General features: G+C 41.0%; 1 protein-coding gene and 1 long non-coding RNA gene across 34 annotated transcripts; one reads left to right on the forward strand and one right to left on the reverse strand.

Moving 5' to 3' along the window:
- Window positions 1–9,440: 9,440 nt before the first annotated feature.
- EGF (epidermal growth factor) lies at window positions 9,441–106,745 on the reverse strand. Of its 32 annotated transcripts, none has more exons than XM_089302936.1 (25): window positions 105,373–105,906; window positions 90,467–90,558; window positions 89,475–89,674; window positions 86,756–86,937; window positions 86,117–86,344; window positions 85,190–85,392; window positions 72,419–72,544; window positions 71,246–71,368; window positions 70,761–70,883; window positions 68,485–68,610; window positions 67,275–67,411; window positions 65,064–65,212; window positions 59,133–59,237; window positions 57,063–57,286; window positions 44,544–44,711; window positions 43,666–43,815; window positions 40,592–40,711; window positions 33,602–33,718; window positions 32,821–32,946; window positions 29,592–29,714; window positions 27,870–28,014; window positions 23,639–23,806; window positions 20,733–20,850; window positions 15,589–15,691; window positions 9,441–10,847 (listed from the first exon to the last, which is right to left on the reverse strand). In XM_089302936.1, the coding sequence occupies exons 3-25, from the start codon at window positions 89,565–89,567 to the stop codon at window positions 10,642–10,644; spliced, it is 3,363 nt and encodes a 1,120-aa protein (XP_089159062.1). In that variant the 5' UTR covers window positions 89,568–89,674; window positions 90,467–90,558; window positions 105,373–105,906; the 3' UTR covers window positions 9,441–10,641. The 32 variants fall into 32 exon arrangements, 14 of the variants coding, with proteins under 14 accessions (XP_089159062.1, XP_089159060.1, XP_089159063.1 ...); XM_089302934.1 differs by having other exon boundaries at window positions 40,592–40,714; XR_016212316.1 differs by lacking the exon at window positions 90,467–90,558 and having other exon boundaries at window positions 40,592–40,714; window positions 44,611–44,711; window positions 57,067–57,286; window positions 104,947–106,745.
- On the forward strand, window positions 104,337–113,507 carry LOC138843514 (uncharacterized). 2 transcript variants are annotated; one of them, XR_011378309.2, is made up of 2 exons: window positions 104,337–104,639; window positions 108,794–113,507. It is a non-coding gene; the product is annotated as an uncharacterized LOC138843514 (long non-coding RNA). The 2 variants fall into 2 exon arrangements; XR_016212321.1 differs by having other exon boundaries at window positions 111,060–112,488.
- The last annotated feature ends 20,233 nt before the right edge of the window (window positions 113,508–133,740 follow it).

Here is a 133,740-nt window from a genome sequence, read left to right on the forward strand (position 1 = left end):
TCCCCCAATTTCTTTATCTAGTCTTCAGTTGACAGGCATTTGGGTTGATTCCATATCTTAGATATTGTGAATTAAACTGCAATAAACATGGGGGTAGAGATAATTCTTTCATTTGCTGATTTCATTTCCCTTGGGTAAACTCCCAGCAGTGGGATGGCTGGGGCATATGGTAGGTCTATGTATCTCCAAACTGTCTTCCATAGTGGCTTTACCAGTTTACATTCCCACCAACAGTAGATTAGAGTAACTTTCCCCACATCCTCACCAGCATTTGTTGTTTGTTGATCTCTTTATGAAAGCCATTCTAACAGGGGTGAGGTGAAACCTCATTGTGGTTTTGATTGGCATTTCCCTGATGGCTAGTGAGTCTGAGCATTTTTTCATGTGTCTGTTGGCCATTTGGATTTCCTCTTTTGAAAAATGCCTGTTTAAGTACTTTTGCCATTTCTTAACTGGGTTGTTTATTTTGTTGTTGTTGAGTTTCTTGATGTCTTATATATTCTGGTTATTAATCTTTTATCAGTTGCATAGTTTGCAAATAATTTCTCCCATTCTGTCGGTTACCTCTTCACATTGCTAGGTATTTCTTATGCAGTACAGAAGTTTCTCAATTTGATGTAATCCCACTTGTCAATTTTGAATATGATTGCCTGTGCCTCTGGAGTCTTTTCCAAGAACTCTTAGCCTATTCCAATGTCTTGCAGGATTTCCCCAATGTTCTCTACTAATTTGATGGTATCAGGTCATAAACTTGGGTCTTTAATCCATTTTTAGATTTTTGTATAAGGTGTAAGGTAGGGGTCTTGCTTCCCACTTCTGCATGTGTAGATCCAGTTTTCCCAGCACCATTTGTTGAAGAGACTGTCTTTGCTCCAGGGATTGATTTTAGCTCTTTTGTCAAAGTTGTAGATGCATGAATTGATTTCTGGCATTTCTATTCTGTTCCGTTCGTCTATCCATCTGTACCAGTACCAGGCTGTTTTGAATATAACTGCCCTGTAGTATGTCTTGACATCTGATATTGTGATGCCTTCAGCTTTGTTTCTGTTGTATAGGATTATTTTAGCTATTCAGGGTATCCTGTGTTTCCATATGCATTTCAGCATAATTTTTTTTCTATATGAGAAAAATGTCTTTGTTACCATTTTTGACTGGTATTGCATTGAATCTGTAAATTGCTTTCAGAAGAATGGACATTTTGATGATATTGATTCTTCCAATCCATGAACATGGAATATTTTTCCTTTGTTTTTTATTCTTCTATTTCTTTCTTTAGTGTTTCATAATTCTTGTTGTAGAGATCTTTGAGATCCTTTGGTTAAAGTTATTGCAAGGTATTTGATTTTTTTTTGTAGCTGTTGTGAATGGGATTGATCTTAGAAGTTCTTTTTAGCCATGGCATTGTTTGTATATACAAAGGCTGTTGATTTTTGTGTGTTGATTTTATATCCTGCCACTTTACTAAAGTCTTCTATGAGTTCCAACAGTCTATTAGTGGAGTTTTTTGGAACCCCAATATACATATAGAATCATGTCATCTGCAAATAGGAATAGTTTAACTTCCTTCTTTTCTTGCCTAATGGCTCTGGCTAAAACTTCCAGTGCTATACTGAATAGCAATGGTGAGAGTGGGCATCCTTGTCTGGTTCTGGATCTTCTAACTTTTCCCCATTCAATAGCACGCTGGCTGTGGGTTTGTCATAAATTGTCTAGTGTTGAGGAATGTTCCTTCCATATCCGATTTGCTTAGTTTTCATCATGAAAGGGTGTTATATTTTATCAAATGCTTCCTCTGCATCTATTCAGATAATAATATGTTTTTTGTTCTTCAGTTTGTTAATGTGATGTTTCACATTGATTGATTTGGAAATGTTGAACCATCCCTGTATAACAGGGATAAATTCCAATTGGTCTGGGTGAATGATCTTTCTGATGTGTTGTCGAATTCGATTGGCTAGAGTTTTGTTGAGGATTTTTCTGTCTATTGTCATCACAGAAATTGGTCAGTAGTTATCTTTCTTTGTTGTATCCCTGTTGTATCTTTTTCGGGAATTAAGATGATGCTGGCTTCATAAAAGGAGTTTGGGAGGATTCCCTCCCCTTCAATGGTTTTGAATAGCTTGAGAAGAATTGGAGTTAGTTCTTCTTTAAATGTCTGGTAGAATTCAGCAGTGAAGCCATCTGGTTCTGGGCTTTTCCTTGTTGGGTGGGTCAGTAAAGATCAATTTGAATAAAGATTCAATTTCTGTGTTGGTTATTGGTCTATTTAGGTTTTCTGTGTCTTCATGGCTTAACTTATGTAGACTGTATATGTCAAGGAATCTCCCCATTTCTTCTAGGTTTCCCAATTTGTTGGCATACAGTTCTTTGTAGTAATTTCTGATTATTCTTTTTATTTCTGTGGTGTCTGTTGTTACATTTCTTTTTTATCTCTAATTTTATTGATTTGGGTCTTCTTTTTTTTGGTTAGTTCAGTCAATGGTGTATCAATTCTGTTTTATTGTTTCAAAAAACCAGCCTTTTATTTTGATGATCTTTTGTACTTTTTATTTCAATTTTGCTTATTTCTTCTCTAATTTCAATTATTTGTTTTCTCCTACTAGTTTTGGGTTCGGTTTGCTATTGTTTTTCTAGGTCCTTGAGATTCATTTCTAATTTCTTGATGTAGGCACCAATTGCTATCAACTTTCTTCTTAATACTGCTTTCCCTGTATCCCATAAGTTTTGATATGTTATATGTCATCTTCATTTGTTTCCAAAATTTTTTATTTCTATTTTGATTTACTCTATGACCCACTGTTCATTCAGGAGCATGTTGTTCAGTCTCCATGTGTTTGCATATGTTCTAGAGATTCCTGGGTTGTTGACTTCCAGCTTCATTTTGTTGTGGTCAGAGAAGATGCATGGTATGATTTTGGATTGTTTGAATTTGCTGAGACTTGCTTTATGGCTTAGCATGTGATCAGTCCTTGGGAAAGTTCCATTCACTGGTGAGAAGAATGTGTATCCTGCGAATGTAGGATAGAAAGTTCTATAAATATCTGTTAGGCCCATTTGGTCTATAGTGTTGATTAACTCTGCTGTGTCCTTGCTGAATTTCTGTCTGGTTGATCTGTTTATTGCTGAAAGTGGGGTACTGAAATCCCCCATTACTATTATACTTTAGCCTATGTCTCCCTATAGATCCATTAACATTTATTTTAAATAGCCAGGTGCCCTGTAATTAGGTGTATTTACATTTATAATAGTCATATCTTCCTGTTGAATTGATCCCTTACTCTCTACATAGTGCCCTTCTTTGTCTCTCTTAACAGTTTTTGTGCTGCAGTCTATTTTGTCTGATATTAGGGTGGGTATACCAGCTCTTTTTTGGTTTCTGCTAGCATGCAATATCTTCTTCCATCCTTTCACTTTCAGTCTGCATGTATCTTTGCTAGTGAGATGTGCTTCTTGTAGCCAGCAAATAGATGGGTTTTGTTTTTTAATCCTTTCAGCCAGTCTGTCTCTTTTAATTGGGGAGTTGAAGTCATTCCCATCAAGGTGACTATTGATAAGTAATGACTTTGCCCTGCTATTTTTCCATAAATATTTCTATTGTTTACTTTTGGATTTCCTCTGTACTTTTACTGGGAGATTTTCTGCCTTCACCTTCTTTCATAGTGATGAGCATGTTTTCGTGTTTCTGTGTGTAGCACATTCTTAAGCATTTTTGTAAGACTGGATGGCTGGTGACAAATTCTTTCAATTTCTATTTGTTATAGAAGGTCTTTATTTCACCTTCATTCATCAAAGCAAGCTCTGCAGGGTACAGTATTCTGGGTTGACAGCTTGTTTCTCTCAATACTTGAACTACGTATCTCCATTCTCTCCTAGCCTGTAGGGTTTCTACTGAGAAGTCAGCTGTGAGCCTAATTAGAGATCCTCTGAAAGAAATCTGGCCTTTCTCTTGTGCACATTTTAGAATCTTTTCTTCATGAAGAGTTTGACTACAGTGTGTCATACTGAAGATCTTTTCTGGTGATGTCTGTTAGGAGTCTTATGTGCTTCCTCTACTTGGATGTACCTTTCTTTCTCCAAATTAGAGAAATTTTCTGTAATTATTTCACTAAAAAGGCCTTCTAATTCATTCTCTCTTTCCACACCTTCAGGAACTCCTAAGACCTGTATGTTGGATGGTTTGATAGTATCCCTTACATCTCCAACTCTGTTTTTCAGTTTTCTAATTTTTTTTTTTTTTTGGTCTGACTATAAAATTTCCAGCAATTTGTCTTCTAACTTGGGTATTCTTTCTTCTGCTTCATTGAGTTGTTAAGGCTTCCCACCCTATTTTTTATTTGTTCTATTGAATTCTTCATTTCCAAGATTTCATTTTGATTTCTCTTTAAGATCTCAATTTCATGGGAGAAATTTTCTTTCATGTCATGTATGGATTTCGTTGGTTCGTGGATTTGCTTCTGATTACTTCTTAGTAATACTATGATCAATTTTTTGAATTGCATTTCTGGCATTTCTTCAATCTCTTCATCTTTGCATCTAGTATTGAAGTGCTGTGTTCTTTTGGGCATCATGTTCTCTCTCTTATATGTGTTTCTTGAATTGCTGTGTTTATTATTCAGCATTTGTAGAGATATTTGTTGGTTTCTTTTTTGTTTTGTTTTTTTCCTTGTGATGGTTTTTATCTTTGGCCTATCTATTGTTCATTTCAAATCATTGTTATTTATGACTGCTTTTAAATATTTGTTATTTTCCTTGGATTTATGATTTTGCTTGTATTTATTCTATTTGGTTTGTAGAATTTTTTATTCACTAATTATTCCTCATTTCTAGAATTTTATCATATGTTATTTCTTCAAATATTGTTTTTAAGCCCATTTTCTCTCTTCTTTCCCTGTAGAATTGAACACACACACACATACATACATATTAGATTTCTGTGTTTTCACAATTCTTGCTTTTTCTGTATTTTGCATCATTTTTCTCTTTATATTTCTTTATGGATCTTTTTTATTGATCTATTTTCTACTTCAATAAATTCTCTAGTTATGTATGATCTGCAATTAAACCCATTTACAAAAAGTATATAAATGAACCCATTTACTAGGTTCTCAATTTGTTATATTTTTAGTGCATTATTTTCCAAGATTCAAATCCACAATGGCATCCTTTTTATTACTTTGTGTATCCTTTATTATAAAGACCTACAATATTTTAAACCCACATATGATAAGTTCAATAAATGGATCCCTTGTAGGTCTGCTTATTTGGCTTGCTCTCTTTTCTCTTGGTTTTGGCTAATTGTTCTAGTTTTCTTTTCTTTTTTTCCTGAATGCCAGATGTTGCTGATAAAAATTTGAAGAAGTAATCAGAGGTTCTGAATTATATTATGTTCCTCTAGAGAGAATTCACTTTTGCCTGTAGTAAGATTAACGGTGGCATTAGATCACCTAAACCCCATTTTTGAATGAGCTACTTTGGATCTTTTTGTCAGTGCTTTTGTTAGTGCATAGATGGTAGCATCTCACATATCTTATGTAAAACCTGAATTTGTTATCAGGGCCACTCTTTGTCAGGTCCTAAATTTTGATGCTAGTCTTATAACCCACAGATCTGTTAAAAGCTCCAATTTTTCTCCCATGTTACTACAAGCCTACTGTTCACAGACTAACAAGTACTTGAAGAGAGAAAATGACAGCTTTACCTCCTTGCACTTTCCAATCTTATTTTTTGTTAATTTTAATTTTTTTTTTTGACAGGCAGAGTGGACCGTGAAAGAGAGAGACAGAGAGAAAGGTCTTCCTTTTGCCGTTGGTTCACCCTCCAATGGCCGCCTCGGCCGGCGCGCTGTGGCCGGCGCACCGCGCTGATCCGATGGCAGGAGCCAGGTGCTTCTCCTGGTCTCCCAGATGAGTGCAGGAGCCCAAGGACTTGGGCCACCTTCCACTGCTTTTGCAGGCACATTAGCAGAGAGCTGGATCAGAAGTGGAGTAGCTGGGACCACTGCAGGCAGAGGCTTAACCTTCTATGCCACAGCATTGGCCCCAATATTTTAGAATTTATTTGAAAGGTGTAGTGACAGAGAAAGAGGGAGAAACAGAGAGAGAGATCAACAGGGAGAGAGGTATCTTCCATCTGCTTTTTCATTCCCCAAAAGGCCACAACATCTAGGGTGGGGCCAGGCTGCAAGCAGAAGCCAGGAACTCCACCTAGTTCTCCCACATAGGTGGGAAAGGTCCAGGTACTTGTACCATCTTCCATTGCCTTTCTGGATGTATTAGCAGGGAGCTGGATTAGAAGCAGAGCAAGCAGAACTTATACCAGCACTCCAATATGGGATGCTGGCATATTATAAAACCTGACGCACCACAACACCAGTCCCTGCACATCCCATTTTTGTATATCCAAAATCTTGGCTCTTTGAATCCTCATAGCTTTAATAGCCACAAAATGTCTTCAGATGAATTGTTGTTGGTGTTTTATCTCATTTTTCTAATGTTCTTTTTTTTTTAAGTTTTTTTTTTTTTTTTGAAAGAGTTACACAGAGAGAGGAGAGGCAGAGAAAGAGAGAGAGAGAGAGAGGTCTTTCATCAGATGGTTCACTCCCCAGATGGCCGCAACAGCCAGAGCTGCACTGATCCAAAGCCAGGAGCCAGGAACTTCTTCCGGGTCTCCCACGGGTGCAGGGGCCCAAGGACTTGGGCCATCTTCTACTGCCTTCCCAGGCCATAGCAGAGAGCTGGATTGGAAGAGGAACAGTGAGGACTAGAACCGGCTTCCATATGGGATGCTGGAGCTTCAGGCCGGGGCGTTAACCATGCTGTGCCACAGTACCGGCCCCTCATTTTTCTAATTTTCTCAGCAAGAGGTTTCTGATAATTTAGACTTTCAGTTAGACCTTCCATATGGAATTTTAGAATCTGTTAGCAAAGTTTAAAAAAATGAGATTTTAATTAAAATGTTACTGAATATATATATATATGACATATATATATATATATATGAGACAATTTTATAACATTAGGACTTCCAGTCTATTAACATGGTATATCTTATTTAAGGTCTTCTTTAATGTCTTTCCATTTTTTTTTTTTACTGTAATGGGCTACCACATATATTCATGGTATTCCTGGTTACTTTACATTTATATTACTATTATTATTTATATACTTATATTTTAATTGCATTTTATAATTAATATTACTGAGATATATACATTTTGTTGCTGCTTGCAGTTTAACTACAATTTTGTGTTTTGTGGACAATTATATCATAAAAATAATGAATGTCACTTCCTTTTTAATCCTCACATATATTAAAAATCTATCCTTAGTGCTTAGTGTAATGTCAGATTATTAAGACTTCTACATTATGTTGAATATAAGTCATGACAATATGGCAGTCTTGTAGCCCTGATCTTAGGGCTAAAGGGAACGCTTTCAACATTTCATTATTAAGTATAAGGAATTTAACTTTTCTTTATATTTTGCTAATAAGTTTTCTTGTGAATCACTGGATATTATATCATAAGTAATTTATTATAGACATTAAATCTAACAGAATTACAAGAAGAGTTGGGAAAGTAAGGTCCAGAGATGGGATTTGGAGGATCAGAGAAAAGTCACTTATCAGCACACAACAGGATGCATGGAAAGGTTAGCATTGGCAGTGAAACTTACAAAGCCAGGCACTTCCAACTTCCCACATGGGAGCATGAAGTAGAATTGGCAAAGGCTATGAAAGGCAGTTACATCTGTGCCTGCTGATGGGACTGGCATCACTGGTGTGCATCACGTCAACAGTCAGGAAAAACAGATAAAGAACAACCAATGGGCAGTGTGGACAGTCTGCCACCTGATAGCATCTCCCTGAGCAGCAATGAGGATGATCTGTGTTAGCATCTGTGTCACTGCGTCTAACCACCATGACCGACTGGATCACACACACACAAGGATGAGCTTCTGGGAGCTTCAGCTAGCCTCACTGTCACAATACAAGGCATGTAAAGCCTGTTGTTTTCCTTGTTGATAGCATATAGGCCTTAGTTACAGAAACCCTGTCAAGTTTACAACAGGACAGTACTCTGTTTCAGACTTGTCAGTAGCTGAAAAGCTCAGGATGAAACATTAGGGAACCAAAGCAAAGCCTAAAATCTTGTCTGTTACTGCTACTTAATTAAGCTGATGGCATTTTCTGTTTCTACCAGCCTCTTTTTATTTGAGGCTATAAGGGTTTTTTTTTTTTTTTTTTTTTTTTTTTTTAACGATTTATTGTATTTATTTGAAAGGCAGAGTTACGGGGGTGGGGGGGGTGAAGAGGAGGAGAGAAACAATCTTTCATCCACTGGTTCACTCCCCAAAAGGTTGAAATGGCAAGGGCTGTGCCAGACCAAAGCCAGGAGCTTCTTCTGGGTCTCCCAGGTAGGATCAGGGGCCCAAGGACTTGGGCCATCTTCAGCTGCTTTCCCAGGCCATTAGCAAGAAGTAGGGCAGCGAGGATTCAAACCAGTGCCCATATAGGACACCGGTATCACAGGCATCAACTTTACCTGCTACGCCACAATGCCAGCCCCTAGCTATAAGATTTTTAAAGAATTTATTATTTACTGCTGCTATCACATTTTCAATTATCACACAATAATCATTTATTCACATGAAAACTACATCAGTTGAAAATCAAGGTTAATGGGCAGAGGTGAAATCATATGATTTCAAAAGAATTCAATGTTCAAAGCTTTCATTGGGTGCTAGAAAAGAGGGAAGAATGCTCATTTTTCTATGTAGAAGGTGACATTTAGTCAAAGAGAATTTCAATCAGGCATCGTGCACAAGAGCACTGAGAGTTGGGAAACATGATCAGTCTGGAAAACATGGAAATCAAATACCTTAGTTGAAAATGTTCTTTGTAAACCTAGACTTTTTAAAAAGGAAAACATTTCTGATAGAGAGGTGAAGTTGTATGAAGGGGAGACGCCTCTTCATGGTGACTTGTCAACTAAAGACTACAAGATGTCTTTTTCCTTCAATCTAACCAGGGAGCTAGTGGGATAGTCTGAGCAAGGACTTAACATGGTGCCACTATCTATGGTGTCCCAGTCATCAAAAAGCACAAAGGACACAGGGGATTTCTGGTTCAAAGATAATGGTACATTATGAGTTCTTGTGGTCTCATATAATTTATGTGGTGATTTTCAAAATCCTAAGAGAAAGACGTGCTAAAACACTAAAATGTAATCTAAACCCTTAGAGTTTTAGTTCACTCACCAGAAATAAAAGACAGGTCTTCTAATCTTCCAAGATATCAACTATCAATTATAGCAAAACAGAATAAAGAAAAGTCTAAGTTAGCTGGCCCACTGATTTAACAGCTATAAACCTCAAGTCATCATCCCCATTGCCACTGCCAAATCTTCAGCGCCATTTCTATAAAGCATTCACTAGATACCATGTGCTTCAATTCCTTTTTATTCTGTTTTCTTATGTAACCAGAGTCCAAGGAGTTGAGGAAAAGTAAAAGATAAAGGCAAGCAAAGGGACTATTTAATGTATAAACAAGGCAATTCCAAATCTCAAACAATCCAAAATTATGAAATTGGCAAGTTGTGTTATCTGTAGAAGCAATGCCTTTGCTGCAAGAAAAATACTGAATTAAAACACCAGGTGAAATTTTACTTTATGAAGCTATAGTTTTCAATTGAAAAAAAATTACAATAGCAAGCCTGACAGATTATTTTGGTTTAAGTTTGACACCTCTTTGGATTATAATTGCTTAACCAAGTATACAATAAAATGTTTATGTTTTATGTTGACTTTATCTTAATAATTAAAGAAATTACTGCAATCCAAGATAAAAAAATAAATCAGCAATTTGCTTACAATTTCATATATTAGGAGACAGGTAAAAATTCCACAGAAACACACCAAAAGAGAATTTAGCATTGTCATTGGGGAAAATGCAGTGTGGGGGAGGACGGGAATGACTATGAAACATAATGTTTTCAAAATTAAATCTTTTCAAAGATTATAAAATAGGAAAAAAAGGCCACTTAATTCTGAAGAAATCAGGTTCTAAGTTATCAGATTCTTCATTGATTTAATCACAATTCGTTCTGCAAAATTACTAGCATGGACCACATCAATGTGCAGTTAAAGCTCACGAAGTATCTTAACAGTAATTATAATAATCCAACAGTTTCATCAAATGGAGTTAAATGTTCTGTCCAGATCAAAAACGGACTTTATGACTGACCAAACCACTGTGATTTCCTGTTCTAACTCCACATTTCTTCTGAGGCTGCAGGAAGGAAAAAAAAAATCTATCTCTTTTGACTGTTGAAGACAACACAGTTACGAAGCACTAGCATTCCCCATTTTGGCTACTAATGAGTTACCGAGTGGTTCTCCCGGTTACTTTTATTTGAATACCTGCAGTGGGATTGCTTGAAGGAAGAAACAAAAGCCTAACTACACATCTGTCTCCAGGTGATCTATTGTAGAGATTAAGGAACCAAAATCTGGAGTTTTCCTCTACCTTTTGAAAGGAATCATGTAGTCCATAGACATGTTTTGTTCCTTTTGACCTTCCTTTTAATTCCAGTTCTCAGTGATTTGGCTCAATTTGGTGTGGGGAATCTGGGGCCCTTTGCTGCTATGATGGATTAGCAGACAAGAGAAAATGGGGCTTTTCAATTCCCACAGCAAGAGGCTGTGCCCCATAAGATGGTCGATGAAAGCTTCGCTCCATTAGCTGGGGGCCAGACCCCTTATCACTTGATGGTGGAGTCGAGTGCTCTTGCTCCATGCCTACTCCATGTATCTGGGGCTCCTTCCTCCATGGAGTCATTTGCAGGGACTCTATACAAGAGAAAAAAGGAAATTGAGCATTCACATCATTCACCGTGACCAGCAAGAAAGATCCTAATAGTGGTGGTTAGAGAATAGGTCTGGAATGAAAGACACAAAAGCAACCCATTTTCAAACTATTCTAAACCCAATTTTTAAAAAATTCAAATTAGTCTTGACTGGTAGAGATGATTCAAAGAACTACACTATCTGACAAGACTCTTTATCTTTCCCTATGTAACTCCTATCTTCCCACCTGAACCATAGGTGACTTAAGAACAGAACTCTAGTTTTAAATGCATTTGTGGGAGCCAGGGTAGTGATACAGTGTGTTATACCATTGTTTGCAACACCAGTATCCCATATCCAAGTTCTCGTTTGAGTCTTTGCTGTTCCACTTCTGATCCAGTTTCCTGCCAATGCCCCCTGGTAAGGCAGCAGAAGATGGCCCAAGTGCTTGGGCACCTGCCAATCATGTGGGAGACAAGGAAGGCATTACTGGCCCCTGGATTCAGCATGGCCCAGACCTGGCTATTGTGGCTATTTGGGGAGTGAACCAGCAGATGAAAGATTTCTCCTTTTTTTTTTTTTTTTTTTTTTTTTTTTTTTTTTTTTGACAGGCAGAGTTAGTGAGAGAGAGAGAAAAAGAGAAAGGTCTTCCTTCCGTTGGTTCACCCCCAAAATGGCTGCCATGGCTGGCACACTGCGCAGATCCGAAGCCAGGAGCCAGGTGCTTCCTCCTGGTCTCCCATGGGGTGCAGGGCCCAAGCACTTGGGCCATCCTCCACTGCCTTCCCGGGCCACAGCAGAGAGCTGGACTGGAAGAGGAGCAACCGGGACAGAACCAGCGCCCCAACTGGGACTAGAACCTGGTGTGCCAGCACCGCAGGTGGAGGATTAGCCTAGTGAGCCATGGCGCCGGCCAGATTTCTCCTTCTCTCTCTCTCTCTCCCTCTTTGTTGTTCTGCCTTTCAAATAAATGAATGAATAACTCTTTAAACACACCTGCACTTGTATTCCTGTTCCCTAGCACAATCCTCAGCCCTGAGCGGGGTGCTCTCCCCTTTCCTGTACCAGTCGATGGTAGCAGAGCTCAGTTACGATGGTTCTATGGATCTACCACCACCACTTTGTTCTAACGTACTTTCCAAGAGCAAAAAAGCTATTGGCTCAAAACCAAACTTGTATTTTATTTTATTCCGCATTCTACTTCCCCACCCAATCTCTACCTGTACTTTCACCCCAGGCATTTCTAGCATACAGGACTTGATGGGGATGTGATCACTTGTCCGGAGGCAGATACATGAGGGGGCTCCAAAAAGTTCATTATAAATGCTAATTATGAAAAAAACTACACATAGATTTCAAATTATTTTTATGCCCAAATAAATTTATCTTTTAATTCCATTTTCCACAACATCATTGAAGTATACTCATAAGAATGGCCTACAGAGAGCATCAAATTGTTTGCAGTAGAGTGAGAAGGAAGGAAAAAAGGAAGGAAGGGAGGGAGAGAGAGAGATAAACATTCTATTCTCTTCATGAATACTTGGCCGACTATCATAAGTCCTTAGTTATTTTCTGAGTTTAACTATAATCTTACACAGAAACCACTGTGCTATTGATTAACTTGATTATATATACCTCTAAAGTGGATTATCTTTATAAGACTTATGTGCTTTCAGTTGCTCAAGGTAAAGTAGTATGTAACTGCAAGCTATTCTAGTACTTTTTTTTTCATTTTCAATTCTCTTTATATACAGAAGATCAGTTTAGCATATATTAAGTAAAGATTTCAACAGTTTGCACCCACATAGAAACACAAAGTGAAAAATACTGTAAGTACTAGTTATAGCATTAAATCACAATGTACAGCACATTAAGGACAGAGATCCTACATGAGTAGTAAGTGCACAGTGACTCCTGTTGTTGACTTTACAAATCGACACTCTTGTTTATGGCATCAGTAATCATCCTAGGCTCTTGTTATGAGTTGCCAAGGCTATGGAGGCCTTTTGAGTTCACCGACTCTGATCATATTTAGACAAGGTCGTAGTCAAAGTGGAAGTTCTCTCCTCCCTTCAGAGGAAGGTACCTCCTTCTTTGATGACCTGTTCTTTCCACTGGGATCTCACTCACGGAGATCTTTCATTTAGGTCGTTTTGTTTTTTATTTTTTGTTTTTTGTTTTTGTTTTTGTTTTTTGCCAGAGTGTCTTGGCTTTCCATGCCTAAAATACTCTCATGGGTTCTTCAGCCAGATATGAATGCCTTAAGGGCTGATTCTGAGGCCAGAGTGCTGTTTAGGACATCTGCCATTCTATGAGTCTGCTGTGTATCTCACTTCCCATGTTGGATCATTCTCTCCCTTTTTTATTCTATTGGTTAGTATTTGCAGACACTAGTCTTGTTTATGTGATCCCTTTGACTCTTAGTCCTATCATTCTGATCAACTGTGAACAGAAATTGATCACTGGGACTAGTGAGATGGCACTGGTACATGCCACCTTGATGGGATTGAATTGGAATCCCCTGGTATGTTTCTACCTCTACCATTTGGGGCAAGTCAGCTTGAGCATGTCCCAAATTGCACATCTCTTCCCTCTCTTATTCCCACTCTTATATTTAACAGTGATCACTTTTCAGTTAAGTTTCAACACTTAAGAATAACTGTGTATTGATTACAGTACTCAACCAAAAGTATTAAGTAGAACAAACAAAAAAATACGAAGAGGGATAACGTATTAAGTTGTTCATCAACAGTCAGGGCAAGGGCTGATCAAGTCACCGTTTCTTATAGTGTTCATTTCACTTTAACGGGTTTCCTTTTTGATGCTCGGTTAGTTGTCACCTATCAAGGAGAACAAGTGGTATTTGTCCCTTTGGGATGGCTTATTTCACTCAGCATAATGTTTTCCAAATTCCTAACAGGGATCACTTTTCAGTTAAAATTTAAACACCTAAGAATAATTGTGTGTTAATTACAGAGTTCAACCAATAGCACTAGAACAAAAAAAAATTACTAAAATGGATAAAGTATTACATTGTACATCAACAGTCAGGACAAGAGCTGATCAAGTCACTATTTCTCATAGTGACTGGCTTAATTCACTCAGCATAATGTTTTCCAGATTCCTCCATCTTGTTGCAAATGACTGGGTTTCATTGTTTTTGACTGCTGTATAGTGTTCGATAGAGTACATGTCCCATAATTTCGTTATCCAGTCTACTGTTGATGGGCATTTGGGTTGGTTCCGGGTCTTAGCTATTGTGAATTGAGCTGCAATAAACATTAATGTGCAGACAGCTTTTTTGTTTGCAGAGTTGGAGAGAGAGAGAGCGAGCTTTCATCCACTAGTTCACTCCCCAAATGGCTGCAGTGGCTGGGACTGGGCCAGGCTGAAGCCAGAAACCACAAACTCCATCCAGTCTCCCAGTTTGGTTTAGGAGCCCCAGCACTTGGACATCTTTCCCCGCTTTCTCAGGAATATTAGTAGAGAGCCTGATCAGAAGTGAAGCAGCTAGGACTTGAACCAGTGACCATATGGGATACCAGCATTACAGGCAGTGACTTAATCTGTTGCACCAAAACACAGGCCCCGCTGTTGCATTCTAATAGTACTACCATTAACACCACCACCATAGGCAACTTTTCAAAGTGTTGAATGTTTCATTATTCAGGAAAAAGTTATATATATATATATAGTTATATATTAATCCTTATTATTTAGGAAGCTATATCAATATACATACACACACACATATATTTAATCCTTAAGTAGACCCTAATATTCAGGCCTCTCTCATACTAGGCAATAAAATTCTATTGAATTCAATATTTTGGATTGCATGGTAACTTACTTATGAGAGAGGAGTTTAGAATGAATTTTGCAACACAAGAAGCCCATGTTCTGTCTACAAAGAAATCGGAGGAGGGGTGGTAATAATCACATTGATGAATGATAAATATCAGAAAATAGAAGTGGAGTTGACATTTAATTAGCTCCCATCTTTAGCAGAGGAACTGTTTTTGTTGGCTCAAAGTTTATCTAAATCATACCAAAGGTTTCTGATACAAACCATGTTCAAAAATATCCTCTGGGTTGTGAAATAAAACTATGATATCTGAGAACCAACCCAAGAGGTTTATCATAACCCAACTCTTGGCAAAGGTATTACATCAAAGGTTATCTAACTCCATTTCTACCTGTAGAAGACCGAGTTCCAGAACAGTCTGAGAATCTAGGCAGATTTTATGGTCTCTCCCTGAGTGGCTTGGCTGGACTTCACAGATAGCTAGGAGTCCGGCTAAGGCCTAGTCTCTGAGAAGACCCGAATAGTCGGGAATCCCAGATCAATTCCCAGAACAACTTAAATTCACAGGCACCCTTCCTGCTAGAACACGGAACATGTTTTCTTAGAGCTATTTACAATTTCACCAGAACCACACTTAAAGCTGCCAGTATAGAACCCCTAAGCCCGCAGAATGATCTCAAAACCTTATCTAATTCAAAATAAAGAGTCACTCAGTGCTCAAAGTGACACAGAAGATTGCTATAGGACCGGAGTTTTGAGTCAACATGGTAACCTCATATAAGACATAAATCCACTCCAAATCTATTTTTCTAAAGCTCTATGGCATTCCAATACAGCCCAGCTGCTCCCATAGCTTATACAATTTAACTATTGCTTTTCTAGTTACATAAGACTTTTCACTGGAAAACATTCAGGATCTAGGTAAAGATAACCACTCACCAGGCCTCAGGGAGGAAAAGTGCCCAGCATCTGCTGCCTGGCCATCCTGGCTCACCACAGGCTGACTCCCATTGCCGAGGTCTTGTTCTTTTACAATGACAAACTGCAGAAAACAAAAGAAAAAGGAAGGATATTATTATGCTTCACCAATTATCTCAATATATGTTACATAAAAAAACTACAGTTTTATCATGTTCATCTTGTGGAAGCTGTTAGACAAAAGGCCCTGTCAAATGTGTCTCTTCAGCTAATAAGAGATTCCATTTTCAGTTAAGAAGTTTACATTATATTCTATTAAAGCAACTAGACACTATCAGTATCTTTACTAAAGAACTGCTTCTAATTCTGGAATCTCAACTTTTGGGTCATGGATCCCTGGGGATTCCTGTTGTACTCTAAACAACCCAAGACACCATAAGCATTCTAAGCATTGCCCATAAACCAGACATTTTGGGGCCAGTGTTGTGGCATAATGAATAAAGCCACCTCCTGTGAGGCCAGCATCCTAAACACTGGTTCAAGTCCTGGCTGCTCTACTTCCAATCCAGCTTCCTGCTAACGTGTCTGGGAAAGCAGCAGAAGATGGCCAAAGAGCTGGGTCCCCTGCACCCACGTGGGAGACCCAGAAGAAGCTCCTGACTTCAGATTGGACCAGCTACAGCTGTTGCAGCCATTTTGGGAGTGAACCAGCAGATGGAAGTGCTCTTGCTCTCTTTCTCTGTCTCTCTCTCTCTCCTTCACTCTCTCTCTCTAACTGTGCCTTTCAAATAAATAAAAATAATTTTTTAAACAACCAGGCATTTAAAATAATATTTCATATGCATGTATGCTACAGCTTTAAAAATATATGCATATATTTTAGGTAACAAGACTCATTTCCATGTACCACCAAGTTCTGAATAATCTGACCATGAATAAGCACTCAGAGGGCGCTGATAGTACAATCACTATTTTGTAGGCATCCGCCACTTGCTTTCTCGTGGTTGAACAGCTCCGGAACCAGAATTCTGAAAGGGAGCCCTAGAAAATAACATTATTTCTCTTTGGTCAACAAAGTGATTAATTTTGTCATCATTTCTATGTCCAAAATTGATTGGGCAGGCTGACCACAGTTCACTAGCTCACACTCACCCTAGAGATATTAGGTATAAACATAATCAATGATAAATGTAAAGAAAGGACTCCATGCTCCAGGATAAAGGACACAGTTTGGTGAGGTCATTCCTTGTCAATCAGTAACCCAGCAACAGGACTGCCCCACAGTTTTGGCTGATGGAGCCAAATTCAGAATTTGATTCAGAAATGAGCTCTGCACAAGAAGGAGCCCACAACTCAGAAACAACACAAGGAAAAGAAAAGAGAAAAAAAAATCCCTTTGCCTACGATTCTCCTTGAGCAAAGTGTAGGATCGGATGAGTGGATTAGGAAAGAGGGAGGGAAACGTTTGTAATTGGAAGGTGAATCCCATGAACATGTTTTCATTTTCTGATTTTCCACATTAATCACCTTTCACATCTCCTCCTCATTATAGGCCTCCCTGCAGCACCACATGGCAAAATCAATGCAAGACCCACGGCTTAAGGGCACATGGCCGTTATTTCCAGCTCAAGTCAAAATCCAGCCCTCTGCACTGCAAATTGTCCAGTCATGTTACTGTCTGCCAGAAGAACACGGCTCTCACAATGCTGGGCTGGGGTGGGGAAGGCAGCTGCCAGGGCCAGCTTTGATTCTGCTGCTTCCCTTCCCAGTCTGGGTGCTCAGCTCTGGCCTACTCTTGTTGCGCTCTGCTGCAGCAGCCGCTGTGCATGATGGTTAGGATGGCTGGGAGTGTGAAGCTCAGCAGCCCGGGGTCTTCTAACAGTTCCGACAAGCTGAGATGAGTTAAATCTGCTAACCACGCTGGAATTAAACACCTTGTAGACTAACACATGCAACCTGGGTAATTTGGAAGTCCACAAAGTTAGGAGGCCTCGGTGGAGACAGCACATTCTATAGCTATTTAAAACACACACTTAAGAATTTACAGAGAAAGAAAGGATCTTAGAAATCATCTGATCCACAGCCTTTGTTGTGCTGAAGAGGCAGCAGAGATATGCAGAGGTTAAAGGATTTGCTGAAGAGGAGGGTGGCAATTTTTGAGAGGAAAAGGCTAGAACTCACACTTCTTATTTTACTTCTATACTCAAATTCAACCAAAAAATAAGTTAACACCAAATGCCTGTAACAGGTAGGAACATATAATCGCTTGTTAGTCAGAAGCACACCAGCAGGAAAGCTATTCTCTGGTAGGGTTCCTAGGAGTGGGTGAAGTGATTCCAGAAGGACCCCAAACACTGCCTTTGCCCCTCTTTAACCCCTCCCCAGTAACTCTTCTTAAGGTTTCAGTTCCCCATGGATCTGTCAGATATTCAGGTCTCTTCCACAATAGATACCATAGACAATACCAATACCACACAATAAATCAATCAAGTTACCTCTCTGACAGAGTTCTGGAAATAGAAATTCCCTTAAGAATTTCAAGAGAACTTAGCTTGTCCCAAGTCTGCCCCCTAGTGTTCCATTATCAGTTACTGAAGAGTGAGCTATGAAGCATTTTGACTTTCTCCATCCACTGAACTTTAAAAAAAAAAAAAGTTTCCCAGATAAAATACAGAAAAGCCAGTTAAATCTGAATTCGAATTTAAACTTGAAATTTCATTATAACTATTAATTTAAGAAAGAACTCTGCATTTTTATTTGCTGAATCTAATAACTATTTTACTATAGGAGGTTAAGGACTGAAAATGTATGTGAGAAAAGTCAACCCTTAATATCCATGGGTTTTGTGTCCATAGATTCAACTACGAACAGAAAATGTAGTTAGGTCTATGAGGGTTATATCTGTATTGAACAAATATAGACTTCTTTTAAAATTGCATGATGCCTAATTTTGTTTTTAAATTTCAAATCCTAGCTCTTACCCATACATGGAACAACAATTAAATTGTACATGTAATTCGCCACTTTGCTACACTAACATTGTTCCAGGGGTACTTATGATGTACTTTTGAATTTTCTATACATGCAATAATGACATTTGCTAGCAGTTTTATGTCTTCCTTCCCAATATGTATGCATTTTGTATCCTTTCTTTGTGTTACTGCACTGTCTAGTAATTCCACCATAATATTGAAAAGTAGTGGTGAGAAAAAGACACTTCCCCCTTTCCCCAACTTAAGGGAAAACTGTCCAATTTCACTATTAAAGTTGGTTTTGGTAGATATTCTTTATCTAGATGAGGAATTTCTCTTCTGTTTCTTGTTTGCTCAGTTTTTTTATGCCAAATATCTTTTACAAAAGTTGATGTAACCATTTAACATTTTTGCAGTTTGTGTAGTATGTCCAATTTATTGATTTTTTAAAATGCTGACAGCCTTGCTTACGTGGGATAAATACCACTTGCTTGTACTACATAAAATTGTTGGATTTTACCTATTATTTAAAAAAAAGAGAGATTTCTAAAGGCAACCCAGAGGAATCCTTAATCCAGTTCTTCATTAGAAGAGATGTGCAATTCGGGACATGCTCAAGCTGACTTACCTCAAACGGTAGAGTTAGAAACATACCAGGGGATTCCAATTCAATCCCATCAAGGTGGCATGTACCAATGCCATCTCACTAGTCCCAGTGATCAATTTCTGTGCACAATTGATCATAATGATAGGACTAAGAACCAAAGGGATCACATAAACAAGAATAGTGTCTGCAAATACTAGCTGATAGAATCAAAAAGGGAGAGAATGATCCAACATGGGAAGTGAGATACACAGCAGACCCATAGAATGGCAGATGTCCTAAACAGCACTCTGGCCTCAGAATCAGCCCTTAAGGCATGCGGATCCAGCTGAAAAGCCCATGAGAGTATTTCAGGCATGGAAAGCCAAGACACTCTGGGGAAAAAAAAAATGAAAGATCTCCACGAGTGAGATCCCAGTGGAAAGAACGGGTCAGCAAAGAAGGAGGTACCTTTCTCTGAAGGGAGGAGAGAACTTCCACTTTGACCATGGCCTTGTCTAAATATTATCAGAGTCAGTGAACTCAGGGGGCTTCCATAGCCTTGGAAACTCATGACAAGAGCCTAGGGTGATTACTAATGCCATAAACAAGAGTGTCAATTTGTTAAGTCAACAACAGGAGTCACTGTGTACTTACTCCTCATGTAGGATCTTTGTCCTTAGTGGGCTGTACATTGAGATTTAATGCTATAACTAGTACTCAAATAGTATTTTTCACTTTATGTTTCTGTGTGGGAGCAAACTGTTGAAATCTTTACTTAATGTATGCTAAACTGATCTTCTGTATATAAAGAGAATCGAAAATGAATCTTGATGTGAATGGAAGGGGAAAGGGAGTGGGAAAGGGGAGGGTTGCGGGTGGGAGGGATGTTATGGGGGGGAAGCCATTGTAATCCATAAGCTGTACTTTGGAAATTTATATTCATTAAATAAAAGTTTAAAAAAAAAAAAACAAATATAGACTTCTTTTTCTTATCATTACTCCCTAGAAAACAAGCACAACAATTTTCCTATCATTGACAATGTATGAGGTATTATATATAATCTACAGTTGATTTAAAGTATATTGAGGAGGATAGGAATGAATTATATGTAGTACTATGCCATTTTATGTAAGGTACTTGAGCATTCAAGGACTTTGGTATCAACAAGTTGGAGAGGTCCTGGAACCAGTCCCCCTCAGATACCAAGGAAGGATTATATTAAGAAAATCAGAAGTGTTATATATTTTTAAGACATTCATCTGCATTGGCTTTTAAGACATTCACCTGAGAATAGGAGTTGGGAAAAACTCTTCATATAAAATACAAAAATCTAAGTTTTAGGAAGAAGCTGGTAACAGGGGAAAAAAATCCATAAATTTCTTGCACCATTAAATTATGGTGCTACTTTCATTTGTCTGATGCCCTTAAAGACATGGTTCCCCCATCCTCCCAACTAGGACCTCCCCAGCTGATATGCTGGCCAATACTGTTACCAGTTGGAGGCTATAGTAGATTCCAGTTACTGTTACTCAGTGAAGAATGAGAAAAAATGGATTCAGGTTAATAGCAAGTCAGTTCCTTGGTTCATCTACTTTGGATGCATTACCCAAGGTTGAGGGCAAGAAGATATCCCAGCCTCGCCATCAGTAGGCCTGCTGTTGCTCACATTTCTGCTCGACTCTTCATAAGGATTCTTTGGATGCTTCAATAACAGCTTCTGAGTCCTGCAATAAAGCCAAAATTTGAGACAATCTCAAAACACTCTCTTCACTCAGTGATGGTCAGGAACAACTACCTTGTCAGAAACAAGCAATCCTCCATGCAAAGGTAATCAAACACATAGCTGAAACTTTCCAGTAGGGTAAGAATTGTTAGGGAAGATACTTTAGATGGGGGCCAGTATTGTGGCGTGGCAGGTTCATACTGGAATGCCTGATCAAGCTGGCTGCTCTGCTTCCAATCCAGCTTCCTGCTAATGTACCTGGGAAAGCCCAAATATTTGGGCCCCTGCCACCCGTGTGGGAAACCTGGATGGAGCCACCAGCTCCTGGCTTACCCTGGCCCAGCCCTGGCCACTGCAGCCATCTGGGGAGTGAACCAGCAGATGGAAGATCTATCTTTCCCTCTCTCTCTGTCTCTCTGCCTTCCAAATAAATATATCTTTAAAGAAAAAAACATACTGCAGATTCACTTATAAGCAGTTTTACTATTCTGATTGCATTTCAGCAAAAAGAAAGGGTTCTGTTGAGCTTTCTTTTTGAAGAAATAATGCTAGTCACAGTCAATTTTTGCCATATGGTAGTAAGAACATGAAGATGTTCCTACTGGTATGTGATGCCTATAGTCATCCTTCTGAAGAGAAGGTCTTTGAAATTCAAGACAAAAATCTCACAACTCACCATTCCCTTTCAAACCAGATCTCTGAAAAATTTCAATAGAACACATCAAAATTTTGTAATATTTAATGCTATAATTTATGTCTATATTAATAATTTTATACACATAAACTTAAATGTATTGCTCCCATGTGTTTCCACATGATTTGCCAAGCATCTACCTTTCATTTGGCATTCTGAACAATGGGATCAATCACTAATTATTCAATATTCTTTTTTTAATATTCTTTATACAAATATCTAAGATACTGAAAGCCAGGCTAAAAAAAAACTAATTGTTAATGATAGACCACTAAATTAAATTTTTAAGTTTGTGCATGAGAATACAGTCTCTCAGGAGGCAGCAAAAGAGAGCTTGGAGTATATGACACATTTTGGAAAGATTACAGTTCATAGAAAATCGTAGTCATAACAACAGATGACTTTTGTTAAATACTACATGACAGACCTACACTAAACCTTTTACTGAGATGAACTCAACTTATCTCAGTACTTTTCTCATCCCTCTTTAATAGCAAAAGAAACTAATGAATACAGAGGATAAGAAACATGTCTGATGGCATTTAGACACCAAGTAGGATTTGAACCTGTGCACTCTGATTCCAGAGCTCAGGCTCTTAACTACTGCATCAGGATATAGCAGGATTTCAGACAAGTACAGCTTGGCTGATATGTTGGATTTTCCAGAGTACAGGACTGCTGCCACTTGAGTGGTTGTGTAGCACCTGTAAACGTGCTTGTATTTTCATCTGCAGGTAGGGGGTATTCTGTACATTCCCAGAGAACTGCGGCATACTTAGTTATGTGGGTCATAGGTTCTTCAGCCATAGGATGATGAGACTGAACTAGATAATTCTATAAAGTCCCCTACAGCCCAGAAATTTTACGACTCTCAGATTTTGTACTATAAGAGTAGATAAAATGTTTTTTGGATCTAGCACTGTGGGGTAGTGGGTAAAGTCACCGCCTGCAGTGTCGACATCCCACAGGGGTGCTGCTTTGAGTCCCAGCTGCTCCACTTCCAATCCCGCTCTCTGTTGTGGCCTGGGAAAACAGTGGAAGATGGCCCCTGCACACATGTGAGAGACCAGGAAGAAGTTGCTGGCTCCTGGCTTCGGATCGGCTCAGCTCCGGCCGTTGTGGCCATCTGGGGAGTGAACCAGCGGATGAAAGACCTCTCTCTCTCTCTCTCTCTCTCTCTCTGTAACTCTCTCTTTCAAATAAAATAAATAAATCTTTTTTTAAATGTCTTTTTAATATTGATAGTAGAGAACACTATCCTACTTCTTAAGAAAATGGAAAATAGGCAAAATAGTGTGATATCCATACTATTACCCTAATGTTGAGTTATTTAAAAAATTAAACATAAAAATGTTATTGTTCTACAACTTTTAACTGATAACTTGAAATGACTGAAAACATAAAATTCAAGGATCAGAAACTTCCTTTTAAGTTGGAGAAAATAATGATTTTCTTTAAAATTTTCTCTAAGATTTTCTTGTCAGAAATCAACAGAAAGTAACCATGAAAAGAATACAGTTATGCTGATTAGGAGTGGAACAGTAAGAAATGCTAAAACAAGAAAGTAGAATGCAACAATGCATTATGTTAACTAACAACCACATTTACCACACAGGTGCATAGAAAAGATTAGAACAGGGAAATAAAAGCACTAATAAATTAGTGCAAGGATAGCTTAGGTCTTTTTTAAAAAGCTATTTTTGCACTTTTAAAAATTTAGTATTATTTATTTATTTGAAAAGCAGAGAGAGAGAGAGAGAGAAACTCCTAGTCTAACCTCTGGTTCACTCCCTAAACACCCACAATGGCTGGGGCTTTGCCAGGATCCAGGAATTCAATCCGGGACTCCCACGTGGGTGGCAGAGATCCAATCACTTGAGCCATCACCTGCTGCCTCCAAGAAGCTGGAATGGAGAGCCACAGGCAGGACTCAAATCCAGGTACTCCAATACGAGATGCGGGCATCTGAACCACTGACCCAAACGCCTGCTCCTATTCATCTTTTTAAATGTAGTAAGGGCACAGAAGTTCATCTCAAGGAGGCAGGTGTTCCCCTAGAGAGGGGTTTAATGTACCAACAGAAAGAAAGGGTCACCTGTAGGAGTGAGCCCCCCACAGGCCCAGGAGGAGCAGTAGGACCAGCACCACCACACAGACAGCCACCACAGTGATGTCCCGCTGCCGTCCACGGCCAGTGTGGCGCAGTTCCCACCACTTCAAGTCTCGATGCTGACAGCGCTCCCCGACGTAGCCAACCACACAGCTGTGACAACACACAAACACAGGTCATCAGACTGCTGGTCAAACACACTTGATATTTTTCAGACTCAGGCATCTTTCAACCTTGGCATTTTCAGACTCAGCTCTACGGAAGTACATGGAAAAGTCCATCAGGGATCAGTTGAAAGCAGTGTGATTTACAAGTTCCTGTGGCATGGTCTTCCCACTTCGGTCTATTTACACTGGGAGGGAAGGGGGACTATTTGCATACTGCCTCTACAAGGCATTACCAGACATTGATTAAAGATCAATTTCTGCTAGGCTAAAACTCCTAAGGAGCCGCTACCTTTTAAAACCAACAAAGTGATTCTGCCCTAAGAGCCCAGGGAATTCAGGAAGCAAATGTTTACAGTTAAGAATAGGTCAAGGGGTTGGTGCTGTGGCATAACAGGTAAAGCCATCACCTGCAGTGCCAGCATCCCATATGGGCACTGGTTCAAGTCCCGGCTGCTCTACTTCCAACCTAGCTCTCTGCTATGGCCTGGGAAAGCAGTAGAAGATGGCCCAAGTGCTTGGGCCCCTGTACCCATATGGGAGAACCAGAAGAAGCTCCTGGCTTCTGGCTTTGGATCAGCGCAGGTAGCCATCTGGGGCATGAACAGCAGATGGAAGACCTCCTTTCTCTCTCTCTCTCTCTCTCTCTCCCCCCTCCCCTCCCCTCTCCCCTCTTTTTCTCTCTCTCTCTGCCTGTGCCTCTCTTTAACTCTGCCTTTCAAATAAACAAATAGATCTTTTTTTTTGGGGGAAAAAAAAAAAAAACAAAACAAAACAGTAGGTCAAAGGAAAGAAAAATCTTGAGAGCAGAGTCTCTCACTCAAAACCAGGCTGTGCAAGAAGAATGTTGTCAGGTCCCTGAACAGGAAGCACAACCCAGCCTGTGAAAGAAGGACTTTTCCCACTTATCACTACTGGCCAGGCGAAAGAGGTCTCAGTGGTGACACAGGCATTTTGCAGTTTTCTTCAAAGCAGGGAAAACTCTATGGAGGAAAAAGGGGCATTCACGTACAAACACTCAGCCGTCTAATAAATGACATTGATACTTGAATTGTTAGGGACCGATTTATTGTTGAACCTTTAAAGTCAATGAAACAATGCTGCCATCTACTGGGAATGCTCATTTCTAAAAACTACCAGGAAGTTGGTTGACAATTGTGTCCTGTGATTCTTTGCGAAAGCACTGACTCTAGAAACACCATATTAACACTTTGCGGTGCTTGCTTATCAGGAATTCCCTGGCCCTGAAACAGCTATCTGTCCATCCAGATCCCCTGCTTATTCCAAAAGGACTTGACGGAACGAGTACAGAGAATGGATACCAGCTCCTGTGGGAGAAGCAGCAGCACAGAGAAAACACTGGAAAAGCTCCAGAAGATCCGGGTTTAAGTCCCAGTTCCGTTAGCTTGTCATGGGAGTTTTGGAGGAAGCAGGAAAATGAATGAACATTTGTCATGTATGTTGTGTGTCTGACACCATGCTAGGGATGTTCACTTCAGTGTCACAGTCCCATTTTACAGATGAGAAAACAGGCTTGAGGAGGTAAGTAAGGTCACACAGCTAACGAACGACAGGTTTCATTCAAATGATTCTTCATTGTCAAAGCCCATGCTCTTTCTACTACACTGTGCTGCTTCTGAAAACGGATTACAGGGCTATTCACCTCTGAAAAGTTGTTCTTCTAGAAGTGAGCATGCAAGAGATGGCTGGATCTGAGTGTAGAACATATGGGACTATCAGGTTGTTCAAGACTTTCCTGGGTGTTGTCTTAATTCTAGCTACCTTTGGTTATGGCCACTTCCCATCAATGCCTAGCAACCACTCTTAAACTGCTGGATGTTAATGGACCACACCTCTGATACTCTCAGAAATTTAGAGATCTTGTGGGTAGGTCAGTCACATGTCTAAGAGTCCTCAGGAGCAAAGCCAGGCTGCAACAGTACAGCCTCTCTGTATATTATGGGGGAGAACCTCAAGTTCTTTGGATTGTTAATTAGTTGTTCTGTTAAATCAAACCAAAGATTTCCCTGACCAAATGTGTTTGACTTTCCATAGTCAAGTAAGCTAAATAATGGTAAATAAGACTTGTTAGTGTGTTACAGTGCACCATGCATCAAGAACTGAAGGCTAGCGTATAAGGCATTTCTCAAACTGATACAACCACACAACATGGGTTGGGGGATCTTGGTCTAAACACCTTCCCAGAGAACTGTTTGACTCAAAGCAAAGTAGGTGGTACAAGGACCTCTTCTGAGCTCGAGAAGTCTGGAGTCAGCTGAGATGCTGCACACCAGGAAATCTCCAAGAAACATGCTGGGCTGTAGAATTCCAGGTCCTAATTCCTCCACCTCTCAGGGAAAGTCTGGGGTTCCACGGATTTGAGGGTAATGTCCATTGCCTCCAAGCTGATTAGACCACTCTGTAGACACCAGGGCAGGGGAAGGACGAACTGAATACTTGATTAAATCACTTGCATTAAATGCGCAATTCAAAAACAAAGTTACGATCCCTATTGTAAACTGATGTTATTTTAAATATTGCTTTAGACTAATGGTCCTTGGATTTGAAGGCAACCTCCAGTTTAATTATCACTTTGTAGCAATTTGTGTTTAAAACATTAGCAAGTACATATGATATTTTCATCAGGATTTAATGACAGGAAGAAAAGCAATGTGCTAACGAGCTCATCAATCATTAAGGGAATCACTTCTATCCGATCCGCATGAAAAGACTGTGCCAAATACAGTATAGAACCCTGCACTACCCTCTGTTTATTACACTGATTTTTATAATTGAAATTTAAGGTATCAAGGAAGAAAACAATCATGACCTAATAAACTATAACACTTGTTTTTGAAATTTTATTATTTGTGATGATGAGAAACAATGAACAGATAAAAAACTGGTTGTTAATATTAAAGCTAAAGATAACTATTGTAAGTATTAGATCTATCTTAGACTAGAAAACTACAGCCCGTAAATATGTATGTGAAAGCAGAATTCCACTAGAAGTCAGTCGGCCCTACTAATTCTTCAGGTCATTTCCCTGACTTGTGTCATATGAACATGGTTTCTAATGCAAAGCCATACACTTGGAGAATACAGCTTACTCTAATCGTTTAGACTATAATTCTGCTCATTATCACTGATAACATCATAAAATCTGTTCTACTTATAACTTCAATTTGTGAGAGTCAGATTATTCTGTGACTCGTTATTCCAGGTACAAAGAAAAGTATCAAGGAGTCAGGACTCTAACCCCCAGAGACCTATTTATTTTTACCCTCAGTTTCTTCCTATGGCTTTGAAAATATGAAATTAATTCAGGGGAAAAATCTGATACATGTCCAGATACTGTCGGTTCGAGTCTTATTAAGGTCTCCATGGAAAGGTCTTCCAAGTGAGCACAGTGAGGGCACCCCATAATTTCAAACCTTCCTCAGATCTCCTTTTCAGGTTGATACTACCCATGGGGAAACGCCTTGGCCCAAAAAGAGCAAAAATGGGAGTTGCAGAATCTGGTAATTGTCACTAAACAGCAAAAATGCAAAGTCAACTGTTAGGAAGTGAAGTGAAGAAATATGTGTGTGTGTGTGTATGTGTGTGTTTAAAATCCAAGGCAAGAAACCCAGTGTGAATATGTACAATTTTTTGTAAATCTAGACACATACTGTGGATTGTGAATGCTTTCCACATATTTGGCAGGAAATAAATCACAGTTTCAAAGAATTCTATCACACACCTACGTTTTCCAACCAGAAAGAGAAGTGTAATCCCCAGACTTTACTAGTAATAATGTCAAGGTATTTAAGTAAAACGAAAATAACCACCAATTCTTTACATTTATATTTAAGCATTGGTGGTTGTGTAGGGTAGGGTGTTGTGACACATAAGGAGGATGCAACGTAGCATGCACATGGGTGTGTGGAACACAAACACACAATTTATGTGTGTGTATATTTTCCTAAGGATAAATCTAATTGTAGAAAAATTTCTTTAATGTAAATTTCACAAGTTTTTTAAAAGTTATGGACTGCAAGACAGTGACTTACTTGCAGGCATAGTTGTCTACTGCTTCAATATACATGCACACGCCACCATGGAGGCAGTACCCGTCATGTGACGGGGGGCATCCCGGATAACTATTTCTGCCTGGAGAGGGCTCATCTTCCTTGAGATGAAATGGCGGAACAGAATCTAGAAGAATCAAAGACATCACTTTTATGTTTGGGAGTGATCCAGGTCTTTCAGGAACAAGATTCTGTGAACAACTTGTGATACAGTATTCTTAGTAACAGTAGAACTACCAGGAGTGACAAAAGGTTGACTTTCCTTAACAGACCTTATGTCACCATGAAACTAGATATAAAGCACGCTGGAAGCAAGTAAGAGGATGGCCAATCACAATATAAATCCAGTCAATGATTTCGTTATAAAAGCCAATCTATCACCAATAGAGGCATACTAACTCTGTGAAATGACTGCTAGCTTTAAGAAATTCTCATTGAACCAACCGTTATCTTTGTATGGCTTAATAACTACCCACAAATACACAGCCTACTCCCCTCAATATCCTGAGAGTCTCAAAAATTTCTCTCATACAGTGCCTTCTTCTAAAAACTATTTAACTATCCTGGGAAACCTCAAACACAAGACTGTAGCAACTTGGACAGGAAGGAAAAGGGAATGGCAAAGTGATAAAGTCTCCTTTATTTGAATGGCTCACTGCTCTTTAAAACATTAGGGTGTAGCACTAGGCTAATCCTCCCCCGCTGCAGTGCCGGCACTCCGGGTTCTAGTCCCGGTCGGGGCACCAGATTCTGTCCCGGTTGCTCCTCTTCCAGTCCAGCTCTCTGCTATGGCCCGGGAGTGCAGTGGAGGATGGCCCAAGTTCTTGGACCCTGCATCCACATGGGAGACCAGCAGGAAGCACCTGGCTCCTGGCTCCAGATCAGTGCAGCGCGCAGGCCATTAGTGGCCGTTTGGGAGGTGAACCAACAGAAGGAAGACCTTTCTTTCTGTCTCTCTCTCACTAACTCTGCCTGTCAAAAAAAAAAAAAAAAAAAACAAAAAAAAACAAAAAAAAAAACCACATTAGGGTGTATAGCTGATGATACAAGTATCAGTTGTTCAGTATCTTCAAGAACAATATTTTTTTTTTGAGAATAATAACATGCTAAAAAGACAGAGACCAGGTAAACACAGAACTTTCCTTTCTCAGGGGTGGTGGTATGGAGCCCTGATTTTGGTTCCAGGGTCAAGATGAAACCAGCTTCCTTTCTGGGGTGCTGATGGTGAGAAGTTTTAAGAAGCACAAGGTGATTTTTATGAACATTTTAAAACAAAAAGAAGACCAGTGGAGTTCTAAATGAGATCAAGAAGTGCTGACTGTTTGAAGTAGTATTTTAAAATCCTTGAAGGCAATTGAAAATACTAGGAGTCCAGACATACTCATGACCTGCTTAGCCCTATAAAGTTTTTCCCCAGGAATCAATATTACATACTGGGAGGTTAGTTGCACAGTTAAAGAGAACCATCTGTGTTGCCACCTTTATTGAACTGTGAATAATAAAAAAGGATTTATTCCAGATACTATTCAATGAATGAAGCTTGGGCCATTTCAAATTCTCAAGCTCAGCATCAATACACGCAAAAAGTTCAGTTTTCCAGGCTGACCAAAAGAAATGATTTCTAGACTAAAACAAACACACTGGGGTACAGAATTTCCCTGAACCAAGCGCTTCCCTCTCCATCCAGACCACCCACCCACCTACCAGGGCAAATGAGTCCAGGTTCAGAAACACTGCCAGCACACATGCAAGTATAGCCTCCCTCCGTGTTTGTGCAGTTGGCATTCTCTCCACAGCTGTGTATCCCCAAGTGGCACTCATCAATATCTGTCAGACAAGTGGGGTGCAGGGGAGGAAAAAGGGTTACACAACCAAAATGTACAACATTCCAGAAGGGGTGCATCCTCAGCTTCGGTCATGCTGCATGTTCTTAGGAAGGGGAAGAGGGAGAGAGGGAAAGAAAGGAAGAGAAGGAGAGAGGGGAAGAGGGAGAGAGGGGGAGAGGAGGAGGGAGAGGGAGAGACTGGGCTCCTCAGCCGCATGCCATTCAGATGTGCCAAGCTTCTGATAAAAGGCTGCAAGTCTTTCTCCCGCTTGGAAGGAAAATAGACTTCCCCAAATCACAGACTGGAAAACTACTTCTAGGCAAACATTTTAGCAGTACAGATACTAACAATTCATACTTCACTTTTGCGAATAGATACCCAGCCATTCACACACATGTTACATTGGACATAACATTTTTGGGATTTGAACTGCATAATTAAATCAACCTTTCTTTTCTATTTCCACCCACCTTTTCCTTTCTCAGTTACTTCTAGCCTAACAGTTCGTTCTTTCCTTCCTCTCAATTTGACATCACAACAAAAATAGCCTCATCCCATTCCTGCGTCCCAGGTCTCCTCCCTCCACACCTAAACATCAGTAGCCAGGTGGTTCTCCCTGGATCACAGTGATGATTACACCATCACAAACTCAGATGCTGCCAATGGCTCTGTCTGGTCCCTACAGTTGTGCCGTCCCTGAAGCCATCACCATACGTATGAACCACCTGAAGTACATTAGTCCATACAAAGATGCACTTACGTATCAAGCACATACCAGATTCTGAAGACTTAGAATCACAATTATTAAGAATGTAAAATATCTCAATAATTTTTACACTGATTACATAGTAGATGTCAATATTTGAGAGACATTAGAATAAAAAAATTATGAAAATCACTTTCAGCTATTCTTTTTACTTCTTATAACATGGTTACTAGAAAACTTAGGACAGCAGTGACCAGGAAAAGTAAAATCCCAATGACTGGCCCTCAGATTCCAGTCTTCAACAAGTCCTAATACAATGGGACTGATGTCCTGATAGAAGGGGAAGAAACCCCAGAGTGTCGCTTGCTCTCTCTTTTCTCTCTTGTTCTCTCGCTGGCACGCCTTCTATCACTCTCATTCTCTCTGGACGCTACAGAGAAAAAGTTGTATAAGTTAACAGTGAAAAAGAGAGGCCATGTACAAGCTAGAAGAGGATACTTCAACAGAAACCAAACCAACTGGAATGTTCTCTGGGACTTGTAGACTCCAGAACTGTGAGGAAACAAATTTCTGTTGTCCAAGTCACTGGGTCTGTGGGACTTCGTTATGGCGTGTATCACCTCACCAGCCTCAGTTTCTGTCCTCTCTGTATATGACCTACACTTACTGCTCAGCTAAGCTACTGTCTACTGCCCGTGTAAGACACAGCATTTGTTTATGCCTAGAGTACACTCTACCCCTTCCCATTTCCACCTAATGAAAATGTACGCATCTCATGGCCCCCCCAAAATGACACTTCTATGAAATCCTTCCTAACACCTCAGATATTTCTCCCAGTTCTGAACTTTCATTGTGGTTTTAACTTCTCTTTCTTCACCACTGATCACAACTATATTTTTTTGGCAGCAAGGATTGCCTTTCCCATCTTGCATTCCCCACAATTCCTAGCACTGTGTCTAAAAGGGACTAATTAAATATTCATCACAGTGAATCACTATTCTGAACGGCCCACATTAACTCCTTTATCTCAATGAACCATCACCTTGGTAGAGAAATAGATAGCTTTCCCAAAATGCAAAAACAAAGATGTATTCTTGGCCAAGAAATATAACTATTCTTGTAATAACAACAACTCTTTTATATAGCAGCTATTGTGTACAGCCCACAGTCCAAAGCATTATATCTATATATCTACAGGAAAAGAGAGAAAGAAGGAAGAGAGGAGAGAGAAAAAGAGAACAAGAATAGGGATTAACCCACTGTTTCAGTGGCAGCTCAAGGAACCTGTGCCAACTAGGCAGGCAGGGTCATGATCTTTTGTTGCATGTTTCACACTGGAAGGGCTAGGTTAGTAACAGAGAGCCCAGAGGCGAATGAGTTTAAACATCCACAAAAGGATATCTTCTCTCTCTTCAAAGGAAATTAAGAAATCTGTCTAATTATGAATGTGCTTGCTTAATTAGAGTAGTGACATTTTCCTGACTGACAGCCAAAATAGGTGCCTACAAGAACATTGCAGATGTCTGGACTATACAAAATGAATGAGATAAAGGGCTGATTCAAACCAACTCCATCTAGAAAAGTGATCATTTTTACTGATATTTCATCTTTCACCTTAACACATGGGAGAAAGCAATATCATCTGAATTTGTTATCAGGGCATGTGCATCTCAATGTGAAAACTTTTGTTCCCAGAAGAAGGAAAAGAAAATACAAAAAGAGAAAGTCTAAAGCTTTGTCAAACTGCAGATAACCCCTTGATTAGGCCATGGATAGCTTCAGGCAGGCCTGCACTTGCAGGGTGATGCTTTGCTGCAAACCTGGCAAGTTGCAGCCACCAGGTGAACTCCCAATCAACAGGCCAGAGCCAGCCTTGGCCAAGGATGGTGATTATGAAAGAGTTTTTAATCATTCTTTTCATTGGCACCTAAGTGCCAATGGCTTGAATCTCCCATCTGCTGAACTCATCAGAAACACCTGATGAGCCCCTCCACAGAACCAAGTCACCTTTTTGATCTGCTCATAGCAGTGACTTTCAACAATCCACATCAGCCCTGCATTCACCACATTTCAGTTGCCAAGCTCAGTGACAAAGAAGTGTTGACTGATTCCCCCATGACGGCTCAAATACGGAGTACTAATGAGACACTGGTGACACTGGAAGCCCAGAGAAAGGGCTAGAAAAGCATGGGTTGGTTGATCAAGCAGGGCAAGCACTCAGTGCTGACTGATGCAGCGAGAGCGCAAGGGCACAACCTGACTATTTACCAAGGACTGAAATGTGTCAGTCTTGACATGTGTGTCACCTCAGCTATATCCTGTCTTCTCTCAGCCAACCACACCCACATGTCATCTGCCCAGGGCTGGCCTCCACCCTCCTCCCTTACACACCCAGTCTCACCAAGACAGTGAATCCCATCTCCTTGGTAGCCTTCTGAGCAGTGGCAGACATAGCCACCTTCTGTATTGATGCACTTGGAGGAGACAGGAGGGCAAACTGTGATCCCCATCTCACATTCATCTATATCTGTGGGTAAAAGGTGAACTAGTGAGATATTCAGGCAATCCTGGTAGAAACAGAAATGATAGGAAACAATAAGCATAATCTTATATTCAGTTAATCAGCCAACTATAGGTACTGTTTGCAAAAGTAACGCAAACGTTTGCCTCACGAAGGTAAAGTTAATTTCTGATCCATTTTTAGAGTTCTCATCGTCTGAACAGCTAAGTAGGTATAACTAAATCAGCTTGCTAGAGTTTCAAACCACAAAGACTGAGACTTTTTCAGTAATTACTAACTTATTATTTCCAGGCTATCAATATAAAACAGAAACCTACTAATCTCAATCTATTTATTTAACTAATACTTAGACCCAAGTTTCTGGGGAAGAAAAAAAGTTGTATTTTCATCAGAATTGGTGAATTCATAAATTTGACCTGAACTCAAATTCATGCTTCTTAATTACAGTTCTTCCTCTTAATGCAAAAACAGTATAATGTTCACATTTATGTTTAAATACATGTCTCATATTTTCTATGTGTGCATCCATTATTTTTAACATCTAACAACTTATCCAAACCTGCTGATTACACAAATCCTCCTGAATATTTTGAGTTGGTATGAGAAAAAAGGTTTCTGGTTTATGATTTTCCAAATCTATGTGCTTGGCCTTTGCTCTTACCAGAACAGAGTCTTCCATCCCCAGAAAATCCTTTCAAACACTGGCACGTGGCAGCCTCTCCCTCAGAGACACACTGAGCACGCCCACCACATCCCACAGAAGCACAGTCATCTTGTTCTGCAAACAAGGAGAACCTCATGCCATTATTTCCAGAACTAAGAGGAGAAAATGGATTTTAATGTTCTGTATTCTACAGAACATCCCAGCATTTCCCTACTCAAGTTCTGTGACAGGTTAATTCCAGATAGAAACACTTCATTAACCTGTACGTTATGTTTGTAGTACAGGATCCATATACCAGGTGACTATTTACAAACTCACAACAAACTTCAATATCAGAGGATTATTTGGTATCCAACGAGCCTGGTGTGAACCTATTTATAACCTCTTCTAAAACATTTATAGCTTGACCTACAAAATTATTAAGAATAAACTTAATATAAAAATAATAAATAAAATAAAATAAATAATAAATTATTAAGAATAAACTCAAATTTCAAGAAGCTTTATAACTTATTTAAAAATTCCTAACCATTTGACATATATGAGGAATTGATCTCTTTTTACCTCCCACAAAGATGAATATGTAGTGGGTAGATCTGTTCACCAACATGGCCAAGAGATTCAACCATTAAAAGATTTACTGTCAATTTACTAATAGCATGTTTCAACTGTAATAGAATATAGATAATCAACTATGTATGTTATCAAGATTTATGCAGTGACTTGCAGACCTGCAGGCACTTTTACAAAGTCATGAACCATGTAAGTTAAATGCTGTAAATGGATCATTCCATTTCATACTCCATTGAAATGCAAATGCCCCAGGGGATGGAGTTAAATGCTGAGCCATAAACATGAGCAAGTTTTCTTTCTTTCTTTCTTTCTTTCTTTCTTTCTTTCTTTCTTTCTTTCTTTCTTTCTTTCTTTCTTTCTTTCTTTCTTTCTTTCTTTCTTTCTTTCTTTCTTTCTTTCTTTCTTTCTTTCTTTCTTTCTTTCTTTCTTTCTTTCTTTCTTTCTTTCTTTCTTTCTTTCTTTCTTTCTTTCTTTCTTTCTTTCTTTCTTTCTTTCTTTCTTTCTTTCTTTCTTTCTTTCTTTCTTTCTTTCTTTCTTTTTAGCTACTTACGTTTGTAATCATTTTTCAAATGCCACCCCTCTCCTACTTTCTTAAGAGTTTGGGGGCTCATACATATCACAGTAGGACATAAACTATCATCTGTATATTCACTGGAAAGTTTGCTCATCTGAGTGCAAAAGAGACAAAAGAAACCCTCCAAACCTGCCCATAAATTAAAGACAGCTAAATGATATAAGCAGGACTCAGGTGCCATGTGAATGCAGACACTGGATAACTGTGTTTGAGAAGATTTCTCTTGTGAGAACATATGCCTTTAATGCTTGCTTGATCATCTCCTGTCATTCACAACTCTTCAGAGTTGGGTAAGTTCAGACTAAATCAATTATTCATTTCATTCAGCATTTATTTGGAAGACTACTTCCCAAATCACAAGGCTACTCAGAGTGTAGGATTGACAGTATCGAATTACTCAAGACATTTTTAAGAACTTGCAGAATTACCTCAAATCAGAATATGATTCTGAATTTACTTGGCAACTTGTAAATCCTCATCAGCTTTGCACAATGAAATGTACATGGATATAAAGTTTTCTGTGGGGGCTTGGCTGTAGCCAAAGTTCTGTCTGCCACAAATATCTACACTTACATTTCTCTTCTCTGAAATATAGGTGACAATCTCAGCTAGGCATACGTCTCATGGTTATAAAGACTGGAAGAAAATGTGATTTTTTCTGGGGCTGGCATTGTGGCACATTGGGTTACTTTGTTGCCTGAGATGCTGTCATACCAATGCCCATCCAAGTCCCAGCTGCTCCACTTCCAATCCAGCTCCCTGTAAATGCTCCTAGGAAGCCAAGCAAGATGGTTCAAGTGCTTGGGACCCTGCCACCCACACGGGAGATCCAGATGAAGTTCCAGGCTCCTGGCTAAGGTCTGGCCCAGCCCTAGTGGTTGTGGCTATTTGGGAACTGAACCAGTGGATGGAAAAATCTGTCTCTCTGCCTTTCAAATACATAAAAATAAACAAATATTTTTAAAGTAAAATTTATTAAAAAGTACTCATCATGCATAAGGCCTTACTTAGGGCCAAAATACAATGGTGAAGGATGCAGGCAGGGGCTCTGCTATCTTGCCAAGTAACTGCTGAAGTACAGATAGTCTCTGATTTATGATGATTCAACTTATAGAATTTTCTAAAGCTATACATATCTAGAAGAAATCACATCCCAATTTTTATTTTTTCCCAGGCTAGCAAAATGAGGTACAACACACTTTTGCAATGTGGGACAGTGGCAGCAGTCATGACTACCAGTCAGCCCCACATTAAACTACAGGGCACTGTGTTGCTAAGCTATCATGTTAAGTAGGTGAGATGAATTCAATGCATTTTCAAGTTTGGATATTTTCAACTTCAATGGTCCTACAGGACACAGCCCCAATGTAAGTTGGGGAATATCTGTATAAGCATGATAAGTACAATCAAGGAACTGAACTTGATTCTAAGTTGTAATAGGCAACCTCGCCTGCTCAAAGGTCGGGCATTTAAACTGAGATCTAAAAAATAAACAAGAATTGGAATGGGTAAAAGAGCACTGTGTACTGGGAAAACAACATGTATGTGTTTCAGGCAAGGCTAGTATAACTGAAAAGGGCATAGAAAGCCCAGGACAGAAGGGCTGGTGAACCCTCTTTGAGGACTATGAAGTATCTAGATTTTATTATAAAATCCTAGGGTGGAGTTTTCCAACATTTTTTTCTAGCCATAGACACTTAGATGACATGAAATTCCACTCAGCAATATAAATAAGACCTTTTTATGTTAACCAAGTCAGAATTAAACCTTCATAGGCTGGGACAAAACAGGTACAGAAAGATGAGATATTTTTCACCAACACAATCAGTTTCATCTGTTCTTCAGCAGGGGGATTATAGCCTCCAAGAATAAATCCAAACACAGCCTATTAAGTGTGGACTCACAAATCTTTGGTCACTTCATCACTCTCCCATTCCCACCATGTGCCTGATGTATTATCTGTCATTTACCCTAGCATTAGAGTCCTTCAAATATTAGTCTTTAGTCTATACCTTTGAACAAATGAAAAAAAGAAGAAAAATAAAAAAATGTCTGTGTGTATCAGTATTGCTGCAAATACAGCATTGCAAAACTTTGCTTTATACCTTTGTGAAACCAATGGCTAAGAATGGAACAGAACAGAAACTCCAGAAATAAATCTACATATCTACAACCAACTTATCTTTGACAGAGGAGCTAAAATCAATCCCTGGAGCAAGGAGTTTCTTCAACAAATAGTGCTGAAAAACTGGATCCCCACATGCAGAAGTATGAAACTAGACCCCTACTTTATACCTTATGTAAAAAATCCACTCAAAATGAATCAAGATGTAAATCTATGACCTGATACCATCAAAATAGTAGAGAACATTGGGGAAACTCTGCAAGACATTGGCATAACTTCTTGGAAAAGACCCCAGAAGCACAAAAATCAAAACCAAAATTGACAAATGGGATTACATCAAACTGAGAAGCTTCTGCACTGCAAAAGAAACACAGCAAAGTGAAGAGGCAACCAACAGAATGGGAGAAAATATTTGCAAACCATGCAATTGATAAAAGATTAACATCCAGAATCTATAAAGAGCTCAAAAAATTCAACAACAAAACAAACAATCCAGTTAAGATGTGGGCAAGGGCCAGTGCTGTGGCATAGTGGGTAAAGCCGCCGTGATGTCATCCCAAATGGACACCAGTTTGAATCCTGGCTGCTCCTCTTCTGTTCCAGCTCTCTGCTGTGGCCTGGGAAAGCAGTGGAGATGGCCCAAGTGTTTGGGCCTCTGCATCCATGTGGGAGACCCAGAAGAAGCTCCTGGCTCCTGGCTGCAAATCAACTCAGTTCCAGACATTGAGGCCATCTGGGGAGTGAACCAGTGGATGAGACTTGGCTTTCTCTTTCTGCCTCTGCCTCTCTCTGTAACTCTCTCAAATAAATAAATAAATAAATAATTTTTTTAAAAGAAATGGGCAAAGGGGCTGGTGCTATGGTGTAGCAGGTTAAGCAGTGTTGGAATCCCATATGGGTGCCAGTTCCGGTCCTGGCTGCTCTACTTCCAACCCAGCTCCCTGCTAATGCACCTGGGAAAGCAGAGGAAGATGGTTCAAATCCTTGGGCCCTGAACCCACATGGGAGACCTGGAAGAAACTCCTGGCTCCTGGTTTTAGAACAACCCAGCTCTGGCCATTGCAGCCATTTGAGGAGTGGACCAGAAGACGGAAGATATTCTCTCATTCTCTCTCTCTCTCTCTCTCTCTCTCTCTCTCTCTGCCTCTCTATAATTCTGCCTTTCAAATTAATAAATAAATCTTTTGTAAAAATGAGCAAAAGACTTGGACAGGCATTTTTTAAGAAAGGAAATTCAAATGGCCAACACACACTTGAGAAAATGCTCGGGATCACTAGACATCAGGGAAATGCAAATCAAAACCACAATGAAGTTTCTCCTCACTCCAGTTACAATGGCTCTCATACGGAAATCAACAAACAACAAATGCTGGTGAGATATGGGAGAAAAAGGTATCTTAATCCACTTGTGGTGGGAATGTAAACTCGTGCAGCCACTGTGGAATACAGTATGGAGATACCTCAGAAATCTAAATACAGACCTACCATATGATCCAGCCATCCCACTCCTGGGAATTTACCAAACCAAAAGAAATCAGCATATGAAAGAGTTATCTGTACCCCCATGTTCACTGCAGCACAATTCATAATAGTTGAGACATGGAATCAACTCAGATTTCCATCAACTGTTGATTTATAAAGAAATTATGGTGTATATATATACCATGGAGTACTATTCAACTGTAAAAATTAATGAAATCCTATCTTTTGCAACAAGATGGACACAACTAGAAATGATTATACTTAGTAAAATAAGCCAGTCCCAAAAAAGACAGATACCATATGTTTTCCCTGATCCAAGGTAACTAATAGAGTACCTAAAATGTAATGTATTAGAATGAAATGAACATTGTGAGATTCAATGATTGTTTACAGCCCTTGTCTCTTCCATTGAGAAACTGTTTTTTTTTTTCTTCATACTATTTTTTGAACTCTTTTACTTCACGTAGGGTTAATTTACAATCATTAAGTAAGCTGAAACTAGATCTTTGTAAAAATTAAGAGTGGGAATGGGAGAGGGAGGGTGGATAGGGTTGGCAGTATCATTATGTACCTGAATTTGTATATATGAAATACATGAAATTTATATAACTTAAATAAAATTTGAAAAAAGAAAAAAGAATGTTACAGTTTTAATTATCTGTGATTACTTTAAAATGTACTGTATATGGGTGAAATGGTTATTTTTCCATTCAATTATTATTTATAGCTAGTCTATTCCCAGTAAACTAGACTCTTTTTGCTTTTTATTTGTTAATTTCTTATTTGGTGAAGTATTAAGCCTTTCTACTGTAATATAAATTTAAAATATGTTATCTCAAAAACTAAAAAAAGAAAGAAAGGGAGCAGGAAGAAGAATGAAAGGGAAAGAGAGGAGGAGGGAGGAAGGGAATATAATTATGTCCTTAGAACTGTATCTACAAAGCACACTGAATCTGTTAAAACATTAATTAAAAATTAGGGACCAGGACTGTGGCATAGTGGGTGAAGTTCCACCTGTGGCACTTTGGTCCCAGCCACTCCACTTTCCATCCAGCTCCCTGCTGATAACCTGGGAAAGCAGTGGCAGACAGCCTAAGTGCTTGGGCCCCTGCACCCTCATGGGGGCCCCAGAAGAAGCTCCTAACGGTGGCTTCCATATGGTCCAGTCTTGGCCATTGAGGCCATTTGGGGAGTAAACCAGCAAATGGAAGACCTCTCTCTCTACAGACAAAATCTGGGGTGAAGCACTTGCTTAAATGTTTTAATGTGGGGTTTTCAGACTTTTTTTTTTAACCATAAATGTTTTGCTCAAACAAAATGTCACTTAGTGATATAACCAAAGAAAATGTTGCAAAGCATTGCTAATTCAAGGGCACCGACCTAGAAGGAAGGAGGGTGGGTACTGCAGAAGCTCTAGGGCTTAGCTAAACCCTAAACTCTCTTTGAAACCTACCGGCCTAGTTAGTGAATATGGACGAGTCTTCAAAATGTTCATGGAAATACATATTATGAAAACACTATGCATGAATAGCAACACTTTTTGAACCAAAATAAACTTATCTTTTAACTCATTTTCCACAAACTTTTTAAAGCACCATTGTAGAACATAAGAAAACATAAAAATCTTAGTTTCCCTAAACTTGTTGCATACAGAATGAACTGCTTATCATTTTGGATGAATGTGCAACAGAGAATTCCAACATTTGCTGTTTATGGACTTTCTGCAGCAGTAGAAGCAATCAACCTATATTTGCTTGTCAATTACTATCAGTTCTTCATCTTCATGGAAGTACAGCTTGATGAACCAAATTCCCCAAATGTTAGACATGGACAGGGATACATTTAAATCTACTATGTCCTATTTTCTACTTTTGTTTCCAAGCTATACTGGGATCTTAAAAAAGTTCATGGAAAATCTAAAGTATGAAAAGTTGCATGAACTTCAAAATTTTTTACACCAAAATAATCTTTTAATTCCATTTTCCTCAAACTGGTTAAAGTAGTCTTGTATCTCTTCAAAGAACATTCATTCTAAAAACTCTCAAGGTACACAGTTTTTATGTGTAGTCTAATATGGAGGCATCTCCCTCAGGCATCCTGTCCAAAGAGAAGGACTGGATTCTAAGGTTTGGTGTCATTAACTTTGTGTGGGTTTAGCCAACATTAAGAGAGAATACAGAATTTCTCATGTATCAGACAGAAACTGCTGGAACCAAGGCAGTGCTGCTCATACCTGACACCATGATCTCAGTCACCAGCATGTGTTGAGATTCTGTAACATTATCTTCTGAGGATCTACTCTTCAACAAGGTGTCCAATGGTGTTGCTTGGTTACTTGGATCTGCTTCACCACCTGCTGAAGGTTAACAGATTCAATTAGTTTGGCTTTCCTATTTCAAGGGACGTGTGTTTTAATTCATATTTATGGCTAATTCACTGATTGTCAGTTCAGACTCATTCTGGCATAAGAGGATTCCCGGAAACTGGCAGGGTCTGGGTGATTCAGGAAACCTCACTCTGCTATCCCATATCCTTCCAGTTTCACTCAATGCACCTAAATATTTGGAGGGTAGGGAGCAAGGAGGGAAAGAGGGTAGGGCTCTTTTAGCCTCTATCAAATACCAAATTCCTTATGAACACAGTTGATAATCCCAGGCTGCCTTTATTGATGACCTACTAGAGGGATGATCTCCCCAGCCTGTCTTCCATACACACGCCCTGACCTTTAAGTTGCTTTTATGTTTACATTAGCTTCATATTATCTGCATGTTAAAATATGAAAGGACATAAAGAAGCCATGATGTAATAGCGGCATGGGATTCCTGTATGCTCCTTCCCATTCACCCAAAAACATGGAGAAATGGATTCTCTAAGGCAGCAGTTCTCTAAATTGTGCTGTGTGGACCCTCGGAGGACCCAATGCACAAAGTTCATTTGGTCAAAACTGTGTATTAATAATTGGATGGTCTTTGCTTCTTTTCACTGTGTTCACTTGCATTGATACAGCCAAAGCACTAGTCAAAGCAATGACACCAAATTCTACACATTTTTTTAAATGTTTCGCAAGAAGATTGTACTTAAGAAATAAGAGTTATTAATTTGTAAAACTCTCAACCATTGACTGTATAGCTTTGCGATAGTCTGTTTTATAAAAGGAACAACACACATTATTAGTTTCCATGCATACTGAAGCAATGGCGGCTGTCGAGAGGAAAAGCACTTAAGCATTTAAGCAATTTTTTGGGGACTAGCCTCTTTTCCCTCCATGTGACATGATTTTTACTTTAAAAAATTGGCAGACAAATTGTGCTATTAAGACTTGGGTATTCGGCAAGCATTTTCTCAAAATGAATGAAGTGAGTCTGTCACTTCAAGGACAACAACTAACTGTGTTTGTTGTCACTGTCAAAATCCACATTGCCACTGAGCTTTAAGAGACTACTGGCTTTGGTACAGTATCAAAAGAACACTATTCAAAAAGACATTTAAAAGGGGATTAAATAGTATTCCCTTTTACAACCTCACATCAGTGAGAGGCCAGATTTTCTTTACTGATTAAAAAAAGAAAAACACAACAACAGACTGAACACAGAAGTGGCTATGAGAGTCCAGCTGTCCTCTATTAAGTCAGACATCAAAACCATGTATAAATGCAAAACAACACTGCTCTTCTCACTATAGGCCTTTTCATTTAAAAAATATACTTATTTCAGTTTTGTAAAAATGTACTTTTAATAGACAATGGATTTATGGTTGTAATTTCAATATAAATCTTTAAATTTTGTTTTAATTTTAATATCGTGAACATTGACAGATAGGCACAGATAAAAACTCTTTGTAGCTCTCAATTTTTAAGAGTTTATAAAGGGGTCAAAACTAAGAGTCGCCGGCACACCGGGTTCTAGTCCCGGTCGGGGCGCCGGATTCTGTCCCGGTTGCCCCTCTTCCAGGCCAGCTCTCTGCTGTGGCCAGGGAGTGCAGTGGAGGATGGCCCAGGTGCTTGGGCCCTGCACCCCATGGGAGGCCAGGAAAAGCACCTGGCTCCTGGCTCCTGCCATCGGATCAGCGCGGTGCGCCGGCCGCAGCGCGCCAACCGCGGCGGCCATTGGAGGGTGAACCAACGGCAAAGGAAGACCTTTCTCTCTGTCTCTCTCTCTCACTGTCCACTCTGCCTGTCAAAAAAAAAAAAAATAAAAAAAATAAAAAAAAAAAAAACTAAGAGTTTTGAAACTGTTGTCCTAAGCAGAGAAAGTAATAGAAAACTTTGAAAATCACCAAAATATCCAATTCTGTTCTATGGATAGATAAATCCATTTATTTGTTATCTATCTATATGTTGACTGTGCCTACTAGATAATCACAAAGTCTTTAAAAATGCTTTAATAAAATTTAAATTACTATTGACTCATTTTTGGTAGAAACATATCAAGAGGTGAGTCCAAAAATGCCTAAATTCTTTGGTACACACATTGAAGGGAGGCAAATCAGTACTACTGGTTACACATCACACTTGGTTTCCTTTTCATTTCTCTTCCTCAAAATCATATTTAGTTTGTTAAAAAGTGGATGAAAGCCTTCTCAGGTTAAATTTCTCACACTTTTCTTTTTTTAAATCAAAGACTTTAATTCTTTTTCTTTTTTTATTTGACAGATAGACAGTGAGAGAGGCAGAGAGAAAGGTCTTCCTTCTGTTGGTTCACCCCCCAAATGGCTGCTACAGCCAGAGCTATGCCGATCCGAAGCCAGGAGCCAGGTGCTTCCTCATGGTCTCCCATGTGGGTACAGGGGCCCAAGCACCTGGGCCATCCTCCACTGCCTTTCCATGCCACAGCAGAGAGCTGGACTGGAAGAGGAGTAACCGGGACTAGAACTGGTGCCGATATGGGATACCAGCGCTGCAGGCGAGGGATTAACTGAGTGAACCACAGTGCCAGCCCCAAGACTTTACTTCTTATATTAATACCTGCTTGTGGTTGAGGGGTTGTATATGACTACCTCTAAAATTGAGGACATAGAACTTCTAAACAATACATCTCTAAACATTTTTACAAATTTGAGAAAATGCATGGACCCACTCAACAGCAAATGGGAAAATGTTGGGATTACAACTTAAGACTTTTACAATTAGAGGCCAGTGTCTAAGGAACCCAAAACTTAGAAGGGAAGAACTCAAACATACTCTTAGCTTTCTTAAACACAGAAGTTTTTAGTAACAGAATTAGAAATCAGTAGAAGTACAGGGACAGTTGTACAGCTGTATTCCTGAGCCACAGCAGGGTACTTTAGCTACATAACTTATCAAGTTACCTGCCCACATCTGAACAGCATTTAGAGACAAGCACTTTTTCCCATCTGGGGATTTCATAAAACCTTCACGACACGAACACTGAGCAGTTCCAAATCTCCCTTCGCAAATATGTTCACAGCCTCCATTTTGATGTAAGCAGGGATCTGCTCCTAGTAGAGAAGAGAGGCAAATTCACAGATGGATTTGGAGATGAAAGGGATGTTGTTGATGCAAATCACAGTCTACAGCTTTTGGGAACGAAAACTGACAGAATCTAAACAGAGAGTGTGTTGAGAGCTGTTTCCGAAGAGTTCCCATAATGAGCTCCTGATTCTAAGAGAAGCTCCGAATGCCACTGCCTTCTGAGTATTTACTGAGTACAGACAGTGCTCTGGTTCAAGGAGCTCTTTAGTCAGATGTGATTCCTATTTGCTGACTCACCATCTAGCCAGACTGACAAAGGGCAATTCAGAAAGAAGAGCAACTGTAGGCAGTTGGGTGCCTTTTGCATTTGCCTACTCCTGGCTGACACTCACTCCCCAGCACTCTCAGGAGGAGGGCAAAGACCCAAGTGTGTGTGGAGGCTTCCAGGACAGGTATCTAAACTGCCTACCCTCAGTGCCTTTAACCCAAGGGTGTTGGGAATGTAGCCAGCATGTAAAATCTGTTCAGGAAAAAGAAAAGATATTGAAAGGATAAAGGCCCAAATTACCAAAATTACCAAATTGAGGATAAAGACTAAGTTACCAAACTACCAGACCGTCTTAGTTTAAATGAAGTCCAAATCTCAAAAAATGTTAATATCTCTGCAGATTACTCTGCCCCTGCTGCCCACCATCAATTAAAATAGTCACAGATTATGTAGCCAAGGAATGACTGCGTTACTTCTCCCGTGTACCTGGTTTTGCCAATGGATGGACCACAACCAGTGATGAGGGCTTCAGCATGCTGCCTCGCAGACGTACCCTGTTTTTGCCAGTCCTCTTGTTCATTCTTATTACCGATGGCATAGCCCAATCTGAGAACCACACATGATCCTCAAAAACAGCTACAGCAAATGGATGACCTGGAAATAATTCAGACCCATTAGGTATACCCTTATCTTGGTGATGAAAATTTACAAAAAGACAGGTTTGAAACTAACACAGTTCCAATACTAAAGCAGGACTTTGGCTGCTCAGATAAGGTACAAGCTATTGGTTTACAATCACGTAAAGGAGAACCCATAGAATAAAGGACCCCTCATTTGAGAATGGGAGCCTGGCCGTATGAAGTCCTAGGAAAGCCCATTATCATCCAACCTTCGGAAAGTGAGAGAATGTAGGCTGATTTAAATGCACCAAGAAGTAGGTAAGGTGGGCATTTACTGTGATCAGCACATCTGTCACTATTTACATATTAAGCTCCAGTGAGTTAATTTTATGCTATGCTCTTTGCCCTGGGTTCCTTGTCTTTTGAGTGGTAGTTACACACAGTAGACCAAATCCACAGGTTAAAAATGTTTCAAATATTTAAAACAATTAACAGTCTCCCCAAAGTCTCATGTCTACCAATACATTTTCCTGCATTAGTCCCCCTCAACACACACATGTCCCTTCTTCTCTCTCCTCTTACCTACCATTAGTCCACTGACACGTGCTCCTGCTGTCATCCTTCCTGCCTTCTCTATGCCCTTGATCCATCAATAATTACCATTTCACTCTTTCATACCACTAGCTACTATTCCTCAGTCTATTAATGTCCTACCTTCACCTCCTCATCCCCTCTGGCTTCTCCTTGTCTCTTTCCTTACCTTCCTAGTCAATTGATTTTTAATTTGAAAGGAATAGACAGAGAGAGAGAGAGCGAATCTTCAATCTGTAGGTTCACTCCCCAAAATGCCTGCAACAGAAGGGCTGTGCCAAGCCAAAGTCAGGAGTCTGAAACCCAATCTGGATCTCCCACATGGGTGGCAGGGACTCAAGTACTTGAGCCATCACCTCCCACTTCTCAGGGTGTACATTTTCAGGAAGCTGGGATTAAAAGTTGAGTAGAGACTGGAATCTAGGAAATGTGATATGGAATGCAGGCATTCCAAGTGGCATCTTAACTGCTCCCCCCAAATACCTGCCACAAAATCAAGCTTTTAAGAGTCATTTATTATCTACTGCCTCCATTTTCATGGCCCTTATTGAATCCTAAATGGGTTTCATTCCGAGCCTACCTTGACCAAACCCAGGTCAGGTCTTCACACCACTGAAACAGCTCTGATAATATATTCACGAACTTAATAAGCAGGGAAATGTTTTAACATGCTCTCTCAAACAGTTGGAAACTAAAATTAAACAGGCCCAAACTTGGAAGTTTGAGTCAAGTCCACTCACATTCCTGAGGTCAATATTTTTGCCTATGAACAAACGATTTGATGAATTAGAATGAATGTTTCCCTCTACTGGCAGCAAACTCAAATGACTTGTCTTAGTGACATCGAGTCTCTACTCATTATTGATCAGAATCATTAAGATTCATTTTATTCTTTAGCCTTTTGTCCCAAATTACAGCGGTCTCCCCCATCTATAGGAATTATCCAAGGTGTTCTGCAGACACTTGAAATCATTCGTAATACCAAACCTATATTCATATATTGTTTTTTTCCTGTATGAGAGACCTTCAAATAAATTCATGCAGCATACATATTATGAAAAAACTATGCAGGGATTTAAAAAACTTTTGGCACCAAAATCAACTTATCTTTTAATTCTATTTCCTACGAACTTTGAAGTATTCTCATACATACATTCATATAGTAAATTTTTTATATTAGGCACAGTGAAAGATTACAAATAATAATAGAACAATTATAACTACTTGCTATAACAAAAGCTATATAAAATTTATGAATTGCTAATTTCTGTCATTTTTCCATTTAATGTTTTCAGACTACAACTGACCATAGGTAGCTAAAACTATGGAAAGTAAAACCTTAGATGAGGGGGTCTTACTGTAAAACCATAAGAATAGCAACAAGATTTTTCATATATCTATACTTCTTTTCATTGTGGTACCACACAGTTTGCCATTTTAACCATTTCTAACTGAACCATTCAGGAGAGTAAGTACTAGTAAGTACATCCATAAACTGTTACACAATTGATCTCTAGACCTTTACATCTTGTAAGCCTGAAACTCTGAACCCATCAAACAGCTCTGCATTTCCTTCCCCTTCATCCTCTGGCAATCACCATTCTACTGTTTCCATAGTGTGACAGCTCCAGATATTTCCACTAAAGAGGAGCAGCAGCAGCTGTTACAGAAAGTGCTGGCAGCCACCGATCTGGACGCTGAGGAAGAGGTGGTTGCTGGAGAATTCGGCTCCAAGTCCAGCCAGGCATCACGCCGCTTCGGCACCATGAGTTCCATGTCCGGGGCCGATGACACGGTATACATGGAGTACCACTCATCCCGGAGCAAGGCCACCACGAAACACGTGCACCCCCTCTTCAAGCGCTTCAGGAAGTGACGCCCTCGCGGCCTAGCTGGCTGAACCCCGACCCCTGGCGCCTGCACTGGGCAGGGATCTTGAATGCGTATCCACGTGCTGTTGTGCAGTGAGCCCAGCTGAGCCAACCCGGGTCTGCCACCTGCTGTGTGTTCTGCCGTGTGCTCATCAGGGTTTAAAAACTAAGCAGACTGTTTAGACAAATGAGGGCGTGGGTCTTTCCTGTATATTAAAATTTGTAATATGTAAGGTATATTTATCTTCATGTTCTCCTAAAGCATAAACGGAACATTTTACCAAAAAAAAAAAAAAAAAAATAGGCAGAATTGTACAGCACTTGTCTCTCTGTGACTGGTTTATTTCACTTAGCATAATGTACCCAAAGTTCATCCACGTTGAGGCACATGTTAGAATTAGCTATATGACTTTAACTCATAACAAAGGCTGAACTGTGTTTTTTCCTGCTGCCTGGGGAACTGCCAGTGTGACTACCTGCACAGCACCTAGGTGAAGATGTTTGAGTGGCATCTGACATGTTGAATGGTTGCTGAGAGTGTGCTGCAAACCCAAATGTGCAATCTGCATGGTTTATCAGGGGTACTTTTTATGACTGTGCAGCCAAAGTTTTATTTCTTTTAAAATCAACTCTGGAGAGTTTTGTTCGCAGTTTTCCTCCCATTTAGGCTAAACTCAACCCATATCTTTCCTGGAAATAAGGAGGGCATCTTATCTTCCCAGAAGAGGTTATTGTTCCTTACTGACTCCCCTTTTCCCTTAAATTCTTACTAAACCTGGTATTTCTATTATTTTAAAAAAAATTAGCTATAGTGTTTCAACAGATACCCCAAACTAGACATAATCTTCCTTATTTTTTAAATACAAGAGGCACAATCAGTTGCATTTTAAAATTAAGAATGAATTACTTCAACCTTTCCTTTAAAAATCCTGGCAGTAGGTATTCAATCTAGCAGTTAAATGTTTATATCTACGTCAGTGTACCTGAGTTTGATTCCAGGCTGTGGCTCCTCATTCCAGCTTACCAACTAATGCAAATTCTGGGAGACAGAAGCAATGGCTCCAGTAATCAGATTCCTGCCACCCATTGGGAAGATGTGGATTGCATTCCCATCTGCCAGATTTGGCCATGATCTAGCTCAGGCTGTTGCAGATGCTTGGGTAATGAACTAGTGGTTGGGAGTACACTCTCTTTTCTCCTCTTATCCCAATAAATAAAATAATGAATTAGAGTTGACAGGTGTCAGTAGATGGCAGTTGACAGTGCCAGTAGATGGCACTATAATGATGAGAATGGTTAGATTATTTAATACAAAATTATTTGAAAATGCCCATCAATAGAAAGTCATTAGTTATAGATTACAGTAAAAACACATATCATTCACAAAATATCTGATATGCTTTTTTTTTAAAAGAATATGGTGTCTTTATATTCTGGTTAGGAATTTTCAAATCCCATTCTACCCTTTTATACCAAAGCTATAGGTTTACATTTACAAATATTTAAGCAATGTATTTTTAAAAATACTGTATGTAGGGGTTGCTACTGTTTGCAGTGGGTTAAAGCCCCAGCCTGCAATGCCAACATCCCATATGGGTACCAGTTCAAGTCCTGGCTACACCTATTCCAATCCAGCTCTCTGCCATGGCCTGGGAAAGCAGTAGAAGATGGCCCAAGTCCTTGGGTCCATGCACCCTTGTGGGAGACCTGGAAGAAGTTCCTGGCTCCTAGCTTCAGATCAGCTCAACTCCGGACATTGCAGTCATCTGGGGAGTGAACCAGCAGATGGAAGATATCTCTTTCTTTCTCTCTCTCTCTCTCTCTCTCTTTCCCTCCCTCCCTCCCTCTCCCTCTTTGGCTCTACCTCTCTCTTTAACTCTGCCTTTCAAACAAATAAAATAAATCTTAAAAAATACTGTATATATTCCACCATTATCCATGATTTCATAAAAATCACACAGGCTCCACTGTATCTCTACTTCCTATTTAGAATCAATAAATATTTTTTAAAGAGCATGAGTGGATAAAGTTGAAGATTGTATACAAGTTTATTATTTACTGTAAGCATTTAATTTTTAAAGAATCTTAGAATTCTATAAAATTTTAAATTAATTTATTTTGTTCTATTTCATGTATAATGAAAATATAGACATTTATGACCTCTAAAACTAAAGAGGAGTGAGAATCCTGTGCAGTGGCTAGAACATCACGAGGCTCCCCTCCTCTTATTGGAGTGCCTGGACTCAAGTGCTGGCCCCACTCCTGATTCCAGTTTCCTACCAATTTGTACCCTCAGAGACAGCAAGTAATGGCGCAAGTGGCTGGCTCCCTGCAACCTACATGGGACGTCCTGACTCAGTTCCTGGCTTCTGACTTCAGCCTGGCCGAGTTCTGGCTGTTGCAGGTACTTAGGGAGTGAATCAGCAGATAATGTTCTCACTCTCCCTCTTTCTCTGTCTGCCTTTCAGTAAGTAAAAATAAACATTTCTAAACTTTTTAAACCAAAGGAATAAGCAAAAATATATCTTTTGCAAATTATTAATTTGTTAGATTATTCCTAAACAAGAAACCATGTTTTTTCATCTTCCCAACCAAATAATGTCTAAATCTCCAAATCATCTTTAACACCTCCCTGGCTCTCTTGTTCTATATCCAATCTGTTACCAAATCCTCTCAATTTCTCATTCACAAACACCTTTAATAGCCTTCAATTCACTTTTAAATAACAATGTTCTAGGTCAGGCCTTCATTAACTCTTGCATGGACACCCATGTAGCCTCTTAACTGATTTCCGTTCTCCAAATTCCAACCTACCCTTTATCCTGTTTCATAAGTGATTGGTTATCCTAAGATACCATCTGCTGAAGAATATTCAATAGCTCCCTAGTAAATTCAGAATAAATTTCAGTCAATATATCCTAGCAGTACCAACATATTAAGACCAAGCTCTTGGCCGGCGCCGTGGCTCACTAGGCTAATCCTCCGCCTTGCGGCGCCGGCACACCGGGTTCTAGTCCCGGTCAGGGCGCCGGATTCTGTCCCAGTAGCCCTTCTTCCAGGCCAGCTCTCTGCTGTGGCCAGGGAGTGCAGTGGAGGATGGCCTGAGTACTTGGGCCCTGCACCCCATGGGAGACCAGGAGAAGCACCTGGCTCCTGCCATCGGATCAGCGCAGTGCGCGGGCCGCAACGCGCCAGCCGCGGCGGCCATTGGAGGGTGAACCAACGGCAAAAAAGGAAGACCTTTCTCTCTGTCTCTCTCTCTCACTGTGCACTCTGCCTGTCAAAAAAAAAAAAAAAAAAAAAAAGACCAAGCTCTACCATCTATTTGCCACATGGCCAAATTCAAATGTTCTCTTTGCTGATTTCCTGAGTCAAAATGAATCTCCTACTGCTTATATAACCTCATGGCCATTTGCACTCATCTTTTACTAGTAAGCATAGGCTATAATGTTTTAAAGTTTATGAAAATGCACAACACACCATGCAAACTCTCAAAATACCATAGGGAAGAAAATATTATTCTTCATACATGATATCAATTGACTGATATTCATTAATACCTAAAAGTGAGATTACCACTTTTGTGAAATGATATTTTCTTTTTTTTTCCCCAAATAAGTCTTTCATTTAATGAGTACAAATTTCATAAGTACAACTTTAGGAATATACTGATTCTTCCCACCATACCTGCCCTCCCACCCCTACTCTCACCCCACTTCCTCCTCCCTCTCCCATACCCAGTCGCATTTTCCATTAAGATTCAGTTGCAATTAACTTTATACATGGAAGACCAACTCTATACTAAGTAAAGATGTCAACAACTTGCACACACACATAGACACACACACACACACACACACACACTGTTTGAGAACAAGTATTACAGTTAATTCTCATAATAAAACTCATTGAGGATAGAAGTCCTGCATGGGAAGTAAGTGCCCACTGACTCCTGCTGTTAATTTAACAACTAACACTCTTATGTATGATGTCAGTGATCACCTGAGGCTCTTGATATGAGCTGCCAAGGCTACAGAAGCCTTTTGAATTCACAATCTATCAGTATTTAGACAAGGCCATAAGCATAGTGGACGTTCTCTCCTCCCTTCAGAGAAAAGTACATCCTTCTTTGATGGCCACTTCTTTCCACTGAGCCCTCACTCACAGAGATCCTTCATATAGGAAATGTTTTTGTTTTCCATGCCTGAAATGCTCTCATGGGCTTTTCAGCCAGACCAGAATGCCTTAAGGGCTGATTCTGAGGTCAGAGAGCTATTTAAAGCAATTGTCATTCTATGAGTCTGCTGTGTGGGCTACTTCCCATGTTGGAACATTCTCTCCTTTTTAATTCTATTATTATTACCAGACACTTGATCTTCTTTATATGATCCCTTTAACACTTAATCCTATCTATATGGTCATTTTAACACTTAAAATGGTCACTTTAACACTTAAGATGACATTTTTACCACCTAGCTTAATGGAATTTTGGGTCCCATGGCAAGTTTTTAAACTGTACCCTTAGATGTAAGTCCATAGGAATGTACGCAGAACTACATAGATTTAAAGTTATAAACCTATGCCTCCCTATCTTATTTCCACTCATTTTTTACTGAGATCTATTTTAAACTGACTTTATTATATAAGATTAACTCTATGTTAAGTAAAGAGTTCAACAAATAGTATGAAGAAGAGGGGAAAAAACAACACTGTTCCTTGACAGTCAAGACAAGGGCTGTTCAAATAATTGCTTCTCAAAGTGTCAATTCCACTTCTACAGATTTCCTTTTAGGTGCTCTGTTAGTTATCACGGATCAGGGAGAACATATGGTATTTGTCCCTTTGGGACTGGCTTATTTCACTAAGTATGATGTTTTTCATATTCTTTCATTTTGTTGCAAATGACCATATTTCATTTTTTTTAACCACTGTGTAGTATTCCATAGAATACATATGCCATAATTTCTTTATCCAGTCTTTAGTTGACAGGCATTTAGGTTGACTCCATGTCCTAGCTATTATGAACTGAGCTGCAATAAACATGGGGTGCAGATAACTCTTTTATTTGTTGATTTCATTTCCCTTGGGTAAATTTCCAGCAGTGGGATGGCAGGGGCATATGGTAGGTCTATGTTCAGATTTCTGAAGCATCTCCAAAAGGTCTTCCATAATGGCTTTACCAGTTTACATTCCCATCAACACTGGATTAGGTTACCTTTCCCTGCATCCTCACCAGCATTTGTTTGTTGATTTCTGTATGAAAGCCATTCTAACTGTGGTGAGGTAAAACTCATTGTGGTTTTGATTCGCATTTCCCTGACAGCTACTGATACTGAACATTTTTTCATGCGCCTGTTGACATTTGGATTTCCTCTTTTGAAAAATGTCTGGAGCCAGCACTGTGGCATATCAGGTAAAGCTGCTGCCTGCAGGAATGGCATCCCATATGGATGCTGGTTCAAGTCCCGGCTGCCCTACTTTCAATCCAGCTCTCTGCTATGGCCTAGGAAAGCAGTGAAAATGGCCCAAGTCCGTGGCCCCCTGCACCCACGTGGGAAGACCCAGAGGAAGCTTCTCAATCCTGGCATAGCTCCAGCCATTGCAGCCAACTGGGAAGTGAACCAGCAGATGAAAAACCTCTCTTTCTCTGCCTCTCCATCTCTCTCTGTGCAACTCTGACTTTCAAATTAATAAATCTTTTAAAAAGAAAAGAAAACTGTCTACTTAAGTCTTTGGCCCATTTCTAACTGGGTTGGTTGTTTTGTTTTGTGAATTTTCTTGATCTCTCTCTATATTCTGGTTATTAATCCTTTATCAGTTGCATAGTTTGCAAATAATTTCTCTCATTCTGTTGGTTGCCTCTTCACTTTCCTGAGTTTTCTTTTGCAGTACAGAAGTTTCTCAATTTGATGTAATCTCATTTGTTAATTTTGGCTTTGATTGCCTGTGCCTCTGGGTCTTTCACAAGAACTCTTTGCCTCTGTGAATGTCTTGCAGGGTTTCCCAAATGTTCTCTAATTTTTTTTTAAGATTTATTTATTTATTTGAAAGTCAGAGTTACAGAGAGGCAGAGGCAGAGGTAAAGAGAGAGAGAAGTCTTACATCCATTAGCTCAACACACAAATGGCCGCAACAGCTAGAGCTGCGCTGATCCAAAGCCAGGAGCCGGGAGCTTCCTCCAGGTCACCCATGTGGGTGCAGGGGCCCAAGCACTTGGCCATCCTGTACTGCCTTCCCAAGCCATAGCAGAGAGCTGGATCAGAAGTATAGCAGCCAGGTCTCGAACTGGTGCCCACATGGGATGCCAGCATGCAGGCGGCAGCTTTACCCGCTACACCACAGTGCCAGATCCCACAATGTTCTTTAATAATTTGATGGCATCAGGTCATAGATTTAGGTCTTTAATCCATTTTGAATGGATTTTTGTGTAAGGTGTAAGGTAGGGGTCCTGCTAATATTTCTGCATGAGGAAATCCAGTTTTCCCAGTTTTTCACCATTTGTTGAAGAGATTGTCCTTGCTCCAGGGATTGGTTTTGGCTCCTTTGTCAAATATAAGTTGGTTGTAGATACTGGGATTGATTTCTGGCATTTCTATTCTGTTCCACTGGTCTGTCCATCTGTTTTGTACCAGTACCAGGCTGTTTTGATTATAACTGGCTTGTAGCATGTGTTGAAATTGGATATTGTGATGCCTCAGCTTTGTTTTTGTTGTGTAAGAATGCTTTAGCTATTAAAGGTCTCCTGTGTTTCTATATGAATTTTAGCATCATTTTTTCTAGATTTGAGAAGAATGTCTTTGGTATTTTGATTGTTATCACATTGAATATGTAATTTGATTTAGGAAGAATGGATAGTATGATGATATTGATTCTTCCAATCCATTAACAGGAAGATTTTCCCATTTTTTGGTATCTTCTTCTATTTCTTTTTTTGATGTTTTGTAATTCTCATCATAGAGATCTTTGACATCCTTGGTTAAATTTATTCCAAGTTATTTTAATTTTTCTGTAGCTATTTTGAATGAGATTGATCTTAGTTCTTTCTCAGCCATGGCATTATCTGTGCATACAAAAGCTGTTGATTTTGTGTGTTGATTTTATATCCTGCTACATTATCAAACTCTTCTATGAGTTCCAATAGTCTCTTGGTAGAGTCTTTTGGATCCCCTATATAATCATATCATCTGAAAATGGGGATAATTTGACTTTCTCTTTCCCAACTTATATCTCTCTGATTTCTTTTTCCTGCCTAATGGTTCTGGTTAAAACTTTCAGGGCTATACTGAATAGTAATGGTGAGAGTGGGCATCCCTGTCTGGTTCCAGATCTCAGTGGGAATGCTTCCAACTTTTCCCCATTCAATAGGATGCTGGCTGTGAGTCTGTCATAAATTGCCTTGTGTTGAGGAATTTTCCTTCTATATCCAATTTGTTTACAGTTTTCAACATGAAAGGGTGCTGTACTTTATCAAATGCTTTCTCTTCATCTATTAAGATAATCATATGATTTTTATTCTTCAGTTTGTTAATGTGATGTATCACATTAATTGATTTGCAAATGTTAAACCATCCCTGCATACCAGAGATAAATCCCACTTGGTCTGGGTGGATGATCTTTCTAATGTGTTGATGGATTCTATTGTCCAGAATTTTGTTGAGGATTTTGCATCTATGTTCATCAGGGAAATTGGTCTGTCATCAGAGAACTCGGTCTGTCATTCTCTTTCTCTGTTGCATCTTTCTGAGGTTTAGGAATTCAGGTTATGCTGGTTTCATAGAAAGAATTTTGGAAGATTCCCTCCTTTTCAATTGTATTGAATGACTTGAGAAAAATTGGAGTTAGTTCTTCTTCAAATGTCTGGCAGAATTCAGAAGTGAAGCCATCTGGTCCTGGACTTTTCTTTGTTGGGAGGGTCTTTATTACTGATTCAATTTCCTTCTTGGTAATTGGTTTGTTTATGTTTTCTACATCTTCATGGCTCAATTTAGGGAGGTTGTATGTGTCCAGGAATCTATCTGCTTCTTTCAGGTTTCCCAGTTTATTGCCATACAGCTCTTTTTAGTAATTTCTGATGATTCTTTTTATTTCTGTGATGTCTGTTGCTACATTTCCTTTTTAATCTCTAATTTTATTGATTTGGGTCTTCTCTCTCCTTTTTTTGGTTACCTAGCAAATGGTGTGTCAATTTTGTTTATTTTTTCAAAAAACCAGCTCTTCGTTTTGCTGATCTTTTGTATTGATTTTGTTGTTGTTGTTGTTTCAATTTTGTTCATTTCTTCTCTAGTTTTAATTATTTCTTTTCCCTACAAGTCTGGGGTTGGTTTGCTCTTATTTGTCTAGATCCATGAGATGCATTGATAGCTCATTTATTTCGTGCCTTTCCAATTTCTTAATGTAGGCATCAATTGTTATAAACTTTCTTCTTAACACAATTTTGCTGTATCCCATACATTTTGATACATTGTATTGTCATCTTCCTTTGTTTCCAGAAATTTTTTTATTTCTCTTTTCATTTCTACTATGACCCACTGTTCATTCTGGAGCATGTTGTTCAGTCTCCATGTGTTTGCATATGTTCTAGAGATTTCTGACTTGCTGATTTACAGCTTCATTCCATTATGATCCAAGAAGATTCATGGTATGATTTTGATTTTTTTTAATTGGCTGAGACTTACTTTATGGCCTAGAATGTGGTCAATCCTAGAGAAAGTTCAATGCACTGCTGAGGAGAATATATTCTGCAACTGTAGGAAGAAAAGTTCTGTAGATATCTGTAAGGTCCATTTAGTTCATAGTGTCGATTAATTCTGTTGTTTCCTTGCTGATTTTCTATCTAGCTGATCTGTCCATTGCTGAAAGTGAGTATTGAAATCCCCCATTACTATTGTATTTGAATCTATGTCTCTCTGGAGATCCTTTAACATTTCTTTTAAATAGCCTAGTGTTCTGTAATTAGGTGCATATACGTTTATAACAGTCACATCTTCCTGTTGAGTGGATCCCTTAATCATCACATAGTGCCCTTTTTTTGTCTCTTTTAACAGTTTTTGTGTTAAAGTTTATTTTGTCTGATATTAGGATGGCTACATCAGCTCCTTTTTGGTTTCTGCTACATAGGATATCTTTTTCCATCCTTTCACTTTCACTCTGCTTGCATCTTTGTTGGTGAGATATGTTTCTTGTAGGCAGCAAATAGATGGATTTTGTTTTTTAATCCATTCTGCTCTCCATCAGCTTGTTACAGGATGTCATTGCAGAGTGATGGGGGAGAGAGAAAACATAATCCCCTTTTGTTTTTTCTCCTCTAGTTTGGCAGGGACACTATTCCCCATGGGACCCCAAGCTAGATTCCCTCCAGGCTCTTCCTTCAGCTTTTTTGCCAGTGGCTTGGGCTGCTTCAATCTGGTCTCACCTCACACCCCAATGCTGTTGTGGAGGCTCCCAGCTGTTATGGTCCTCAGTTGTAAGTGTCTTCACCCACCTCAAAGGTCCACCTTGTCCCTCCAATTTGCATAGTGTTTCCCCTGCTGTTTTCTCCCCAACTCTTCCCTGAGACTACACTCTTTCTAAATTATATTCTCCTAGACTAGAGCAGCAAGCTCTCTCTCTACTCTTCCATCTTAACCCAATCCTGAAATGACATTTTCTAAAACATAACAAAAGGTAATAACTAATTAAGTTCTTATTCCTAAAGAAATTTAGAAAATGTTAATATTTTCATTCTGACTTTGGAAACTATTGGAAAAGAGAAATGATTTCCTGGAGAAGGCTGTCTTTCTCACTATATTTTAAGGATGTGTGTGTGTGAATGTTGTGTGTGTGCGTGTGTGTATATATATATATATATATATGTAAATGTACTTTGAATTTAACATTCATGAACATTTAGCAAGATGAAGAAATCACCCACTCCAAAGCCTCACCTACATCATTCTGGGCAAGCCTTTGGCGTTTTGAACCATCCAGATTGGCCATTTCAATCGTCGACTTCTCGGCATCGCACCAATACAATTTGTCAGTCAAGTAGTCAATCGTGATTCCACTGGGCCCAATCAGATCAGAGCTGGCTATGATCAGTCGGTCAGAGCCTTGAAGGGAAGAACTTTCAATCCGTGGACTGATCCCCAAATCAGTCCAGAATAATCTCCTTTAATCAAGGAAGCATACAACAGATAAACTCTGCATGAAAAATTCTTCCATTCTTTCAGCAATGAAAATATTAAGGTAAATCACTTCAGAATCTACCAAAATAGGACAGCAAGGAATATAGAAGGAAAAAAATATATAGCACTAGCACTATTTGTTGGACAAATAACTTTGAAAAACAAAATAATTAGCTCTTGTTTATGTAAAGTATCTTGGATAAGAAATGCTGAAATAAGGCTCAGATCATTAGATCAAAGGAATTACTACTAGTATTAATTGAAAGTGTGCTTGAGTGAATATTATTAAATTAGCATTGTATGCTACAAATTGCAAAGAAATCCTGCAGCCTATTCTTGTTACACATATGTAAAACTAATTGCACATGAAAAGCCACAAAATAAAGGGATAATATTTGTTTGTCATCTAGTTCTGTATAGTGTATTAACTCAATTTTAATTTGAAATTGCATAAATCAGGTGCTGAGCACAGTTTTTGGAAGTCAGTATGGCTTATTATCTTTCTGTTAGCCTGTTAAGAGACTATTACATTCTCAGCATTTTATCATGGCTCACTCCAAATCAATTATTAATTAACTACCAATATATTATCTCTCATAGGTCATCATGAAATTTCCATCATAAATAAAATAAGGTTGGGTTTTATCCTTGCTTTTTAACAAATTAGGGAGTGATCCTTTATTCTCCTGAATTCCAACCTTTAAATGAAAATTTGTCAATAATTTCATAATTAACATCATCTTTTAATCTTTCATAATCCCTGTTTCTTCTTACCTAAATCTAGGAATGATCTATCATTTGAGGTCATCTTATAATTTTTCTCAATGTAATTCATAAGTAATACAATCCAAATATGGTTTACTACAATGGTTTATATAATAATGTAGATTTTATTTTATTCTTAAAAACTTATTTTTTTTATGAATTTGAAAGGTAAAGCAACAAAGAAAGAAGGAAAGACAAAAAAAGAGAGAGAGAGATTCTATCCACTGGTTCTCTCCCCAGATGGCCACAATAGCCAGAGCTGAGCCAGACTGAAGCCAAGAGCCAGAAACTCCAACAAGGTCTCCCAATGGGTTTGCAGGGGCCCAAACGCTTGGGCTATCCTCCGCTGCCTTCCTAGGTGCATTAGCAGGAAGCTAGATTGGAAGTGGAGCAGCTGAGACTCAAATGGGTACTCTGGTATGGAATGATAGGGCTGTAAGTGGTATCTTAACCCACTGTGCCACAAGGCTGGCCTCCTAGTTTTTTGTTTTGTTTTGTTTTAAGAAAGTAGGTAATTGGCTTAAGTCTAAGTAGTGAATGAATTAAGCCTATATCTTTTCAAAAAGGAATTGAATTCATTTAAAATAGAACAGTATTTTTAAAAAATTATTATTCAACAATAGAAGTCAAAAGATATTAGAAGGTGGCTTGTATGTGGTGTAGCAGGTAAAGCTGCCACCTGCAAAGCCAGCATCCCATATGGGCGCAGGTTTGAATCTCAGCTGCTCCACCTCCAATCCAGCAGCCTGGGCCTGGGGAAGCAGTGGAAAATGGCCATGTAGGACACCTTCAAGAAGCTCCTGGCTTCTGGCTTCAGACTGGCCTACCTCCAGCTATTGTGGCCATTAGCAGAGTGAACCAGTGGGAGGAAGAACCGTCTGTCTCTGTCTCTCCCTCTCTCTCTCTGTAACTCTCTCTTTCAAAAATAAATAAATAAATAAGTCTTTTAAAAAAGGATATTAAAAGGATGAGAAATGCAGGCTGGCCCTATTTGACCACTCGTTTATCAAACATGAGCTGACACATGATCCTTATACAAGGTGTCTCGTCTTCATAACTACCTACTTGGCCACTGGATGAACAGCAATTCCTCGTGGTTGGGAAATGTTCTTCTTTATGATTATTTCACGATGCTTTCCACTTAGATTACTCCCTTCAATGACAGATTTCCTAAAATGTATGCAATATAAAGGGGTTTGTTATAACAACCTTACTTTTCAATAAAAATATTCTTTTTCCCTGCTCCTGACAATGCAAAGATAGGCACTCTAAGCTACTACCCATCTCTCTTTTGCTTTCTCTCTGTCAAACTCCACCTCCCACCCCATACACACACTAGTTAGCTCCAACAAGCCCACAAATTCTATTTTCTTAAAAGCTTTTAATTAGCATCTGAATATTCATCCCAAGCAATTAAAAAACACAGTGACAGAATAAGGTAAAAAGGGACTGTGTCAGATGCCTGGTAGAGACAGAGCCAAGGTATGAATATCACTATCTCTTTCTCCTCACAAACTCTAATCTCCCAATGGAATAAGAGAGGCCAGAGGCAAAAGAGGCATCAACCTCTTAGGTCACAGATCCTGGGAAGGAGGGAGACAAATCAGCCCAGGACAGTAGAGGAGATTTATGTTGGCTTGCATTTCTTCCATACGATTGTGAGACAAGTGTGAGCACTGAAACATTATTTGCTGCTTATTACATTAAAAAAATAATAACTCAGGAGGAGCATTTAGCCTGGTGGTTAGGAAGCCAATTAAGACAGCCACGTCCCAAATCAAAGTGCCTGTGCTTTATGCCTGGCTCTGACTCTCAACTCCAGCTTCCTGCTAGTGTAAACCCTGGGGGTCAGCAAGAAATAGATCAAGTGGTTGGGTCCCTGCCACCCACATGGCAGACCTGGACTGAGTTCCAATCTCCCAGCTTTGGCTTAGCCTAGCTCCAGCTATTGTGCCATATGGGGAGTACAGCAAAGAATGGGAGAGCTTTCTTGCTTTCTCGCTTTCTCTCTCTCTCTCTCACTCATTCACTCACTCTCACTCTGCCTTCAAACAAATACATTTTGTTTTTAAAGGAGCTAGTAAGGGCTTCTGAAGAGTTCCCTAGAGCATGTGGGAAGGCAGGCAGAGGGGACACAGGACAAAGAAGAGCCTCCTACACCCATCTCCATGTGCTTCCTGCTTGCCCTGTATCTTTTACAAACTAGAAAATGCAACCACATCGATTTCATTCAACAAACACCATAAGGGCCTAACCACCTTGTTCTTGTGGGCAAAGTCGGCAGGAAACAGGCATGCCCAGAAACACGGAGCAGGCCCACTTCCTGCTCCTTGTTCCACAAAATGTCAAGGAGACCTTCTCCAGGAGGCATATCTGAGGCTAACCTTAGCTTCAGCACAAGGAACAAGGCTTGACGTGCATTCTTCCTCAGAGGCTAGACACAGAGGAGGCAGGGGGCAAACAGGCTCAGGGCCTATGCTGGGTCATGACTGCTTTGCTCACTGACAACTCAGGGCAAGATACACCTAAAAACCATTTATACCCTAATGCCACGTTTCAGATAATTTTGTCCCCAGATGAAGTAGTCATAGCATGAACTCTTCTTCATCGAAGATATTTTTGAACTCAATGTGTCAAATGTGTCAAATTCTGTCCTCACTTGGACACTTCTCCCTTGGTGGGATGGAAGGAATTCTGAAGCCACTTGCTTGTGACCAGAGGAGATGAAACTGTCAGTTCCAATCTCAGTGTGACATCATCTCTAAATTCTCAAGCAGGGGTTAGATGATGCAAAAGAAGTATGACATAAACACTAACTGGAGCTGTCTCAAAACAAGATTGCTGGAAGTTAGCTTTTCAGGCCCCCCCAAGGTGTTCACATAGTAATACATTTCTACTGGATTCAGCCAGAAAGCAAACCTCAAACTTCAGTGTTGGTAATGAGAAGCCAAGACCAGCAAGGACATTGGGTTCACACAAGTTCAGGCATTCCTCTTAATCTAGAGTGCAATGTCCTTCTCTTTATACCCATCATCTAAGGGTCCCTGTGGCAAAGGGATCCTCTTAGAGCAAGGATGGAGGATGTCCGTGGGTCATATAAGGCCTGTGAAACCATTTGGTCTGGCCTTGCCAAGGCAACCATAGGCAGAACTCCAAATTTAATAAATCTATCCCAAGTTAATTTTTAAGTTGATACTTATGTATGGTACTCAGCAGAAAAAAAGTTGCCCACTCCTGTCTTAGAGGAACATGCACCCTACTCTGAGGAAAAGTGTTGTCCAACAAGAATCCCAGAAGAATGACTTTTACCTTATCGGAGTTTTTGTAACCTCAAAAGATTACACGGGGCCAGCACTGTGGCACAGCAGGTTAATGCCCTGGCCTGAAGCGTCGGTTCAAGACCCGGCTGCTCCTCTTCCAATCCAGCTCTCTGCTATGGCCTGGGAAAGCAGTAGAAGGTGGCCCAAGTCTATGGGCCCCTGCACCCATGTGGGAGACCTGGAAGAAGCTCTTGGCTCCTGGATTCGGATTGGCACAGCTCCAGCCATTGCAGCCAACTGGGGAGTGAACTATTGGATAGAAGACCTCTCTCTCCCTCTCTCTCTCTCTCTGCCTCTCTTCTCTCTGTGTAACTCTGACTTTCAAATAAATAAATAAATCTTTAAAAAAAAAAAAAAGACTGCATGAACAGATGTCTTAATTTTTAGCCCCTTCATTCTTTGTCACTAGCAATTGACTTCAGGACTCAGGATTCCTTCATACTAAATAATAGTGTTGCCAGTGGAATTGTCAATGAACTTTCTTCCTACCATTTGAGGCAATCATTTGGGTCTGTCTTTTCCTCAACCACTACGGAGTGCAACTACCCTACTTGAGATCTTTTAATTGCGTAAGTTACCAGGTAATTTAATATCATGACATTGGAATCTCAGTTTTTTAAATCCAATTTCTAGCTAATATCAAGGTTTTCAAACTACGAATCTCTCATTTCCAGACAATTTAAAGGTTCTCTTCTAGCAGATGCCTTTAGAGGGAAGAAACCTTAAAAGGGGCTCATTACCAAAGTCAACAAACTAGGGAATCTGAGGTCCGATTCTCCAAGCCAGGCCTGTCCCATCTCCTGAAGGAACTGCCCCCATGGTAGGAACTGTGGTGCTATTATTCAAGGACTGTTACAACTAGAGGGGCCTTGGGAATATGGGAAAATATGAGAAGACCCACCATCCATAGAGGGCCTAAGAACAGTTGGCATCTGTCATCCTGCTCCAAGCTTATTCTAAGAACAGCCATATACAAGCTCTGTTACTATGCACAGGTGACACTTAAAATGTCCTTTTAAGTAGGTTCAACACAGAGGAGGCCATTATGATTTTCATAATTATTACAACTGAATTCAGTTTTAATTTGTTACATGATTCTGCATTGAGCATATTTTACATCAGCTCTAGTAAGAAAGGCAGTAAATCTTCTTGATTTTTATGAGGGTAAGCTTTGGAAATGAACACCTTTGAGTTCCAATTATAACTACTTGTTGATGCTTGGCTTTGGGAAAGTTATTTTACATTTGATGACCAATTTTCTTAATATCTTAATTGGAGAAATGAAAATTTACCTTTATGGATTTTGAGAGAGATAAAACTCTCATCCACTAGTTCGCTCCCCAAATATCTATAATACCCCTCCTCCTTTCTGGTGTCAAAGCCAGGAGCCAGGAACTCAACTATTTGAGTCATCACTGCTGTATTCCAGGGCCCACTACAGCAGGAAGCTAGAATCAGGAGCTGGATCTGGGGATCAAACCTAGATACTCTGATGTGGGACACGGGCATCCTATCTGTGTCTTAACTTCCAGGCCAAACACCTGCCTCACCCTTTGAGGATTTAATGCTATTATGGATACATAGTTCCTTCATTGGTGCATTGCTGTTATTCAATTAATAAATACCCAAATAATAAGGTAATGAAGGTATGGCTAAACTAATAAATAAATGAATGAATGAGAGAAAGAAAATATGCTAGCCCTGGAGAGAGAAGGGCCATTGATAATTGCATACCACATCATACATCTGGCTCACTTTAAAAAATCCTTTTGTTAGCCATTATTACTCCAGACCAAAAGAGATTTTCTTGTACACAAAATGCCTATCCCCAATCATGCAAACCATTTCCTGGGACTCTGTGTTGGAACAGCTGATTTCACAGAGGTAAAGCCTTAGTTACTTCTCCCTTTTACTTCAGTGTGGTTGCATAGGTACCAGATGTGCAGACTGGCCACTTTACGGCTTTTAGTTACTCTCAGAAAATATCCTGTAGCACACAGCATCTCTAATATTATCCTGTCAGGGACTCTAAGGTTAGTGGCTTCTCTCACAAAAGCAAGAGTGAGTTCTCGTTAGCACAGATAAGGGACACAGCTGCTTCCTTCCTTCTCCTCCCTCATCCTGTTTGTGGGCTCACATTTAAGTCCAACAGTCCTCCTGGTGCCCAGAGCACAGAACAACCACAACTTCACTCTGCTCTGTTCCCCACCAAAGCAAGGGTATTGTCCTGGTATCTCATGAACTTTCCTCCCAACTCCAGCAGGAGGCTCTCACTCCCTCCTTCACGCTTACCTACCAGGGAGCCCGCATGTGGATTGTGGTCCAAGACTAGTCACTGGCGTGTTGTGTGACTTTGAATAACTCACTTAGACTCCTGATCCTTATATTCCTCACCTTGTAAAATGAAGAAGTTGGGCTAGCTGATCCCTGAAACCCCTCCATTCCCTTTGAGAGTATGCATCTTTCAGTTGGCAATTACTTATATGAGGTCTTATGACATTTCTTGTATTCTATTTAGACCAATCATTCAGCTGTATTAATTTTTTTGGCTGGGGAAATATGCCTTATTCCCCCAGATAATCTAAGGGCCAACGGAAAATATGGTGCCTATCTCATTCTCGTGCTCCTTCCATGAAGTCTAGAAGACAACCTTATCTGTAGCAGATGTGTAATGATTTCTAATCATAATCAGACAGATCTTGGGTTTCTCTACTAACAACAGGCTGAACCACAAAAACACATGTTACTTTATTGGCCCTAGATATCCTGCCACAGATGCACATCCAATTTCTTAAAAGTTTTATTTGGGTATTTTTATTTATTTGAAGAAAAACATGCACTGGTTCTTTTCCCAAATGTCCATAATAGCTAGGGCTGGGCCAGGCCAAAGTCAGGTGTCCAGAACTCAATCCAAGTGTCCCACATGGGTGACAGAGACTCAACTACTTGAGCCAATACCTGCTGCCTCCCAGGTTGCAAATTAACAGGAAACTGGAATCAGAAGTGGAACCAGAACTCCAACCCAGACACCTGGAGCCAGCACTGGGGCATAGTAGGTAAAGCTGCTGCTAAAGCACCAGCATAGGGGTACTATATGGGTGCCAGTTTGTGTCCCGGCTCCTCCACTTCCAATCCAGCTTCCTGCTAATGCGCCTGGCAGAGCAGTGGAAGATGGCCCAAATGCTTGGACTCCTGCACTCATGCCAAAGACCCAGATGAAGCTCCTGGCTCCTGGCTACAGTCTGGCCCAGCCCTGGCCATTGTGGCCATTTGGGAGTGAAGCAGCAAATGGAAGACACATCTCTCTCTCTCTCTCTCTCTCTCTCTCTCTCTAACTCTTTCAAATAAACAAATAAATCTTTAAAAAAAAAAAAAAAGACATTCCAGTAAGGAATCCCCCAAGTGGCATTTTGATCACAAATACCAAATGCCTGTTCTCCTGCATTTTAAAAACATTTTTACAGATCTAATTTTGATAAAAAGGGAGACTATCTTGTTTGGTGGTGAGGAGGGAGTAGAATAAGTATGGTCATCAATGAGGGCTTTTTTTCCTCCAATCCCACCCATCTACCCAACAATATATTTTTATGGGCAAAGTGGAGAATGAGGTCAGCGATATTACCTATCCCATCACTCCTGTCACTTGTAACTTAACAAACCAAAGCAGGAAACATACCCTCTGTCTGTCCAGTAGAATCGACGGCCAATCCAGTCCACAGCAAGTCCTTCTGGCAAGTCTACTCCATCTTCAATTAGCCTTTCTCGTTGGGAACCATCCACATTAGCTCTCTCTATCCACTTCAGGGCTGTATGGGCAAAGTATATCTAAAAAAAGAGAATATAGGCATTTCTTATTTATTTCTGGGAAGAAATATGGAATGGATCCAAAAGTTAGTAAGTCTTCAGGTGATACAGAGTAATTGTTAAGAGCTTGACCTTGAGCCGGCGCTGCGGCTCACTAGGCTAATCCTCCGCCTTGCGGTGCCAGCACACCGGGTTCTAGTCCCGGGCAGGGCTCCGGATTCTGTCCCAGTTGCCCCTCTTCCAGGCCAGCTCTCTGCTGTGGCCAGGGAGTGCAGTGGAGGATGGCCCAGGTGCTTGGGCCCTGCACCCCATGGGAGACCAGGAGAAGCACCTGGCTTCTGCCATCAGATCAGCGCGGTGCACTGGCTGCACCACCCCGGCCTCGGCAGCCATTGGAGGGTGAACCAACAGCAAAAGGAAGACCTTTCTGTCTCTCTCTCTCTCACTGTCCACTCTGCCTGTAAAAAAAAAAAAAAAAAAAAAAAAAAGTCCACACATACAAAAGGACTTCAAAAAGTTCATGGAAATGCCTATTATGAAAAAAATTATTCAGGTATTTTAAAATTTTTAAAAACCAAAATCGATTTATCTTTTGATTCCATTTTTCCATGAACTTTTTGAAGTACCCTCATATATGTTCAGAAACCCATAATCAGTGATGGACATTTCCTAAAAAGATAACTTCTTATGGGTTATTCTTCTTTCTAGATAAACTAGAAAGGTTGTATTTCATAAATAGAAATATTAATACTTCTCATATTTACAGACACTACATTAAGGCCATGCTTCTCAGGTACTAGAGTGCATGGAATCAACTGACAGTCTTGCTAAACAGCAAATTCTGATTTGGTGGTCAAGAGCAGGGCCTAGGACTTTGTACTTGTAATAAGCTCCAGGTGATATTGTTGTTGCTGGTTCAAAGACCACAGTTTGAGTAGCAAGAAAATGAGAAGACTGATCAGAGAGATGCAAAGGAGCTACCTGATATAAAGTTCATTCTAGATCTCCTATTTATCTTGTTGTAAAAATGCTGACTGTAGCGGGGGGGAACTAATTTGATAATAAATAAATCTGAACTCATCTTTTCCATTTTTATTAATGTAATCAATTGTTCTTTGGAGCAATATAAATTCAGTTCAGGTAGAAGAAAAAAAACCTGTTTCCTAGTATTTAAGTATAAAACTTCTATTTGCACAAATTGGCTATCAATCCATACCTATTATAGCTAGAATTAATTTGCTTCACTCTGTCCCTTTTAGCCATTTACCAGATTGCTTCAAATCAGGAAGAAACAAAAACACAAAGTTTAAAATCCTAGGAATTCAAGCACCATCTGGAAACAGCTAAATAGTTATGGAGCAGGATTAGTAACATGTAAATTTATCATTTTGGGTGATTAATCTCCAAAAGACCCCATGATGTCAATTCAAGCACATTCTAACCTAGCACAAATACAACTAAGTAACTAAAGACCAAATGGCCAGCTGACTGGGTTGATAATACAGAAATTCTTAGTTACACCAAAAGTTTTATGTAAATTATATACATAAGTTATGAGTTAGGCTACCATTCCCATATGAGCCATAAAACTTAAGTTTCCTGATTTTAATGGTAAAGACGTCACTGAATCCTCCCTCCCCTCCCACCAACAATATATCTTAAATGTAAATTATTAACCCCTACTAGGGTTACTATGTCCCAAACTTCAACTCCTCCAACTACTAAAAATAATCAAAATAATCATAAATCTATTTATGGAGCACCTTCTATGTGCACAGAACTATGCTAGACCTGTCTATTATATCTTCAGCTCCAAAGAAGGAAACTAAACTGAAGATCCTGCATGATCATTCCCAGTAAAATGACTAAACCACAGCCAGAATTAGGGTAGGGTACGATAGCCAGAAAGCACCTAAAATATCTCAAAGGATGCACCAAGGTATATTTTTAAATTGTTCCATACCTGACTGTCCTGAGTTTAGCTGAGGATTTTCATGTAGCCCAGGTCATTTGTTGGGATAAAATCCTCTACTTGGTCCTTAAAGTGAGCATATTCACAACTGTTCAAGCAACAAAACCATACCTTATTTTCCACAGGGTCATGATCTAGGGCAAAAACCATTCCCATCTGCTGGATAAGCAGGGTTTCATAATCTGTTCCATCAAAATGCATGTGTCGAATATCTTGAGAATTGGCAAACAGCAAAAATGGTGGTGGTCCTGTTAATCAAATTTCAAATATGGTTGCATTTAAAACATGCCTTAGAACTCTAGAGGCACTTCTGATTCTAACTTTCATGGTGCCTTCTTTAATTTGGGCAGTACTTGTTTTTGTAATTTCCCACAATGTGGTGCAGGCGTAGACAGGCAAGACTCTCTCTTCCCGTCATTGCCAAAATTTCATCATAAGGTTCTTGCCTCTCTTGGTGTCTGTTTTTAAAATGCAAATTACTTAAAGAAAGGACCAGCATTCAAAAAACTAACACCAGGGCTAAATAACGCAAGTCTTAGGGCTGTAATTTCCTTCATTTACACACGGAGCAACACATTAAAATTAGCAGATTATGTACATTGATACTGAATAACTAACCTTCCCCGTCCTTGGTATTTCTGAAAAGAAGGTATGATTATCTGAGTTAATACTAAGACCCTTGATCATTTTCAGGACACAATCTGATGCGATGTGAATTAAGACCTCGAGAAATTAACACTATTAGGTCTGACTAAAGTGAGCTGTTTAGAAGCATCATTGTGATGGCCTAGATTAAAGTATAATGAACCTGCAGGAGAAATAAGATTAATCTAGGATACCCAGGGCTGCTGAGAGACATAAGAAATGTAATATCAGAAGATAGAAAGATAGCTGAGGCATACAACTTCATATTAAATACTGACACACTAAGGACAGAATCTGTCAAAGTATTATGATTATTATATTCACTAGAGAGATGAAAATCAAATCAATCAACAAATATTTATTAAATACTTTCCAAATATGAAGTGTTTTAAGGCTATTCTAGGCAGGACTTTCTCATCTACTGCAAATATCATACCGGCAAATCTTTGCAGGATGCTAATTAACTTAGAAATGTTCTTTAAAACTACAGTTATCATTTATATTGTTATTATTTATCCATATTTACAGTATGATTTGTTTTCCATTTCGAATAATTAAAAATTAGACTTTCAACCCAGAAGACAAAAGAAATTCAACTTTCCATCTTTCTAAATGAAATGTTGTTTTCATGTCATCTTTTTGCAGGGCCATACTTTCAGATGGCCTCAGCACTGACCTGCAGCTGCACAGCTTTTCCGATCCAGTTGTAGGTCATACCCAGGCAGACAACCACATTCCCAGGATACCGGACTGAGAGGAACGCAGAGCTGGCTACACCCACCATTATCAGGTGATGAACAGCCTACAAAGCACAATCACTTGGTAAGGCTGCTATGTCATTCAAAATAGAACAATTTTTAATCAAAATATCTAGATGGCCCAACTATATGTTGATTTTTAGAACCATGTCCATAGTCATTTGTACTGCTACAATCAGGTGTATTTTTCAGAGGTCAGGAGCAAATATCATAGTATCCTCCTTTCATATAGCCCAACATATTGGTAGTTATCTTTTCCAATCCCGTGGCCCTTGTCCTCTTGTTCTACCACTAAGTTCAAGAACAAGTACCCCAGCAGCTGGCTGGAATAAAAAATACATTTTTTAAAGATTTATTTATTTATTTGAAAGGCAGAGCTACAGAGAGGCAGAGGGAGAGACAGACAGAGGTCTTCCATCACTGGTTCACTTCCCAGTTGGCCGCAATGGCTGGAGCTGCGTCAATCCAAAGCCAGAAGCCAGGAGCTTCTTCCAGGTCTCCCACATGGATGCAGGGGCCCAGGGACTTGGACCATCTTCTACTGCTTTCCAGGCCATAGCAGAGAGCAGGATAGAAAGTGGAGCAGCCGGGACTCAAACTGGCACCTATATGGGATGCCAGCACTGCAGGCAGCAGTTTTACCCACTACACCACAGCACCAGGAAGAGTTATACCAGATGCCAAACTCTTCAAATACATTTTTCACTCACCACATTTTTGGACTCTTCAATTCTTTTTCTTTCTTCATTAAAAAAAAAAAAATCAAAAGACATTAAGATGTCTGCCTCCCACATCAGAGTACCTGCATTTGACTGCCAGTTCTGATTCATGACTTCAGCTTCCTACCAATGCAGACCCTGGAAGGCAGTGGTGATGACTCAACTTAATGGATCCCTGTCACTCACAGGGGAGAATGGGTTGTATTCCCAGGTCCCAGCTCCAATTCCTAGCAAGCCCTAGCTAACCACTGCGGGCATCTGAAGAGTGAGCCAATGAATGGGAGCCTCTCTCTCCCCCAAAATTTTTTTAATCAAAAAGTCATATGGAACTCTTCCATTAACTTTGAGTTACTTCCAGGTTTCTATATACTGAAGTTTCTATGGACATAAAAATATACAAGTATTTACTAGGTATAAGGATTAAGCTAGGCACTCTGCTTCTGTCATCTTGTTTAAGTAACAGTACCTCTACTGATGAGGAAACAAGACTAAGAGAGAATAAATAACTAGTCCAAAATCACACTGCTACTATCTGGTAAAGCTACTACAAGGCCATTTAACTTTTTTTTTTAAGATTTTATTTATTTATTTGAGAAGTAGAGTTACAGAGAGAGAGAGAGACAGAGAAAAGGTCTTCCATCCACTGGTTCACTCCCCAGATGTCCCCAATGGCCAGAGCTGAGCCAATCCGAAGCCAGGAGCCAGGAGCTTCCTTCAGGACCCCTACATGGGTGTAGGGGCCCAAGGACTTGGGCCATCCTCTACTGCTTTTCTAAGCCATAGCAGAGAGCTGGACCAGAAGAGGAGCAGCTGAGACACCAACAGGTGTCCATATGAGATGCCAGCACCACAGGTGGAGGTTTAGCCTACTGTGCCACACCAGTCCCAAAGCCATATAACTTCTAAGTCCTTGCTCATAACTACTGCACTATGCTGTCAAAAAAAAAAATAAAGAAAAAATAATGAAAAAATTATTACAGTAATTTAAGTCTGTATATTAATAATCCTTTACATAAACATCTTTCAGTGTGTGACATTAGGGGGCTGGGACCGTGGCATAGCAGGTAAAGCCACCACCTGCTGCACCAGCATCCTATATGGGTGCTGGTTCATGCCTTGACTGCTCCTCTTCTGATCCAGCTCTCTGCTTATAGCCTGGGAAAGCAGTGGAAGATGGCCCAAGTGCTTGCATCCCTGCACCCATGTGGGAGACCAGAAGAAGCTGCTAGCTCCTGGGTTTGGATCAGCTCAGCTCCAGCCATTGGGGCCATTTAGGGAGTGAAATGGGATGGAAGACCTTTCTCTCTCTCTCTTTCTCTCTCTCTCTCTGTAACTCTCCCTCTCAGATAAATAAATAAAACCTTGAAAAAATGTGTGATATTGGAAAATCTATTCTCTTTTGGCAATAAGATCAAATTTCAGGTGTCACTTAGAAAATTCACATTTTCAAACAAGCAAAAGTTAAATGGACTCACCACTACATGTTTTTCCATCTGTCTCAAGCACAGAGCCTTCAGGACAGAAACAAAGAGGACCATCTGATGTCAGAACACAGCCATGGCTGCACTTAGATGCATTACTTGGACAGGAAACTAATTCTAGTTTTTATAAAGAACAAAGCAAAATTAGTGTTTCTGAAAACAGACTGGATAGTAAATAATAGAGTGGAGAATTAGTTAGATACAAAAACACATCATTATTGTTTTCTACACACTCATCTTTTGGAGATATCAAATAAAATAAAAGGCAACATGGATAGACACAGGAAAGTGCATATATTTGTTTCCCAATCCTTTTCAATTTAATCAGACTATTCCAGTCATCCTTATTTTTAAAAACAAAGCAATAGAAAATTCCAAGATAATTCTGATACACACTGCTGACTGATGAGCACCAACCCAGATCATTATGGAAACATTATGGACAATAATGGCAATAAATACTAGTTGCTGTGACTTACGATGACACCGTTTCCCATCAGGAAGCAGAACAAATCCTACTGGGCATGTGCAATAATAGGATCCAGGGGTGTTTTCACATCCAAGAGAACAGCCATGATTCCAAAAGGAACATTCATTTACATCTGCACAGTAACAGCAGCAAAATACAGATGCATTAAAAAAAAAAAAAAAAAACAGGCTGTTTTCATTAATGTCAGTGCAGAGTGAGGGCACCTCATACTTCTCTATGCTATAACTGACCATTGAAATGCTGGGTGTTTGTACTTGCAGTAAAAAGGGAAAGAAGTCAGCTTAGTAATGATGGAAGTCTTTTCTGTCATGGTATGTACTTTCAAATAGATTTTCATACTAAAATGACCCTGGGGGAAAAAAGCAGTATTATTTCCCTTGAAAGGACACAACATTCTATTTAAGTTAGGGACAGCTCAAAGTTCTCTACCAATTTAGGACATTTCCTGCTGGCAGGAGGGAACTTTCCCTTAAATGTGGGACGACTCTCCAGGAACCTTGCTCTGGGAAGCCCTGGCCTTTGCCCCTACTTGTCTGAGCCACGGCTTTTGCCCCTGGTCCCAGGTAAGCAGAGGACTACAATTAACAGGCATATGCTAGATTTACCTGTACTATCAGCCCACAGTCCATTCCACAAAAGGTGTACTGCAGCCACTCTATTCTTTCCGTCAATTGCTTCACCCTCCAGGTGGAAGAACACAGTCTTTTTCCCAGATACATTAAATTAGGCCTCAACTAGGCAGAGCCCTAAATAAGCAGCCTGGTTCAGTTTTCCCAAGGTTCCTGTCAGACCTTTCTGGAAGATGTGAAAGTTAACCACATTCATGGAATCTTAGGATACGCTGGCTCCACTCCCCTACAAATATCAACACATACTGAAATATGCACAGACACACCGGGGTGCACAGAGTCCGCTCAAAGAACCCCCATCTTCTTTCAGTCCCTGCGCAGCCTGGGCATTTTATCTTCCAACACAAGATAGAAAGATCGGAAAATATCACAAGGACTTTAACAATTGAACATAGTTAGATAAATAAATAGCCTTTCTGGGAAACAAAAGGGGAGCGGGGGCCGGACTTTCCCAGGGAGGCTCGCTAAGGCCCCAGAAATCAAGACGCCGCCCCGACACCCTGTCCGCCTCCCGCTGGCCATGCGCGCCTTACCTTCGCAAGACTTCCGGTCTCGGCTCAAAGTGTAGCCCTCCGCACATGCGCACTGGCGGAAGTTGGGGCCGGCTCCACACTCGCCGCGTCTGCACTTTTCTTTCCTCAGTTTGCAAAGGTTGTGCTCTGAAAGAGAAATTGGAGGAATGGGAGCGGAGCTGTGTTTTGACAGGCGGCAGTGCTTGATCTCTTCCTGGATAAGTGGAATCTCTCACAGCGGGGGCGCTGCTCTTACCTCAGACAGCATCTGAAGCCCATAGAGTCTCTAATTACATTGCTCCTAGGCAGCTGTCAGTTCGGGGCGTTCTAATTAGCTGGAGCTGTCATTCCCTAGGCTGCGAATACTAAGCACAATTTATTCATTTTTTATCCAGATTTATTGATTTTTTAAAAAGGCACTGAAAATTGTGAAAATGAAATTTTAAAAAGCTTCCAACCTAAAAACATCTTAATATTTGTAATCCAGATCTATATGATACTGTTTTTACAGTCATTTTTTTAAAGAACATCTTTTAGGCTAATATATATATACCATTGCCATATGCCTTACTCCCATTTCTGAGTTTATTGACTGTGTTACAACATCTCCCAGGGTAAATATAAAATTAGATCAGTGAGGTGGCTGATTGGATTGAATTGGCAACCAGACTGAACAACAAATGGCCAACTTGGTGCCTTTGGTTTTCAGAGCCGGCGTCAACAGCTCCTCTCCTTTTTGGAAATACTGTGATTTTCCTCTCTTTTTTTCCAAGTTTTAACAATGATAAGACTTTTGTAAAATGCTAAAGAGATACAGAGGTCAGTATGAGTATGAGGGCAGATGCCCATGACTTGGGGAAGATAAAGGCCAGAGAGATCTTAGAAGAGGTAAATATCAGGGAAGGAGACTGGAGTATGCGCCCTGGAGTCAGCCACAGTAAGATCAATTAGAGACTGTGTATAATGAGAGCCGAGGACCTGAGAAACGTTCTGAAAATAGCTACAGTGCCATAAGACACAAGAATCAAAGCCACTGGCCGGCCTTGTGGTGCAGCGGGTAAAGCCACTGTCCATAGTGCCGCGCCAGCATACTATATGGTGGTCGGTTTGAGACCAGGCTGCTCCACTTCCGATCCAGCTCCCTATTGTGGCCTGGGAAAGCAGTAGAAGATGCCCCAGCAACCATGTGGGAGACCCAGAAGAATCTCCAGGCTCCTGGCTTCAAATCAGCCCGGCTCCAGCCTTTGCAGCCATTTGGGGAGTGAACCAGTAGGTGCAAGATCTCTCTTTCTCTCTGTGTCTCTGCCTCTGCCTCTGCCTCTCTGTAACTTTGCCTTTCAAATAAATAAAGAAATCTTTAAAAAGAAAAATCAAAGCAGCAAGTGTCTGAGCAGAGCAGTCTGAGGGCCAGAGACAGTTCTGCATGTACATTTGTATTTCTAATCTCTGTCTGCTTATAAATATGTCTCCTCCATCAGACTTGACTCATTTCCTTCTGTTTCACGCTACCGCCAAAGATAAAATTTCAACAATGATCTAGTTTGTTTTAATTTGGGATTCAAGAATCAGAACAGGCTCAAGAATCTGCATTTTTATGGAATCTGGAGTGGTTCTGATTCGGGAGCTTTCACGTCACACTTTGAGACACACTGACCGAATGACTGTATTAATGAAATATTCAAACTTCATCTTAGTTACGATAACTACTTTTAGGTAACCTGTGTTATTTCCTAAGTTTTTTGAATGTACTTTTTCAAATCTCTTGACATAATTAAGCATGAAGTCAATCTTGCCAACTCTCAATACCATAGCAACATTACCTACCAAAGCAACTAAGATCACATTAAATAGTCTCTTGGGTATTGACTCCAAAGTATGGCTGCTTGTTTATAGTTTTTATGCCAATTGTGCATGTGTAGTCACTTTATTTTTTCATGTTTCTACATGCTTCACTTAAATTATCCCAGTTTGGGGACAGGTATGTGACATAGTGGATTAAACCACCACTTGTGAATCCTGCATCTCATACCACAGTGCCTGGTTCAAGTCCCAAATACCCGCTTCTGGTGCAGCTTCCTGCTAATGCGCCTGGAAGGCAGCAGAGTATGGTCCTAGTACCTGGATTCCAGCCACCCATATGGGTAATCCAGGTGGAGTTCCTGACTCCTGGTTTCAGCCTAACCAGTCTCCAGTGTTATGAGCATTTAGGGAGTGAATTAGTGGAGGGAACTTTCTCTCTCTCTCTGTTTCTCATCTCTCCCCCATCCCCACACACACCCAGCACTCTGCTTTTCAAATAAATTAAGTAAATTTAAAAAGTCATTACTAAAATTTTTTAAAGACTACCAAAATTTTAATTAAGGCAAAATAAAAATAAAATGACCCAATTTTTTTGAAAAATTAATGAGTAAAATGAGAAGCTTGTGAATTTATTGGAGACAAAATACACCCACTTCAAATTCCTTTTTTTAAAAAAATGGAAAGATGATTACTGATTATGACTCAAAAAAACTGATTTCTGCTTTGGTTCTACCTTCTACAACAAATCACATTATCTCTTTGACTTTAGTTTCCTAGTCTGTGAAATAAAACTGTAGAAGTAGATAGTCTCTGAAATAGCTCCTTTAAAAAATTCTATGGCTTTAAATAGAATTAAATATTTTTGGTAAATTCCTGTAATTTTATACCGCTAAAGATTTTAAACCTTAGTTACTGCTTATAATAAAGTATTGAAGAACCAAACTGACAAAAGAAGAAAGCAGTTGGTGTCTAGGTATACCAAGTGCTGTGTTCTCATTCTAGAACCAGTATTATTTTTTTTCTGGTCCCTTTCTGCTACCTCTCATCTGGAGTTCCTTGTGTTCCTATCATCATCATTACTGTCACCATCACAATTACATACATACATCTTTTTTCCATTATTGATAAGTTTCTGAAGCTAAGGCATGTACGCTGTTCACATCTGGAGTCCCAATTGCATCTAGAATGATGTCTTTCACAAAGCAAGTGTGCAGCAAGCATCTGCAATACATGCATAAAAACCTGTGCTCATGTCACCTGCACCCTAACTCGTTCACTGAGTTTTCTCTTAAATTTGTGGAAGGCTTTAGAGATAGCATTCCAACAGATTGTCAGGCTATGACAGTCTAGTCCTCTTTCCACTACACTGGCTGCTGAGGGCTTTAGTGAAATGTTAATGATATGCATCACTCTTCACTCATGGACATAGGGAGGCAAGTAATTGTTAGTCTTCCTTGCATGGCTATGCTGCTGATGTGACCTGAATTCAGACACTAACCAGTTTAAAAGGTCATTTTAGGAAGGGATCAAACAGGAGATTGAGGGTTATGTTTTTGTTTAATCTTCTTAACCTTCTGGTGTTCTTTAGCTTCAAAATAGGCCAAAGCTAGCATTCAGAATGCTGCTGCTGACCTCAAATAACACCCGTCTCAGCTCAGCAGGGGGGCTTAATTACCCGTGAGATCAATTAAAGCTCCTAATCATGGAGTTTAATGTCCACTGCCAGCTTCACCTCCAATCACTTGTCTGTCGAACACACAAGCACTGGTAAGCTTCAACAGAGCCAAGGAAATCTGTGGATTTTACTCTGGCCCAGTTCTGAAACAGCACACATGGCATTTTCTACTTAGCTTTTTTTCCACCTATCACATTGTTTGTTTCTACCTCTAATTCTGTGCAAGACCCACAGCATCAACAAAGCCTTTCCCGTCTCTCCCATTCACTTGAATCATCTTTGTAATTAAATATTTGGCATCTCCAACATTTGAATAACACTTTATAAGGTGTCTACATTGTCTATTTAATTTCTGTAATAAGTCCCTGTGCTGTTATTTTTTAAAAAAATTATCTTTCCTTTTACAGAGTAGAAAATAGTGGCTTGTCAAGGAACACTTGGGTAATTGGGGAGAACTGGTACTCAGCCCCAAACCCTCTGATTGTAGACCCCACCTCTTCACCATTATGTGTGTGTGTGTGTATTCACTGTGTGTGTGGTTATATAAACATATATATGGAAAAAGTATTATGAAAAAAACTACACCAATTTCAGAATTTTTACAGCAAACCAAACACCTTTTAATTTCATTTTCCATCAACTTTTTGAAGTATCCTTATATAAATAAATATATATACACTATATGTACACACATATAAGTATATTTACATATATGTGTAAAATAATAGCTGTGAGTTTTATGAAATATCTATAAAAACCCAGCTGCATTTTAGCTCCATCTGCTTATTGTTTTTCTTATTAGTGAATTCTTATTAAATGAAGGCCTTAACTTTCTTTAAAAAAAAAAACCTCCCATACTATGCAGATAGTTTATTCTTCTCTGTTCATAGACACACAAGGAAGAATATACAAGAACGTCAACACTTAGAACTGTAATTTTAAAAATGGCTCTAAGGAACAATAATCAATAACTTCTAAAACCATTCTAGAAAAAACTGGTGGGAAACTTGACAGAGGATGGACAACTCTGGCAGCCCCTGAACTGCTAATTAACCTTGAACATCACAAAAAGGATGCCCAGCCCCTGTGGCCTCCTAGTGTAGTACAATAGGAAGTCTACAGCACCACTGCAGTACGCACAGAAAGCGTTCCTACAAAAAAACCTGTGATCAGGCTTGTAGACCTAAACTGTCAGTTTACAGGAATTACAGAGACAGCAGAGAAACATGTTCATGGTAAACAACACCATGGTGATACCATCTGCAAGATCCAGAAGTGGAAATGTCTGCAGGACAAACAACTTGTTCCTGAACAAACAAATGGCAAGAAAAGCCTTCAGACAGAGTAGAAAAGAAATAGACTCCACGGCCAGGCTTGCAGAAACTAGCAATATGTGAGAGTTACCAGCAAGAAAGAAAACACTAAAGAAGAGGAAGAGGAGGAGGAAGAAGTGGGGGGGGGGACAGGAAGGAAAAGGAGGAGAGGAAGAGGCAGAAGGGGAAGAGGAGGAGGAGAAGAAATAACCCCAAGAATGTAAAGGGCATTTCAAATAGCTGCCACTTGGTGTTAGTGTAGACCTGTATTATAAGCCCCACTTTGCCAAACCAGTCCTATGCTTGTCCCAAAGGCAGGTATCCTTATAAATGTGACTTGAGTCCCTAAACAAATGTCAATAACTATAAATAATGTTAGGAAAAAATAGCAAACCATGGCTTACAAAGATTGCTATGACGATACAGAGCTTCACATGCTTTAACTGGTAATGAATTATAAAAAAGAAAAATACTCATCTCTTAAGGATGATTCTTTTCCAGAGGTTTCCAAATAACCAAGGTTTTATAGTAAGCATGCCAGCAACAAAATAATCAGAATGAACCAAAGTCCCACCTGGGCAGTTTGAAATATACTACTCACATCCAGAAGCCAGTACATTTCCAGGCAATTACCCCTCATGAACTCACGGAATTAAAGAAACTCAGCGGTATTTGTGTGCATGAAATGAATGAAGGTATTTTACATAGCATTGATGATAGATTCTCTTTATTTTCCAAAGAATATACTTTTGAAATTCTCTTACAAGCTTCAAACTGAAATCTGTACTTAAAGAATACAGGAGAAAGAAAGAATATGTAGACCTTTTACAAAATAATATCTGGGAACAGTAAACTGACTGCAAAATGCCCAGAAGTTGGGCTTGAAATGATGTTATTAACAGTAATGTGTGAAGAAGTTCCCAAATTGATGTTGAGATCCTTGAAATAGCATGGGTGTCAGGGCAGCCAGGAGAGGTGGTTGAAAGTTTAGTCATGCCAAGGAAACTGTGAGAGCAATTCTGGGTCTGTTTCCAGATAGCCAGAGAAAAGAAGAGTGGGAAGGGAGACAAAAGATTTTTCTGAGTTTCTGAAATTGAAAAGGGAGAGAAATAATGCTTTGGCCCCATGATCTGTGAAAGCTGAAGTATGTGAACCACCAAGAGGTCATGGATAGACAAAGATATGCCAAATTACAGGTTTTCCCCAAACTAGACGAGTCCAAGAAATTAAATGATGGGTCATAGTGGGGAAAATATAGTTGGGAGGCAGCATGGTATCAGTTTGCCTGGATTCAAACCCCAATTCCACCTTCAGCAGCTACTGTGACATCTCTCAACTCAAATTTTGGCTATATAAAATGCTATTAATAAACAGACCTAGGGCTATTTTGAAAATTAAATGAGATGATGTAGGGAAAAACTCAGAGCAGGTAACTCTATACCGAATAATTATGGCTTTTTCTATCAGTCAGGAGGCCACATGACCTTAGAATATATCTTTTTTAAAATTGTTTCTTATGGAATTATTCAGGAGAGAGTGGCAAAGGATCCTTTCTTCTTATTTTCAGCTCAAGTTTATGAAAGTTCTCTAGGCATTGGGAATACAATGAAGAGCTATATTCCCTGTACTCCTAGGACTAAGAGATTTAGGAAGACAGACAATTTCACCAAAGCACAGTAAGGGCCATGTGACTGGGGCTGTTCTCTGAGAACATATTTTCTGAGAATACAGAGCTGGAACAGCTAATGCAGGCTCACCGTGGAACTGGTGCAATAGCACTGGGCTGTTTCCCAGAGGCTGAGGAGAGACAGCCAGTGAGAAAAAGGAGGAAGAGCCTTCCTGCACATGCTGGCAGGTGATTGCAGCAGACACTGTGAAACAGAGATGGGGATGATGCTGAGAAAGGAGCACAGGGTCTTGTGGCTGAGATGAAGGGACCATGCTTTAAGAAATGCCAATTAAAGGCCGGCGCCGCGGCTCACTAGGCTAATCCTCCACCTAATGCCAGCACACCGGGTTCTAGTCCCGGTCGGGGTGCCGGATTCTATCCCGGTTGCCCCTCTTCCAGGCCAGCTCTCTGCTGTGGCCCGGGAGTGCAGTGGAGGATGGCCCAAGTCCTTGGGCCCTGCACCCCATGGGAGACCAGGAGAAGCACCTGACTCCTGTCTTCGGATCAGCGCAATGCGCCGGCCGCAGTGTGCCAGCCGCGTGGCGGCCATTGGAGGGTGAACCAACGGCAAAAGGAAGACCTTTCTCTCTGTCTCTCTCAATGTCCACTCTGCCTGTCAAAAAAAAAAAAAAAAAAAAAAAAAAAAAAAGAATTGCCAATTAAAAGTGGTCAGTGGGTTTTTACCACGGAATAACATGATTGGGTTCTGATTTGTAAAGGGTTATGTTTCCCGCAGCATAGACAAAGAGGCAGGGAGAGCCATCAGGAGGCTCCTGGGGAGCTGCAAGGAGGAGCATAGATTGTTAGAATGCAGGGGGATAGAATCATTAGGACTTGGAGATTGATTTCATGAGATGCAGGTGAGAAAGTGAGAGGACAGTCCTGTGAATTAGGTTGCCTACTCCATCTCTGTCTTGGGAGACAGAGTGAGCAATGTGTCATTCACTGAGCAGCCCAGCACGAAGCTCCTCTAGAATCAGTCAGTCTGAATGGTGGATTCAAGGACTTGCTTAAGCCAACAAAGCAGTTTCTCTTGGGAGGCTTTGTATTTGTTTATGTAAGTCCCATCCTTGCCTTGGTGGGTCAGACGGTATTCCCTTGGGCTGCTTCATTTAGTATAACATGACTAAACCCCAGTGTTTTACATCAATTTCATCTGCAGTAGATCTTTGCAGCCAGACACTCATTATGCCTCAGAATCTGTTCTTTTTAATTCCTAGAACTCTTTTTGAGTCCTCTTACCCAAAAAAGAGGCCTAGGCTAGCAATATTAGATTCAAGAGTTATGTGAGTTATTGCATAGGAAATAAACTAGGAAAATTCTATGTGTGGTAGTCATCCTAATGAGTAATAATACACATAAACATTCCAATGGTTCTAGAGATCCCACTTGATAAACAGCCAACCAGATGAGCTTGGTTGAATCTGACTATTCTAGATCACTTTAAAGGATTTCCCCAAAAAATAACATGATTAATTTCCACATAATTAAAATTTTGTAGAATGTGCATCAAAAAATAATATCCACCAGGTTATATGATCCTTCTGTTATCTCATCAAAGTAGCTTCACTACTAAATGCCTTGTAAACCAAAGTGCCACTGTCCACCTCACCAGAGAGGCTGCAATTGCAGGCATAATGTCCATGAGAAACCAACCAGCTTCTAAAGACATGTGGCTTTAAATGTGAAGGAAATCAGACACATTGAAAACCTGATGAAAGTGATCCATCATCTTCCCATGGGAATAATTGCATATTTTTATTTACACATAAAATCAAGAGATTTAAAGTCTCTAAATCTCAAAAAATTCTTGGTCTCTAAAGCACTAAAGCAATTTAGCCAAATTAATGATGGCCAAAGTAACAGTTTGAAATCAAAAGCCCTTTGCACATGGTGTGTATGTGAAGCCCATCCTGGGAGTACGAGAAGCCAATCTCTAAGACCAGTTGTCTGTTAGATTCCAGGTTGGTCTATGGCTCTGCAGCTGGCAGTGACTTTCTGAACCCTATTACATACCACATTGTTTGATGCTGCTGTTTAATGAATCATCAAAGATTTTCTCCTTCTGAAATTCAGGCTCTCAATTATCTGATTTGAATTCCATATCAAAGAGCTTGAGTAATAGTGAAGGAATCTGAAGAAAGAATGTGTTTATGGTAGAAAGAACACTAAACCAAGAGACTGATGGTCAGGAATTTTTTTCCAAAATTCATTCTTAATTAGCTATGTAATCCTACAAAAGTTACTCTGTTTCTTTGGATTTCTCAACTACAGAATGAGTATAATTATTCCTTCTCTCCTTGTCTCACAGTGTTGCTCTGTTGAATCCATAAGAAAATGCCAGTGAAAATACTTTGGAAATTATGAGCTTATCTATAAATGAGAGAGATGGTGATAATGATGGCAGACCTAGCTATAACTACTGTGGATGAGACTCAGGGACTTATTCACATGTCTTTGGCACTGTGATTCATCACTCAGAAAATGAGTTGTATTTGCAGACAGCTTGAGTCAACATTTCCTACAGGGAGGATGTCATAATGGGGAGAGGGCAGGCTGTCTGTGGTCCACTGGGAGCCTTGGATCTCCTGCAGTTTTGCAGCACACTGATAACTATGGACTCTAAGATGGCCTTCATTTAAAGAAACTCATGGACCACTTATGGACAAAAACATGAATCAGCGTGTAGGGTGGCATTCAAATCCTAGCAATGTGGGAGAGCATCAAGTACCAAGTTTTTTAAAACAATAGCCTATCATCATTGCACATTCAAGATTTGAGTTTGAATAACCTCATCAAGACTTAGATCCTCTTCAAAAGCTTCAAGATTCATCTACATTAAACCCTCTCACAAAAGTCAAAGCTTAAAGGGACTGAAACCCATGAATAACTTCCATTTTATACCTCTTTCTCTGATCTCTCTTCAATTTCCTTGACCGTTGAGATCTTCCCTATTACTTATGTTCCATTAGACTAGAGTCAAAACAGCTCTGTTATCTAAACACATATATGCTCTGTGGCCATCAGTGTCCATGGTAGAGAAGCATAAGCTTGGCATAAGTTTCAAGTTAAATCTTTTGTTGTGTCTTCTATAAAGTTGAACCAATCGTGAGAGACAAAAGGAGGAAATGATAAAAATACTTTAGGTTAGATTATACTCTAAGAAACTATATGGTTTAGAGAAAGGGGCCCTCAACCTAAATATTAATGATCCTTGTTTTACTCTGCCTTCTACAACATATACAATAACTGGGAAAGTTACTTAACCTCACTGAACCTCAACTTCATTATCTGTAGAGTAAATCAGACAATATTCTCCCTGCCTACCTCACAGGGTTGTTTGGGGATCAAATGAGATCAAATTTTATATCAAATGTGGAACAGACATAAGGCCCTATTATACAGTTGCATGTCATGACCCAGTCCAGCCTGAGTACACAGTATCAAGGCTATGTGAAGTTTTCCTCTCTCTGAGTAAGGAAAAATATTTTGAGCTAATTCTAAGAAGGAAGAAGACTGTAAATTACTGCTGATAATTCTCTAGACCAGTTATGGATTCTGACATATTAATGATTTGTAAAATTTATTTACTTAATTGTGACTAACTCTTTTAAAATGCAAGAACAAGAGCAGAACACTTTACAATGCATTCCACTTGGTGAGAGTAAATATTGTTTTAGTTACACATGTGAATATGTGTGTGTACTTGGTCATTAAATAAAATGCATTTTTTCCTATGGAAAAAAAATTTCCTACAGAGGTATCTGACATTCATGGCCTTTATGTGTGGACTCTATTTACCACTTGATTTATAGTGTTGCCGTCAGGTTGATGCTACATAATGTAGTGGCACAACTCATAGTTAAATTGCTTCCCACAACTCTTTGTAAATTCAAGTAAATCAATTAGAGTAACTTATTGGGGCCAACACTGTGTCTCACTTGGCTAATCCTCCACCTGCAGTGCTGGCATCCCATATGGGCACTGGGTTCTAGTCCCAGTTGCTCCTCTTCCAGTCCAGCTCTCTGCTGTGGCACGGGAAGGCAGTGGAGGATGGCCCAAGTGCTTGGGCCACTGCACCCGCATGGGAGACCAGGAAGAAGCACCTGGCTCCTGGCTTTGGATTGGCGCAGCGCTGGCCATAGCAGCCATTTGGGGAGTGAACCAATGGAAGGAAGACCTTTCTCTCTGTCTCTCTGTCTATAACGCTACCTGTCACATTAAAAAAAAAAAAAAAAAGAGTAACTTATTGCATCAATTGCTTCATCTCTGGGAATTTTTTGATTCTTTGCAGTTCCTGTTTCCTTGCATGGAAAGCAATGTCATTACAAAAGTTAAATTGCAGCTTCTAGCTAGGTTTTTAAAGAAATTAGAGGAAAAGCATCATCATTATTAGTTTCCTTCCTAAGGATACAAGAAAGAACTTGGATTCCCCCTTAACTCCAGCTTCCCTTGCACAACCTCAGGCCTGTCCTCCTGTTCTGTCTCTACAGCTCCTTTCAGGAGCTGTGTCCAGGGCAAGTGTGAACATATTTATACATTAGTTATGGCAGGGACCTCTCATCTGTAATGTTTTCCACACTATCAGCAAACCCAAATGACATCCAACAGGAAGTATGTAGAGGAAGCAAACAATTCCATCTCCGTTTCTATACTTCAGAGGGTCATTTGGGAACAAAATTAAATATATTTTTAAACCTTCTTGAAATAAAGTTCTTCCAAAGGGTGATATGTTGGTGAGCATAATTTATGTTGCATCTAAGCCATATTGAGCAAGCTAACCACTGTAAAAATATCTAAAAACCTAACACATTTTTCAAAATCCAAATAATTATATGCTAAAGAATTTAAACAGGGGTTTAGCTGCTGGTAAAGCTGCTGCCTGCAGTGCTGGCATCCCATATGGGTGCTGGTTCATGTCCTGGCTGCTCCACTTCCGATCCAGCTCCCTACTAGTGGCCTGGGAATAGCAGCAGAAGACAGCCCAAGTCTCCTGGCTTTGGTCTGGCCCGGACTTACTCTTGTAGTCATTCCAGGAGTGAACCAGCAGATGGAAGGTCTCTCTCTCTCTCTTTCAAATAAGTAAATAAATCTTTAAAAAAACATTTAAAATTATACCTGAAAGTAGAAATTAGGAACTGTAACTAGCTTTAGTTATTCTACTAGCATTTGTTACTTAAAATGTATTTATTTATAAACAGCCAGTACATATATATGTGTATATATATATATATATAAAAGATATTATTCCCATCTGCACAGCATTTGTATTCAAGTGGGAAAGAGAATCAAAACTGGATGTAAATTGATATGTAATTATACCTTATGATGAGTTTAATGAAGGATGCATGAGAGAAGAGTAGGAGGTGAAAGGGTCTACTTTGGCTGATCAGGGGAGGGCGATCTGAGGACATGGCATTTAAGCTTGGAGCTCAAGAGAAGTCTAGGCCAAGGGAGGCGTGTCTGAAAAAGGATAAATGCAGGAAGGAGCTTAACATGTAAGAAGACTTTGGTTACATACTAAGCAGGAAAGTGAGTGGATGAGAGTCATTATTTAATGGTAATAGAGGCAAAAAGAAAGATCAGCTAGTGGCTACTGTAATAGACAAGAAATACTAGCTGTTTGAAACAGGTTGGTGGAAGTAGAGGAGGGAAGTAGACAGTGGAGAGATGCATTTAGGAGGCAGACTAGGTAGATTTGGTGGAAGATTGGAAATTGGGGGTGAGGCAATGGGAGAAATCAGAGATGACATTATGCCGCCTCAAAATAAGGAATGTTGAATTGTAGATAATTAAGAGGCAGTGTGGGATAACAGTAAACTATAGCTTTACAAAGATAAAATGCATCCTCTTTCCCTCTCTGCCAGGGAGAATAAATGCTAACCACTGGAGACAATTCTAGACTCTTATGGCCTAGAGATCATTCTGGAGCAATCTACATTAACAAACTCTACTAACTAGCCTAGAGTTGCTGTTTATTTGTCCTTCCCCAAGTTGCCACCAGCAGAGACTCCAAATCCTTTTTCTTTGTCTTGTCACTTCTCCATAAATGCACTGTTCTTTATTGAACATACTCTACAAGCTGGAATTCAAAGCCACTTCTTTGAGAGCTGTTCATTCCCTGGGTATCTGCCATGTATATATGAAATACACATTAATAAATTTCTATTGGTTTTTCACTTGTTAATCAATCTTCTATTATCAGGTTCCAACTGAGAATTTATGAAAGCTGAAGAAAAAAATTATTTTTCTTACTCTACATCCCCTGTCTGGCTTGGGCAAGCAGAGAGTGAGGACCATGCACCAGGCCCCAGGTGAGGTCAAAGGTGACTCACCAGACTCCCAGGCATCGTCCACTGCCTTGGGCTGTAAGAGTGGATGCACTACTTTAAGTGCACCAGGTGGTACAAATGACGTGTTGAGGTGAATTCTAACCATTTCCTTCCCAGTGTGTTTGTTTGCTATCCAAATTGTCCTCTTTTTCCATGTTGAATAGAAGATACGGTCACCAAAAAGGGACATTGCAAATAAATTGTGCCTAAAAAACAACCAGAAAAAAAATAAAATAGCAAAATATTTGTCCCTTGGCTTATTAAATTCTCACTCCACTTGAATTTATTGGCTGAATTTAATCACCTACTTTGCAATTATTTCTCATTTAGGTTTAGAAAATTATATTAACTTTAACATTTCATTAGTGTCATCATTACCTGAACTAATTGGATGTCATTCTAGCTCCAGCCCCATTGTCTCATCCTTCTGCTAGCTACCATCACAGAAGTGTGATGAACATGGGGAAGAAAATTGTAACAGGGTAAAAATGATTCTGGCTTCATCAATTTCACACTTCTGTCTCTTGCCACACAAGTTAGACAGACCATTGCTACTGTGACAGCAAATCATATGAAACATGGGTGCATAAAAAATATGACATTAATTCCAAAAAGAATAATTATGACTAACATGTGAGAACTTATTGTATGGCAAATTCTGTTATTTTTCTGCATTTATTTAGTATTCAAAATAATCCCAAGAAATTATTATCCCCACATTAACAAAACCTGAATATAAAAAAAGTTATGGAAACTATGCAAAGTCACTTGTCTAACAAATGATAAATCTGGGAACTGAAATCCAGTTTTCTGGACTCCAAAATCTACATGTCAAATAATTATACCAGGTCAGCTAACAAAAGTAAAGTTAATTCATCACACTAACTTCAAATGATGGCTGTTTCATCTGACACCAAAAGCAAAACTTACTGTGCTTGATGTTTGCTACAGTGGACAGAGCCCCCATCATAATCACAAGAGCACATACGAGCACTGCTTCCATCTGTGTTGTGCCCAATCCAAAAGAGTCGCTTATCAAACACATCCAAGGATGCAGCTGCTATTCCTTCTGGTATCTCCAACAGAGTCTTCACTTTCACACCATTGAGATCGGCTCTGTGAAGGCTGCCGGCCAACTCTGAAGACCAAAATATAAACCTAAAAGCAAGCACATGACATGGACCAATAACTGAGGGCATGATCAGTCACCGAAACAGCCAGCTCACTCAGTGTTCAGCAGCTCCTAGCTTCTGCAGAAGATGAGTTTGACTATTTTGAATGAAAATTCAATTCAACAAGTATGTATTACTCTTTTGTGGAAATTCAACATGACTTCACGTTAGACGAGGTATGCTTCTATAGTAGAAAGCTATGGTAGTTAGCAATGTTTGTAGAGGGAGCCTGCTTTGGTTGAAATCCAGGCAACTTCCCTGTTGAAACTGCTGTTTGGGCACTAGAAAAGAGGGCAGTGGGCTCAATGAGAAGGTCCCCTGAGTTCAAAATGTTATGACTCTACAAATTTTTCATTAGATTTTGAAATATATTTCCATGTCTGAAAACAGAATTTACCTTTCTACTGGATCAACTGCTATATGTGCAGGATATTTTAAGGTGCTTAAAAGAACGTAGGAATTGTTTCCTTTCATATCTGTTACTGTAATGATTCCTTCCTGTTGATTTAACCAAATAATTTCTTCATTTATCCAATTTATTGCCATTCCAGAAACATTTTTCTCTATATTGCACACTCTCTGTAAAATCAGATTTTAGAATTGTTGTTAGTATTTCCCATTCACAGTAAAATAGTTTATTGTTATGTATAAAATTCTACTATTTTAAGTACTCTTCATTTCTACATAGCCCCAAATTGTTTAAATGATAAAATAGCCACAGATGCTTGCCTTTGTTTTGCTGCAGCAAAATTAATTGCCTTTATATGAATACTACTGGGCCTAGTACTTCTATCAGAGCTGGAAATTATACACTACTGAAATTAGGCAATCAATTATAAGATATTGATAACTTCAACTAAGGTATCAGTGGAATTTCAATGCCACTTGTAAGATAGTTTATTCAACTCCCTTTGCTGATAGTATTTTCTAGATCCTTCCCTGGACTCAGGGTCAAGCTTTGCCAAAGCAGTGATATGAAGTCAATGAATCTCTTTTTGGAACCCATATTTTTCTTCTGGATCCTCCTCTTCCATCAGGTTCCTCCCCTCTACTATCCCTGGTCTCTCATCCTGTAAGCATTTCAGAGCTTATCTTTACTCTCCTTGGGTTGTGTTCCCCACTCTCTCATGATAGAAACAACCAAACAAAATCTCTCTTATTTCCTAACTCCAACCATGGGCAGGCAAACCAGTCTTCTTGGGACACAGAGGGTGCAGGGTAGACAGGGGCCCTGATTTGTACCATTGGTGATTTCCATGATGGAAACAGTCCCACCTTCTGGAGTTCCAGATACCCACACGACATCATGGAACTTGGGAGCTGGACAGAGATTGCACAGTCTCATGAGCCCATTCTATGCCTGCATCGCACAAAGTAATCTAGCCAAACCATTTTACAAATTGCTAATGTATCTATTAGCTCATCCAGGAAAATTAAATTTTAATGGTTATCCTTTATAAGCAACATTTTATCCCAAAGTGAGACAGGGAAGTAGAGGAATCAGTTGAGTCACCTGGGGGTAGCTCCCACTATCTCAAGGCCTACAGGATATAGGTTTGGTTGTTCTTGCCCTGAAGACAAGCAGATCCCATTCCTGGACCAGATTTGTAATAGTTTAGAGGGTTAAGGTTGATCTGGATTCTCCTCCATCTCATTATATGCTCACTGTCATAGATTAGCTTGCCAAATAACACACCTACAGCCACCACGACAGGAATCACCAGACCATTTAAGGAGTGAAAAGCAGCAGTAGCTAGATTCTGGGAAATCTTTATCTGCTTCCTAGAAAAGCCATGAATATTCCTCCCTTTATTAGAATGTATCACCGTTTTCATTAAACAACCCATATGATGCTAAACACAGTTCAGAGACAGGCTGCTTCTCTTGGAGTGAGGTCACATTCTGACTATAGTGTATGTATTTTCACTCTCTCAAAAAAACACTTGCTGTTTGCAGTTTACTGCTCTCTGACTCATGTATGACTCCTTTCTTGTGGTGAAGTCAAGGCACCCTCACTACTGGGCACCAAAGGGAAGAAATACAATAGTGGGATTTTAGACATTAGGACAATGCTTTCATAGGACTGAATGCAAGTTCACAACGGACTGACATTTTTTCTCTTTCTGTGTCAGATTTTTAGACTCAAAATTTTGAACTGTGTACCAGATGGCTGGAGAATAATGAGTAGCCACCCTTGTTAAAAGTGAGATTAGCAAGTATTAGAGATGTGATGAGATGGCTTAGCACCTAATTGGAGATTTTATGAATAATTGGAAGGAAAAAGGTTTGGTTTTGGGGGAAAAAACAATGAGCACTTTATGTTGGGAATAAATGCTTAAGATTTCTCATGTCACACGCTCTTTAATCCATCTCCAGTGAATTGAGAGAACACTCCTGGGTTTCATGTAAAGGTTCCACCAGTTAAAAAGAAAGATAAAGGACCCTTTGTATGTACTTAAAATGAAATACTTTATATCTGTCACTTGCTTTTTTTTTTCCAGAGTGCAAACACCTTGAGAACAAAAAGAAAAACATTTTTTCTTCCTAAATATTAAGTGTTGAAACACCTGACAGACATTTTCTAAGGATAAACAGGGCTTCTCGGCCTCAGCTGACATCTCACACCAGCTCATTCTTCATCGGGGGCTGCCCCAAGGTTTGCAGGATGGTTGGCAGCATGCCCGGCCTCCACGCGCTAGAGGCCAGCCACATGTTCACCCCCCAACCACATCCAGGTATGACAGCCAAAAGTGTTTTCAGGAACTACCAGATGTAGCCTGAAAGGAAACTCATTTCCAGCTGAAAACCACTGGGACAGAAAATAATCATGCTAATTATCTGTTTTAACTATAATATGATAGTCTGGCTTAATAAACTTAGTAATATTCAAAATTCTACTCATAGCCTTATTTTCTCCTTTGGGGGGTTTCTAAATATCAACTGGGGAGCTTATTTAACAATATGGTACTATAAATGCAGATTAATGAAAAATCTGCATTTGCCAGACACACATTTAAACCATAATACACTCTTCATTTATCTGTATGGTAAGAGTACAGTAGATCCTATAAGCCTGTACAAAAATTCCTCACTTACTGTGGGTAATGGGACCTTACCTCTTGCCTTGAGCCATTCAGAAAAACTCTTTGTAAAAATTGCCTTTCCAAATCCACCCAATAGATTCTTTCCTCTTTGTAATGAAAATCCATGATCACTGAGACACCAGCATCCACTACCAATTCTTCATGATTTGTTCCTTCTGGGTCAATCCTAAAGATGCTATTTCCATGTGAGAAAATTAAGAAAGGTGCAGGACCTGAGTAGGGAACAAAAAATCAAGCTGTATATTTTCAATGATACATTATCTGCTTTAGAGAAAATATTTCCCTAAGACAACCAACAACATAATTAATTTTTAATTCCTGATTTTGTATTTTATATAAAAATTCTTGTAGGTAAAATAAGATGTTCACAATTAATTTTGTAAAGCATCTTCTCCACAAGGTGACTATTAGAAATGAGCATGCCAATTTGTGAAAAATGAACTATTTGAAGAAAAAGGCATTTTTTACTCTCATCTATAAAATGCCTCTTAATGTTCAAAAAGAAACCACCTTTTGTGCTCTATTGAGATAAGGGGCTGCCTGAATGTAGGTTTCAATTGAGTAAATTGGAAATGAAATTGCAGATATCATCATTTTGGAGATGATCCTTGCTTTCCTCTAACCTTACCTTATGACCACAGCCTTCAGGGTGATGACATAAAAGATGGTGAAAATGAGAGATCTCAAGAGAAAAAAGGAAAGATATGAATGCTGCTCTGTGAAAGTTCTGGAATACTTTGACTTGGTTAGGATTTCCACTTAAAATCCAAGATACCCAGTTAATTTTGAACCACATATCCAAGTAGAGCATCTATGATCCAAAAATCCAAAATTCAAAGTGTTCCAAGATCAGTGCACATGTAGCAGTTGATCTAGTAGATGTCTGCATCATCGCACGTGGAATATTCCACACCTGACCCCAGATGATGGGTCACAGTCAAAACTCAGGCATGCTATGGGGTGGATGTGTGGCCTAGCAATTAAGACAACTGCATATGGAATACCTGGGTTCAGTTCCAGCTCTGGTTCCCAACTCTAGCTTCCTGCCAATATCCTGGGAGGCAGTAGATAGCTCAGATAGTTGGATTCCTGCCACCTACATGAGAAACCTGGATTCAGTTCCTGACTCCTGGGTGTAGTTGTGAGCATTTGGGAAATGAATCAGCAGCAGGGAAGTCTCTCTCTCTCTCTCTCTCTCTCTCTCCCCCTTTTTGGCATGTTCTCTCTCTGCCTCTCAAACAAAACAATTGTTTTTAAAAGAGAAAATGTGTACAAAAACTTTGTATAACATTACCTTCAAGTTATGTGTATAAGGTGCATATGAAACATAAATTATTTTCATGTTTATTCTTGGGTTCCAGCCCCAAGATATCTCACCAAGCATATGCAAATATTCCAGGATGCAACATATTCTGATCTCAGGCATTTTGAAGAATGAATACTCAAATCTATTTTTGCATGGGACATACAATAAAATGTTATTATCTATTGACTTGAAATCCAAATTTAACTGGTGGTAGACCTCACTGGATGACTTGGTTCTTGCAGGGCCTTCTTCTGCAGCGTAACCCTGGACCAGGGGTTCTATGTTGCTCAAGGGGATGGCATTGTGGTATAGTGGGTAAAGCCACTTTCTGCAGTGCTGGCATCCCATAGGGGTGCTGGTTCAAGTCCCAGCTGCTCCACTTTCAGTCCAGTTCTCTGCTATGGCCTGGGTAGGCAGTAGAAAATGGCCCAGGTCCTTGGGCCCCTATACCCGTGTGGGAATACCTGGAAGAAGTTCCTGGCTCCTGGCTTCGGATTGGCATGGCTCTGGCCATTGTGGTCAATTGGGGAGTGAACCAGTGGATGGGAAGACCTCTCTCTCTCTCTCTCTCTGCCTCTCCTTCTCTGTGTGTAACTCTGTGTGTAACTCTGACTTTCAAATAAACAAATAAGTCTTAAAAAAAAAAAAGGAGGGGGGATGGTTGAAGTATCCACTCTGACTCCCTAGTCATCAACATCTGCTTGGGATACTGATTCCTTCTATGGGGGTCTCAGCACCAATTACTGAGTGACTCCATGCTGAACTTGACTTAGATGCTCTGAAGTGACTGAGCTCCATCACCTGAACCAAGGATGAGGAGGCTAAAGCCATTGGAGTAGGAAGGAGACTGGAGGAGACTCAGGCTTGGTAAAACAGTCATTAGTCTGTACTATGCCTGAAATGACAGATAAGTTCATGGTTTTTCAGACTTATCAAGGACTCTATAAACACCATTGTGCAGTACAATCTGTGGTTGTGAATATCAGCAGAGTGCACATGTTTGTACAGCTTAAGCTTTCCCACGTCAAAACCTACGGCATTTATTTTGGGTGTAGTTAAGTAAGAGGAAGAAACTAGAAAATCAAACATCATTTCTAAGGGACACAAACCCAAAGACAGCAAACAGTTCAGAGCAAATCAATTGGAACCTCTGACTTCTCAACTTGGGCATTAGCAGGAGATTTTCAGGCATTAGAAAGTAGTCCAGAATGTTTGGAGCTTTTATTAGTGACTACAAAGAACGGAGGTCTCCATGGAACTGAAGATCAGTTACAAACAGCAGGTCTGGATTGATGGGGTAGGTGGTGCAGACACATAACATTTCCCTACCTGCAACTCTTCATCCCCATGAGTCTATGAGAGGACCCTGAACAGGTAAGTGAGAGGAGAAACTGACTGTCTCTGTATGCCTCAGGAGCAAGGGTTCATGGGAACTGGTGAATACACATATGTGAAAGCCAGCTTGACAAGGCACTCTTTGGCCAACACTGCCACCTGCCCTCACCCTACCACAGATTTCTCGTCCTAAATCTGTAGACAAACCAAACACTCACAGGACAAAGAAGGGTAAAAAGGGAGTTCCTGGACCTTCAAGATTCCATGACACCAAGAGAAGAGTATGGCCCCGTAGGATGATGGGCCCCTGTAGGAAAGCCTCACGCTGCTGGATCTTGGCTAGGGGGCCTTGAGGACCACTCCCTGCGGACTGGCTTGCATAACAGCTTGGGTTGTACAAAGTGCACCAAGTTTCATTTCCTTCTGAAAGATCACCTCGTCTCCTTTTTTCAGCCATGTGACTTAAAAAGGCACAAATGCTGTCCTCTCAACTTATTCATTAAAGTCAAAATTCAGGGCAGGTGAAAGAGAGAGGTCAGGTGACTGAGAAACAGTGCACACACGCAGAGAGAGAGGTCAGTGGATTTGAATTTGAGTCTGAGTTCTGGAAAGAACACTCTGAGGCACCATTTTGCTTCCAGAAAAATGCAAATGATAAGTTGCCTTCTTAGACCTTGAGTAGTGGTAGAAATGTGTTATCCAGAGCAGAAAACAGCCCTTAGCCCACCGCCAAAATCATTCACTTTCAATTGAAAAGGTTTATTTCCAGCTTCCGAGTCGTGAATGGAGGCTAGAAGGGTCTGCAAAGTTAACAGAACTTCCCAGAGTCAGGTGTTTCAATGCTCCAAGAAGGTGGGTGAAGAATGTCATCAGAATAATAATAGCAAATTTATTATCTGGTATCTCTGAGGCAGCACATGAAATGCATTATTTTATTTAATTGGATAATACTTGGCAGTAAATTATTATTTCCATTTTACAGAAGAAACTGCAGTTTAGAACTGTGCATGTGCCTCAAGTCACAAGGCCAATAAACAACCTAGGTCTTTTTCAGCACAGATTTCAGCTTTTAAAAACCAAGCTCAGCTACTTATCCCACAGAATGCAAAAGTATATTGTAGGGACCAGTGCTGTGGCGTAGCTTACCGGTAAAGCCACCGCCTACAGTCAGGGCATCCCATATGGGCACTGGTTTGAGTCCTGGCTGCTCCACTTCCAATCCAGCTCTCTGCTATGGCCTGGGAAAACAATGCAAGACAGCCCAAATCCTTGGGCCCCTACACCCGCATGGGAGACCTGGAAAAAGCTCCTGGCTCCTGGCTTAGGATTGGCCCAGCTCCAGACTTTACGGCCATTTGGGAAGTGAACCAGCGGATAGAAGACCTCTCTCTCTCTCTCTCTCTCTCTCTCTCTCTCTCTCTCCCTCCCCCCTCCCTCTCTCTGCCTCTGCCTCCCTGTAACTCTGCCTCTTTGTAACTCTGCCTTTCTAATAAATAAATAAATCAAAAAAAAAAAAAAAAGGAAAGAAAGTGAATGTTAAAAAAAAAAAAAAAGAAGCATAATGTATTTCAGTTGTGTCAAGGCAGCCACTCCAGGAAATACTGTTCTAGAGAAGTTTACCATAGGGCTGGGTTCTCCACACCCATGTTCCAGGAACTCAATATCAAGTAGGTCCATTTAAATAAATTTCTACAATAACATCACCTTGATCATTTTAAATCTAATTCCATATTATACTGCATTCCCTATCTGATGCTTTCTTCGTGTTCTTTGGCCCTGGGTGCCTTTCTCCATGTTCAAAGCTTCAATCTCTCTACAACCAACTCCTTCCTTCTCCTTTGACAGTATCGCTTCCTTCTTATGAGGTCCAAGGGTAATTGTCCCATCTCAAGATCATACCTTCAGGGCCGGTGCCTCGGCTCACTAGGCTAATCCTCTGCCTGCGGCACTGCATTCTGGGTTCTAGTCCCAGTTGGGGCGCCGGTTCTGTCCCGGTTGCTCCTCTTCCAGTCCAGCTCTCTGCTGTGGCCCAGGAAGGCAGTGGAGGATGGCCCAAGTGCGTACAGTCCATTTAGGGGGTGAAGCAATGGAAGGAAGACCTTTCTCTCTGTCTCTCTGTCTCTCTCTCTGTCTAACTCTGCCTGTCAAAAAAAAATCATACCTGCAAAGTCCCTTTTGCCTATAAGGTGACGTGCATAGATTCTAGCAGTTGAGACAGATGTATTTGGGGGCCACACGCAGCCTACAGTGGTTGACGATGTTGAACATCTTTTCATTGACATATTTACCATCCCTACATCCTTTTTGATATAATGTCTATTTAAGCCCTTTGCTCTTTTTTTTTAAAGATAATATTTATTTATTTATTTATTTATTTGAAAGTCAGGGTTACAGAGACAGAGGGAGAGGGATCCCCAATCTGCTGGTTCACTCCCCAGATGGCTACAATCGTCAGGGCTGGGCCAGACCAAAGTCAGAAGCCAGCAGCCAGGAGCTTCATCTGGGTCTCCCACGTGGGTAGCAGAGGCCCAAGCACTTGAGCCATCTTCCGTTGCTTTTCCCAGGTGTAGCAGCAGGGAGCATGACTGGAAGTGCAGCAGCCAGGACATGAACCGCTGCCCGTATGGGATGCAAGCTTTGCAGGCAGAAGATTTACTCACTACGCCACAATGCCAGCCCCACCTTTGCTCATTTTTAAATTTGGTTACCTGTTTTCTTATTGTTGCATTTGAAAGCAATTTATAAATTAATGTTGGATGTTCATCTTTTGTCAGCTGTATGATCACCAAAGTGTTTTCCAGCATGAGTTTCTTTTTGATCCTCTTGTCACTATCTTTGGCAGAGTCAGAGATTTCAGTCTGGATAAAGTTCAGTTTATCACCTTTTTTCTTTTTTATTTGAGAGGCAGAGAGACAGAGAGAAAGAGAGATCTCCCATCTGCTAGTTCATTCCCTAAATGCTTGGAACTGGGAACTCAATCCAGACCTCCCACATGGATGACAGGAACCCGATTAGTTGAGTCATTACCGCTGCTTCCCAGGTCTGCACTGGCAGGAGGCTGGAGCCAGAGTTGGGACTTGAACCCAGGCACTCCAAGGTGGAATACATTAGGTCAAATGCCCACCCCCTATCTTTTCTTTTATTGATGGTGCTTTTGGTGTAATTTGTAAGATGCCTTCACAGGACTTGTGCTTTGGCACAGTGGGTTAACGCCCTGGCCTGAAGTGCTGGCATCCCATATGGGTGCCGGTTCATGACCTGGCTGCTCCTCTTCCGATCCAGCTCTCTGCAATGGCCAGGGAAAACAGTAGAAGATGGCCCAAGTCCTTGGGGCCCTGCACCCACGTGGGAGACCTGGAAGAAGCTCCTGGCTCCTGGCTTCAGATCAGCGCAGCTCCAGCCGTTGTGGTCAATTGGGGAGTAAACCAATGGATGGAAGACCTCTCTCTCTTTCTCTGCCTCTCCTCTCTCTGTGTAACTCTGACGTTCAAATAAATAAATAAATCTAAAAAAAAAAAAATAAAGATCTCTTCACTTAAACCCTGGACACAAAGATTTCTTCCATGTTTTCCTTTAAGTTTTTTTTTTTTTTAGCTTTACATCTCTAATGTAACATCAACTCAATTCCTACCCTGCCTACATTATGAAATTTAATTATTTCCTTATTACTAATATTTTTGTAAAGAGGCCCAAACTGTTGATAAGTTCCTGTATAAATGTTACTCACTGAGGGGCCAGCATTGTGGTATAATGGGTTAAGCTGCTGCCTGCAATGCCAGCATCCTACATGAGCAATGATTCCAAGCCAGCTCCCTGCTAATGGTTTGGAGAAAACAGCAGGAGATGGCCCAAGTGTTCACCCACATGGGAGACTCAGATGAAGCTTCTGGCTCCCAGCTTCAGCCTGGCCCAGCACTAACTATTGCAGCCATTTGGAAAGTGAACCAATGAATGGAAGATTCTCTTTCTCCTTCTCTCTCTCTCACTCTCTCCCTCTCTGTCTCCTCTTTTCAAATAAGTAAACAAATAACTTAAAATGGATCCTTTTCTCAAAAACAGTATTTCATCCTGTCCCTTAGAAGCAATAAAACCTGGTAATTTCAAATGCAGCAACATGGCTTATTTTAAAGAGAATATCCATGTAGTGTGTTCCTGTTTATCTTTCTGTCTCAGGGAATAATATATCAATATTAAAAGACAATCACTGGGGCTGGCACCATGGCTCACTTGGTTAATCCTCCGCCTGCAGTGCCAGCATCCCATACAGGCGCTGGGTTCTAGTCCCGGTTGCTCCTCTTCCAGTCTAGCTCTCTGCTGTGGTCCAGGAAGGCAGTGGAGGATGGCCCAAGTGCTTGGGCCCCTGCACTTGCATGGGAGACCAGGAGGAAGCACCTGGCTCCTGACTTCAGATCGGCGTAGCTCCAGCCGTGGCGGCCATTTGGGGGGGTGAACCAATGGAAGGAAGACCTTTCTTTCTGCCTCTCTCTCACACTGTCTGTAACTACCTGTCAAATAAAAAAATCCCCCCCCCCCCAAAAAAAGGCAATCACTTATTGTCCTCTAGTGGACATGGTGTGGCACTCTTTAAATACATTGAGATTCCAGGTAGAAATTCTTCTTCTTTTTTTTTTTTTTTTTAATTTATTTGACAGGTAGAGCTATAGACAGTGAGAGAGAGAGACAGAGAGAAAGGTCTTCCCTCTGTTGGTTCACTCCCTAAATGGCCGCCATGGCTGGCGCTGTGCTGATCCGAAGCCAGGAGCCAGGTGCTTCCTCTTGTTCTCCCATGTGGGTGCAGGGCCCAAGCACTTGGGCCATCCTCTAGGTGGAAATTTTTCTTTTTTTTTTTTTTTTTGACAGGCAGAGTGGACAGTGAGAGAGAGAGACAGAGAGAAAGGTCTTCCTTTGCCGTTGGTTTACCCTCCAATGGCCGCCGCGGCCGGCGCGCTGCGGCCGGCGCACCGCGCTGATCCGATGGCAGGAGCCAGGAGCCAGGTGCTTTTCCTGGTCTCCCATGGGGTGCAGGGCCCAAGCACCTGGGCCATCCTCCACTGCACTCCCTGGCCACAGCAGAGGGCTGGCCTGGAAGAGGGGCAACCGGGACAGAATCCGGCGCCCCGACCGGGACTAGAACCCCGTGTGCCGGCGCCGCTAGACGGAGGATTAGCCTAGTGAGCCGCGGCGCCGGCCCTAGGTGGAAATTTTTCTTCGCAGACTAATTTTTTTTCCTCTTACATGAAATCTTTGCCATGATTCAAATTTGACTTCCAAAATATAATACATTTTTTCATGTGCTTAGAGCATTTAAAATTCTAAACAATATTGCTGAAATTTAAGAGATAAATATTTCCCTATATGGAATAAATTAACATTAGTTACAGTAATCTTTGCAATTTCCCTGCCCATCAAGGAGATGCTAAATTCCTTTGGGTTGAAAACCCCATAGTTAATAAGTGTGTGCTTGGGAGGGAGGGAGAAAACACGAGAAGATCCTTGTCAGCTTCTGCCTGTGTGATAAGTTTAAACCTCATACAGGAAGGATCCACAGTGAAAGAGTTGCTATCCATGACACATTATGACAAGGTTGAGGGTGATCATCTTCTACCTTGAGCTATTCACACAGGAATGGAGACCATGGAAAAAGAAAGAATCTTCTTCAAGTTTTTGGTTTTTTAAACAGAAACATGTTTAAGTAAATGACATAAAGCACCATTTCTCAACTGACATACCATGTGCCAAAGGTCAATGCAGCTGCCATGATGCTGCTGTGACTGTATCCTAGCAACCTTCTACCCACAGAAAGAAGCACCTCTTCAATGAAATCCACGGATAGCCTGTTCTAAATGGCAGGGGGAGGCAGTGCTTTCCTGTGAAAGGCCTTTTCTTTCCTAGCACTGGGAAGGGGCTTTGCAAATAAATCAATGCCTATCATGAACTACCATCACAGTAGTCAGTTGGGTCACAGATGCCTTCACACTCACACAAATTCCAGCATCCTAAGTATCCCAGGAATACTTGAGAAATCCAGATGCTGAGAGAATTAGCATGTTTGGGAAAGTTTGGGAGAATCAGAAAATCAATGTCGGAAGTGAAAAGAGATGCACATACCAATTCAAACGCCAGGCTTAGAAAGATGGTGAACAGGTAAAGGGAGTCTTGGATTCCTATCTTGGATTTGGCTAAATCAAGTGAAGTTTCTTTGTGTTTGTTAATTCCCAGGGTTGAAAGAAATGCTTTGAAATATGGCATGAAGGAATAAAACAACTCCTAGAGAAAAACATATATTCATGCTTTAATCTACACTCTTCCTGGGAGGTTAGTGAGGTTGGGTACATAAAACAAAAGAGAAATTAATTTTCAGATATAGCAAGACCATTTAAGAAGTGCAGAAGTCCTGCCTGTTTAATGTATTTCTCTTCTTCTTCTGCACTTGGCAAAATATGTTACTCATTCTTTCAAGCTTGACTCCCAGTCATCTTCCTTGCATGGGCCCAGTAGACACGACAGCTGGGAAGGGACTGGAACACTGGTGTGCAAAGCTACCCTGGGGTTAACAAAGATTCTCTACAAACTGGAGCAGTATTCTTAGTTCTCCTGAGAGCCTGGTTATCCTTCCTAGTGAGTAGTATTAGCGCTCTGGATGAAAATGCTGAGCCATAGGCAAGAAGTAAGTAGGCAGGGGCTTGTTCTGTGGTGTGGAAGGTTAAGCCTCTACCTGCAGTGCTGGCATCCCCTATGGGCACCAATTCAAGTCCTGGCTGCTCCATTTCTAATCCTGCTCAGTGCTGGTATGCCAGGGAAAGCAGTGGAGGATGGTCCAAGTGCTTGGACCCTGTACCCACATGGGGGACCTGGAGGAGCTCCTGGCTCCTGGCTTTGGATTGGCTAGCTCCATTCATTACAGCCATTAGGGAGTGGACCAGCAGATGAAAGATCTCTCTCTCTCTCTCTCTCTCTCTCTCTGAGTGTGTGTGTGTGTGTGTGTGCATCTGCCTTTCAGATGAATAGATAAATCTTAAGGAAAAGAAGTAAATAGGCAATAGGGACAACTGCATCCCAACAGTCATAGTTTTTGCAGTTATTGGTGCTCTTCCTCATTCTTCCTTAAAATCAGTTCTAATTCTAACATTAGAAACTGCAATGAAACAATACTTCAATTTTATTCCCCAGCTCCAGGGTGACTCACATAATAATAACTCAACACTAAACTGCTTTATAGAATTTGGAAATTTCTTAAAAGTTTTAGGAATTCCCTGAAAGAAGTACATCCAAAAACTGACATGGATATTCTGAAAAAGCTTTCCAATCCAGTCATGTCTAGCTATTGAGGCTAGTTACTAAATCTTTAATTTTTTGGTTTATAACAAGTTTAAAACTACTTCAGTAAATGATCTTAAAACACAATTAGAAAGAAAAAAATCTAAAGTGATTTGCATGAGGAGGTGGATTATCTGAAGAGGCCTGAGGAGACTCAGAAGAGACTCAGGTGTGGGTCAGCACATCCCAGGAGACAGTGGGCCCTGCTCAAGTGGCAGCAGACTCCTGTCCAGGCACAGGAGACGCCTGGTAAACTCTCCCACAGACAGCAAAGGCTGTGCAACTTTTAAGAACAGGAATGATCCTCAGAAAACTAGAAGTAGATCATCTATATGACCCAGCTATCCCACTCCTGGAACTATACCCAAGGGAAATGAAATCAGCACAAGAAAGAGTTACCTGCACTCCCACGTATATAGTAACTCAAGTCACAGTTGCTAAGATGTAGAATCAACCTAATATCCATTGTGATGACTGGATAAAGAAAATGTGGTATACATATATGAGAGAATATTACTCAGCCATAAAATGAATGAGATCCCAACATCTGCAACAAAATGTATGCAACTGGAGATTATTATGCTAGGTGAAATAAGTCAGACTCAAAAAGAAAAAAATATCACATTTTCTTTTGTTTGTGGCAATTAATAGAGAGAGAATAAAAATTGTGTGGATTTCCGGTCATTTGGTATATAGTTATAAAAGTTGCTTCATTGAATCATATTATATAAATGTCAATATGCTCTTACTTCACTTGTTCCAAAAAAGAAATGAGAGGCAGGAATAGAGAGGACTCTTGGGATGCTAGTAATGCTTTGCTCTTAATTTGGGTATTGTTTAGGAGTCTGATCAGGTGACAAAAAAGTCATTAATCTGTTTACTTATGTGCAATTCTTGGTACATATACTGTATTTTAATGAAATTTTTTAAAGGAAGAGAAACCAAAAGACTTCAAAGAAAAAAAAAAGTAACAGGAATGAAAAGTTCTTTGTTTTCATTGTGTCAAGTGCTGGTCCAGGATGCAAGCAGGCCTTTGTTTGCAAGACTTCTCCTAATGTCTATGCTTCATGCTTCATAACACAGGTTCTTGCACAACGTAAGAGAAACGGTGGTGGCCAGCGTGGTGGTAGAGGATGGGAAAGAGTGTGCATGAGGAAAATGAGACACAGAAGGGATCAATAATTCAGTGGATGGATCAGAAGGGACCCTTAGCCTCATCACCAAACCCACCCAAAACAATCTTGTAGATAAAGGAGGGGGACACCTACTTTGGAGGGGATCAGTCAATGACTTTCTCTATGCTGAGCACAAGCAAATGATTCTCGCCCTCCAACTTATACATTCAATGTCAAATTTTTAGACAATTCCAAGTAGCCCCAAAATGTAAGCTGATTAAAGTAATTAATTTACCATTCCTTTACATGCCTTTAATAACTTTAAAAACCTTAGAGAAGAATGAGTGCTTGGCACAAGGGTTAAGATACCACATCTTGTATCAGAGAGCCAGGGATAGAGGCCCAGCTTTTCCACTGACAATTCAAGCTTTCTGCCCACTAAACATCCTGGGAAGCAGAAGGTGATGGCTTAAGTACTTGGATCCCTGACACCCATGTGCAAGACTTGGATTGAATTCCAGGTCCCTGACTTCAGTCCTTCCCATTCACGGCTGTTGCAGGTGTTTTGGGAGCAACCCAGTGGATGGAAGATCTCTCTCTAAATCTCTCTCTTTCTGCCTTTCAAAAATAAAATTGATGATTCAAGGTTTAAAAATAAATGAATTATCAAAATAAAAGAGAAATTGGTTCTTCAATGGGAGGGGAGATATGCAAAAAATTTTAAAAATCACTTACTTTCAAGTAGCTCATTTTTTCTATTGTTACCAGTAAAAACTTTAATAACCAGAATTCATTGACAGTGCATGGAGGCTGTGCTCAGTTGGTGTAATGGCAAGACCAATGGCAGAGCTGCAGTTCCTCAAGGGTACTCACTCAAATCAACTTGATTTTTTTCTTAATAAACAACTCTTCTGGTTACAGAAATACAAGTTATTTATGTTGAAAGTATTTTGAGTAAAATTTTTAATGTCATAAACTCTGGGTTTCTCAACATGACAGCTTTCCATGTATTAAAAAAATCAAGGATTATAAGAAAAACCAAGCCACATTTAGAAAATTATATTACCTTAAGCACCAATAAAGATAATTGCAACAATAATAAAAGTATTAATAGGGGTTAAGTCTTGCTGAATGCTTATTACATTATAGGCTCTGTTTTGTGCACTTTATATATATGAACTTAGTTGTTCAAAACCCAAAGTACAGGTTAGAATCACCAAAAGAGCAATAAAATAAAAAAATAGAGACCGGGTTCCACCCCAGAAAAGAGTAAGCTCTCCACTGACAGGGGTGCTGATCTTGACGTTGCTTATCCCGACGCACAGCGGGCATTGGAATGGAATCTATCAGCCCAATACTGACAACAGTTCTAGGAGGGTATAGTTATTTTACAATAAGAAAAATCAGACACACAGACACAAGCAGCAGGACTGAGATTTGAACTCAGGCTGATAGCCTGTCTACAAAATTTGTTATCTTAACCACTAAATTCTACCACCCTCCAAACATCAAAAACCATTGGCTATTTGAGGAATGGTTTCATTTTGGTACAAAGAGGCTATTTCAGCAATTTTTCTGTAGTTAAATTTTTAAACACCTTTGCATAACTCTGGCTGCACAAACAAGATTCTGATCTAAGAATTACTCTGGTTTCCACATGACTGGGAAGCTGACCAAGCCTTAGCTGGAGCCGAAATCAGAGATTTCACTGTTCACTGCTAAAGTGATCTACCCAGTTGGCAACCTTCAAGCCACCCCAGGATCTCTCATGCAGCCAGCTCTCTGAGGCTCAACTTCTTCCTCCACCCTATATTTACCAAGAAAGTTCATATAAATAATGCAAGGACAGACGTGAAAGCAGGAACAGTTCCTCTTACAGCTGATATTTGTCCTCAAGGGCAAATAGGCTTCCAAGTTCAGAACCCACTTGCCAGAGGTTTTCTTTACTGATCTCTTCATCTGTAGCTCAAATAGAAACTAACAGAATACTCATTCAATTTCTTTAAAGGGGGTGGGGGAGGAGAACGGAAACAAAACCTTCCTGTGTTGCTACCATTTGATCTACCTGGCTAGCAGTCACTTGAGTATACCAAAATCTTGTCAGACCATGAAGCAGTGTTCTTGCGATTCAGACTGGTTGCAGAAGTGGTCTGTCTCAACACCAAGGGCAAGATATAAGACAGGTAGAATTTCAATGAGGGAAAGACAGATGATGGCACCATATTTATTTAGAGAGGAGAAACACCATCCTCTGAAATGCCAGGAGTAGCAGGATGTGACCCAGGCCGTTAACAGCTAATAGGAGACATGGAGGATGAAGAAGGGGATTTAAGCCAGAAAAAGTGGCAGTCAGAAAGTGGGCATCCAAGCACTCCATTGATCCAAGAGGTTTAGCCAAGACCTTAGCCCAAGAGAACATTTACTCCACCTACTCTGCTAGTCACTGTGTAAGGTACCTCTCGTGGATTATTTCAGGCGATCCCCACGACAGTCCTGACAGTAGGGTATTATTTCCCAATGATATTTTTTTAAGATTTATTTATTATTTATTAGAAAGTCAGAGTTACACATAGAGACAGAGAGAGAGACATCTTCCAACTGCTGGTCCACACCCCAAGACCCCAGATGACAGCAACATTCCTCCAGGCCTCCCACATGGGTGGCAGGGGCCCAAGCACTTGGGACATTCTCTGCTGCTTTTCCCAGGTGCATTAGCAGCGAGAGCTGGATTGGAAGTAGAGCAGCCAGGACAAGAACACTGGTGCCCATATGGGATGCTGAGAGTGCAGGTGGCACTTGACTCTCTAGGTCACAATGCCAGTCCCTCCCTGCAATATTCTAAAGTCACTCAACTATTAAGTCGGTAACATGGATTTGAAATGATGTTGGTTTGCTTCTAAAACCGGAGTCCCCTCCACTCTATGACACAAATCCTCTCCACCCTGGCTTCATGTTTATTTGGTACAACTCTTCTCTGCAAAGGCATTTCTGACCCACCAGCAGGGTGGCAAGAAATACAAGGCATAGGCTTGCTGGCTAGCAGGAATCAGACCCTAGAGTTAGACAATTTCAGTTCTGTCATTTCTTCCCTTCCCTGGGCTCTGCTTCAAAAATCTAGGTTCTTCTTCCCTCGCCACTGGCTGCCTCATTGGCTCCTACCCTACTCCTCACAAGCTAGGCAGTTGGCAATGTCTGACCTAGGTGATTTGCCAACTACTCTAGGGAAATTCTCCCACCCGAGAAGGTTCCAGTCCACGTGATGTAACTGTGGGGAAGTTTTTACATCTGTCTCCTACAGCTGAATGAGAGGTTCATAGAGTCCTTTTTGTCTTGTGTTGCTCATCTCCAGGACTCTGTGATTAGCAAGTCAGGGGAAAGACCCCAATCATTCATCAAGAAACTTGAAATCTTACTTAATATATACTAACTTGATCTTCTGTATATAAAGATAATTGAAAATGACTCTTGATGTGAATGGATTGGGAGAGGGAGCAGGAGATGCGAGGGTTGCGAGTGGGAGGGAAGTTATTGGGGGGAGGGGCGAGGAGCTGCTGTAATCCAAAAGCTGTACTTTGGAAATTCATATTTATTAAATAAAAGTTTAAAAAAAAAGAACTCACTGAATACATACGACAAAAGCGGGAATGTTCAGTAGGTGCTGGGGACATAAAGATAATTAGCATGCAGTCTGCCCTTCAAATACCCTGGGATTCTGTGCACCTGTTACAAAAAGTTCTGCCTGGTTTGTCGCCAGGCAGTTTGTCAGTCCTGAGACTGGGAGAGAGAGCACCTGATTTCCTCATTGGTAACTTCCTTAATGGAGAGCCAGGTCAGCAGCCCAGCTCCTGCAGCTGGGCTCAGCTCAGCTCTCTTTACTCTTAGTGTCTTGTTAGCTTCTAGAGGTTTCTCTCCCAGACACTGTACTGTGTATCCTTTAATCTACCTCCTTTTGGAAGTCAGACTTCATCTCAGAAGGACAAGATGACTAGACAGAAATGCCAGGGCAGCTCAGGAGGTGGAAATAGCTTCTTGTCTGGAAAGCAGTCTGGAGACCCTCCCAGGATGAAAGAAATGAATCAACAGTGAAAGAGGATCTTTTTTTAGGTAAGATACGTGGGCAAGATTATAATTTGTAGTCATTAAAATCTTCATTTCCTCTGGGTTAAAAATTCATTTACTGTGAGAGGGGTTGATTCGTCCGTTGCTGTTTCTTAGCTGTTCTCAAAGTTACAGGGCACCTGTTGCTAAAAAGCCGGAGCTGTGTCGGAGCTGTGTCAGGGGCCAGAGAGGAGAAAGCGAAGGAGGCTGCTGAGCTGGAAACGGGGGGTTAATTTCCACAAGGACAGAATCACCTTTGTTCACAATTCCCTCCCCATTCCCCACTGACTTTCAGCACCCTCTGAGCTCTTACCCACAGTTATCAGAAGGAAGGATTTTTTTTTTTTCCCTCAGAGCTTAAGTAGAAAGTTTTCAAAATCCAAAAATCCCTGTGTCTCTTCAGTTTCCAATACAAAACTGATCACCAAATGTTAGTGACTCTTCACGCCAGAATCAACAGCGGCGTTTCTGTGTAAAGCTACGTCCAGCTGATTTGAGATGAGGTCTCTTTACTCACACACGGAAGCACAGCTTGAAAGCCGTGAACTTTTGTAGTTGGTAGCAGATGAGCTCTCAACAGCCAGTAAGGAAATAAAGCAGGCATCAGAAAATACAAAGTAAGCAAATATACACCCCCAGAGATGACTCGGGAGAACAAAGGCCCAGAATACAGAAGTAATGAGCAGGTCTCAGGGCAGTTTCCGGGGGCGCACGAGGCTCCGCTCATTGGGTGACTTACCCAGGCAAGGAGAGTGCCCATGTCCCTCCGGGCGGCCTTCAGGACAGCTCCCGGGCTGCAGCGCTGCGAGACTCACACAGCTGAATTTAAAAACTACTGGCAACAGAATAAGTAAGAGCAGCATAATCTCAGCGAGGTGGAGCTTTCAACAGAAAACAACCTGAGTGCGGGAGAGCCGGAGCACAGTGGGTCAGTGGGACCCCAGCGGTGTTCCCGCAGGTGGGCCCTCAGCCTGGGGCATCTTTCACTCTGCTGTTTCCTTGCTGTCTTCCTCCAGCTCAAGGCGGCCTGAAGGGACACTCCAGGGACGCTTTCTTTATCTATCTGAGTTGCTCTTAGGAGCGAGGAAGAAACATCTGACACCCGTCTGACAAATCTCACCCAGTTGAACAGCCACACTCTGGAGGCCTTGGGCAGCCTTGACTGTGACAGGCAGGACGAGGCAAAGGCTTAGAAAGAATTGACGGAAAGTTCCAACCACGACCCTTGGGTGAGACTGAAGACAGAAATATGTAGATGGGATTCCTCCCAAGCCCAAGCGCAGTTCTTTTTTAAAAGAGTGGATGACTCCCCTTTCTCTTTTAAGGCTCCGTGGCTCCGCCCCCTCTCCTTTAGTGACACTTAAGTGAGCCTGGCTTTGAAACGGGAATGTGGGCAACTCTGTGCTGCAGGAAATCAGGGCCAGCTGCCAGAGATAACTGGCTACTACTCACCATAAATATTCAGGCAGACCAGAGGAGGAGCGATTAGGGGCTGTGCAGGAACTAATGGCGCCTCGGAGAGACCTGCTGCGTATTGGTTATGCTTGATTATCTTGAAGGATAGAGACCAAACTAAGCCAATGCAGTATAAATCAATGGCAAGCAATACTCATGGTAATTCAGATTTATAGTAACTGATCATTCACATGAGCAACACTAAAGATAATTCACCCTCAGCTCATTATAGGCAAAATGAACAAAATGTCAACACCAGCACACATTCCTGGAGCTTACTTTCTCTCTCCTCTCTCTGTCTCCTGGATATTTTATAGCGGAATCTGCAATTATTCTTTCCAAATCAAAGGGAAATCCCTGGAGCCAAATGCAGAGATAGAGCGCACACTGACACCTTTTCTTTCAGCATGAACAGAATAAAACAGCATGTGGGGGCCAGGAGTGCAGGGAAAGGAGTGGATGTTATCACAGAGCGCATTGGAAAAACTCACCCAATAGTGCAAACGCTGGGAAGCGCTGGAGACCCAGCACAGGGCCAGGCTCTTCCTTTGCAGGTACTATGGGCTCTTTTCAGATCTCAGTGGTAGGAAACAAAACTTGACCCATCCTTTAGTTGCCACCTCAACACTCTGTACCTGAAGCGACAGCAATTACTCCTTCAGGAGAGTGCCCAGGGCCCAGAAATAGCCACCTTAGGCAAACCGTCTATCTATGCCAGATCTGATGAACAAGGGCAATTTCTGCCAAATTACTCCATCCTGGGAAACAGATGTTCCTTTAAGATGCCCCAAGGTAGTGTTCCAAACGGGAATCAAAACGGCGATAAAGCAAGGGTCACAAGAACAACAGTCACAGCAGTGAACACCTGTGATGGAGGACAGAGCACCCCAAGCATTTTATTTGCATCCACTTGTGTCCAGAATATTCCTCGGAGACTCGGACACTTGTCCAAAACAGTTGAGGCTAGGATTTCTCCGATCTCAGCCAGCCTCTGCCAGCAGTTCTAACCCCTTATAGGAGAAACAGACCTCGGGGTGGGAAGAGCACCCAGAAGTCATGTGGGTTTATATGGAATATTCCATGGCTTTCTGGACTCACTCAGACTCAGGATTCAGAACGAACATCCTACAAATCACCTGTACTGACTGTTCAAGTTCCCTTGTTAATAAGCTTCCCCTTCAGCAAACACATTGTCTCTGTCACAGACAACAGCAACAGAAGTAGCTTAGAGGACAGTCACGCTGTGTTTGTGGAAAGAGTAGAGAGAATATTATGAGCACAAATATGAAATAGTCTACGTAACTACATTCTACTTGGATTTGGAATCTCTTACATTATTTCTGATTGTAGAAATATTCACTTTCAGAGCAGGCATTTGGCCTAGTGGTTAAGACCCTGCTTGGGCTGCCCACATCCCATTTCTGAATGATTGGGTTTAAGTCCTGGCTTTGCTCCTGATTCCAGTTCCTGCTAACGTGTGCTCTGAGAGACAGCAGATAATGACTCAAGTAGTCGAGTCCCTACTACTCACATGAGAGAACAGAGCTGAGTTACCGGCTCCTGGTTTTGGCCCCAGATCAGCCCCAGTTGTTGTGAGTGTTTGGGGAGTAAATCAGTAAGTGGAAGTACTTGCTCTCGCATGCTTGCTCGCTTGCTCGCTCGCTCTCTCTCCCTGCCTGCCTTTCAAAAAATAAATAAATAAAAATTAAGAAAATTGTTCTAACTACATGTCACTTGGGCTAGTGTTGCTATTAAGGTTATATATAAGCCTCTTAGGAGATAATGGAGTCCATAGGGGTACAGTGGATGCCAGCACTGGTGCCTGATGATGAATATCAATCCCAGCTACTCCACAATCTGACATTGCCCATTCAGCAAAATCAAAGGACAGAGTTGTCCAATTAGAAAGGGATATTTAGTAAGTCCATATTCTTGCTTCTAGGTAAGATTCAACATTTCCAGGGCAAATGAATATGCTCTTTATTTTAAAGTTAACCAGGAGTCCATTGTATCTGTTTGGGTTAAGGCTGCCAAGTATGTTTCATATCTGCGATTGAGTCCAAATGTACTAATATGTCGATGAATCATGCAGCTATATGTGATGTGAATGGAGGTCAAGGAATAGAAGCCATAATCTATAGCTTCAACAGCTTGCTGAGGTTGATGAACAACAACAGGTTATGTGACTATAAGCCAATAAATGGCCAGTCGCCTAATGTTCTGTAGGTGTCAGGATAAGAAGAGGGAGCTGCAAAGAACTCCGTGGACTGAAGCACACATTGATGCTATGTGGAATTATTAGGAAGCCTCAGATGGGCATGGAAAAGGAGAAAAGTTCTGCTGATGAGAGAGTGTGAAATAGGAATGGACAAAGAAAACAACTGCTTGTTTATTAGATCCTTAGCTGCTAAGGGGACAAAGCTGGAAGGGCAGAAATCCTACAGGCAAGAAAAGTAGGAGTTAGACATGGATAGCAAGGAGAAAACTGAATGCTTTTAAGTGTGAGAAGACAGCAGTGCCTAAGAGAAAGGAGGCTTCTGAGAGACACATCAGTGTGTTAGTCATTATTCTTTTCCAGTAAAATGGCCTCATCAAAACACAAACTACCTAATTCTCTAGAGTTTACATATGTGCTGTACTAAACGGTAATACTTAGTACTCATCATCTCTCCCACACCATTAACAGATTGTTCCCTCTGTGGCAGGCGATAGGAGGCAGATGGGTTACTCACATCATCTCAAATCCTCAACGTCACCTTGCAAGCTGGACATTATCAGGCCCATTGCACAAACAAGGACACTGAAGATTAGAAAATCTGAGTAACTTGTCCAAGAGCACACATAGTTTATGGAGGATAGGAACTCTGAAGTCATCTCTTCTCCTTAGGCAGAGTCTCTGATTGGAATGAATAGATAGGGGCATCATCAAAGTGAAGAACAAAATTCATTCTACACAGTGGATGTGATTGCAGAAACAAGTAGCATGATGCAGTATGTTTTGATTATTTGAGTTAACACCCCCCTGAAGAAACAGTACGAAAGCTATTTCAGGACCAGCCCTACCAACAAGTTTCAGTATATCAGGGAAACTCCAAGAATTGAAACAATTTTCTCCTTTTTCAGAAAGAAAGTGGTTGATGTGCATCTATTATTCTGTGTGATTTATGTATGGCAAAACTGAAATGATATTAAAGAAAAGGAATTGGAAGAAGCACAGGCATTAACCATAAAATGCAAAATACCATTTTCAAAATATGAATAACATATATAAATTTTTATTTTAAAAAGGGTAATTTAATATTTACCTGAACAAATTGAAAAGTTAGGTCCACATAAAAAGACCTGCTAGGAGTGTTTATAGCAGCTTTATTCATAATTGCAAAAATTTGGACACAACCAAGATGTTCTTCAATGATGAACGGATAAACAAACTGTAGTACATCCATTCAACGAGATGTCACTCAGTGATAAATGAAAAGACGTGGAGGAACCATAAAGGCATATTGCTCAGTGAAAGAACCTAATTCCAAAAGCTACACACTATATAAATCCAATCACGTCATGTTCTGGAAAAGGCAAAACTATGGCAGCAGTAAAAAGATGGTGTCCACAATTGATAGAGAAGATGAATGTATAATTGGAGCTCAAGGGATTTTTAGGGCCGTGAGACTACTCTGTGTGTAATGATGAACATACGTCCATATGCATTTATCAAAACTCATAAATGTACAGGACAACAGGGAATCCTAATGTCAACTATGACTTTAGTTAATGATACTACATCGATATTGTCTCATCAGTTGCAACAAATGCAACTAATGCAAGATATTAACAATGAGGAGAACTGCAGGTGGGGTGGGTAAAGGGGTACACAAAAATTCTGTGTGCTCTCTGTTCAGTTTTCTGTCAATGTAAAAACTTTTAAAAGGTAAGTTTTTTTCAAATGAGAGTCATTAGACAAGTAAAATGACACAAATTAAATAATGCCATGTCCCTACCTAATGACATCACATATTTAAAAATCCTTACACAAGCAGAATCCAGCCATTATTTCACTTAACAAGTAAGTCCACCCCAACCATCAAGGAAATTTCCACATACCAAGAGGAACAAACAAGCCTCCCCAAGCTGAATATACAAAAAGGAAAGATATAATAGCCCATGATACATAATCATAATCCTAGGCAGAAGTACCACAACTTAAATCTAAAGAATAAAGTGCTCACGTTGAATTGCATTGCATTTGTTTACATAATCTCAAGCTGCCCCCTTTATCATTATCCCAGGTACTTTGACTTCTAAAAATGAAAAGGTTTAGGGATATAACTTGAGCATTTCTTTGCTTTTTTTAAATATATATTTATTTATTTATTTGAAAGGCAGAGTTAGAGAGAGAGAGAGAGAGGCAGAGGCAGAGAAAAGGAGAGAAAGAGAGAGAGACAGAGAGTCAGAGAGAATCTCCTATCTGCTGGTTCACTCCCCAAATGGCCACAATGACCGGAGCTGGGCCCATCTGAAGCCAGGATACAGGAGCTTCTCCTGGGTCTCCCACATGGGTGCAGGGGCCCAAGCACCTGGGCCATCTTCTACTGCTTTCCCAGGCCGTAGTAGAGAGCTGGATCGGAAGTGGAGCAGCTTGGACTTGAACCAGTGCCCATATGGGATGCTGGCACTACAGGTGGTGGCTTTACCTGCTACACCACAGTGCCAGCCCATAACTTGAGCTTTTCTATCATTCACAATACAATTTCCCCCAATGACTTTCCATTTTGTTCCATCTATATGAATTACATTATCATGATGTATAAAGCATTTGAAGTCCCAACAAGTGTACTAGAGGTATCATGAACTGCATATAATTAAATACTACTGTTGGAATCAAATGAAAATGAAAACTATTGCTTGTAGCTCTTTTTTGCTCTTACATTTATAAACTGAATCACTACATTTTTTCCCTTCCTCTATTTCCAGAGGCAGAAATTACTTTGGTGAAAATAATCATGGTTTGCTACTCAAGACTGGAAAGAAGCAGAAAATAGGGGGTAGAGAGAAAATATTTGAATGCTGTATTTTTAAAATTCCAAATTCTAGACTAGAGAAACGAAATTAATTAAATGAAGTTGTTTTCAATTGAGAGGTATCGACTTTTAAATTTTTATTCACGTGGAGTTTACACAAAGTGAACAGATCTTCAATCTTATATGTATGATCTGATGAGTCCTGGCAAATATTATCTACATACTCAACCAAGATACAAAACATTTCCTTTATTGTTAAAATTTCCCTTGTACTCCTTTTAGTGAACTCCACCCATAAACAACCATTGTTCTTATTTCTGTCATCAAAGGTTTAATTTTGTCTATTCTTGACCCTCATATTACTAAAATTACACGGTATATTTGATTTTATGGTTAGCTTTTTTTGTTTAACATTGTGTTTTTCTGACTTACCTAGATTATGTGTATCAGTGCTTCATTCTTGTTTCATTTCTGTTAGGTAATACCATGTATGAATATAACACAATTTGTTTATCCATTCTTGTGTTGTTGAACCTTTGGATTGATTCCAGGTTTGGCTCAATGAATGTTTTCATTCCCTTTCAGTTAATACCTAATTTCTGGTTCAGAGGGTAGGTGTATGGTTAACTTCATAAGAAACAGCCAAACATTTCTTCAAAGTGGCTGTTCCATTTTATACTCTGACCAGCAATGTATGTGAGTTCCAGTCATTCCAAATCTTCACTCACATTTAGTCTTTTGTATGAGTGATATAATATCACGTTGCAATTTTAATTTGTCTTTCCTCAGTGACTACAGCATTGACCACATTTTCATGTTTATTATTATATATTATATTATGTGAGACATTTATTCAACCCTCTGTCTGTGGGGTCTGTTTCTAGACTTTATGCTATGGTTGTTTTTCTGTCCTTGTGCCAAAAGCACATTATCTTGATTACTGTTACTTTATAATGTCTTAAAATATGTTAGGGAACATCTTCCAACTTTGTTTTCTTTTTCAGGGTTTTTTCTTTGGATAGTTGTTATTCTTTGCATTTCTATATAAATCTTAGAATTAACTTGGAAGTTTCTACCACAGGAAAAAAGTTCTGTTGTGATGTTAATTGTGATTTTCAATGTCACTAAATATGTAGCCCAATTTGGAAAGAACTGACATTCTAACTTCATTAAGCCTCCCAGTCTATGAACATAGTACATTCTTCCACTTATTTAGACCTTCTTGAACTTTTTCATCAATGTCTTAGGATGCTCAGTGTTGAGCTTTACATACCTTTTATTAAAATTATTTTATATTTTTATAAATGAAATATTTCTAGCAATTTTATTTTCCAATGTTCTGCTGGTCCTTTATGTCAATAAAATTAAATGTTCATGTGGGATTTGTCTTTTCCTGCCTTGCCAAATCTGTCATTATGTCTGGAGTTTGTTTAGTGAGTACAAGATCTGATATTTCCCCTACAGCACCATAGGTAGGATAACACATAAAAGGATGAAAAGTCTCATTCATTTTTTTCAAAGGTCAGCCACCATTGTTTACCATCATTCAGGGTCCATCACCAGGAAGACTAAGTCAGGAAAACTTCTATCTGCCCTTTTGGAAAGTAAGCATTGATCTCGTCCAAAGTCTCACCATGTTAGGTGATTGAAATGGCGCAAAAGCCCACATCTCTCTCTAGAGCATCTGCCCAAGCCCCACTTTGCAGGACTCCTCTTCCTTCCCTGCGGATGCCAAGAGGAGCACTCATCTCCCACGCATGCGCCGGAGACCAGGCCACCAGCAGGAAGCATGGGCTTCTCATCCTTTCTTCCAGCGTCTGCCAACTCCAGTGTGTCCCCCACACCCGAAATCCCACCTGCACGATTGCTCTGGCTGCTGGTGAAAGCCATAATCTACACTGCCTAAGAAATGAAGCGGTCTTCTTCAGTGATCCGTGAAGATGTGCCTGGAGATGGTAAGAAAAAGAGACTGGGTACCCTGATCTTCAAGGAAATTTATGTCAGTACGTAAAACAGGGAAATCAAATGAAAATACATGAAAGCAGCCTCAAGAATGAATCAGAGTGAATGTCTTGCTTGTGGAATAACCAATAAATGGTGTTATTCCAAATTCTACACAAAGACTTCAAGTATATTTCAGAGAGAAGGCAGAAAGGGATTTAACTACTTTTGCTGCATCTAGAAGACATCCGGGGACAATTTTTAAAACACCAGATCTCAGGTCCTGTGATTGCTCACGTAATTTAAATCTGTGTCTTGGAAAGGATCCATCCTCTTTTAGGCCGCCTGTGGCTCCAGTTTCCCTGGCTGCATTCAGGTAATCATTGTAGCCCTTTCATGAAATATATCTGTTAAACCAACAATAACAGAATAATACAACCCTGGCATTGTGCGGATGAAACCTCCTGTGTACAGTGTTTTTAAAACTATATATCAGATTCTGACTGCTTTGTTTATTAAGAGAAAAATTTCATTGCTTCTAGGGTTGCTTCTGGGAATAAGTTTTAATCTTCTTCATTCCTAAACTCTTCCAATGCAGGATACTATTAAATAAAATGGGAGCCTACACACACACACACACACACACACACACACGGGGGGGGGGGGGAGAGAACTATAGCCCCAGCCCTTCTCATGCACTCTGTGGCAAAAGGAAGCATTAGGGTGATCATACGGCCAGCGCCGCGGCTCTCTGCTATGCCCCGGGAGGGCAGTGGAGGATGGCCCAAGTGTTTGGGCCCTGCACCCACATGGGAGACCAGGAGGAAGTACCTGGCTCCTGGCTTTGGATTGGCTTAACGCGCCGGCCGTAGCAACCATTTGGGGGGTAAACCAACGGAAGGAAGACCTTTTTCTCTGTCTCTCTCTCTCTCACTAACTCTGCCTGTAAAAAAAAAAAAAAAAAAAAAAAAGATCATACCTGAGGGTCGGGCCGTGGTTTATCCAAAAGGTCACATTGAGAAGAGGAAATATACTTTAAAATCCTGACCAAAGTGAACAGGCCTGGCACATTCCTAGCATGACAAACTTTGGCACAATTCCTAGATTATATTCTTATTCTATTAAGAAGTGACATACTCTGTTTCTCACCAGTCAAGTAGTTCATTTAATATAACACATATCTTGATCTTATATCAAAAGAAGTCTGACCTTTAAAAGCTAACTTGCAATTGGTACTACCCTTTCAGTAAGTAATTTGGCAACCCATTCAGAGTCATAAAAATACTCACAGGCAGTGACCCTGTAATCTCACTCCTGACAATTTTTCCCTGAAGGAACAATCTCTCCACTAAAAGAAGAAGTTGTAATCATACAAAAATACATTGTATTATTATTCATGGTAGCAAAAATTAGAAACCGTTTTCATTTACAGTTACAGAAATGCTTAAAAATTGTTAGAAGAACATGATATAGGCCTTAAAATGGCAGCATTCACCACAGTATTAATAGAAAAAATATGAAATGCTATCTACCCTATGATTACAGTATTTTTTATTTTATAAAAAGAAAAAGCCCTCCAAAATAGAAATAGTTAATTTAAATAGGTAATCGGACTGTGGGTTTTCTCCTTTTTAACTTTATCTTTGTTGCATAAAGTTATAATTTTAGATTTTTAAAAAAGATTTATTTTAGTTTACTTGAAAAGTAGAATTACATACAGAGAAAGAGAGAGAGAGGGCAATTTCATCTGCAAGTTTACTCCCCAAATGGCCGCAATGACGGGTCTGGGCCAGTCTGAAGCCAGGAACTAAGAGTTCCATCTGGGACTCCCACAGGGGTGCAGAGGTCCAGGAACTTGGGCCATCCTCCGCTGCTTTCCCAGGTGCACTCACAGGGAGTTGTATCAGAAGTGGAGCAGCTGGGGCTTGTACTTCTGCCCATATGGGATGCCAGCATTGCAGGTGGTGGCTTAACCTGTTACACCACACACTGGCCCCTAGATTTGTTACTTAAAAACAAATCTGAGATGCAGAGACAAAGGGAGCTCCCATCTACTAGTTTACTTCCCAATTGCCCATAACACCCAGGGATGTGCCGGGGCTGAAGCCAGGATCCAAGAACCCAGTCCAGGTCTCCCATGTGAGTGGCAGGGACCCAACTATTTGAGTCATCACTGCTGACTCCCAGGGTGTGCATAAGCAGGAAGCTGGAATCGGGAGCCAGGCCAGGAAACCAGCTCAAGCACTCCAATATGGTACATAGGCATGCTAGTATAGCAGGTGTCTCTACCATTCTCCCCCCTAAAGTTGTAATCTTAAAGGAGACTTACCAAACTGGCCATTCATCCTCAGGTGAAGAGCATTGTGATTAGTTTTTGTCTAACCTAAAAGTCATGCCCTCAAGTCTGCTGTCCATGATAGCACTCTCCTTCCCTCTATTGTCTGATTCGGTAATTCTCAGTTTTTTCAGAACCAGTTCCCCCCAAAACCCCAAAATGACATCAACAGATAATATTCTCTCCACCCACATATTGTTCAAATTAGCATAATTATTAATGGCATTATAAATAAGAAGAAAGAAAACTTAAGTGTTTCTATCAATATATAAGTGTCTGGATATGATTATATTAAGGGATGCCTATTGAAGCTGCCAAAAACTTATCCACACAGGTGAATCATGAATGCAAAAGCTACCAAAACAGACAGATTAAATTAGTACCTCAAATACCATGACTGGTATTATTATCAGCGGCTAGGTCTTCCAAAGTGGTGAACAATTCTTGGGACAGTTCTAAACAAGTCAAAGCATAGTCTTCAATTTACACGTTGCCATAGTCTTAAAAGATGTGTTGTATGTAAAATCATGAAAAAAAATACTTTGTGTTTATTTGTAAAAAAGAGTAGGCTCTAGGCAAGTGATTGTTAAGCAGGATAGTACATTAAGACTACCTGGGGTTGGCCAGCGCCGTGGCTTAATAGGCTAATCCTCCGCCTTGCGGCACCGGCACACCAGGTTCTAGTCCTGGTCGGGGCGCCAGATTCTGTTCCGGTTGCCCCTCTTCCAGTCCAGCTCTCTGCTGTGGCCAGGGAGTGCAGTGGAGGATGGCCCAAGTCCTTAGGCCCTGCACCCACATGGGAGACCAGGAGAAGCACCTGGCTCCTGGCTTCGGATCAGCGCGATGCACTGGCTGCAGCGCGCCAGCCGTGGTGGCCATTGGAGGGTGAACCAACGGCAAAAAAAAGGAAGACCTTTCTCTCTGTCTCTCTCTCTCTCTCTCACTGTCTACTCTGCCTGTCAAAAATAAAAATAAAAAAAATAAAATAAAAAAAGACTACCTGGGAGACCTTAAAGCTCCTGGTGCCCAGGTCTCACCTCTGACAGTAAATTCTGAACCTCAAGAGGAAGCCCAGGCACCTGAATCTTTGCATCACCTGAAGCTTGTAAGAACACAGCCTCTCAGACCTCCTGAATTAGAACCTGCAGTACACAAAGATCCCCAAGTGATTCATTACACCTATTAAAGTTTGAGAAACACAGGCATAGGCTCAGATGATTACTTAAAAAGAGAGAGAGAGAGTATCCCACCAACTTCATCAGCTTGGCTTGTCCAGCAGAACACTCTCAATGGCTGTCTGAGTTTTGAAAAGTTCTTTTTGGTATAGGACTTTCTAGGGGCTGGCTCTGTGGCTCAGTGGGTTGGAGCTGTGGCCTACAGTGCTGGCACCCCATATGGGCATCCGTTTGAGTCCCAGTTGCTCCACTTCCAATCCAGATCCCTGCTAATGTGCTTGGGAAAGCAGCAGAAGATGGCCCAATTCCTTGGGCCCCTGTACCCTTGTGGGAGACTTGGAAGAAGCTTCTGGCTGCTGACTTTGGCCTGGCCCAGCCCCGGTCATTGCAGCCATCTGTGGAGTGAACCAGCAAATAGATTTCAGTCTCTCTCTCTCCTTTGCTCTGTGTGTAACTCTGCCTCTCAAATAAATAAACAAGTCTTTAAAAAATTTTTTCTGATATTCTGACACATCTCGCATCTCTGTCTCCCTCCCAATAAATACTAGTGTCTTAGTTCATTTTCTGTTGCTGTAACTGAATATCATAGACTGGGCAATTTCTAAGGTAAAGAGATGTATTTCTTACAGTTCTGAAGGCCGGGAAGCCGAGGGGCATGGCACCAGCATGTGGGGAGGGCCTTCCTGCTGCATGGCAGGACATGGCAGAGGGCACCATGGGAGGACAGCACAAGCTTGCTCTCTTCCTCTCCTCACATAGCCAACATGGCCACCTGGGAGCCCCACCCTCATGACCTCATCTCAACACTAATTCTCTCCCAAAGGCTCACCTCTAAGTACCATTAACATATGAATTTGAGGATTACATTTCCAACACATGAACTTCAGCAGCCACTTAAACCACCAATCATTTTGACATGTGAAAGCACCCCAAAACTTCCTATGGGTTGAAGTATTAGCCTAGGAAGAATTAACCTTATTTTTTGAAAAGTTACATTTACTCTTTTTTTAAGCTGATTTTTTTTATTTGACAGATAGAGTTAGACAGTGAGAGAGAGAGACAGAGAGAAAGGTCTTCCTTCCGTTGGTTCACCCCCCAAATGGCTGCTACGTCCGGAGCTACGCCAATCCGAAGCCAGGAGCCAGGTGCTTTCTCCTGGTCTCCCATGCAAGTGCAGGAGCCCAAGCACTTGGGCCATCCTGCACTGCCTTCCCGGGCCCCAGCAGAGAGCTGGCTTGGAAAAGGAGCAACTGGGACTAGAACCCAGCACCCGTATGGGATGCCGGCACCACAGATGGAGGATTAACCAAGTGAGCCATGGCACTGGCCCCAGCAACATGTGATTTCTAATTAGCAACATGTGATAACACAAGATAAATGTGTTCAAGAAGTCTGAGAATTTTCCTTGTATAGAAAATAAATTTCAAGTAAACAAATATGACTACTGCAAATGTTTTCATACTTAATTTGCTTAACAAAACTTCTTTATAAATACTGCAACATTAAAAAATCACTCTTGTCAAAGAAAAGGGTTTTAATTATGGAACCCAGATTAATAAAATCTGCTTTATTCTAGCTTTAGAGCTCTGGTGATGATTATACAGCTATCCCATCCAGAACACACCTGATTTCATATAGAGCTCTGATAAATTATTAATTTGTAAGCATCAAGAACTTGAATAGTGATCACCAAACTAGTAGAAAAAAATTTAGGGAAGACTTCTTGAAGCGTTTTCCTGTCCTCCAACAAAGCTACATCTAAACTGCTAAAAATTCCAACCAGGGTTCAACAATTCATCTGCAAGGATGCTATAACCAACCTAGTCCTGATAGTTTATGTCAAAAGCATTGAGTCAAGACATATATTCTGTTGGCCGGCGGCACGGCTCAATAGGCTAATCCTCCGCCTGTGGCGCCGGCACCCCAGGTTTTAGTCCCGGTTGCCCCTCTTCCAAGCTAGTTTTCTGCTGTGGTCCGGGAGTGCAGTGGAGGATGGCCCAAGTCCTTGGGCCCTGCACCCCATGGGAGACCAGGAGAAGCACCTGGCTCCTGCCTTCAGATCAGCGCAGTGCACTGGCCGCAGCACGCCGGCCACGGTGGCCATTGGAGGGTGAACCAACGGCAAAGGAAGACCTTTCTCTCTGTTTCTCTCTCTCACTGTCCACTCTGCCTGTCAAATATATATATATATATATATATATATATTCTGTTTAAACCTTGAAATATCAATTAAGATAAAATGATTCTCCAAAGGATACATGATCTAAAATTTCAAATCTCTATATTTTCCCATTGTCAACAAATTAATTGTTATCCAACACATTACATATTTCCAGCATGGGAAGAGAAACACTAGTAAAGTAGATGTTTACCCGACATGATAATTGAAATGAAGCATGTGTTGGTGAATACATGTGCTTAATCAACACTGTTTTACTTGTTAATTTCCACCTTTCTTCAATAGTTTATTTTTTGTGTATGTGTTCATTATTTTTAGAAAAATTTTAAAAGTTTCCTTATTTGATGTCTTCTACTTTAAAGGACAAGTGACAAAGAGAAAGATAAAGAGATTTTCCATTCTCTGATTCACTCCCCAAATTCCTTTAATAGCCAAGATCCAGGAACTCCATTCAGGTCTCCCCTTTAGGTTGCAGGGGCCCAAGCACTTGAGCCATCATGTACTGCTTCCCAGGCATATTAGCAGAAAGCTGGACCAAAAGCAGAGTAGCCAGGACTCCAGCTGGCACTCTGGTAAGGACTGCAGGCACCCCAAGTGACAGCTTAAACTGCTATGTTTAAGCTAGCCCTGTATAGATTCATTAAGGCATTTCCCTTAAAACTCTTTTTTTTAAGATTTATTTATTTATTTGACAGAGTTAAAGAAAGAGAGAGAGAGAAATACCTTCTATCTGCTGGTTCACTCCCCAAATGGCCCCAGGTCTCCCAGGCGGGTGCAGGGGCCCAAGCACTTGGGGCATCCTCTACTGCTTTCCCAGGCCATAGCAGAGAGCTGGATCAGCAGAGGAGCAGCCAGGATTCAAACAGGTGCCCATATGGGATGTCGGCGCTGCAGGCCGCGGCTTTACCTGCTACGCTATGGTGCCAGCCCTTAAAACTCCTTCTGAGAGTATGTGGAGTTGGACCATCGTCTCTCTTTAGGATGAGACTGTCTACACTTGTCACAAGCTCATTTATTTTACAGCATGACATAGTTCTCATTTCTTCAAATAAGTGTCAAAGAAACATGTAAGGGATTGTGAATGTTTCAGAGTGGAATGTTTCATGTGTAGGAAGCATTACACGTACAGTATCTTCTCCATATCTGACTCTTCAGTGAGAGTCATCAGTGGTGTCATCGAGTTCCCATTCGTTGAGGACAACACAAATGCTGAGTCCCAAGAGGGTGGTCAAATCTGGGTAAAACTAGCAAAAGAACAGAGTGTCAAAAGCAGGGCTTGGAGCTGTACATGGAAGATTTTTGCTCATGGAGAAAAATCTAATTTTTTATCTGCCACATTTACCAAAAAATACCAAACCATAGAATTAAAAGTTAGAAATAATTTTTGACATATCACTAATCATCCATACTCATATATGAAAGGTACGGAAACTTCTGGATTCAAAAAGCACTTAAAATAGCTGTGACACTGATCAGAAGGGATTGGTGGAGTTGGAACCATTCTAACAATATTACAGGAATCAGGTTCTGATTCCCGAGCCAGAGAGCTCCTTAACTCCGAGGAAAACATCAACTACATCGTTAACTCATGATCACATAACTAAGAAAGCTTGTGCTAGGAATAGAACCTGGATGTTAGAAATTTCCCATTTCCTTTTTTGGGGTTCCTAAAATATATAACTGCTTGATGACCAGCTAAGCTTTATTTAAAGTCATTTATCTCAGAGAAAGCTCCTCCAAAGTGCTCCTACCAGATTCCCAAATCACAAGACCAACCATACATCTTGTTAATCCAGACAGTACCTGGAACGCAACAAACAAGCAATCTACTGATTCGCCAAGTGAATAAATGAATGGCAGTTGGTGAAAAGTAATAAGCAGACAAAAACATCTTGCAGTGTGTGTGTGTGTGTGTGTGTACACTAATAATATGACTCAAAAACCGACCCACAGTCAAATAGTTTGCAAAAACCCAGTAACAGCCAAATCCTCCGTGAGACTATGGTTACATAAACTGCTTTCCCTTGTGGGAATTATCCAAAAATCACAGCATCAACTAAGGGTAAAACCCCACCTGATCATTTGGAAACGCCTAAGGAATCCCCAAGAGGGGAGAGAAATGCATTGCTTCTACCCTAGAAGGAAATGAAGCCACTAGGAAAGAGAAGCAAGAAGCACTGTGACCCCATACAACCTCCCAGCTGCCCAGGGAGCAAAGCCAATGTGCGGATCTCAACCTCAAATGTCACGATGAGAGAGAATCCAGAGAGTGGCATGTGAGTCCCACAGCCAGAAACACACCCTGATTTCAAGCACAGCTGTCCATGCTCTTCTTGGGTGGGAGGGACCAGGAGGAGGCCAAGTGAAAGCAGAGTCACAGGACTTTGGCTAAGGTCGTGGGAGTGAATTTGGTAGCTGGACTCGCACAAAAGCTGAACAAACCGATCTTGGCTAGAACTAATCCATTTTAAACTGGAACTTCCTTTGACAGCTCCTTATTCTCACTTTTTCCAGCATGCCACAGGGCTTGGGGCAATTCACACTTATTGACCCTGTACTTAACATTCAACTGGAAGTTACTGATTATAAGGTAATCAAAACAAGAGTTAGAGAACATCCAGCTCACCTAAAACCAATAATGGGCTTTATTTGGTTTGCTGTCAACATTCTGTTTATTCTGAAATGAACAAAGAAAAATTTTCAACACTTTGCAGTCTATTTCACATGATTTTTTATGCTCCTAAATACCCAATTAATTGCATTCCTGAGACGTTTCTGGGGCATAGAAAGAATGGTATTCACAGCTTTTCCCCAGTCACATTTCCTACCTGGTGCCAAGAATGTCCAGTTGATGCTCCAGGGAATTCGTCTCACCTGATATCCCCTTGAATTGCATGCATGTGTTTCATGCTGATTATGTTGAGCCAAGTTCCGTTGGGCACTTAGTCCAGCGACTTTTGAGCCAATTTTGTTCTCCTAAATAACACATGGCTTTAAGTAATGCACCTGCATGAAAATGAGGAAACCAGTGTGCCAATAGTGATTTTTTAATACCCACAAGTGGTATTTTTTACATTGCTTTATCAAAAAAGGAAATTGAGAAAATGACCACATCTAGGCTAAAATTTTCTCTTGCAAAACTTTTACAAAAGTTCTCCATTATGAATCTACCAAAGAAATCATAATAGAGGGGGTGAGTGTTTGGCATATCAGCTAAAATGTCTTTGGTTGGGACACCCACATCCCATTTTGAAGTGGTTGGCTTCATGTCCTGACTCCTGTGGGGAGCAATCCGGACTAGACTAAGTTACTCGAATTAGGACTTATTCTATGCATCTGCTCTCCCACAATATGGCGCTGGGAGAGAAGTAAACAGCTTCCGCACAGCTGCCTCCAGTTCAACTAATAAACTGTAGGACTTGCTCCTGATTGGAGGAGAGCAGCGTACTCGGCGTGTGGGCAGCCGAGTTAGGATTGGTGGAGGAGGACTATAAAGGAGGAGAGAGACGGCATGCACCAGGAACATCTATGGGGAACGTCTAAGGGGAACACCTGTGCAGCCCCCGAGAAGAGCCGGCCGGCGGTGTGCCGCTCCCCTGCGGAAGTGGGGAATGCGGCCAGGGGGAACTGCCCTTCCACGGAGGTGGAAGGGATAGTAGCCAACCCGGGAAGAACCAGCAGCAAACCCGGGGAGGACCGAGCAGACGAAAGAACAGCGCAGGGTCCTGTGTCGTTCCTCCGCGAAGAGGGGGAGCGACAAAATGGTGCCGTGACTCGGATATGAAGCCTAGGCAGGGCTTAGTGTCATTCCTCCACGAAGAGGGGGAGCGACATAATGGTGCCGTGACTCGGATATGAAGCCTAGGCAGGGCTTAGTGTCGTTCCTCCACGAAGAGGGGGAGCGACACAATGGTGCCGTGACTCGGATAAGAAACCTGACTTGGATAGGAAACCTAGGACGGATAGGAAACTTAGGAGGGAAGAAACGGGAAGAACTGGGAAAATATCGGAGAGAGAGACTAGCAAACAGCCTAGGGAAAAGCCGGACGAAAGAGGTGCCGGAGGAAGCTGTTGAAAGCCTAGGCATAGATTCGGATACGGACTACGGGGGGAAGCTGGGAGAAATCTCTAAGGTCGAAAGCGAAAGTGAAAGCTAGAACAAACAGACTCGGACGCGGACTGTGGGGAGAGGCCAGGAGAAATGAGGGAGGAATATCGTTGGAGGAAAGTTTGGGGAAACATACCGGGTAGAGAAAAATGTTAGGGAAATTGAAGCCGCGGGGGGCAGGCCAAGGCGGACACGAAAGCCACTTTGGGATTCTCAAGTTAGCCCGGGAATAGGGGGCGAAAAGTTGAAACCAGAAGCTGAAACGTGAGCCTGGTTGGGATCCGTCTGATTAGCCCGGGGAGCAAAGGACGGGAAGCCAAACCGTGGGGCGGAGACGTACGCTGGGTTGAATTCGCCAGGCTAGCCCGGGGAACTTAGATTGAATGCTAGTGGCGGACACGTAAGCTACGCTGTGTTACTCGCGGAAGCCGCCGCGTGCAGAGAGAGCACGGGGCGTGAGTAGATAGGGAACGGGGCTGGCGAGGCCGTGGTTCAGACGCGAAAGGGTTAAGTGCGAGACCGCGGAGCGCGCAAAGCCGGGAAGCCGCGCAAAGCCGGGAAGCTGCGCAGATGAGAGAGGCGCGCGGGCTGAAGCGGCGCAGAGCCGGGAACCCGCCGGCGGGGCGAGGTGCCGGGAAGCCGCGGGGATAAGAGAAACAGAAGTTTAGAAGTAAAAGAAATAGGAATGCTGGAAGATAGAAGTAAAATGGGAGAAATAGGAATGCCCGGAGATAGAGAAATAGAGAAATAGAAAGGCCTCCCTACAACACTGCAATTAGAAGGCTTGGATTCGGTCTGCCCGATTAGTGAGGCGATGAGCACCTGGGCGGCTAGCAGCTTATGCGCCGCAGGTCACCGAAGACAGGCACGAATTAACATCAGTAAGGCTTCCCCACAATACAACCATTAGGAGGCTTGGATTCGGTCTGCCTAATTAAGGCGGTAAGCGCCAGCAAGCAGCTCGACCAGAGTATGAGCTGCAGGTCACCGAAGATAGGCACAAACCAACACTAATAAGTCTCCCCCACAATACGGCAATGAGAAGGCTTGGATTCGGTTTGCCTGATAGGTTTTGTAAACACCTGCAGGCAGTTCTAGCAGAGCAGAGCATGCGCTGCAGGGCACCGAACACAGGCACGCATCAGCGCCTAAAAACCTCCTCACAACATGGCGAAGAGAGGACCCGGATTCGGTTTGCCTGATAGGACTTGTAAGAGCCTGTGGCAACTCTAGCAAGTAGAGCAGAATGTGTGCCGTGGGACACCGAAGACAGGCGCGTATCAACGCTAAAAAATAAAAAGAAAGGGGGATCTGTGGGGAGCAATCCGGACTAGACTAAGTTACTCGAATTAGGACTTATTCTATGCATCTGCTCTCCCACAATATGGCGCTGGGAGAGAAGTAAACAGCTTCCGCACAGCTGCCTCCAGTTCAACTAATAAACTGTAGGACTTGCTCCTGATTGGAGGAGAGCAGCGTACTCGGCGTGTGGGCAGCCGAGTTAGGATTGGTGGAGGAGGACTATAAAGGAGGAGAGAGACGGCATGCACCAGGAACATCTATGGGGAACATCTAAGGGGAACACCTGTGCAGCCCCCGAGAAGAGCCGGCCGGCGGTGTGCCGCTCCCCTGCGGAAGTGGGGAATGCGGCCAGGGGGAACTGCCCTTCCACGGAGGTGGAAGGGATAGTAGCCAACCCGGGAAGAACCAGCAGCAAACCCGGGGAGGACCGAGCAGACGAAAGAACAGCGCAGGGTCCTGTGTCGTTCCTCCGCGAAGACGGGGAGCGACAACTCCAGTCCTAATTTCAGCTTCCTACTAATGTACACCCTAGGAAGCAGTAGATTATAGCTCAAGAAGTTGGATTCCTGCCACCCACATGGTAGACCTGGATTCTGGTTTCTGCCTAGCTCAATCCTTGGCTGTTATAGGCATTTGGGGAGTAAACCAAGAGATGGGACCTACTCTAAGTGTTAATTAATATGATTTTTAAAAATCATGGTAGAAAGTAATACTCCTAAGTTAAAACAACAAATCCATCTTCATGGGAAGATGTTACATATAAACTAATTAAGTTATATTTAAATGTAACAGTCTTGGGCCAGCACTGTGGCATATTGGGTAAAGTTGCCACCTGCAGTACAGGCATCCCATATGGACACCAGTTCGAGTCCCAGCTGCTCTCTGCTGTGGCCTGGGAAAGCAGTAGAGATGGCCCTCCTGCACCCACGTGGGAGATCCAGAGGAAGCTCCTGGCCCAGCTCCAGCCATTGTGGCTATTTGGAGATTGAACCAGCCGGTTTAAGACCTCTCAAGCACTCTCTCTCTCTCTCTCTCTCTCTCTCTGCCTCCCTGTAATTCTGCCTTTCAAATAAATAAATCTTTTTTAAAAAAAGAAAAGACTAAATGTAACAGTCTTTAAAGTTAAATACAAACTAAAAAGTTGTTATCTTTGTGGGATCAGATGGAACAAGCAAGACCTTTTATTTTGGACAACTGTGTATTTCTATTACTAAAACTATTACTGTGTATTTCCAAGTTGTTTGAAAAAAGTTTTATAATCATCAAACACAATAAAACTGTTTCCATTTGGGAAAATCAAAGTAAAACAAATACCTTTCCGTGTCATGTCTAGCCCACATGCCTCTTCTTGCACACTCTCAAGAATACTTGAGTGGGGCCGGCACTGTGGCATAGTAAGCTAAGCCTCTGCCTGCAGTACCAGCATCCCACATGGGCACATGTTCATGTCCCAGCTGTTCCACTTCCAATCCAGCTCTCTGCTATGGCCTGAGAAAGCAGTGGAAGATGGCCCAAGTCCTTGGGCCTTGCACTCGTGTGGGAGACCCAGAAGAAGCTCCTGGCTCCTGGCTCTGGATGGGCCCAGCTCTGGCCATTGCAGCCATTTGAGGAGTGAACCAGTGAATGGAAGACCTTTCTCTCTGTCTGTCCCTCTCTCTGTCTGTAATTCTAAATCTCAAATAAATAAATAAATTTAAATAAAAAAATACTTGAGTATCTTGAAAAGGATTAGACACTGCCACCAGCTTCACCCAAAAATCAATGCCTGAGCCTGATAGAGACTGAAAAATTTTATGAGATTAAACTAAACAAAGAATTTTTGAGCTCCTTTTGTATGCTCCTTTTCAGTGTTCAGTGTGGTTGAGTCATTGAAAAGTGATTATTATTAATATTTGCATTACAATAAACGAGGTGTTTGTGATTAGCTTAGAAGGGAGCCCATTATTTTTTTCTGCTTTTATCCTCCAGTAACTACAAATACATTAAGTGTCTCCCCAGGGATTAAGTGAATGAATGAATGAACAAATGGAAAACAATGTACACTGATTTATAATGCGGCCTAATTCTCTTTGTGGGGAAATCACTGATCTGTTTGAATCTTATTATAATTTTTTTCTGCCACCAAATAAAAACATAATAATTTGTTTCAGGCTACTTAAATACACTAGTGAATATCTGGGCCATAAAGCTTATGCTCTCCAAAAAAGTTTTCTTGGCTCTTGTGATAACACAGATTTCACAGCTATATGTTGGTTTGGTGATTGCCAGAATGGCTTCCTTTTGAGAGTTTGGTTTCCAAAACATGACAGCAGTTAATACTGTTGTGGTCATACATCAAGAAGTTTATTTGAACTCCAAGAGAGAATGGGGGGAGTGCAGTTTATCAAGGAGCAGATGCCTTACCTGCACATGACATATGTGTATTTAAAGAAGTCATGGAGCTGAGACACACCCCTGAGCAATGCTTTGAAAATAAAAACCAGAGGTGCTCAACTTTGCAAATGTGCAAGTTGCTAGAGTGAAACAAGATTCTGCTAAGAGTAAATAGAGATCAGAATTGGCAGGGGTGTTTGGGAAAGGGGGGTGGGTGGGTAGAGGGAGTCCCAAGTAAAGAGGATTCCATGAATGTTGAGTTCATAAGTATTTTGCAGAGCTAAAGAAATTACTCCATTTGCCCAGAAGAAAGAATCAGCTGCTCTCTTTGGACACTGACTACTAAATGGCATGGATCGATCATTTGTTTAAACAAATTCCTGCCAGTTTCTTGGTTTAATTTTTTTTTTTTTTTGACAGGCAGAGTGGAACAGTGAGAGAGAGAGACAGAGAGAAAGGTCATCCTTTTTCCGTTGGTTCACCCTCCAACGGCCGCCACAGCCGGCGCACCGCGCTGATCCGAAACCAGGAGCCAGGTGCTTCTCCTGGTCTCCCATGCGAGTGCAGGGCCCAAGCACTTGAGCCATCCTCCACTGCACTCCCTGGCCACACAGAGAGCTGGCCTGGAAGAGGAGCAACCGGGACAGAATCCAGCGCCTGGACCGGGACTAGAACCTGGTGTGCCAGCGCCGCTAGGCAGAGGATTAGCCTATTGAGCCGCGGCGCCAACCAAAGTTCTGTTTTTTATCTCTCATATTAGAGATAAAATTACTTTTCCCAACATTACAGTCATAGAGTATTTTGAACATGACTCTTACTTGTGCCACTGAGTTTTATGTTTTCATGTGTTCTGTACTATTAATCAGCAGCCTTCCATTTTAAGTTAATAAATTCCTTTTAGCAGTTCTTGTATGGCAAAACCTATGGTGATGAACTCCATTAGTTTTTATTTGTTTTAGAAATTTTTTCTCTCTCCCATTTCTTTAGGAGAACTTCTCCCAGTAAAATATTCTTGGTTGGCAGTTTTTCCTTCAGTAGTTTTGGATTTATTATATCTTTTTCTCCTGACCTGTGGGGTTTCTGCTGAGAAATCTCCTAGTAGCAGTAGTAGAACCGTATTAACACATTTCTTATCTCTTGCTTCTCTCAGTTTTTGTTTTCCTTTGATTTTTGATAGTCTGGTTGTTATGTGTCCTAACAAACACTTTTTGAGATTGAGATTAATTAGTAATGCCTGCATTTCTGGTACCTGGATATTGGCATCATTCTTCAGATTTGAGAAGGTTTTGGCTATTATTTCTTTAAATATGCTTTCTGGCCACATTTCTCCTTTTTTTTTTTTTTTTGTAACTCCTATTATATGAATGTTGATTCTGCTAATAGTGTCCCATAATTTCTGTAGGCTTTCTTCATTCTATTTTTTTTCTCTTCTCATTGGATAATTTCTTTTTTAAAAAAGATTTATTTTATTTATTTGAAAGAGTTACAGAGAGTGGTAGAGACAGAGAGAGAGGTCTTCCATCTGCTGGTTCACTCCCCAGATGGCCGATCTGAAGCCAGGTGCCAGCAGCTTCCTCCAGGTCCCCCATGCAGGTGCAGGGGCCCAAGGACTTGGGCCAACCTCCACCGCTTTCCCAGCCCACAGCAGAGAGCTGGATTGGAAGAGGAGCATCCAGGACTAGAACTGGCACCCACATGGGATGCTGGCACTTCAGGCCAAGGTTTCAACCCACTGCACCCAGCGCCGGCACCTCATTGGATAATTTCAAATGTTCTGTCTTTGATCTCACTGATTCTTTTTTTTCTGCTTGATGGAGCCTACTGTTGAAGCTTTCTATTGGTTCATTTAGTATATTCTTCACCTCTAGGATTTCTACCTGGTTTGTCAAACTCCTTATTTGTTCACGTATTTTTTTCCAAATTTTCATTTTCTATTTGTATACTCTTAGAGTTCATTGAACTCCTTGAAGGGGGATTATTTTGATTTATTTGTAATTCGTTTTATAGATTTCTATTTGTTTAAGTTAATTATTAGAGCTTTATTGGTGTTCTCCGGAGGTATAATGAGTCCCTCATTCTTCATAAACCTTGTGTCCTTGCTTTGGTGCATTTACATTTGAGGAGATAGCCATCTCTCTGAATTTCACAGATGTTCTTTGGCAGAGACAGACCTTCACTATTTAGTGGATCCTGTGACTCTGGGTGGGCCAATTGGTAATAACCACAGGTATGCAGAGCTTACTGGTGAGTTCTCTAATTGGCCTCTCATCTTAGATCAGGTGGGTTCCATTATCCAGTGAGACCACTGGCTGGGCTCTGCTTTCAGGTGGAGCCGCTGATTGGACCCCGTGACACATATGTTGCGACCCTGGCTGAGTCACAAGGTACATTCCTTGGCTGGGTGATACTGCCAGGGAGCTTCAGCTACTAAGCAGGGTTACACGCTAGCTTTGATGTCAAGCAGAACTGCTGTTCAAGACGGGTGAGGCCGGATTACGTTCTGCAAAATATGTGATTGAGTCCTGCTTCCCTGACGGGGCAGAAACTGGCAGTGGTCTCTAGGTGGGGTCCAAGCCACTGTTCAGTCTTCTGTGTCAGGCTGCACTAGTTCCTCTACACTTCAGAAACACACTGCTGGGTCTCCTGGCCTGGGCAGGACCTGGAGTGTGCTCTGAGGCCAGACATGGGGATTAGCCGTCTAGGTAATCAACCCAGATTGGAACGTCCCACCATGTGTCTGTGACAAATCAGCTTGGCTTTGCAGATAGGTTATGGCTTTGGCTGGTAGCTCGGATTAGGTGCCACTGGTGGCTGAAAAGCAAAGCTACCACCAATGATCCATGTATGTATTGGTCACTATGTGCTCCACTTTCTCTTTTTGTTTCTACTTAACTACAGAAAGTTGAACCCTGTCTATACCCCAGTGTTTCCTTCAAGGCAAGACTACAGTGGACTTCCTGGGAAGTATCTTGGAATGCTAGGGAACCTGGATGTCTGCCTGTGGTCTCCCTTCCCATTCGTGTTAGTCCATTTTCTGTTGCTAGTAACACAATAGCACATACTGTGCATATTTTTTTAAGAGGTTTATATTGGCTCAAAGTTCTGGAGGTCCATGGTCAAGGGGCCACATCTGGTGACAGGCTTCATGTTGGCAGAGTCCATGGAGGTGCAGGGCATCACCGGGCAAGGGACAGGGAGCATATGTCTGGGATTGTGTCTTCTGGTCTCTCTCTTCCTACAGAGTCACCAGTTTTCAACCGCAGGAGCTCTGCTGTGATGACCTTATCTGATCCCAATGACTCCCCTCCGAGTGTCCACCTTCTAACATCTCACAGCAGTGATCAAACTTCAATATGAGTTTCAGAAGGGAAAACCAATACTCAAACCAAAGCACCATTGTGGAAACCATGGGCCCCAGGGAAATACTGTCTGTGTAGCACTGTGCCAACCCGTGGGATAGGAAGAGGCAATGAAGTAAAACACTGTTCCTTCTACCCCTCCAATGTAGTTTTCATTTAGTTCTGTAATCCATGCTAGTTCTGAATGCCCAACTTTGGAAATTTTCATAATGCTATTTTGTGTGTAGATAGTTGCTAGTTAGAATTTCTGTTTGGAGGAAGAGTAAAACCTGGGACTTCTATTCCACCATCTTTCTTTTGTCTCTCTTCTCTTATTCTTTTTGATTAAAAAAACTTATAGTTCCTTCAGGTCCTTTAGAAAAAGACCCTTGGGCCAGCGCTGTGGCTCACTAGGCTAATCCTCTGCCTGTGGCGCCAGCACCCCGAGTTCTAGTCCCGGTTGGGGCGCCGGATTCTGTCCTGGTTGCTCCTCGTCCAGTCCAGCTCTCTGCTGTGGCCCGAGAATATGGCCCAAATGCTTGGGCCCTGCACCCGCATGGGAGACCAGGAGGAAGCTCCTGGCTCTTGGCTTTGGATCGGTGCAGCGCTGGCTGTGGCGGCCATCTGGGGGATGAACCAACAAAAGGAAGACCTTTCTCTCTGTCTCTCTCTCACTGTCTAACTCTGCCTGTCAAAAAAAAAAAAAAAAAAAAGATCCTTAATGCATTAGAGACTTTACATTATGAAATATTTATAATAGATATTTATAATAGATTCGTTGTGTTTCTACATTCATCCTTTGCTATTTTTCCTTCATTATAACTTGCGTGAATGTCATTTGAAATTACCAGGTAATCATTCAACATTCCTGAGCTATCCCACATTTTCTTGGAATTATTTTATGATTATTCAGTTAGAAGTTTGAGAGTCTTTTTTAAAATTTCTTTCATTGATCATGATCTCTTTCTAAGATTCAGTCCATAGGTCAAAATTCTTTTCTCCTTTGAAATTTTTGCAAAAGTTTCCCTTTCCTAACTCCAATCAGGGTTCTCTTTTCTGTCATAAGGACATGGAGCTTTCAGCATTTTTTGTATCTCACCACATCCCTGCAAACTCAAATACATTTTTCCTGCAAGTAAAATATTGTAGTCATTTTGCATTACCACATATGTTGGCTTATATCAATTAGACTTGCTTTCCCAATGCTTCTAGTGACATTGTTAAACAAGCTATTTATTAATCATGTGGCAGTTCATGTCACATGCTTTAACAGTAATCTTTCTCCCATTCAAGAAAGCACACTTGCAAGAACATAAGAGCAGGGATATCATTGGGATAATTGTGACTACACTCAAATTTTTTTTTCTAAAGATTTATATCATCCACCTGAAAGACAGAGTTACCGAAAGAGGCAGAGACAGAGAGAGAGGTCTTCCATCCACTGGTTCACTCCTCAGATGGCCGTAATGGCCGGAGCTGCGCTGATCCAAAGCCAGGAGCTGGAGCTTCTTCTGTGGGTCTCCCACGTGGGTGCAGGGGCCCGAGGCCTTGGGCCATCTTCCATGGCTATTCCAGGCCTTAGCAGAGAGCTGGATCGGAAGAGGAGCAACCGGAACTAGAACCAACGCCCATATGGAACGCAGGTGCTCAGGCCAGGGCTTCAACCCACTGTGCCACAGCACCGGCCCCCACACTCAAATATATTGCAATTTAAGACTGTCACTATTAGTGATATATCACCTGCAACATACCGTAGGCCAAAACTAAGCTGAGGGGCAACAAAAGTGCTTTCCCACGAGTGCCTATCCTCCTCCACACCACCAGCTGGATTGTCCTCATTGGTCAAAATGCAGTCAGGCTTCACTTGCTGCTTTTTCTTTTTCTTTTTTCTTTTTTTTTTTTTTTTTGACAGGCAGAGTGAACAGTGAGAGAGGGAGAGAAAGGTCTTCCTTTGCTGTTGGTTCACCCTCCAATGGTTGCCGTGGCCGGAGCATTGTGGCCGGCGCACCGTGCTGATCCAAAGCCAGGAGCCAGGTGCTTCTCCTGGTCTCCCATGGGGTACAGGGCCCAAGCACTTGGGCCATCCTCCACTGCACTCCCGGGCCACAGCAGAGAGCTGGCCTGAAGGTGCAACCGGGACAGAATCTGGTGCCCAACCAGGACTAGAATCCGGTGTGCCAGCACCGCAGGCGGAAGATTAGCCTAGTGAGCTGTGGCGCTGGTCAATTTGGTCAATTTATTTATTTATTTATTTATTTGAAAGGCGAAGTTACAAAGAAGTAGAGGCAGAGAGAGAGCGAGAGCGAGAGCGAGAGAGAGAGAGATCTTCCATCCACTGGTTCACTCCCCAGATGGCTGCAATGGCCAGAGCTGCACCGATCTGAAGCCAGGAATCAGGAGCTTCCTCCAGGTCTCCCACAGGGGTGTAGGGACACAAGGTCTTGGGTCATCTTCTACTGCTCTCCCAGCTTCTCTTTTCCAGAGAGCTGGATCGGAAGTGGAGTAGCCAAGACTCAAACCGGCACCAGATGCCATCATTGTAGGTGGTGGCTTTACCCACTACACCACAGCACCAGCTCCCAAATATTGTATTTTTTAAGAACCTGCTCCTTAGAATATTTCAGGACTCCTTAAGAAATATAATCTGTACTCCAAATCTTCAATGTAAAGAAAATATAGTCTTTAGTAAGATGGCTGCCACAACCACCTGTGCTGAGCGCTTGTGGTGTGAAGGAGGGACAGGGGAGTGGAGACACAGAACATTAGCAGAATTCACAGTTGTACCAGAGTACAGGTGAGGGAATCCAAGAAGGCAGTAGGTAAATCTGTAGGTAAACAGGGAGAAAAAAACTCATAATTTGGTGGAGATTGAACTGCATTGGCAGAGAAGGCATAGTAAGTCTAGGATCCAGTTAAGTGATTAGGAAAAATAGTAATAGCTGTGGATCTGGGACAGCCTCGCCAATGGCAAGGGAAGAGCAATTGACAGTAACCAGAGCTTAGTAGTAAAGAAGTAGAAAAGTGGCCAAGGGTTTGTGAAAACATGCTCAGCAAGTCGGAAGTTTGGCCACCTCTGGGTGTCTAAAATGACGTGCTCGTGACTATCAGTGACCTCAGTGCCAAGTAACTGGTGAATAGGTCTGGAGAAGCCACAAATGGATGTGGAATGTCAGACCACCTGGAGCAGAGAAAGACAGTGGACAACCTGGGGCTTGGGAATGTGGTCACAGGGAAATGGATGTCCGTGGCGACCGCAGTCTCAGAGCTGCTTTCTTGTAGAGCAGTGGCAGACTGGAGTAGGGCAGGAGGACATAGAGGGCTCAGGAGTGAGCAGCAAGGTCTGCAGACACTGTGTGTGCTGGAGGTGCTGTCATGCATGCAAAAGCTTGGTCTTGGGAGTGGCCCAACCATGTCAAAGTTACAACTCTTTTCCAATGCCTGTCAAGTGCAACTGAGGCCCCAAGTGTTTCTAAGAGGTTCAGGCCTTGGACAATTGGTGGAGGCGACCTAAGAGACTGCTGGATAAATAATACCCCAGAGGGGTCTTGCCAGACAGGGACATGCTCAGAGTTGGTGGGACAGTCTGCATTTTTTTTTTTTTGTCATAAAAATGCGCCCAGGACAGACAGTCAAGGGCGAAGGTGTCTTCCAGCAGATGAAAAAGTCAATATTCATTGGAACTGTATCCATGGAATCCATAAAGGCTGTTCTCTTTATATCAATAAAAAATTTAAATAAAATGTAATATAATCAGAAATTTCAGGGAAATAAATGTCACTGTTCTATCTAAGAGGGCCTGAAGAAGTCACCGCAGACATGACAGGGCAGAGGACGTCATAACCCTGAGAAAATGTGCACAGGCAACAACTAGTCCCAAAGTGAG

Source organism: Oryctolagus cuniculus, chromosome 8 (assembly GCF_051225735.1).
Source record: "Oryctolagus cuniculus isolate XC-2025 breed Fujian yellow rabbit chromosome 8, ASM5122573v1, whole genome shotgun sequence".
NCBI classification, from domain to species: Eukaryota; Metazoa; Chordata; class Mammalia; order Lagomorpha; family Leporidae; genus Oryctolagus; species Oryctolagus cuniculus.

Coding starts and splice junctions, on each gene's coding strand:
- EGF (XM_017347349.4), bottom strand. CDS start 105,496: ATGCTGCTCTTACTTATTCTGTTGCCAGTAGTTTTTAAATTCAGCTGT. Junction 70,884..71,245: donor TGATGGGAAACGGTGTCATC/GTAAGTCACAGC, acceptor TATAAAAACTAG/AATTAGTTTCCTGTCCAAGT. Junction 44,712..57,062: donor GCTTGCCCAGAATGATGTAG/GTGAGGCTTTGG, acceptor AATTATTTCCAG/GTCATCCATTTGCTGTAGCT.